The sequence below is a fragment of the Mobula birostris genome, chromosome 2, assembly GCF_030028105.1.
Source record: "Mobula birostris isolate sMobBir1 chromosome 2, sMobBir1.hap1, whole genome shotgun sequence".
NCBI classification, from domain to species: domain Eukaryota; kingdom Metazoa; phylum Chordata; class Chondrichthyes; order Myliobatiformes; family Myliobatidae; genus Mobula; species Mobula birostris.
In genome coordinates this window covers 27578205-27722383 of record NC_092371.1, presented here as the reverse complement: position 1 = coordinate 27722383, position 144179 = coordinate 27578205, and the positions used below count along the sequence as shown (strand labels likewise).

Genomic DNA, 144179 nt, shown 5'->3' with positions numbered 1-144179 from the left:
TCTGCTGTATCTGGTGCTCTTATTCATTCCTGAACATTGCATAAAGTGGATCAAATTGGCTGGAGATTGACGCTCATTATAGAACTCTCATGATTACAACAGAAAATAGAACAGGCATGTCAAAAGGCCAATGTTAGATAGTCATGGGAGATTTCCACATGCAGGTCAATTGGGAAAATCAGGTTGGAAATGGTTCTCAAAGGAGTGAGTTTGTTGAAATGCCAATGAGATGGCTTTTTAGAGCAGTTTGTCTTTGAGCCTACTAGGGGATCATCTACACTGGATTGGGTGTTATGTAATGAACTGGAGGTGATTAGGTAAAATTAGGATCACAATATGGTTGAATTTAACTTGAAATTTGATAGGGAAAAAGTAAAGTCTGATGTATGTAAAAAATAAAAGAGAGATGAGAGTGGATATAGGACCGCTAGAAAATGAGGCTGGGGAAATAATAACAAGGAGGACAAGAAGATGGCAGATGAACTAAATGAGTATTTTGCATCAGTCTTCACTGTGGAAGATGCTAGCAGTATGCCAGATATTGAAGGGTATTAGGGAAGAGAACTGGGTGCAGTTACTATTAAAAGAGAAGAGGTGTTCAAAAAGCTGAAAGACCTAAAGGTACATAGGTCACCTGGGCCAGATGAACTGCATTGTAGGGTTATAAAAGAGGTAGCGGTAGAGATTGTGGAGGCATTAGTAATGATCTTTTAAAAATTATTGGGCTCTGGCATGGTGCCAGAGGACTGGAAAATTGCAGATGTCACTCCACTCTTTAAGAAAGGAGGAAGGCAGCAGAAAGGAAATTATAGACCAGTTAACCTGACCTCAGTGGTTGGGAAGATGTTGGAGTCAATTGTTAAGGATGAGGTAATGGAGTATTTGGTGGAACAGGACAAGATAGGACAAAGTCAGGATGGTTTTCTTACGGGAAAATCTTGCCTGACAAACCTATTGGAATTCTTTGAGGAGATTACATGTAAGATAGATAAAAGGGATATAGTGGATGCTGTATATTTGGACTTTTAGAAGGCCTTTGACAAGGTGCCACACATGGGGCTGCTTACCAAGCTGAGAGCCCATGGTATTACAGGAAAGTTACTGGCACGGTTAGAGCACTGGCTGATTGGTAGGAGACAGCAAGTGTGAATAAAAAGAATCTTGTCTGGTTGTTTTCCAGTGACTAGTGGTGTTCCGTAGGTGTCGGTGTTGGGACCGCTTCCTTTTATGCTGTATATCAGTGATTTAGATGATGGAATAGACGGCTTTGTTGCCAGGTTTGCAGATGATACAAAGATTTGTGGAGGGGCAGGTAGTGCTGAGGAAGTAGGCAGGCTGCAGAAGGATATAGACAGTTTAGGAGAATGGACAGTAGAATGGCAAATGAAATACAATGTTGGAAAATGCATGGTGATGACTTCAAGGGTTCAAAAGTACATTTATTGTCAGAGAAATGTATACAATATACATCCTGAAATTCTTTTTCTTCACAACCATCTACGAAAACAGAGGAGTGCCCCAAAGAATGAATAACAGTTAAATGTTAGAACCCCAAAGTCCCCCCACCCACGCATAAGCAGCAGCAAAGCGACAATCCCCTCTCTCCCACCAGCAAAAAAAAGCACTGGCACCCACCAAGCACTCAAGCGTGCAACAAAGCACCAATAAAGACACAGACTTGCAGTACACCAAAAGACTACTCATTCACCCGGTAATTTGACGCACCACAGGCGCTCTCTCTCCCTAATAAGGGAAAAAGAGGTGCCCCATTTCACAGCGAGAGGAGAGACATAATAAACAACTCACTGATTTACAATATTAGAAGTCCATTGTGTCGCTTTTTCCGAGCTCTATGTGCTAAGAACTCGGGTCTCTGGGCGCACAGCCAGCACCCAGCTCGCTGCTTTTGATCTTCCGTGTACTCCCACGACACGCCAATTTCCTGCGGAGGCACTGACCTCGAGTCCAACTGCCTCCAGAGCCATGAAATCCCGGAACCCTGAAGGCATGCTAGTCTTCTAGGCTGCGTCCTCGATATATTGAATACCGGCCAGTCATGAGATCCCGACAGCAGGTCCCAAGAGAGGAAAAAAGGAACAGCCATGATTGAATGGTGGAGCAGACTTCATGGGTCAAATTCTGCTCCTTTGGTCTTACAGTCTAACATGCCCTTCAACACACGATGTCATACCAACCTTTTAACCTACTCTATGATTAATCTAACCTTTCCCTCCTACATAACTCATAAGCCTCCATTTTTCTTTCATCCATGTGCCTATCTAAGAGTTCCTTAAATGTCGCTTCTATATCAGCCTCTACCACTATCCCTGGCCCCTGGCAGTGTATTCCATGTATTACCATTATCCGTATGAAAAACCTACCTCTGACATCCCCTAAACTTTCTTCCATTCACCTTAAAAGGATGTCTACTGGTATTGTCCACTGCCACTATTTCCCAGGGTGTCAATGGACAGTACCAGAAGATATCCGCCTGTCAATGCTTCCCATATTTTATATGCCTTACCTCTATCAAGTTGCCTCTCATCCTCCTTCACTCCAAAGAGAAGACACTAGTTTGCTTAACCTTTCCTCATAAGGCATATATGCTGGTGATTGCTGGATAGTCTATTGGGTAATTCTAATTGAAATTGGCTGCAAATGTTTTGCCTTTGCTTAAGTGTTGCAATTGAGCCCGCATCCACCATGTACACTGGCAGCTCATTCTACTCTTGCACCACCCATTGAGTGAAGAAGCTCTCCCATCTGCTTCCTCTTATGAGTCTCATACAGACGGGTGGTGGAATGGCTGGCCCTCTGGTGTGGTCAGAACAATCTGGAGCTAAATCGCTCAAGACTGTGGAGATGACAGTGGACTTCAGGAGTGCCCCCTAGTACTCCCCCCACTCACTATACTCAACAGTATTGTGTCTGATGTGGAGACCTTCAGGTTTCTGGGTGTCACAATCTCCCAGGACCTGAAGTGAACACCCAACACGGACACTCTTATCAAAAAAGCTCAGCAGAGGTTGTATTTCCTACGTCAACTCAGGAAGTACATCCTGCCTCAGGAGCTGCTGATTCAATTCTATTCAGGAATAATCCAGTCTGTTCTCTGTTCGTCCATCACTGTCTGGTTTGGATCAGCTACCAAACAAGACAAGAATAGACTCCAAAGAATGGTCAGGGCTGCAGAAAGGATTATTGGTGTGAAGCTGCCCTCGATCCAGGACTTATATGCATCTAGAGTCAGGAAGCGAGCAACAAGCAACATTGTAGACCCATCACACCCTGGAGATCACCTGTTCTAACTCCTTCCTTCTGGTAGGCGCTTAGATCACTGTATGCCAGGACAAATAGGTACAAGAACAGTTTCTATCCATATGCCATCAGTCTTACGAACACTTGAATTTTAGTCTATTATAAACCAAGTCCACCTGTACATACACAGACATACCTCATTGTATATAGTTCACGATTATTCGCACTATTGTTCTGGTTTGCTTTTTGATTCTGTACAGCGAGAGCTCAGGAAAACCGGCATCAAATTCCCTGTATGTGTCCACATACTTGGTGATAATAAAGGATTCTGATTCTGATTCTGATTAAATATTTCACCTTTCACTCCTAACCTATGACCTCTAGTTCTAATCTCACCCAATGTCAATGGAAAAAGCCTGCTTGCATTGACCTTATCTATATCCCACATAATTCTGTATACCTCTATCAAATGTTCCCATATTCTCCTGTGCTCCAGGGAATAAAGTCCTCACCTATTAAATCTCTCCTATAATTCATGTCCTCAAGTCTTGGCAAACTCCTTGTATTTTTTTGGTATTCTTTCAATATTTTTGATATATTTCTCATAAATAGGTGATTAGAACTGCACACAATACTCCAAATTTGACCTCACCCAAGTCTTACACAACATCAACATAACATCCCAACTCCTGTACTCAAATGCGTACTTGATTTATGAAAACCAATGTGCTGAAACCTGTCATTATGATCCCAAAGCAGCTTCAATAACTCCAAAAGACTGAAGTAGGGTAAATATTGAAAGGCTTTTATTCGCTGTACAATATGACTTCCATGCTGAGTGTCTGCCCCTGGACTGAGGGGGAGGGGCAAGGCGAAATCACCTTTATTCAGGGGTCTGTGGGAGGAGACACAGGGGTAGTCAGCAGAGGAGCGTGTCCAGACAGTTAACCCAGTTACAACATATATATGGTTTACCACGGATCCTACCAACCTTGACACAACTTTCAAAGAGTTGTGGATCTGTATTCCCAGATCCCTTTGTTCTACTTCACTCCTCAGTTCCCTATCATTGATTGTGCAAGTCCTACCCTCGTTTGTCCTCCCAAAGTGCAACACCTTATGTTTGTCTGCATTAAGTTCCATCTGCCATCCTCCACCCCATTTTTCTAGTTGGTCCAGATTCTGCTGCAAGCTTAGTTAGCCTTCCTCACTGTCCACTATGCCCCAAATTTGGAGTCATCGGCAAATTTGCTGATCAGATTATCAAATTACTATCCACATCATTAATACAGACGACAAACGACATTTGGACCCAGCACTGATCCCTGTGGCACACCACTAGTCATAGGCCTCCGTCAGTGAGGCCATCAATCACCATTTTCTGTCTTTGCCTGTGAAGCCAATGTTTAAGCCAATTTACTACTTCACACTGAATGCCAAGTCATTGAACCTTCTGGACCAGCCTCCCATGTGGGACCTCTCAAAGGTTTTGCTAAAATCCATGCAGACAATTCTTCACCAACATTCCTATAATGTCTCACTTTGTTCTGCCTCAACTCACCACGAATGATTTGATCTGAATGAACAGCGTGCAAGACAAGCTTTTCACTCTATCTCAGTACGTGCGACAATAATAAACCAATTCCAAAATTGTGAATGGTTGGAGTCAAAGCACCAATCTTCTGCAGTGTCCCACTACTAACCGCTAATTTGGGAATAATCCATTATTCCTAATTTTTGCTTTCTAGCTGATAACCAAATCTCAAGCCAAGTAAGTATATTAAACTCAATTCTATTTCTAACCTTGCTAATCAACATGTAATGCTGAGCTTTATTGAACACCTTTCAAAATTCAAAATAGACCTCATCTATTGTTCTCCCTTTATTTATTCTATTGGTCATATATCTAAAGATTTTTCAAACATGATTTTCCTTTCATAAATCATTTTAGCACTTTTGTAGAACATAAAACATAGAACACTACAGCACAATACAGGCCATTCGGCCCATGATAATGTGCTGACCTTATAACCTATTCTAAAATCAATCTAACCTTTCGCTCTTATATAGCTCTCCATTTTTCGATCATCCATGTGCCTATCTGAGGATTTATTAAATGTCCCTAACGCATCTTCCTCTACCACCACCCCTGGCAGGGCGTTCCAATGCACCCATCACTCTCTGTGTAAAAAACTTACCTCTGACATCACCCCCATACTTTCCTCCAATCACCTTAAAATTATGCCATTTCCACCCTGGGGAAAAGTCTTTGGCTGTCCACTTGATCTATGCCTCTCATCAGCTTGTACACCTCTGTCAAGTCACCTCTCTCCTCTTTTGCTCCAAAGAGAAAATCTTATTATTTACTCTCATTATTCGTATCAAGATGTTCTGATATTATGTCCTTCATTATAGGTACTTGGCCTTAGAAACATAGAAAACTTACAGCACAATACAGGCCCTTCGGCCCACAAAGTTGTGCTGAACATGTCCCTACCTTAGAAATTACTAGGCTTACCCTTAGCCCTCTATTTTTCTAAGCTCCGTGTACCTATCTGGTTCCAAGGTTGTCAAGCCGAGGGGTGGTAGTGGGGACAAGCTCCCACTACCTAAAAGTGCTCCTCACGGCATGCGCCTCAAATAGCCTCTGACAACCAAGTCCAACTCCTGGCCTTCTCGTGTGGCTTAGCCTCTAAGCCTGGCAGAACTGATTCTACTGACAGGAGAAGGGGTGAAGGCGGGTCCTGGTGCCTTAAAACCAGTGCTTCGGGTAGATTGAGCTTGTCAGCCTGGGAAGGCAGTCCATCTTAGAGAGGGAAACTCTGATTTCAAACCTCCGCTGCCCTGCGGCCATACCCACTCATGGGAAAGGCTTCGGGAGTAAACCCTGAGGACAAATCCGGAGCTGGAGTCCCTAAGGCAGCCCGATGTTGTCTTCAACCTCATTCTGGCAACTCCTGTGACGACACTGGTGCCAAGCTGTATCGGCCCTTGCCCTTCCCTTGGACAACGTCGGTGCCATGGAGAGGGGAGACTTGCTGTGTGGGAAACTGCTGGTCTTCCATACAACCTTATCCAGGCCCGTGCCCTGGAGAGGATACTCCAGCAAGACTTTCCAGGCGCAGATTCATGGTCTCGTGAGACTAACGGATTCCACCACCAGGTACCTATCCAAAAGTCTCGTAAAAGACCCTATCGTATCCGCCTCCACCACCGTTGCCGGCAGCCCATTCCACGCACTCACCACTCTCTGAGTAAAAAACTTACCCCTGACATCTCCTCTGTACCTACTCCCCAGCACCTTAAACCTGTGTCCTCTTGTGGCAACCATTTCAGCCCTGGGAAAAAGCCTCTGACTATCCACACGATCAATGCTTCTCATCATCTTATACACCTCTATCAGGTCACTTCTCATCCTCCATCGCTCTAAGGAGAAAAGGACAAGTTCACTCAACCCATTCTCATAAGGCATGCTCCCCAATCCAGGCAACATCCTTGTAAATCTCCTCTGCTCACTTTCTATGGTTTTCACATCCTTCCTGTAGTGAGGCGACCAGAACTGAGCACAGTACTCCAAGTGGGGTCTGACCAGGGTCCTATATAGCTGCAACATTACCTCTTGGCTCCTAAATTCAATTCCACGACTGATGAAGTCCAATACACTGTACGCCTTCTTAACCACAGAGTCAACCTGCGCAGCTGCTTTGAGCATCCTATGGACTCGGACCCCAAGATCCCTCTGATCCTCCACACTGCCAAGAGTCTTACCATTAATACTATATTCTGCCATCATATTAGACCTACCAGAATGAACCACTTCACACTTCACACTTCACACTTCACATTTGTCTTCTCCTTGCCAGACTGCAAATGTCCAGAAAAGCGAGCCCTCATCTTCAGCTACAGCATACTATGTAGTTATAGCACTAGTCTGATTGAGACTGCTTAAGAATGACATGGCAGCTCAGACCTGGCCTTCCTTGAGGCCCAGCGTAGTATCAGCAACAGCAGAAAGGCTGCATATCATGCAGGCTGCAAGGCAATGTGGTGGCTAGTGCATTGCTTTACAGTACCTGGGTTCAATTCCTGGCACTGCCTGTAGGGAGTTCGCACATTCTCCCCATTGTTATGTTCTTTAACAAAGACAAACTTTGCGTGGGTTCTCAAATGCCAGAACATATTTCATTTGCAGATTTACAGAATGGCTTCAGGTTGACCATCTTTTATTCGGGATCATCAGCCCGCCAAGAGCGCGTGTCTATGTCCTTTTCTCCGGTGTCACTTCCGGTTCCGGGTGAACCACCTGCATTGCACACTGGGAATGGAAGTTTGTTATTGTGCACACACGTAATAACACATCTTCCCTCTTTAAAGAAAATGAACACAATACTATGCCCTCATAAACCTGCAAGACACAATAATGTGTTCTAGCAGAGATAGCAACTTCTCCTGCTGGTCTGTGTTGAACTGGTGCTGTTGTTCTGACCTTTGGATCTGTGTGGTCTCCTCATCTTTCTTTTTATTTTTCCACTTCAAGTTCGGAGAGGACTGTTGAGTTATTTTTGATTTCCAGTCTTTAACTGGAAGTTGATGAGAGACAGATTTTGAAACAAAGCTGCATGGTGTGGAAGCAATACTGGCGACTTCTTCATCATGACCACTGTGTTCAACACTGGCACCCTGACGGTCAAGCTGGTGTAGCTGGTATGGATGTCTATGGAAGGTGGAGTTCTTGTGCTTCTCTTGCATAACCTCTCTGAAGCTCTCATGGGTGTTGTTACGGGTTTCTTGTTACATCGGGTAGGCATCCAAGACTCTCAAAAACATCTGTGTTCTCTTAACTGAGTGTTGCCTGGTCACCTTTGGTCTGTGAAACCAGTATGAAAACTCTTTCCACCAGGTTGAGCCTTTCACATGCACTCAGACCTACTACTGGCTGTATTTGCTTTTCAACAATTAGTAGCTGTGCCTCAGGTGCTGTTCCTTGTGCTTGAAGGTACCTTTTACTGGTACGTTCTCTCCAGTATAGCCTGTCACTTTTAACTTCACTGGGTAAATCTTGCTTTTTGAGAGTTTTGTAATCATCCACAGATAATAGATTTGCCTGGGCTCTGGTGTCAAGCTTGAATGGAATTACTGCTACACACACAAAATGCTGGAGAAAAAAAGCTGAGGAGTAGACTTAAAAGGTGGAGGTAGGGGAGAGAGAACCACCAGGTGATAGGTGAAGCCTGGAGGGGGAGGGATGAAGTAAAGAGCTGGGAAGTTGATTGGGGAAAGAGACAGAAGGCCATGGAAGAAAGAAGAAGCGGGAAGGAGCATTGGAGGGACACGTTGGGCGGGCAAGGAAATAAGGTGAAAGAGGGAAAAGGAGATGGGAAATGGAGAAGGTGGAGGGCCAACTGGGGGACATTACCGGAAGTTTGAGAAATCGATGATCCTACCATCAGGTTGGAGGCCATCCAAACGGAATATAAAATGTTGTTCCTCCAACCTAAGTGTGGCCTCATCATTACAGTGAAGGAGGATGCGGATGGACATATCAGAATGGGAATGGGAGTGGAATTAAAATGGGTGGCTACTGGGAGATTCCACTTGTTCTGGCGGACGGAGTGTAGATGCTCAGCGAAACGGTCTCCCAATCTACGATGGGTCTCACCAATACACAGGAGGCCACACTGGTAGCACTGAACACAGTAAATGACTCCAACAGACTCACAGGTGAAGTGTTATCTCACCTGGAAGGACTGTTTAGGGCCCTGGATGTTGTAGGCGCAGGTGTAGCGGAACAAGTGCTACAGCGCCCCCCAACCCTCTCCCCTTCACCATTTCCCATTCTCCTTTCCCTTGTCACCTGGTGGTTCCCTCTCCCCTCCCCCCACCTTTTAAATCTACTCCTCAGCTCTTTTCCTGCAGTCCTGCTCGAAACATCAGCTGTAGTTTTTTTCCATCGATGCTACCTGGCCTGCTGAGTTTCTCCAGCATTTTGTGTGTGTTGCTTGGATTTCCAGCATCTACAGATTTTCTCTTGTTTGTGAATGGAATGACTGTCTCATTTAGTCACTGGAACAATTCACTCTGTCTTACCAGCACCAGCAGTCTGTAAAGAATCTACAGAGACCTCCTCCATTTTCTCAGCAAATGTGTGCATCTTCCTTTTGGTAGCTTTGCAGCACTTTGCAAAATGATTCCTCTTCCTACAATTATTGCAGGACTTTCTATAAGCAGGACACATCCTTAGAATATGCCGACCTCCACATTTGCTGCATTTACTATTTGATCCTATCTCCTTGCTATGCGGTTGCTTTGGGAAATGCCTCGTGCTCTGTCCCTCTGTATTCACAGCATGCACTGTTGTTTTTGCTTTGTGCAGCTCCTTAGCTTGTGCTCGTGTGGTCTCCTCTGCCCTATGCATATCCACAGCCTTTTCTAGTGTCAAATCCTTTTTCCAGAGCAAGCGTTCTCTGAGCCCATTATCCGGGATTCCACAAATTATTTTGTTTCTGACCAGTGAGTCTCTCAATTTTCCAAACTCACAGAATTTACTCAGTGTGTGAAGCTCAGCTAAGTATTGGTCAAAGCTGACACTTTGTTTCTGGTCACAGGAGAGGAACTTACATCTCTCAAACATGATATTTTTATCTGCGACAAAATACTGGTCAAATTTTGTCATCAGGGTGTCCAATGTCAAGTCTGTCCCATCAATTTGAACACTGTTATAGAGGTCCAAAGCATCTTCGCCGATTACATGTAGAAAGATAGACACTTTCAGTTTTTCTTCCACGCCTCCAGCTCTACTCACTGCTAAGTATATATTGAATCGCTGTTTGAAGCGTCTCCAGTTTTCTGTTAGATTGCTGGTAAACTGCACAGCTGCAGGTGGAATTAGGTTATCCTTAACAGAATATTTCGGGCTTCTCTCACCTGAATTTCTTGGTGAACTTCGAGACAGTGTGCACTCCTGCTGACAGCTTCTCTCTGCCGGATCCTAGCATCTCTTTCTTAGTTGCTCGTGGTATTCAGTTACGCTTCGTATCTAGACTTCATAGAAACATAGAAACATAGAAAATAGGTGCAGGAGTAGGCCATTCGGCCCTTTGAGCCTGCACCACCATTCAGTATGATCATGGTTGATCATCTAACTCAGAACCCTGTACCTGCCTTCTCTCCATACCCCCGATCCCTTTAGCCACAAGAGCCATATCTAACATAGTCATAGTATAGTCATACTTTATTGATCCCGGGGGAAACTGGTTTTCATTACAGTTGCACCATAAATAATAAATAGTAATAGAACCATAAATAGTTAAATAGTGATATGTAAATTATGCCAGTAAATTATGAAATGTCCAGGACCAGCCTAATGGCTCAGAGTGTCTTCCTGTGACGCTCTGTGCTGCATCTCAATGGAATGAGTCTCTGGCTGAATGTAATCCTGTGCCCACCCAGTACATTATGTAGTGGATGGGAGACATTGACCAAGATGGCATGCAACTTAGACAGCACCCTCTTTTCAGACACCACCGTGAGTGAGTCCAGTTCCATCCCCACAACATCACTGGCCTTACGAATGAGTTTGTTGATTCTGTTGGTGTCTGCTACCCTCAGCCTGCTGCCCCAGCACACAACAGCAAACATGATCGCACTGGCCACCATAGACTCGTAGAACATCCTCAGCATCATCCGGCAGATGTTAAAGGACCTCAGTCTCCTCAGGAAATAGAGACGGCTCTGACCTTTCTTGTAGACAGCCTCAGTGTTCTTTGACCAGTCCAGCTCCCTCTTAAATATAGCTAATGAACTGGCCTCAACTGTTTCCTGTGGCAGAGAGTTCCACAGATTCACCACTCTCTGTGTGAAGAAGTTTTTTCTCATCTCGGTCCTAAAAGGCTTCCCCTTTATCCTTAAGCTGTGACCCCTCGTTCTGGACTTCTCCAACATCGAGAACAATCTTCCTGCATCTAGCCTGTCCAATCCCTTTAGAATTTTATACATTTCAATAAGATCCCCCCTCAGTCTTCTAAATTCCAGCGATTATAAACCTAGTCGATCCAGTCTTTCAACATATGAAAGTCCTGCCATCCCAGGAATCAACCTGGTGAACCTTCTTTGTACTCCCTCTATGGCAAGAATGTCTTTCCTCAGATTAGGGGACCAAAACTGCACACAATACTCCAGGTGTGGTCTCACCAAGGCCTTGTACAACTGCAGTAGTACCTCCCTGCTCCTGTACTTGAATCCTCTTGCTATGAATGCCAGCATACCATTCGCCTTTTTCACCGCCTGCTGTACTTGCATGCCCACTTTCAATGACTGGTGTACAATGACACCCAGGTCTCGTTGCACTTCCCCTTTTCCTAATCGGCCACCATTCAGATAATAATCTGTTTTCCTGTTCTTGCCACCAAAGTGGATAACCTCACATTTATCCATATTAAATTGCATCTGCCATGAATTTGCCCACCGCCTGCCATTCTGAAAAGGTCCCATTTATTCCCACTCTTTGCTTCCTGTCTGCCAGCCAATTCTCTATCCACATCAATACCATACCCCCAGTACTGTGTGCTTTAAGTTTGCACACTAATCTCCTGTGTGGGACCTTGTCAAAAGCCTTTTGAAAATCCAAATATACCACATCCACTGGTTCTCCCCTATCCACTCTACTAGTTACATCCTCAAAAAGTTCTATGAATTCATGCCAACTTCTGACACCATGTTATATTTGTTCTTTAATAATCACACACTTTGAGTAGGTTTTCAAATGCTAGAGCATATTTTATTTACAAATTTATAGAATGGCTTCAGCTCAACCTCGTTTTACTTGGGACTTTCAGCCTGCCAAGAGCATGAGTCTGTGCCCTGCTCACCAATGCCACTTCCGCTTCCGGGTGAACCACCTCCATTGCCCACTGGAAATTGAGGTTCTTTATTATGTATGCACATAATAACAAACCCGAGATGGTGTGGGCTTCCTCCGTGTGCTCTGGTTTCCTCTCCACATTCCAAAGATGTATGGTTAGTGAGTTGTGGGCAAGTTATCTTGGCATGGGAAGTCTGCCCAGCACAATGCTCGCTGATTTGATTTGATGCAAAAAAAAACACATTTCAGTGTATGTTTTGATGGACATGTGACAAGTAAAGCTAATCTTCAGCTTTGAATGAACGAGCTGGGCAGGGCACCATCTGACATATCTCAAAATGAACTGCCATCCCGGGGAAGCTGTTGGTCCCAATCCACCTCCTAGTTTCTCTGCAACTTATTTTGTCTTGCACGACCAAAAAAACTCCCCTTTTCATTCTTCCGTCGGCACCAAGGGGCAGTTTGACCGCTGGTCAGCAGCTAGCAGAAGCCCAGCCAGTCACAGAGCGAAGCCACAAGTTCCACACAGACACTTACGGTCAGGTACAAACCCACGTCCCAGGCGGTGAGAGGCAGCATCGCTCACGGTCAGACCACCCGTCTGCCCTCCACTCGTGGAAGGTGTCGGACAGCGAATAAGCTGAAGGAAGGGAGGATTGGCTGGTTTATTAGTATTGCTGGATGTACTGAGATACAGTGCAAGATTTGTCCCTCATCCTGTTCAGACAGATCAGGTCATTACATGGTGTAGTGATGCAAAACAAAGTAAAACAATAACAATGCAGAATAAAATGAAACAGCTACAGAGAAAGTGCAGTAAAGATAAACAATAAGGTGCAAGATCAGAACCAGAATCAGGTTGATAGTTACTGATATATATCATAAAATGCGATGTTACTTTGCAGCAGTGTTGTGCATGACATTTAAAATTACTATAATTTACAATAAAAAATAAATAATGCCGAAGAGGAATAATGAGGTAATATTCTTGGGTTCACAAACGGTTCAGAAATCTAATCACAAACGAGAGAAAATCTGCAGATGCTGAAAATCCGAGCAACACACACAAAATGCTGGAGAAACTCAGCAGACGATGAAAAAGAGTACGGTCGATGTTTCAGGCCGAGACCCTTCAGCAAGACTGGAGAAACAAAGATGATATTGCCTCCCTCTGGTGCTCCTCCCTCCTTTTCTTTCTTCCATGGCTTTCTGTCCTCTCCTATCAGACTACCCCTTCTCCAGCCCTGTATCTCTTTCACTAATCAACTTCCCAGCTCATTACTTCAATAGGTATGTTTAGTGTCAGAGAAATGTATACAATATACATCCTGAAATTCTATTTCTTCACAAACATACACGAAAACAGAGGAGTGCCCCAAAGAATGAACAACAGTTAAATGTTAGAACCCAAAGTCCCCCCCGGCTCCCCCCTCCCACGCATAAGCAGCAGCAAAGCGACAATTCTCTCTCTCCCACCAGCAAAAAAACATTGGCACCCACCAAGCACTCGTGTGCAACAAGACATCAATAAAGACACAGACCTGCAGTACCACAAAGACTACTCGTTCACCCGATAATTCAGCATACCACAGGCTCTCTCTCTCCCTAATGAAGGAAAAAGAGGTGTCCCCATTTCACCCCTTTTCACCCTTCCCCCTCCAAGTTTCTCCCTCCCCTCCCCCCTGCCTTTAGCTCTACTCTTCATCTTGTTTTTCTTCAGTCTCGGCCCGAATTGTTGACTGTACTCTTTTCCATAGATTCTCCCTGGCCTGCTGAGTTCCTCCAGCATTTTGTGTGTGTTGGCAAATCTGCTGGAAAAGGGGTGGAAGCTGTGCCTAAAAAAATTGAGTGTGAGTCTTCAGGCTCTTGTAGTACTGAGAAGAGGCCATGTCCTGGTAAGGGTCTGTCTTAACATACAAGGCGTGGTCTTATTACAGCAGGGTAGAAGCTGCTCTGGAGACTAGTATTATGTATTTTCAGGCTTTTGTATCTTTTACCAATGGGAAAGAGGAGAGAGAATGTTGTACACCCTATTAGCAGAGTCCAGTATATGCACACTCGAGGTAAATCCTTCCTACACTGGAAAATCTATATTATAATCAGAAAAAAAGACTTTTTCTGTTAAAATTTTGATGTTAAGCAGGTTTATTTAAGTACCAAATAATACTGTGTAGCAGAGGGAAGTTATCTGCTTTAGAAGTCTAAATGAAGTAGGATTTTCTCCGAGATGGAAAATATAGATTAAGTGGAAGACACAACAAATCAACAAGTGCGGCACTGTTTATTGAACATTTTATATGAATTTCTTACCAAGGATTGAGATTAAAACATTTCTGGTATTCAAAGTCCTGAAAGCAGCACCAGGTCTGGGACTTGTCTTAGGTTTTCAGTCTCCTTGTGGAGTCGAGATGTTAAGTCTTGTACTGACATGACAGCCCTGGGCAATGAAAAATGACGGTCTTTGTTTGGAAACAAGGAATTGTCTGCAACAGGCAGCAATTAGCGAGAATCCCTCGCAGAGGCGAGATTGCCCCACTGCTTTCCTGCATCCTGCCCACCTGTTCTCAATTAAATGTGACGCTCTCGGGAACTTTCGATGGAGTGCTCCATCAAATAGGGAAGGCTGGAGGGGCGGGGGAGAGGGCAAAAGAGATAGAGAACGGAAAACGGAGGGAGAGAAGAAAGAAGAAAAAGGAAAGGGGGAGAAGAGTAGAAAAGGAAGACAGATGAAAAGGGGAGGGTAGATAGAGGAAAGGGAGGGATGGAGAAAAGAGAATGAAGGCAAAAAGAATAGGGAGAAGGGAGGTGCAGAAGGAAGGAAAGGAGAGATTAGGAAGGTGTGAGAGGGAAGGAGGAGATAGAAAGAGCACAGGGTAGAGGATTTGTGAAAAGGCAATGATGGAGGCAGAGGATGAGACAGTGAGGAGAGGGAGATGCAGGGTGGGCGAGAGAAAGAATGTGGCAAAGGAGACAGCGGTGAAGTGTAGAGAGGTGGAAAAGGAAGAGGAACAAGATGTTTCCTCTCACTACGTTAGGTAATGGGAGATTGACAGACAAAGGGAAGGAACAGAGGTGCGGCATGATTTCGAGTGGAAGAAAGACAAGGATATGGTGTGAGTGTGATAGAGAGAGGGGAGAAAATGTAAAGAAGAGAGAGAGAGATCCAGGAGGAGGTAGAATGAGAAAGCACGAGTCAAGGTGGGGGGGATGGGTAGAAACAGAGGACGTGAGGGAAAGGTTGGAAGGGATAACTACAGGACCAGTAGAAGGAAGGAAAGAAAAATATGAGAGAAAATGAGGCAGGAAGGAGAGTAACAAGTTGCTTTAGCATTGTGCGTAGAATTATGAATAATTTCTACAGGCCATGGCAAAGTATTCTGTTTTTATTTCATTAGTTCATGAGTGTTTAAAATTAAAAACAAACAAAGGATTTTGGGGATGTAATTGTGGATTTGTCTCAGTGTGGCAGACTGCTTCCTGTAGCTGTCCAATGCCAGACCCCGCCTCAGTCTGCAATAATAAAGACAGGGAAGGCCATTTAGGATCTACTGAAGGTGAGGATCGTCAATGTGGGAGGGAGCTGATCTCTGAAGCTCGGGGGTCCACGAGGAAGCTGCCACAGTGGAAATGGGAGCTCTATCCCGGACAGGCAGTGTAACGTTGAGATGCATATCAGGCCACCTCTATCACACAGTGAATGGCGTGTGAGGTTCAGGGTCCGTTTGATGGTGTGGGCACCATATTTGTTGGTTGCCAGTGCAGGGCAAGGCAGACTACTGTTTGGAGAGTGCATTGACTGGGACCTGTAGAGCCTTGTTTCTGCAAGCCCATGATACTCCTGTTGTCAGAAACGGATGCTGCTGAAAAATGGGGCAGTGTTGTCGTGAACATTGTTTTATTTATTGTTTGATTTAGAGATACAGCACAGAACAGGCCCTTCTGGCCCAGCGAGCCACCCAGCACCCAGCTTATATTTAACTCTAGCCTAATCACAGGACAGTTCACAATGAGCAATTAACCAGTATGCCTTTAGGAAACCAGAGCACCTGCAGGAGATCCATGGAGTCACGGGATGAGTGTACAACCTTCTTACAGACGGCGTCAGAACTGAACTCTGAACTCCAACGCCCCAAGCTGTGGTCGCATTGCACTGACTGCTACGCTACCTCTTGTTTCTCACTTCCCTGACTGATTGATAACAACAGACTTTATCTTCCATCACACTTCTGCTTCACAGAGAATTGCGGCACAGAAGCAGGCCCTTTGGCCCATCTAGCCAATGCCAAACCGATCTTCTACCTAGCCCTACCTATCTGCACATGGACCATATCCCTCCAAAGCCCTCCCGTTCATGTACCTATCCAAACTTCCCTTCAATGTTCTGATTGAACCTGTATCTGCCGCTTCCACAGGCAGCTCGTTCCGTACCCGCACCATCATCTGAATGAAGAAGCTCCTTCCCATGTTCCCCTTAAATATTTCACCTTTCACCCTAAACTTATGACCTTTAGTTCTACTCTCACCCAACCTAAGGGGAAGAAGCCTGCTTGCATTCACCCTATCTATACTCCTTATAATCTTGTATACCTCTGCAAGATCTCCCCTCATTCTCCTGCTCTCCAAGGAATGAAGTCCTAACCTGCTCAACCTTTCCCTATAACTCAGGCCCTCAAGTTCCAGCTGAGACTGGGTGGCAGGGCCCAACACCTCTCCTCGTGAGCCACTCTTTGTGGCGGTTTGTGCATCCGTAAAGGCAACTCTGAAAGTCTCAATGATAAGAAGCCATGAATGAGTTAAAAAAAGAGCAACTGAAACTTTGGGATGTTTCTCTCTCTGCTCCTCCAGCTAGTGCATTATTGCCAAATTCCCAGAGAAATTTTATTCAATAAAAATGTGGACAAGAAGGAGTCTTGGCTCGATGCTTCCTTGCAGAGGAAGTAATAAATGCTGCCACTTGTAGTTTACTGCCTCCCCGCTGTGTCTTCCAATTACAGTTACTGTAGTCCTCAATATGTTAAAACAGGAAGGACAGGCCTGAGTACTGAAAGTTGGCCTGCAAGGTTGCTTAGCAACAGCAGTGTGCTGCTTGATTTGCCATGAACAAGATTTCTCTGCATGGCACCAGCCACTTAAATGCTTAGATAATAGAACCAGATTGGAGGGGTTTACTTTGCAGAAACTGCTTTCGGCTGCATTAATGATTGCCCAGCACCAGGAGACAATGTATGTCTCCAGTGTAATGTGTTTGCCACGGAACTAAAAGGTAACAAGATCAAAGCTGCACACAGAATGAATAACATCTATGCCGAAAACCTGCTCATTCAACCTAGGTGGCCAGCTCTCCCGCAGGAATAGACACAGACTAATAAACATTTAAGTTGGGGAGCCACCTCTATGACAAAAGGCAGCATATTTACATCTGCCAGAGGTGTAGCTATTTCATCTCGACCCCTCCCATTCACGGGAGGTGTGGAATGGGTTCCAACACAATTTAATAAGGCATTCACCAGCTCCCCATGGTGCTGTAGGGAGAACAGTGTAATGCATGCAGGAATGTGTACATCACACATTATTAACTTATTGATGGATATTCTGAGTCCCTTTGACTTTCTCAGAGAAACCTGTTGATGGCATCGTGTTCATGTTCTTGACGAGGAAGGTGCCACTTGTGAAATACTGTTTCTTCCACATTTTCCACAGATGATCTTATAACTCTTCAGTGTTCTCTTGCTTCTTTCTCCTGCTAGATAAAGTGACATGCCATTTTATTTCTCATTTTCACGAAATATCTCAGTGTTGCACACCTCAACTTTTGATCCAGCATCCTACTTTCCAATGGTTAGTTTTGCCAGGCGGTGTTAATAGATTAAATCTATCACATAAATGTTGTTCTTGATAAATATTGCTTCTGCCTTAACTTCCATTCTGCCCTCAAGAGCTCGCTGAAACAAACTCACTCACGTTGTGAGTCTTCTGTGCATTCAAAACTAAGCAGGAGTATAACCCACGATACAAAGTGGCCAACACACACAAAATGCTGGAGGAACTCAGCAGGCCGGGCAGCATCTATGGAAAAGAGTACAGTTGACGTTTCAGGCCGAAATCCTTTGGCAGGACCGAAATGTGGTGTAGTTATGTAGCTTGGTGAAAAGTTAGCTAATCGATTGTACCTCCTCCCCTCCCCAACACTGAGCACATTTACAAGGAGTGCTGCTACAAGAAAGCAGCATCCATTGTTAAGGACCTGCACCATGCTCTCTTCTCACTACTACTGTTGGGCAAGAAGTAAAGAAGCATTAGGCCCAACGCCACCAGGTTCAGGAACAGTTATTATCCCACAACCATTAGACGCTTGAACCAGCATGGATAACTTTACTCACCTCAACACTGAACGAACTCCACAACTTATTATCTCACTTTCAAGGACTCTACAAATCATATTTTCAGTATTATTAATTTATTATTTGGCCTGTTGTCTGTTTTTACACACTGGTTGTTTATTAGTCTTTGTTGATGTGTAGGTTTCATAAAGCCTATTGTACTTCTTTATTTTCCTGTAAATACCTGCAAGAAAATGAATCTCAGGGTCTGAACTTTGATCCTTGAACTTGAATATTTATTTCTTCACTGTTCCTTTGGCAATTTCCACTCATCTCTCCAGTGCATCATTTGCCCGTGACTTGAACAAAGGAAGTAAAATCCTTCTTCTGAGAAACAAAGTTTACTCTTTGGTAAGGCCTCATTAGTCCTATCCAACTCTCTAAAGGTGTCTTTCTTTGCCGCTTTCACTCTGTAGTATTGACAGTCTAAGGCCAGTCAATACGTGATCCTTTTGGAAACTGGCTTCATAAACATGACACCAGAATATTCAGTGTGAAACTCTTCTAAAATCTGTCTTGTCATCACGCTTACTATGACAACTGTATCCTCATTTAACATAAACTTGCTCTGCCAGTTACTTACATCTTTGGTTATAGTGCAGTATCATGACTTTATCTGGGTATTCATGTGATTCAGGACATCCCCTAATTTTGATACGCCCACCTTAGAAGATTATCCCTTTCTTTGTGGCTCCATACCATCACCATCTTCTGCTTTTGCAAAGGAAAATTATGCTTTCACATTCTATCTATAGAGTTCTCATATGGTACGTTTGATAATGCATCTGCAAAAGCATTTGCTTTGCAAATCTATAATCAATCATATAATTATATTGAAATAAGCGAACAACCCACTTTCATATTCTTGACGCAAACACGAGGAAATCTGCAGATGCTGGAATTTCAAGCAACACACAAAAAAAATGCTGGTGAACGCAGCAGGCCAGGCAGCATCCCTAGGAAGAGGTACAGTCGACGTTTCGGGCCGAGACCCATCGTCAGGACTAACTGAAGGAAGAGTTAGTAAGAGATTTGAAAGTGGGAGGGGGAGGGGGGAGATCCAAAATGATAGGAGAAGACAGGAGGGGGAGGGATGGAGCCAAGAGCTGGAAAGTTGATGGGCAAAAGGGATATGAGAGGATTATGGGACGGGAGGCCTAGAGAGAAGGAAAGGGGAAGGGGTGAAACCCAGAGGATGGGCAAGGAGTATAGTGAGAGGGACAGAGGGAGAAAAAGGAGAGAGAGAAAAAAAATTAATAACAGTAATAAATAAATAAATAACGGATGGGGTACGAGGGGGAGGTGGGGCATTAGCGGAAGTTAGAGAAGTCGATGTTCATGCCATCAGGTTGGAGGATACCCAGACGGAATATAAGGTGTTGTTCCTCCAACCTGAGTGTGGCTTCATCTTGACAGTAGAGGAGGCCGTGGATAGACATATCAGAATGGGAATGGGACATGGAATTAAAATGTGTGGCCACTGGGAGATTAGATTATGAGGACACGCAGTCCTCTTTTATTGTCATTTAGTAATGCATGCATTAAGAAATGATACAATGTTCCTCCAGAATGATATCACAGAAACACAAGACAAACCAAAACTAAAAAAACTGACAAAAACCACATAATTATAACATGTAGTTACAACAGTGCAAAGCAATACCGTAATTTGATAGAAGAACAGACCATGGGAACAGTAAAAAAAATCTCAAAGTCTCTCGAAAGTCCCATCACCTCACGCAGATGGTTGAAGGAAGAAATCTCTTCCTGCCATGAGCTTCCAGCGCCACAAACTTGCCCATGCAGCATCCTGGAAGCACCCCACCACAGTCCGACTCCGAATCCGTCCGAAAACTCCGAGCCTCCGACCAGCTCTCCGACACCGAGCACCGAGCACTATCTCTGCCGTGCGCTTCGACCCCAGCCCTGGCAACAGGCAATAGGCAAAGCTGAGGATTTGGGGCCTTCCCTCTGGAGATTCTTAATCGCACAGTAGCAGCGGCAGCAAAGCGGGCATTTCAGACATTTCTCCAGATGTTCCTCAGTGCTTCTCACGGCTGTCTCCATGAAATCAGGATTGTTAACGGCCCCTACTTCACAAATATGATATCAATTCTGAGCGGCTGCCGCGCTGCGTCACGCCACCATCTTTTCCTCCTCCCCCTGTTTTCTCTGGCAGACAGAGCATAGGAGTTCAGCGAAACGGTCTCCCAGCCTGCGTCGGGTCTTGCCAATATATTCTTGATGCTGCCATTGTGTCTAGTGCCTGGAATTCAGTGATGTGAAGGCCCTGCAGTCAAGGTCAAGGATAGAGGGCCAAGAATTGAATCGGATGTCTGGAATTTGAAGCCCATTGGACAGAGCCCTAGTCTATGAATCTGCGCAGGTCCACTAGGGAAGTCGAAGCCCAATGTGTGCGAGCTCGAGTCTGCTGGAGACGGCCTATTCTGGGGTTGGAGGGCTGCGTGCGTGCGTTGGGAAGGAGGAATAGGGCATTTGGTGTCTTGTCGCTTGTCGTGTTCTGTGTTGGCCGGCGGAACATTGTGGGCATAGCAAGGTGTGTGGCAACACTTGCGGACAGGCCCCAGCGCACCCCCTGGTGTGTTGATTGTTAACACAAACAACCTATTTCACTGCATATTTTCATGTACATGTGACAAATAAATTTGAAACTTCAACCTTGGAAAATTGTTGATACAGGTTTGTGATCTGTGACTATAATGAATGGTCTGCTTCATTTGAATGAAAGAGACTCTGATAGAACTCAGATGAAACAAGGCTAATTTCTAATGCCTATTACTCAATTTGAGTGTGGTCTCTCTCACCCTACATCAATGATTACTCATTTTTGACCACCATCCATTACATGACTGACTCCAGCTCCAGACTGCCAAACATTGCATGCAATGTAGTGAACAAGACTCACTTTTCAGACTTGACTCTGCTAATGTGAGTCATATCCTTCTTGCTGTTCTTGCCTCTATTCTGTTTAAAGGCATTATTAGGATCTTGCAAGAATCTAGCCATGTACTTATCTTGCTTAGGAACATCCTAAATTTGGATCAAATTGCGTGCTAGGTTAGGCTGGATGCATGTGTCTGTACGCTGCCGGGAATCTGTACCATCGACTGCTGTACGTTGTCACTCAGGGTCTTGGAATATATATGTTTTTTTTTGAGTGAATATGCTTCTTTGCTCAATACTTTGAATTATGTTACTCACTATTTTTGAATGTTTGCTTGCTATTTTGAATATTTTGCTCCGTGGTCCCAGAGGAACGCTGTCTCGTTCAGCTGTATCTGTGCATGGTTTGAATGATAATTAAATTTGACTTGATTGGATTTGATTCTGATCTGAATCAGAATCGGGTTCACTACCACTGACATGTATCATGAAATGTGTTGCGTTGTGGCAGCAGCACGAGATAGAAAAATTACTATAAGTTACAAAAATTTCAAAGAAGGGCAAAAGAGGATGTGTTCATGGGTTCATGGACCCATCAGAAATCTGATGGTAGAGGAGGAAAAGCTGTTCCTAAAACATTGAATGTGGGTCTTCAGGCTCTTGTATGTCCTCCCCCATGGCAGGATCAAGAAGAGGGCATGTTGTGTGGCATCCATCTTTAAGGACCTTCACCTGAGATTGCGAGTGAGTACAATGTGGACAGCTGATTACTTAAAATACTCCAAAGATTTTCTCCTTGGTTACTGTAGCTATAAGTATTCTCTTTAATTGGCTAACTGATCTACACCCCACAGTATCTTCTTCTCTGTCATTTGAAATACCTTCAGAGATGATTTAGCTAGGAACAAAGGACTCTTATTTGTCAAGTATTGCTGACTTTTCTCGTCTGTTCAACTCAGCATCTGGTTTGGTGAAACCCTTGGCTCCTTCCAATCTCTCATCTAGATCCTGTGAGGCAGTGAAGGGCTTTGGTCATCACTTTTTGGCCACAAAGTCATAGAAGAATCTTGTCCACTTTCAGTGTTACTACATTTGATATTGCCCAGCCGCTCTGACTTGGCTTGACCAGAAATCTGCTTTGTTCTAATTTATCTTATTTCATACTGACTGGTTCATTCATGCATATGAGGTTGACAAGTGACAACTAAAAGGATTTTTCAGCTGACTACAAGTCACATTTTGACCAATAATACATATATAGATGTCGTTGAATATTTCTGCATTAGTATGCTTAGTGTTGCTTTCCTACTAAATATGCTTCTAGACCAGCTTCTCTAAGTCAATCTTTTCCCATCAAATTGATTGATGAGTGTAAGTCATAAAAATGTACAGCACAGAACTGACCTCCTTGTCTTTGAAGCCTATGTATGCTAAATATTTGCCTGCATTAGGCCCATATCCTCTTCCTTCTTTTCCATCCATACCTTTGTAATAGTATTTGCCTTCACCACCTCTTCTCGTAACTTGTTCCAGTTACTCCTCGGATCCCAGAGTCATACAGCACTATAGCACAGAAACAGGCCCTGTGGCCAACCTGATCTGTGCCAAACTATTATTCTGCATCAAACTGCATGTGGACCATAGCCCTCCGTACCCCTTCCATCCATATGCAGGGAAGAATAGAGTAAACCTGAAAATATATCTAGGAAAAGCACTTAAAAGCACTTCCCTTAAATGTAGAAATCAAATCCACATCTACCAGTTGTATTGGAAGCTTGTCCCACACTCTCACCACCATCTGAGTGAAGAGATTCCCCCTCAGTTCCCCTTAGACATTTCACCCTTCACCCTTAACCCATGACCTCGAGTCCTATTCTCACCCAAACTCAGTGGAAGAAGCCTGCTTGCATTTACCCTATCTCTACCCCTCATATTTTTGTATACCTCTATTAAATCTCCCCTTCTCCCACACCCCAAGGAATAAAGTCCTAACCTATTCAACCTTTCCTATAACACACAGGTGCTCAAGTTCCTGCCATATCTCCGTACGCTTTAAATTTTATTGATATCTTTCCTGTAGGTAGATCACCAGGACTACATGCAATAATCCAAATTAGGCCTCTCTAATGTCTCTACAAATTCAGCATAACATCCCAACTCTTATACTCAATACTTCGACTTAATGACCCTTTTATATTTCACCTCTTGCTCCATAAACCTATTCCTTCTTGTTCTAGACTCCCTGTCCTGGGGTAAAAACTCAAACTACTTTTTTTAAATTAATGCACCTCGCGAGCTTGTAAAACCTCTATAAGGTCAATCTTTAGCCTTCTATGTTCTGGTGAGAATAAACCCAGTCTAACCAATCTCTCCTCATAACTACAGAAATATCTTGGTTGAACTTGTTTGCACTCGGTTATTTGGTAGAGCTGTTTCCTGACTATTGTGGCTCAATAAACATCTGATAACACCAAAATCCTCAGTGCTTTTCCAAGATACGTTTTCAGGTTTACTCTGTTCTTCCCTGGTGGTACTTGGCTGCATGTTGATGTAATGACTATTTAATCATGTTGTTCTCCTGAGGTTGTTCTGCTTTCTGCTGGTGTCAGTGCTGTACAAACACAGTGTTTCCCATGGCAACATCATGACTGCGCATGGCCTCCACTCCTTGTTTGAAAACAAAAGGGGCACCATGATATCGTAGCAGTTACTGCGACACTATTACAGCTCAGAGCATTTCAGAATTCGAAGTTCAGTTCCGGCGTCCTCTATAAGGAGTTTGTATGTCCTTCCCGTGAGCTCTGGGTTTCCTCCAGGTGTTCCAGTTTCCCACCACAGTCCAAAGACTTCACGGTTAGTAGGTTAATTGTAAATTGTCTTGTGATTAGGCTAGGGTTAAACAGGCGGGTTGCTAGGCAGTGTGACTTGTAGTGCCGGGGAGGCCTGGCCCGTGCTGTATCTCTAAGTAAGTAAAAAATAAACATTACCACAATGAGACCAAATGTAGGTTAGAGGAACATCAACTCATATTTCTTCTTGATAGTCTTCAACAGATTGTATGAACACCAATTTCTCTAACTTCTACTAATTATTCCCATGTGCTTTCTCCCCCTTCTACACCCTAGTTTTCCCTCATCCTAGTGGCCCTCTCACTCCTCCTCTTCCCTTCTCTCACTCTCATGGCCTTCCCATCACCTCCCTCTAGTTCTCCACCTCTTTCCTTTTTTTCCATGGACTGCTATCCTTGCCTATCAATTCCTTCTTCTTGATCCCATTAGTTTTCCCGCCTATCACCTCCCAGCTTCACACATCAGCCTCTTTCATCCCAGCTGCATCCACCCACCCGCCTTCTTCCTCATCTGCGCTCAGATATTACCTGCCAGCATGTGCTCCTCCTGCTCCCAACTTTTTATTCTGGCTTCTGTCCTCTTGCTTTCCAAAACTGATGAAGAGTCTCAGCCTGAAACATCAACTGTTTATTTCCCTCCATAGATGCTGCCTGACCTGCTGAGTGCTGCCAGCATTTTGTGTGTCTCGCTCAGGATTTTCAGTATCTGCAGAATCTCCGGTGAAACCCTGTTCTCTGTTGTCCTGCCTTCATTGATGTGTAGTCTCTTCACTCTGGGGTCTTTCACTGCAACCTCACCCTCTGTGGAGAGATTGCATTGTGGATTCTCTACCTTGTCTTTGGACTCCTTGGCGAGGAAATGCATTCACTTTCCAAACACAAAATACTCTGCAGATGCTGGGGTCAAAGCAACACTCACAACACGCTGGAGGAACTCAGCAGGTCGGGCAGCATCCGTGGAAACGATCAGTCAACATTTCGGGCTGGAACCCTTTGTTAGGACTGAAGAGGGAAGGGGCAGAGACCCTTTCCCTCTTCAGTCCTGATGAAGGGTTCCAGCCTGAAAGGTTGACTGATCGTTTCCACGGATGCTGCCCGACCTGCTGAGTTCCTCCAGCGTGTTGTGAGTGTTGCTTTCACTTTCTAACAGTTAAATTTAGATAACTTGCAGTGGTCTGTTTGAAGCAGCAATTATTGGAGGTCCCATCTTCAGATACAGATTCTAAGTCCACACGGCATATCAACAACAGCAAAGCCTCCCTTCCTAATAGGCTGAATCCCATCTATGTAGGATTTGACACAATGAATGATGTGATATTGAAGGAAGTCCCCTCTTCACCGGAGGAACAGGCACTTCGTCTGGCCGTAGCCGAGGCGAGGAAGACCCTAGTTGGGTAAACCCATGCAGAGCTGTGGGGCCACGTAACATACCTGGTCAGGTGCTGGGGGATTCTGTGGCCCAGCTAACAGAGTCTTAATGGACGTCTTTAACACCCTTTTGCCCAAGAGAGCAACGGTAACTGACCTAAACGAACATCATCCAATGGCACTGATCTCAACCATCATGAGATGCTTTGAGCAGCAGGCAATGGATCATATAAAATCCCACCTTCCAGCTACATTGGACCTTTTCCAGTTTGCCTACTACTCAAACCAGTTCAGTCTTGATGCCATAGCCTCTGCCCACCACTCTGTCCCGTTCCACCTAGAAAATGACGCATTGTGTACCAGGATGTTTTTCATTGACTTCATCTCTGAATTTAACAAATCACTCCACAGAGGCTGGGGGTAAACTACCTTCTTTGGGACTCAACACTGATCTCTGAAACTGGATCTTGGGCTTCTTGATGGAAAGACCCCAGTCAGTCCGAGTTGGCAGAATCATCTCAAGCTCCATCGTGCTGAGCAGTGGTGCCCCTGCACCTCCGGAATGTGTGCTCAGCCTGTTGCCGTTCACTGCTGACTCACGGCTGCACTGCCAGATCCAGCTCAAACCACGTCATCAAGTTCGCTGTTGATACGACGGTGGTCGGCTTCGTCGGCAACAATGATGTCAGCACACAGAGAGGAGGTAGGGAGGAGATAGAGAGGCTTGTTGAATGGTGTGGGAACAACAACCTGAGTTTCAATGTGGACAAGACAAAAGAGATGTTGTGGACTTCTGGAAGGTGCAGGTTGACCATTCTCCATTGCACATCAATGGCTCTGCTGTGTAGAGAGTGAAGAGCACGTAAGTCCCTTGGTTTGCACATAATGGTCATCTACCCGGACCCATAACCCTTCCTCATTAGTCAAAAAGGCGTGACAATGTTTACACTTTCTGAAAAGATTGAGGTGTGCAAGGCTCGCCACCTCATTCTAACAACTTTCTACAGGAGCACCATCGAGGGTGTCCTGTCTGGCTGGATCGTGGTGCGTGGTACAGAAGCTGCAAGATATCGGACAGGACCCTACAGAGAACAGTAAAAACTGCCAGGATGATCACCGGCGTCCCCCTCCCCCTATTTGTGATATTTACTGGGAGCGTTTTATACAAAGGGTCTGAAACATTGTTGAGGACCCCGACCACCCATTCAACAATCTTGTCTAACAGCAAGGAGTTACGGGACTGAGTAACAGCTTCTTCCCCCAGGCTTTGAGACTAATGAATACCCTGCCACCACTGAGGTCTCATCACTAAGACAGCGAACTGTTTACTGTTTCCTGATTACCTATGCTGCGTTTGGTTGTTTAGTTGTATATATGTGTAGTCAAATGACAATAAACTTGAAATTGAACTTGAGGTAGTCATAGAGCACAGAAACAGGCCCCTTGGCCCTTCTAGTCCATGCTGACCCAGACTATATCTCTCTATACCAAGCACCTATCCAAACTTAAATGCTACAATTGAACCCATACCTACCACTTTCATTGGCAGCTCATTCCACACTCACGCCATGTCTTAGTGAAGAAGTTTCACTTTTCATCATAAACCTACGACATCTAGTTCTACTCTTACTCAATTTGAGGGGCAAAATACTGCATGCATTCACCCTATTTATACCCCTTCAGAATCTTCTATGCCACTATAGGATCTCCCCCTCATTCTATGCCCTGGGAATAAAATCCTAACCTATTCAGCCTCTCCCTATAACTCAGGTCCTCAAGTCCTGGCAACATCCCTGTAAATTTTCTTTGCACTCTTTTAAGCTTATTGAGTTGTTTCCTGCAGGCAGGTGACCAGACTGCACACAATACTCTAAATTCAGCCTCAGTGATGTCTAGACAGCTTTGCATTCTGGTAGGGTACTCCAGACCTTGTGCCCACTTTATAACCGTTAGCAGCTGCCATATTTGTACTTGGTTTTGGACTAAATTTTTTTGTATTCTACAGTGCCCCTTTCATAAATGTCACAGTCTTGCATGCAAACTTAAATGTGAGAGTCTATGTATTGTTTAATCACTTGCTCAACCATTAAACCACCAACAAACTCGTCAACAGTGCACGTTGGAAGGAGATACCAAAGTGAAGTGCAGAGCTAGGATCCTTAAGGACCTTTACCCGACTCCTGATTCCTAATTCCAACTGTGTACCTCTCCATGATTGCTGAATGTTTCAGATGGAAGTGACCTTTAACTTTTAAGCTACTTTACTAAACAAACCATTCTTGCTTTCTATGTCATGAGAAGATATGCTAATATGCTGTGTGATCAGGGTCCCATTTCAGTTGACTGAATAACTTTGTGGTGGTCCTGTAGAGGATTATTTTGTGCAAGGACATTTTCACCATCAGAATCAATTTCTGCTCTTTGCTCTTGCAGATATTCTATGTGGGAACTGAAAGAGTCCTGCATCCAATTGTATCCACAAGGCTTTCAATGTAACCAAGGTCAATCTGACCAGCTATTTTGTCTCCTTTTTCTGATAGAATTCCCTGCGCAGTACCTGTTTAGTTCACTGGTTATAGCCCTCAAATCATGTAACCGGTTACACTGATTTCTCTTCAAAGTCAGCATCAAGTTTATTGTCAAGTGCACAAATGCATCTATGCACAGGTGCAATGAAAATCTGGTTGAATGGTGCCAGTACAACTACCTTTCACTCAGCATTAGCAAAACCAAAGAGCTGATGATCAGCTACAGGAGAAAGAAGCCAGAGGTTCAAGTGCCAGACCTCATTAGAGGATCAGAGGGGGAGAGGGTTAGTAATTTTGAAGCCCTAACCATTATTGTAGACAGGTGGAACAGAAAAGTGTGCTGTTGTTTCCAGAAGGAGGGAAAATAGCATGGGACCTCTCCCCCGCCCCCAGCAGGTGGCCTTAAAAATGTGCTGTCCACATGTGCTTCTGCCAGTGTCTAGTCTGTAATGGTGGTGAGTGGTAACATTTATTTCAGGGACTATATCCACCCATGTGAGGTACCCGTATGCAGCTCCTTTTGTACATCACAGGACGGTGTCAGTCTTTGTGTGAGTCTCTGCTTTAGTCTTTTATTTACAAAGTAACTTGAGCTTGTGGTATTTGTCTGGCGGCTAGTCTTAAATCTCCATATGAACATGAGAGGCTGATGCACTTTATCTAACTTTACCTAACACTCTTTATTGCACTTTATTCAGTCTGACGGCAACTCAAGAGCTGTATTTTATTTGAAATCTGGCTTTCCTCTCTAATTACAATATTTTTTAACAGAACTTCTGTTTGTTAATAAAATTTGTTATAACTTCAAATTGTGTTGTTGGACTGCCTGCCTTAAAGGGGTCCTGAACCTGCCTGTACTATTGGCTCAGTAGTTACGTTACTATATATGTTACTAGTTATGCACCTTAGCCACAGTGTGTCTACTTCTGTTGTAACTTACAAGATTTGGCATGTCACCTAAAACATTGACAAAGTTCTAAAGGTGCCCAGTGGAGAATATCCTATTAGTATCTGATCCTCAGTGGAATATCGTGGCCTGGAATGGAAACACCAATGACCAGGCACAGAGCTGAATGAAGGGGAGGTGCGTTAGACTGTAGCCAGACCTGAGTTAACCTCCACTGACGGATCTGTGCCATCTAGCTGCATCTCTTAGACTCCTGTGCTGGCTGAGATATTCACGACTGCAGGTCTGGCCAGGTGTGCACTGGGCCTCATGTAATAATACTGGTGAGTTTGCATGAGTGGAACAGGACATTCGGGGCAAGCAATTAATGTGTTTTTTTTAGGCATTAGCTACTTCAAGCTAGTCCAAACAACATTACAACCAAAGAAGTACTTTCTATTTTGTTTAGAGATACAGTGCGATTGGACCCTCGGGTCCAACAAATTGCACCTCCCAACAACCTGTCTTTTTACCCCTAGCCTAATCACAGGACAATTTACAATGACCAATTAGCTTATGAACTGGTACATCTTTGGACTGTGGGTGGAAACTGGAGCATCCCGAGGAAAGCCGCAAGTTCACAGGGGAGGACATAACTCCTAACAGAGTGTGTTGGGATTGAACTTTGAACTCTGCCCCGTGATGTAATAGTGTCACGCTGACCACTACACTACAGTGGCACCGCCATCGATAAAGACTATTCCAAAGTGAAGTGCAGGTGACTGACATGGGACGGGCATGGTGGGTTGGCTACTAGAGCGGCTGCTTCGCGTGTTCATTTTGAACCATCAGACTGCTTATGTGGAGTCTGCATGCTTTCTCTGTTACTGCATGTGGTTCCTTTGGCTGGTCAGGTCCCCTACCCCATTGCAAAGATGTGCCGGTACTACCACAAATCACCCCATAATGGACAGAGTGGCAAAGGAATCACATGAGAAATATAGTGACACATGAATGGCAGCAAGTTGTAGGACTAGAGTGAAATTGGGGTAATTGGGCTAGCTTGGCTTAGATGGGCCGAGTAGCCTAATTCTGTGCTATGACAAGCAAATGAATATATGAAATTATATTAACTGCAGACCTTACAGTTTTAATTCCTTGGACTGAAGCTCAAAGGATTGCAACAATTCCTCATCTAATTTTTAAATTGTCTTTATTCCAGCTCTAATTGTTTGCAATGCACTCTCCTTTTGGAGTTCATCCCGAGTTTTGTGCAGCCACTCAAATATCCTTTCTGAGCCTGTTTGGAATTTATCATTAACAAACTCATTGGTCCATGTTCCAAAATAGTAGAACCTGCTTTCGCGTTCAGTAAACGGTATCTTGCTCTCTATTTCGGCAACTTAACTTTTGATCTTCATACCTTCTCCTCTGGATGGATGTCAAAGATTTTGTCTACTCATGTTATGGGAAATGCCTTTGGATGTTTACTACCTAAACATTGCTGTATAAGTAGATTTATTAAAGTATGTCCATGTCGCCATATACAACCTTGAGATTCATTTTCTTGCAGGCATTTGCAGGAGAGTAAAGGAATTCAGCTGCTTGCATGTGGAAATATTTTTCCATAGATTGGTCTTAATTTCAGCCCTCTTCAAGCACATGCTATGAACTCTGTTTCCATGGAGACAGATTTTTATAGTCCTGTCCGTCTGTGTAAGTGCATCAGACCATCATTATGATTAAACCTGGAGAATCAAAGATGGCAAGGAGTGATCTCAAGGGTTTACTCATCAAGCTTGGCCAAGGCCAAAGGTGCTTGGATAGCAAACGACAGCTAGTGTTTCTGGAGTTCCTTAACATTGTAATGTGGGGACACCAATATAATCAGTTAGGACTGGACAATAGGAGGAGATCCAAAGGGAGTGTTACAAGGAGATTGAAGTTGCTTCAGCCTGAGTGAGATGCTGCAAATAGATGTCACTGGAGCTGTACTCCTCTCACTCTCTGCCTCTTTGATAGTTGGACTGATTTTCATAGGAGACGTATTTAACCACAGTGGGATGCAATAATCAGTGCTGGCCTCTGTAGGCTGATACTGGGCAATGGAGGCCACTGCTTACCCTTGGTCACTATGGAAAAGAAGATCACAATGACTTGTAGAAAGCTTCTGTTGGTGTTGCTGCTTGTGATTTACCATGTTCTTCTTCAGTGTTACGTTACTGGGAAAGTTATTAGTAACCTTGTCTACAAGACTGGGAGCTGGAGCACGACATGAACTCGAATTTGGCTGTCTTTTTGTGTGATTATTGTTTTAATTTCCAAGTATAAAGTAGGATTGGTATGCTTGCAAATAGATTAACTGAAGTAATTCAGGAATGACTTTAGAAGTGGGTGTGTTTGCAGACAACCACTCACAGGTTCCCACCTTGGCCGGCACATTCCATTTGGATCATGGCCCAACTATTTATGAAAATCTTCTCAAATCTCTTTCTATCCAATAAGATTATCATCTACCATCAGAAATTTAATGTAGTTCCTCTGTTTAGAGTGAAATATCCCAAGACTGTTGACAGAATTAGACACTGAACTACATATTAGGGTAGTTGCTGTTCTAGAAGAGCAAGTGGACAGGTGGAGAGATTTAGGGAAGGAATTTCAGATTTTAAGAGTTTGCTGGAGCATTCAGTCGATACAATCGGAGGAGTACAGATTCCTAAGCAAGCTTTGGTCTGAAGGAGATTACAGAGCAGGGAGGATAGGAGCTGGTAGGATTTGAAAACAAAAATATTTGAAGATGGAAGTATTACTCAAAAGCACATGTATAAGAAGGCCAAAGCTGTATACAGTTCTCTAGTTTTCTGCTGTTGTAAATATAGGTGCTATATGCTGTGTTTGCACCTTGGGCCCAGAGGAACACCATTTTGTTTGGCTGTATTCATATATGGTTGCATGACAATTAAACTTGCACTTGAAGTCCCATTTATTTGTTTCAGGAACAATTTCTTCCCCGCCACCATCAAATATCTGAATGGTCCATGTAAACAAACCATGAATGCTACGTCACTATTTCTGCTCCCTTTTTGCACTACTGATTTAATTTAATTTTGTATACAATGGGTTCTGGTTAATTGGGACATTTTGGGACAATTAAGCAGCTGCCCCAATTAGCCGAAGTTTCATGGAAATGGTTAAAAAGATTAAAAAAAAGACAGACAAACTAAGTAACAAATTGTGTATTTAAATGAAATGCAGTACAAATTAGAACACTAACAATACTACTACACTACTATAAAACTGTGTATCAGTTCCTAATAGTTACTGGCAGAGGAATTCGGCATATGCTGCTGCGTTATTTTGATTGTAAAATTTTTTAAAAAACGCAGACACCTCATGTAGATAATGGACTGCCTTCATACAATGCTATCGATGATTGTATTCTCATCATTTTCTTCATTTTCATTGTAACATTCAAGATGATTGTTGATACCTTCAGAGACTTCATAGTGCCTAACTTGTTGAGTTAATGAAATTGTTTAATTTTCACTTCTGGCTGTTTCTGGCATCTCCAAGCCCAAATGCTTGAAACCACAGTGAGCAAAACAGCTCTGAATTGTCTGACTGATTATTTCTCACCATCAGTGACAGTGAACGCAAGCACATACAACTGACGCAATTGAAAAACTTTTTGCTCTAAGCTTGGTGTGGTGTCTAACGGCCACAAAAGTGCACATTTCTGATGCTAGTTAGAAACTGTTCAACAACAGTCTATTGCCCCCAATTAAGCAGCATAATGTCCCGGGTAAACAAAGAAAATTCCAGCATTTTCTCAGTTAGTTTTTGTTCTTTAAGAGTTGGTCCAAATAAGTGGCTACCTCAACTAACTGCCCAATTAGCTGGAATCCACTGTTTCTTATCGTAATTTGTAGATTTTCTTTATGTATTGCGCTGTGCTGCTGCCTCAAAACAAGACATTTAGTGGCATGTCAGTGATATTAAACCTGATTCTGATTCACTAAGTTGATCTGGCTTTTCCAGGGTTCACATCTTCGTGGATTGGTTTTGGGGAATTGACTCATTGTGCAGGAAAGCCCAAGGTCCCATTTGCTCTCTTAATTGCCTGCTGGATCACATAAAATTTAAAAAAAACTGCAGATGCTGGACGTCTGTAATGAATGACCAAGATTCTGGAATTACTTAGCAGATCTGACAGCATCTGTGGAAAGAGACCCAGTTCAAATTTTAGTGTGGAAGTTCTAACACTGCCCCAGGACAAAGGGTCACTTAGGACATGAGGAGCTAAGTTGCAGATGAGGTAAAGTTTGTGGAAAATAATGGAAGGTCAGTCAAGCAGTGAGTCAAAATAGCTTTTTGTTCAGAATCTAGAGATTTAAGAAAAAGGCTCCAGGCATTTTAGTCACGAAGAATGGGTGACGCTCCTGTTAGTGATCTGAAATTTCAGTGTGTGGTAGAGCAGTTAAACTACCAGGCTAGCAAACTAAGGAACTAGACTAAAGATCCAAAGATATATAACTTTTTACACAGAAAGGAGAACACAGGAACGAACTGCCAGGTGTATTGATATAGGACAGATAGATATCAAATTCTGTGAGACATTTAGGCACAGGAGCAGGCAGAGGATGGAGGGATGCAAATAATGGCTGAATTAGATTGGCATCACATTCAGCACTGACATGATGGGCCAAAGGGCCTGTTTCTGTGATGTACTGTTCCATGTTTTGGAGTACTGGAAGCTGCAAATAGAATGCCACTACTTGTGAAAGGAGGCAGACGGAGCAGGAATCTACAGATCAGTAAGCTCAGTAGTAAGTGGGGCAAATGCTGGAACCCATTATTAAGGAGGTAATAGCAGGACTTTTAGAAAATAGTAAGGCAATCAAATGGGGTTGATGTGCTTCTCGGTAAGGGAAATATTATTGATAAGTTTAAGCTCTTTAGGAATGTAATGGGGTTGGGTGGCACAGTGGCAGAGCTGGTAGAGGGCTATCTCTCAGAACCAGAGGCCTTGGTTCAATCCCAGCCTTGGCTGCCATCCACAATGTGTCCTGCATGTGCCTGCGTGAGTTTCCTTTGAGTGCTCTGGTCTCCCACGTCTAAAGATGTGCTGGTCACTAGGTGAACTGGCTCCCCAAAATAGCCTTCAATGGGTAAGTGAGTGTGAAATCCGGAAGGAGCCGATAAAATTGTGTGAGAATAAATATTGGGATTATTATGAGTAGAGTAAATGGATGGTGTAAGGTAATTGAGTAATACCTGGACTAGCAGTAAATCCAATAGGATGCCTCAATTTTGTCCACTTTATATTGATACTATAGATAGAGGGCAAGTGTACTACAGCTACATTTGCTGAAGATGTAGAAATAGTTTGGTGAGCAAGATGTAAGGGCACAATATCCTCCCCACCAGCTGGCTTACAGATAGGTTAACTTGGCTTATAGATTGGTTAAGTGAGTTGGCAAGATAGTGGCAGATGGAGTATAACGTGGGAAGATGAGGTTATCCATTTTGGAAGGTAATGAACAAGTCAGTTGTTAAATTCGTGACTATAGAAAACAGCATGGTACAAAGGGTGTATGAAATGCAAAAAGGTCTCATACAAAAGGTAATGAGACATACTAATGGGATGTTTGCCTTTATTGCTAGGAGTATGGAGTATAAAGGTAGGGAAGCTTTGATACAATTTTATTGGACTCTGGTGAGGCTGGCATCTAGATTACTGTGCACAGTTTCAGTCTCTAAGGTTATACAGTATTTGCATTGGAGAAGCTCAGGAATTTCACATGGTTGATTCCTGAATCAGAGGTAGCCACTTGAGGAAAGATTGCGCAGGTCAAAGTTAAAGATAATGCCAATAAGTGGCAACACTTTGCATGCAGCTCTGATAGGAATCATCAAATATTCCTATTTAGGACTACTACATCTGAAATCCACAGTCACAGCCATGGGTACTTCAGTAAGCAACATTACTTTAAGACATTCAAAAAAAAATCTCTCTATCCTCAAAATCGACAGACCCTGGGTGGCAGACTCGAGTTGTGAGTACAGTTCCCCCTTAAGAAAACGGAAGCAGGGAAGGTGTGTCAGTCTTTGGGTATGATTGAAACACAGAGGCTTTAGACTTACACTCCTGACGATCCTGTTGGCGAATGTACCGTCTCTGGCAAATAAAACAGAAGGCCCCAGAGCAGGATCACAGTACCAGAGGGACATCAGGGACTGCTGTGTACTTTGCTTCACAGAAACACGGCTCACCTCCATTTCAGATGCAACGCTGCAACCCAATGACTGGAAAAGGTAAGCAGTTTCAAATAGCTGGGGTCAACATCTCTAAGGATCTATCCTGGGCTCAACATATTGATGCAATTACAAAGAAGGCACAACAGTGGCAGTATTTCATTAGGAGTTTGAAAAGACTTCGTACGTTGCCAAAGTCTTCAGCAAATTTCTGCAGATATACCGTGGAGAGCACTCTAACTGGTTGCATCATCACCTGGTTTGGAAGGGCCACTGCACAGGATTGGAAGAAGCTTCAGAAAGTTGCAAACTTGGCCAGCTCCATTTTGGGCACTAGCCTCCCCAGCATCAAGAACATCTTCAAAAGGTGATGCCCCATAAAGGTAGCAACCATCCTTAAGGAACCCCATCACCCCCGGGACATGCCCTCTTCTCTTTGATACCGTCAAGGAGGAGGTACAGGAGCCTGAAGACACACACTCAATGTTTTAGGAACGGCTTCTTCTCCACCATGATCAGATTTCTGAATGGACAATGACCCCATGTACATTGTCTCTTTTTCTTTCTTTGCTCTTTTTTTGCACTGCTTATTTAATTGTATACTCTTATTGTAATTTTGCTTTTTTATTATGTTTTGCAACCCGTTTCTAGACATACTCCAGTGATAATAAATCTGAATCTGAGGCTGAGCCTATAATGATTGGAGTTCAGAAGAATGGAGGGGGTGACTTTGTGGAAACAAGAATCTATAGGGGACTGCCAGGAGGAATGCTGAAAGGATGATTCTCCTTTGTGGCGCATCATTTCTAAATTAGGGATTGCCCATTTCATAGATTTTTTTTTTCCCTCAGGATCTTGAACCTTCAGAATTATCAGAGAGCTGTGGCAATGGAGTCACTAGATCCCATGCCTTGTAAAAGTATTCAGCCCCCAACCCTTTGTTCACAACCAGGGAATTTCATCAATTTAACTGGCAATTTTTATTTGTGAATCACATGCTTCTCTTTTCCCCATGGTAGAGCCCAGAAACAGGGAAAATTGTAAAGGATGATAAAATAAAGACTGGAAAAACCCTGAAATGTCAGAAGTTTAAAAGAGTTCCCCGCCAAACCCGCCCCCCCCCCCCCCCCTTTGCTCAGTACTTAGTTGAACCACCTATGTCAGCAGCAGTGTTTTTGGATTGGTCACAGCATCACGGAAATGATTTGCTCATTCCTCCTTGCAAGATTGCTTAAGCTGTGCAAGGTTAGGAGAGTACCGCTGGACAGCAACCTTGGTCTTGCCAGAGATGTTCGGTTAGGTTAAGGTCAGGACTCTGACTCAGGGACATCAAATTTTTTCATTTGAAGCCACTCCATGGTTGCTCTAACAGTGTGCTTTGGGTTGTCGTCCTGCTGAAAGACACACTCCCTCCCCAGTTTAAGCTTACTAGCAGGGGCTAGTAGGATTTTTGTACAGGATCTTTCTGGATTTAGCAGCATTCATCTTCCTATCAATCCTGACCAGTTTTCCAGTCCTTGCTGCTGAAAATCATCCCCCATAGCATGATACTACCTCTGCCATACTTTATAGTAGAGACAGTGTTACCTGGCTACTGGACTGTATTAGATTTAAGTCACACATACCACTTAGTGTTGAGGCCAAAAAGTTGCACATTAGTCTCATCTGACCACAAGACCTTCTTCCACGTCTTTACAGCATCTTCTAAGTGGTGCTATGCAAAATCTTCATGGGCAAGAAAAGGCTTCTACTCTGCTACTTTTCCATAAGTACCATTTTTGTGCAAGGCTTTAAAGATTGTGGAGCCATGAACTTCATCTTCAGTTGCAGCCACTGACTCCTGCAGCTCACTGAGTAGCCCCTCTTACAAGTGCCATTCTTCTCTAGTGACTAACTTTAAGAGGGCAGCCTGACCTAGACAGTGTGGCTGTGGCTTCATATTTTCCACTCTTTCACGATGGACTGCTCTGAGCTCCGAGGTATGATCCATGCCTTTGAGGTGGTCTTGTACTGTTCCCCAGATCTGTGCTTCTCTATCATTTCCCTGATTTGTGTTGAATGCTCTTTTGTCTTCATTTTCATTTGCCTGTTGAAAATCTACCATACAGAGAGAGGGTATTTATTCAAGTCATCCTCCAAATTTCTACATCAACAAATTGGGTGAGTTGGTAAGGTAATATGTACAGTATCATGCAACTGAGGAAAGTTAGCACAGTAATTGCAAAGGAGATGAATACTTCAGCACTCAATTTTGGTTGATAATTTTTTTGTAATTTGACCTGTTTTGGAATTTTTTGATTGGACATAATGCACATAGATTAGCTGGAAAATCCTACTTCAATATATTTTAAATTTGGAGAATGAGACAGTAAAATGTGAATACAGTTGTGGGGCTGAATACTTTTCAAGGCACTATATATTCAGTGTGGAGGTTGGCAGATGGACAAATAACTTTGGAGTCAGTGCATGGGAAGTTGGTGGGAGAAGTCACTGATCTATGGCAGGATGCATTGTTATCATATTGAAAGGTGGAGGGGCTGTTTTACTTATTCCTCTCTTGTTCCCTATGTTGTATGAAACTACATTTAAAAGGCCACTTTGTTCACTAATGCCCTCCAAGAGAGGTAATCTGCTACCCTGGCTATTGTGGTTAACTTCAGAAGTGGAAGTTGGGAGACTGACCCACCAGTGAGACTGGCACGTAGAGGTGGTGAGAGTAAGCAGCCGCACATTTGAGTGCAAACATCTCGGATGACTTGTCCTGGGCCCAGCACATAGACTCAATTACAAAGAAGGTGCACCATTGCCTTTTCTTTCTTAGAAGCTTAAAGGGATTTGGAATTTCACAAAATAATTGAACAAACTTGTAGAGATGTATTTTTTTAAAAAGTATCCTGACCATAGCCTGGTACGGTAATTCCAATGCATAGTAACACGAGGCTGCAGAGAGTTGTGGATTCGGCCTGATCTATCATGGACACAGCCCTGCCTACCATTGGCAGCATCTAGAGGAGGTGCTCCCTCAACAAGGTGGCATCTACCATCAAGGATTGCACCACCAATGTTATCTCCTCTTTTAATTGCTACCGTGAAGCAAGGGGTACAGAAGCCTGAAGTCCCACACCATACCTATTCAGGAACAGCTACTTTCCATCAACTATCAGCATCTTGAACCATCCTGAACAACCCTAGCTTACTACTGCAATGGAACACTACAGACCACTTCTTGCAATATAATAGACATGTCCTTATTTGTCTTTTTTTTTTTTTACTGCTCTGTCTTGTTTTTTTCATTGTCTTTTCATCTATCTTCATGTTTGTGTAATAAATATACATAATAATTTATATTCTGTGTGTTTGTGTCTACATGCCTCTGGTGCTGCTACAAGCAAGTGTTTCATTGTACTTGCACTCCAACATACTTGTGCTATGACCTTGACCTGAGGGGTTGATATTGCCTAGCAAGTCATTCAGTTCAGGAGGAATTGAGGATGGCCAACAAAACCATCCAAATGAATATGATAGCTCTACTGAAGGCTGGAAGTCGTATATTGAGAGAGTTGAACTGTATTGTAATGCGAACAATATGGAGAAACAAAAGAAAGTCCCCAGTCTTAGCTTAATGGGTGCAGGGGTGTACAGTCTCTTACGCAACTTAGTAACCCCTACAAAGCCCATAAGCAAGACATTCAACAAAATTGTTACAGTTTTACAAAATCAAGTGAGCCCTAAACAGTTGGCAATATCTGAGAAGTGTAGGTTTTACAAAAGGAACTAGTCAAAAGATGAAAGCATTTCTGAATACATTGCAGAACTGTAAACTTTTTCAATACTGTGACTTTAGAGATGGACTTTCTGATGATTAAGGGATGGGCTTGTATGTGCCATGCATGGTCAAAGCACTCAAAGCTACTGTCTGAAAGAGAGCTGACCATTGAATGGGCATTGATCATTACAATATCATTGGAGACTGCAGTGAAAGATGCAGCAGAATTGCAGAAAAGGAGGTTAGAATGTGAAATGCAGAAGATTTCCCTGAATAGTGCAAAGAGCCAAAGATGTTATCGATGTGGCAAATCCTCCCATGATGCCAATGACTGTTGGTTCAAAGAAAAAGTCTGCAGAAAGTGTTCCAAACAAGGTCAGAGGATATGCAAGGCAGGCAAAAAGCACAACAGAGTGAGAAGTCTCAACACAAAACTAAGCAAATGCATGAAGTTACCAAATGTAAAACAATCAGACAACATAGTCTGTCAAAGGTGAACTGTCATGCCTGGAACTGCATAGTATAACTGAAGCAGATCACAAAATCATCTGGATCACAATAGATGTGTCTGGTGTAAAACTGAAAATGGAGCTGGATACAGTGTCAGCTTTGCCCATAATTCCAGAGGCTGTCTACATCAGACTGTTTACTAAGATACCATTAGAGAAGACCTCAAAGCTAAAGACCTACACAGGCAAAAAGCGTCTTCCAAAGCAAACTGAAAGTAAATATGATGTATGGAAGCCAAACACAGCAGTTAGAGATTTGTGAATTGAAAAGTGGAGGGCTAGCACTTTTTGGACATGAATGGATGAGAAAAATCCAACTAGACTGGCACTCAATCAAAGCTCTTAGTGTGACATCAACAGGCAACAGCAGCCCAAATGGTGGCATTAACCAGAGACTGGTACAGTGGCTTAATGCTAATGAGAAGGTGATTGAGAAAGGAATAGATAAACCGATTGAAGACTTGTCCAAAAGCTGTTCGGGATTCAAGAAGATCAAAATGCACCCCCTCAGGCACCGTTACATCCATAGGAGTCGGTGTCATCACTATGGCAAAGAGTATGTTAACCTTGCTGGGCCATTCCTGGTATCTGTTTCTGATGGTTGAAGATGCTCATTTGAAGTGGCCGGAGTTTATACCAATGAAGTCAACCACGTCAGCAAAGACTCTTTCCGCTCTGAGGTATATCTTCGCCTGAAACAGCTTACCCAAGCAAATTGTAAGTGACAATGGACCTCAATACATATCAGAAGAATTCTGGCTCTTCATGAAGAAAAATGGCATCAAACATTTCAAGTCAGCTCCTCACTACCCAACAATGAATGGGTTAGCTGAAAGGTTTATCCAAACCTTCAAGAAGCCCGTTAAAGCAATGGACAAGGAGGGCATTTCTCTACAGTACAAGGCAGATAGCTTCCTTTTTGTGTATCGGAACTCTGATGCAATGCTGTTCATGAACAGGAATCTGAAATGTCGCATAGACCTCCTGAAACCAGACTTCCGGAGGGAAATGCAGAATAAACAGTTCAGCTATTTGCCAAGTGAAGCAGCAAGGAGCTTCGCGATTGGACAGGAAATCTTATTGTGTGATTACTGAGAAGACAAGTGGACACGTGGTAGGATGGCTACACGAACTGGACCACTGATGTACAGTGGATGTTTGAGATGGAAACATCATGCGGACCAGATACTGGATGCTCAACCAAAGAACACACTTGAGTTGACTGCATCCAACAATACAGATGCATTACAGTCACTGGACTTGCCTCTCAGTGATGATGTCACTGACAGCAACGCGATACCAGATATCAAGAACGTTGTCTTAAACAAGATGCCTACCAAACCTGGTTTCCCCCGCCATCCGAAGGTAGAGCGTTCCTGTGGAATGGTTCGTAAGCCAAAATGCCGTAAAGCAAAGAAGCAATTACCATTTATTTATACGGGAAAATTTTGTGAGTGTTCGCAGACCCAAAATTAACCTACCAAATCATGCCAAATAACACATAAAACCTAAAATAACAGTAACATATAGTAAAAGCAGGAATGATATGATAAATACACAGCCTATATAAAGTAGAAATACTTTTCCACAATCATTACTGAACTGTTCTCCGTAGCGAAAATCTCACGCAAGCGCCGTTGGCAGAAAATTTCACGCAAGCGCTCTCTAGTAACCTTTAAGCTATGAAGCTGCCAAATCATACCAAATAACATGTAAAAATACACAGCCTATATAAAGTAGAAATAATGTATGTACAGTGTAGTATCATTTACTGGAATCGGGAAGACAGCACCAAGCACATGGATGATGGTGTGTTAGGCTGAGTTGGAGTTTGGGTGGTGCAGTGGCCCCCACCCTCCAGGCTGCTGAGTGGTACATTGCCACGAAGCACGCAGGGATGTAGCGGGGAGGCACACAGCACATCTTTAAGAAAAAAGCCGAAAACAAACATGCTTATTAGGTGCTGCCTGGCACGTAATTGCCGGCCCAGATCAGTGCCAATTTCCGGCCCAGATCAGTGCCGATTGCATCGCCTTTGATCTGGGCCAACATTTACGTGTCGGTGGCACCTAATTAATTAGCATGTTTATTTCAGCTTTTTTCTTAAAGATGTGCTGTGTGCCTCTCGACTACCGTTGCATTCTCTGTGAATCGGTATCTGTCCGTGGCCTGGGGGTTGAGGTGGTGGGACACCGGGGTGTCATCTCATCGTCTGTTTCCATTAGAGCAGGCAGCTCATCTTCTTCTATCTCTGCCCGCCTCGATGTCGAAGGTCAAGGTTTGTTGTCTGCTGTGGCTGATGTGGAAGGCTTGCTTGACTGCTGAGCATCGCGCATTTTTCTATCACACAGTTCTTTGTAAGCACTCAAACCATCCTGCAAATATCCCCTAAACCGATGTACCCTTTCAAAATTAAAGTCGTACTTTATCATTACTCATTTGGTTTCGATTGTTATCCTTTTTTCTTCCAATTGCTTCAGCTCTTCATCTATCAGTTCTTGGTGATGGGATGCCAAAACCTCTTCAACATCATGTTCGTCAACTTCCACAAGCCAAACTCACGTTGTCCTTACTTCGTTCACCACGATCAAAACGCTTAATTATGTCTAGTTTTACGCTGTGTAATACCCTTACGAGCTCTTTCAGGCTTTTCCGATACCATAGAACTCATCTTGCAAACAACTGCTCGCAGGCTCATGTTAAAGCAATGCCGTCCCGAATCCGGGGAGAGCGGCTGCTCAGGACGCGCACTGCCTTTTATTGTGCGCTGATTTTTTATCGCGCACTGATTTTTTTTCGTAACAGTGAAAACACCTTCTGAAAGCGAAAACAGGGTACTAATGCAGGTAAATGTACCCTTAACAGTGAGGTTTCATAAAGCGATCGTTCGAAAAGCGGGGGACACCTGTACCACTCCACGGGCCCAGAGGCGCAGTGAGAACGTTATTGTTGACAAGGCGCTTACCAAACCTGATGCCACTCCACAGGTCTAAAGGGTGCTATACTGAAAGAGAACCACCCAAAAGACTGAACCTTCAGAACTGTGAAGTTAGTTGTAGACTGTTATTGAATGTTTTGCACGTATATAGTTTTATGTTGCATTAATCTAAAGGCAGAAGTATAATGTATGGATCTATTTATTTTAGAACAATAACCCCCCTCCCCCAGCACTATATATTGATCTGTTGTCTGCGCATGCACTGTTGTCTACATATGTGTGTTCTCACTCGCTGCCATGTGAATACACCATCTCCTGTCTGCATGCTTTTATTTTGTGTGTAATTGTGCACAGACACAACACTCAGTAACATGCAAAAGAAGTGGAGGTACTCAGCAGGTCAGGCAATGGCTATGGAGAGGAATAAACAGTAATGTTTCAGGCTGAGAACCTTAATCAGGGAAGGGTCTTGGCCTGAAAGGTGGACTGTTCATTCTTCTCCATAGCTGCTGCCTGACCTGCTGAATTCCTCCAGCATTTTGTGTGTGTTACTTTGGATTTCCAGCATCTGCAGAATGTCTTGTGAGTGTGATTCTCTCAGGTTTTGTTTTCTCTACCTATGTATTTAATTCAATTTCCTTTTGTTTGGTTGTGGATCATGGTGTACTAACTCTACCATTGCTGATACTTATTGCTCTGCTGATCTGGAATACCTGATTATTAAGTGCAGACCTTTTTATCAACCACGAGAGTTTACATGCATCATTGCTGTCGCAGTTTATGTTCCACCGGATGCTAATGCTAAAGTAGCCATGAAAGACCTCAGTGCCGCTGTTAGCAAGCTGCAGACATTGCATCCAGACGGAGCCTTTATTGTTGCTGGGGACTTTAATCATTGTAACCCACGTACCGTGCTTCCAAGATTTTACCAAAATGTATCATGCACCACAAGGGGCAATAAAACCTTAGATCATGTCTACACAAATGTGACTGATGCTTACAAAGCCACTACCCTCCCCCACCTGGGACAGTCCGACCATCTTTCATTGTTTCTGCTTCCCAAGTATAGCCCAGTCATTAAACGCGTGAAACCCACAATGAAGACTATTAAGGTCTGGCTGGAGGGTGCTGACTCTGCTCTTCAGCACCAATTCCAGCACACAGACTGGAGCGCGTTTGCTGTCCATGCCATCACAGACTCTCAGATTAACGTTGACTTATATACCAACTCTGTCCTTGAGCACATCAACAAGTGTGTAGATAGAGTGACGTCACAAAAACAAATAAAAGTTTTCCCCAATCAGAAACCATGGATGAACAGAGAGGTTCACCTCCTGCTCAAAGCCAGAGATTTAGCCTTCAGGCCTGGAGACCGGGAGGCTTACAGCTCAGCCAGGGCCAATCTGAGGAGGGGAATCTCTCTGGCCAAACACACATACAAACAGAGGATCGAGGAGCATTTCAACTCCTCGGACCCCCGGCGCGTGTGGCATGGCATACAGGTCATTACAGACTTCAAACCACCTAATACTGTGCCCCCTTCCAACTCTGCTTCCCTCCCTGATGAGCTCAATTATTTCTACGTTCGTCTTGACCAAGAGAACAAGGAGGCCATCCTCAAAGCGGATCTCCCACCTGGTGAACTGTCTCTCTCACTTTCCACCTCCGACGTTTATGCCACCCTGAGCAGGGTGAATGTACGGAAGGCAGTTGGTCCGGATGGAATACCTGGCCGTGTGCTCAGAGTCTGTGCAGGGCAGTTGGCCAGGGTCTTCACAGACATTTTCAATCTGTCCCTGGCCCAGGTAGTTGTCCCCACAAGCTTCAAGATTGCCACCATCATGTCAGTGCCGAAGCATTCCACTGCCACGGACCTGTATGACTTCCGTCCAGTTGCACCTACCCCCATCATTGTAAAGTGCTTTGAGAGACTGGTTCTATCACATCTGAAATCCTGTCTGCCCACTAAGCTGGACCCCCAATAATTTCCTTGTCGCACCAACAGGTCTACATAGGACGCCATCTACACGGCACTTCACTCTGCCCTGTCCCACCTGGACAGCCCCAACTCTTAAGTCAGATTGCTGTTCATTGACTTTAGTTCGGCATTCAATACCGTGATCCCCTTCAAGCTGATCGCCAAACTTCGCCAGCTTGGTATCAGCTCATCCCTCTGCAATTGGACCTTGGACTTTCTGACGAACAGAGCCCAATCAGTTAAGTTAGACAACCTCTCCTCCTCCACTCTCACCCTGAACACCAGTGTGCCTCAAGGTTGTGTGCTGAGCCCTCTTCTGTACTCCCTTTTCACCTATGACTGCGTTCCTGTACATGGTTCTAACTCCATAATCAAGTTTGCAGATGACACCATTGTGGTTGGCCTGATCAGAGGGGATGACGAGATGGCCTACAGGGATGAGGTCCAGCACCTGGCTGCGTGGTTTGCCGACAACAACCTGACCCTTAACACCCAGAAGACCAAGAAGATCATTGTGGACTTCAGGTATGCTAGGAGCCACACTCTCATCCCCATCTACATCAATGGAGCTGTAGTGTATCAAGCTTCAAATTCCTTGGTGTCCACGTTTCTGAGGATCTCACATAGACCCTGAACTCCTCCATCCTGATCAAAAAGGTGCAACAGCGCCTTTATTTCCTGCGGAACATGAAGAAAGCTCACCTCTGTCCCAGGATACTGACGGACTTTTACTGCTGTACCATTGAGAGCATACTCACCAACTGCATCTCAGTGTGGTTTGGCAATTGTCCCGTATCGGATCACAAAGCACTCCAGTGTGTGGTGAAAACTGCCCAGTGGATTATCAGCACCCAATTGCCCACCATTGAGAACATCTACCATAAATGCTGCCTGGGCAGGGCGAAAAGCATTATCAAGGATGCATCTCACCCTAACCATGGACTTTTTACTCTCTTCCCATCCAGTAGGCGCTACAGGAGCCTCCGCTCCCGCACCAGCAGGCACAGGAAGAGCTTCTTCCCTGAGGCTGTGACCCTGCTGAACCTCACATCACAGCGCTAAGCAGTGTTGCACCCATATTGGACTGTCTCAGTACTTTTATATTTGTGTGCTGTAGCACTTACTTTTTATTTGCAGATATTTTATAATTTTTATTGCACTTCTGGTCAGATGCTAATTGTATTTCATTGGCTTTGTATCTGTACTCGGCACAATGACAATAAAGTTGAATCTAATCTAATCTAATCAGCCCTTCGATGGCCAAGCAGTGCCCAGAACTGTAAGGGCGACTTCACCACAGGCTGGCAACTCTTCAAGAAGATAATTTGAATTGGTTCAAACTAACACACCTGGCGTGTTCCTTCATTTATTTCTCTCTTTGCAATAAGCTGACCCTTCCTCACTGGAACTCGGCTTCATAAGGGAAATACTTTCAGGATATCAAAGCTCAAAGTACTCACCTGCCTAGTAATTGTTCACTGTCTCCTTTCTGCTGCTAGTAGCCTCCAGCTAGTCTGTGGTGGGGACTGAGTCACGAATCTTAAAAGCAGGCACTAACCTCAATTCTGGCCAGGACTTGCTCGAGAGGAGGCTGCCTCATTCAGAAAGGAGACGGCTTTGTAGCAAGCACTTGTCAAGTCAAGTGATGTTGTCAGCAAAACTTTTACAGGATTACATTCTTGCTAAGTGTACTTGATGAGGTAATGGAGAGGTTTGGGTACATGGATTTTCAAAAGGATTTTGGCTTTAAAAAAAAAATCCTTTTATTTTAGTATCTTTTTTACTCCAAAGCACTTTTAAACTAATGAAGTCCTTTTGAAGGGTAATTCCTGTTGTGGGATTCGTAGTAGCCAAATTGCCCTAGTCAACTTCCACGAACGGCACCATGGTCATAGCTAGGTGGCCTGTTTCAGTGAGGGGTAGATATTGTAAAAGATGCTGTGGAAAGCTCTCTTTTCTTCAAAGTCGTACCGTGTGATGCTTGAGCAGACTGGGCCTCAGTTTGCAAATCTCATGAAAGGTCAGCTCATTCAACATAGCAGTGTTTGTTGTGAGCACCACAAACAGAAATCTGGAGGAGCTCAGCAAGGCAGGCAGTATCTACAGAAGGGATTAAATAGCACCTGGGCAGAAAAATGGAGAGCTAAAGAGGAAGGTGGATGCCAGGGCTAGTAAAAATAAGCAGGAGCAAAGTGATAGATACAATGGGATGGATAGTTTGAAATGTGTGTATCTTAATGGTAGGACTATTATAGGTAGAGGTGATCAGCTTAGTTCCATGTACTGATTCATGCTCTATGATATTGTAACCATAACAGAGACCGGTTGAGAGTGGGACACGAATGGGTGCTCGATGTCCCAGGGTTTCAATGTTTTAGAAAAGATAGAGGGGGAGGTAAGATAGGGAGGGGTGTGTGGAGTTGTACTACTACTTGGTGGCATCCGTTAGTCTCGTGAGACCATGGATCTGCGCCTGGAAAATCTTGCTTCGGTCTGCGTTAGAGCAGCATCTGTTGTGGCTGTAGAGGCCCACACAGGAGTGACAGTCTTGGCTGCATCAACTGCACTTGAAGGCACTGTCCTCCAGTGTTGTCTTGGTGCTGTTTTTCTGACGAGTGCGCTTTTCTTCAGCAGCAAGCTTCAGCTTCTCTTCTCTTTTTAGACCTCTGCGTAGTTCCAGCCTCCAGTGAGAGCGATCACTTGCGAAGTCTTCCCACCTCTCGATGTTCATTTTCAGTGACTTCTTGTCTCTCTTGCAAACGTCTTTGAAACAAAGATGGGGCCGCCCTTGTGCTCTCTTGCCGGAGGCCAGTTCCCCATACAGCAGGTCTTTCGGGATCCTCCCGTCTGACATGCGGTGTACGTGGCCCAGCCAGCGGAGACGGAGCAGGGTGAAGACATGGACAGAGTGGATACGGCAAAGTTGTTTCCCATGATGGGGGAGTCTAGTACAAAAGGGCATGACTTAAGGATTGAAGGGCGCCCATTCAGAACAGAAATGCGAAGAAATTTTTTTAGTCAGAGGGTGGTGAATCTATGGAATTTGTTGCCACGGGCGGCAGTGGAGGCCAAGTCATTGGGTGTATTTAAGGCAGAGATTGATAGGTATCTGAGTAACCAGGGCATCAAAGATTATGGTGAGAAGGTGGGGGAGTGGGACTAAATAGGAGAATGGATCAGCTCATGATAAAATGGCGGAGCAGACTCGATGGGCCGAATGCCCGACTTCTGCTCCTTTGTCTTATGGTCTCTTCTTTGGAGGCCTTCAACATCCGCAGCGGTGTGAAATAGGGCTGTGTGCTTGCCCCTACCCTGTTTGGCATCTTCTTCGCAGTCATGCTGAAGCACGCCTTTGGAACATCAACTGATGGTGTACTACTACTCAGGGACAATATCACAGATTCACTCAGGAGACTGAATGGGAGGCTTGTCCATTGAGTCACTATACTTTATACTTTATTGTCGCTAAACAATTGATACTAGAACGTACAATCATCATAGTGATATTTGATTCTGCGCTTCCTGCTCCCTGGATTACAAATCGATAGTAGATATTAAAAAAATAAATTATAAATCAGAAGTAGAAAATAGAAAAGTGAAAAGTAAGATAGTGCAAAAAAACCGAGATGCAGGTCCGGATGTTTGGAGGGTACGGCCCTGATCCGGGTCAGGATCCGTTCAGCAGTCTTATCACAGTTGGAAAGAAGCTGTTTCCAAATCTGGCCGTACGAGTCTTCAGGCTCCTGAGCCTTCTCCCGGAGGGAAGAGGGACAAAAAGTGTGTTGGCTGGGTGGGTCGTGTCCTTGATTATCCTGGCAGCACTGCTCTGACAGCATGCGGTGTAATGTGAGTCCAAGGACGGAAGATTGGTTTGTGTGATGTGCTGCGCCGTGTTCACGATCTTCTGCAGCTTCTTTCGGTCTTGGACAGGACAACTTCCATTCCACTACGGGTAGAACTCAAAAATATATAGGCATCCGTTAGTATCGTGAGACCATGGATTTGCGCCTTGGAAGGTTTCCAGGGTGCAGGCCTGGGCAAGGTTGTATGGAAGACAGGCAGTTGCCCATACTGCAAGTCTCCCCTCTCCACGACACCAATGTTGTCCAAGGGAAAGGCATTAGGGCCGATACAGCTTGGCACTGGTGTTGTCGCAGAGCAACGTGTGATTAAGTGCCTTGCTCAAGGATACAATATGCTACCTCAGCTGAGGTTCAAACTAGCGACCTTCAGATCAGTAGACCGATGCCTTAACCACTTGGCCACGTGCCAATACAAACTCAAAAATAGGAAGTGTGCAATCACTGTGGACAGTTTAAGGAAAGCTGTAAAAACAATAGGGCTGTTTTTAGGACTTCCTTAATATAAACTGGGACCCTCTAAGAGCAAGTGGCTTAGATAGGGTAGAATTTGTTGGGTGCATCCAGAAGGGTTTCTTAAATTGATGTCCAACAAGAGGAGGGCTGTACTGGTCTGGTGTTGTGTAATGAGCCTGGCTAGGTGACCGACTTTTCATGGGGTGAGCAGTTGGGGAACAGTGACCACAACTGCTTAAGTTTTAAGATAGCCGTAGACAAGGATAAGCTTGGACCTTGCACGAGAATATTAAATTGGAGCAGGGCAAGTTACAAGAGCATTATGCAGGAAATAGGAGAATTAATTGGGAACAGCTGTTTCAGGACAAGGATGGCAAGGTAAAAGAATCTTGGGTGGGCATTCTATATGTTCATTAAACGCATGAACACTATCTCTAGTTTTTTTATTTCTGTCTTTGCACTATTTAACTATTTGATATACATTTGCAAAACTTTAATTCACCCTTTTCCCTATATTTATCAGGTATTGCACTGTACTGCTGCCACAAAGTTAAATTTCATGACATATGCTGGTGATATGAAACCTGATTCTGATGTTAAGAGAGGTGATGAATTTAGTCAAGAAAAAATAGGAAAAGTATGTGTAATGCGCTGTCATGGTTTCTCTGTAATGTTTCACTGCTAAAGGCTAATGAAATGGCTTCCCTGTAATGTTCACTGCTGAGGTAATGGTTTCTCAGCAGCAGTGTTTGGGTTATGGCCGGAGATAACAGGACTGGTTATGCATGTTAGCCAATCAGGATCTTGTTGCTCTGTCTTGTGAATCTGGAAGTAGATTTTTTGCGGGCTTTTGCCGGGAGAGATGAGGAGAGAAGACATGAATGGAGAGATTTGGTAGACCGTCGGATGGTGTGGGCTCAGAGTGGGGGTCCGAGGGGCAGCGACGATTGGAGGAGGTCGATGGTGAATGATCGATTTATTAGTGAGCTCCAACTTTGCGCAACAAACTGTTTAATAAGATTCGGCCCTTTTCCCTTTATTTCGTTTCTCTACTAACCATATAGTCAAAGTAAGAGTTATAAAGTTTATTCTCTTATTGTGTACTGTTTGTTATTTCGGGGTACTGATTTGTAACAAAGGACACATCACGCAGCATCCACCCAAATCAGATTTCTTAAGTTTGGCCTGGCAGGGGGCTATCACCCCCTATATTAAGCCGCTAGCCGAAGCGAGAGGTACATATGTAAAGCTTTGGAAGCTAGAATCAAACAGAGCCCCCGAGGATTATAAAGGAGTCAGGAAAAAAAAACTCAAGAAGGGAATTGGGAAAGCCAGCAGGGGTCATGAAATGTCATTGGCAAGTCGGATTAAAGAGAATCCCAAGGCATTCTATATATCATGAGCAAGAGGATATTAGGAAGACAATTGAGATTTTTTTAAAAAAGGGCAAAAATAGACAAAATTAACAAGCAGCAAGAATGGCCATGGGTTCATAAACTGAGTATCATGTGTTAATTTAAAAAAAAAAAGCAGAAATGGAGGGCTAAATTAGAAAGATACAGTCAGGAATGAAAATGAGTGTGAACAAAATTGCAATGTCTAAACAGAATCCTGCCTGGTCAAATAAATTGTGTGACTGGAGCTCTCGTACACCAAACCAATGCAGATTTAAAGGTGAAACTTGCAGAAAATGCAGCAAAAACATACAAAAAGCACGTTGGACAGACAAAACAAATGGAATGCACAGGGAAGAGAAAAAGAAAATCAAATTGCAGTTTCAAAAAGAGAACTAATATGTGTGCAGTTGATCTTAAAAAAAAAAAAAAACAAAATTTGATGATGATGAGATTGACGCAGGACTGACTAGCCTTGAGATATGTAATGTGAATGGCAAATTAATTAAATTGGAATTGGACCCTGGCTCAGCCGTTTCAGTCATTCCACAAAATGAGTGTGAAAGAAACTGAAGCCTGAAGATATCAAAGTAAGAAGTTACACTGGAGAAAAGATGACCCTTGGGAGAAAGACATCTATATCAGTGAAATATAAAAACCAGCAAGCCACATAGGGCTTGTATGTGGAAAAACAGGAGGGCTAGCATTGTGGGGCTGTGATTGGCTGAAACAGCTACAACTTGATTAAAGATCCATCCAATCACAAGCAAGAAAAAATCTGCTGATGCTTGCAATCCATGCAACACACACAGCATGCTGGAGGAACTCAACAGGCCAGGCATCATCTACAGGGGCAAAAAAAGTACAGTCAACGTTCGGACCAAGACCCTTCGGCAGGACTGGAGGAAAATAAAGACACGAGGAGTAGATTTATAAGGTGGGGAAGGGAGAGAAAAACATTGTGATATGTGAAACCAGGAGGGGGATGGATGAAGTTAAGAGCTGGGAAGCTGATAGGTGAAAGATACAGGGCTGGACATGGAGGAGTCTGAAGGGAGAGGACAGAAGGCCATGGAAGAAAGAAAAGGGGGAGGAGCACCAGAGGGAGGTGATGGGTGGGCAAGGAGATGAGGTGAGAGAGGGAAAAGGGGATGGGGAACCCCACCAGCGTCCGCATCCAGCACATAATTCTCTGGAACTTCTGCCATCTCCAATGGGATTCCACAACCAAGCACATATTTCCCACCAAACAATCAGCTTGTGTTTCTCCCTCCTCTCCTGCCACCTTTTAACTTTAATCCTCATCTTGTTTTTATCTAGTCCTGCCGAAGGGTCTCAGCTCGAAACGTCGACTGTACTGTTTTTTTCATAGATGCTGCCTAGCCTGCTGAGTTCTTCCGGCATTTTGTGTGTGTTGCTTGGATATCCATCCACCAATTGTATACAACTAAAAGCAAATTACAAAAGGTACTGGATGATGTCATAGCAGTGTTCAAGGATGGTATTGGAAACATCACATCTCAAGGGTAAAATAGCATTAAATAAAAACTGCCACACCCAAGTTGTTGCAAAGCCGGTTTAGATCTTCACACCATCTGTGATAAAGTAGCCAGTGAGCTGAAAGAATTCTTTTCGAGGTTGAGTGGAGCTCATGGGTAATGCCAGTCGTACCCAGAAACTAAGGATGGGTCTGTGGTGATTTTAAGGCCACTATCAACCCAGTACCAAAAATAGATCAATACCCTTTGCCTAAGGTAGAGGATATTTTTGCAAACTTTCCTAGAGGGAAACACTTGAGCAAAGTGGACCTGTTTAAGGCTTATTTGCAGATGGAGATGGAAGAAAAATCCAAAATGTTTCTCACCATAAACACTCACAAAGGGCTTTGTCACTATAATAGGTTTATTTTTGGAGTAGCATTCACACCTGCATTCTGGCAGAAAGCTATGGACCAGGTGCTGCAAGGCTGCCCAGGTGCTCAGTGTTACCTGAATGACATCATTGTTACCAGTAAGGATGACAAGGAACGTTCCCAAAATCTCAAGACAGTGTTAAAAAGATTGGAAGGTTATGGGTCCAGAGCATGATGCATCAATTGTGAATGATTTAAACCAAGCATCATTTACTGTGGTCACATCATTGACATACAAGTATTACAGAAGTGTGCTGAGAAAATTCATGCAGTTCTGGGTGCTTCACAGCCAAAGGATATATCACAGCTTGTGGTCCTGTTTAGGATTCATCAACTATTAAAACAGGTTCCTGACAAACCCTGGCTACTGTGCTCCACCCTTTGAACTCATTACTACAGATTGGGTTGAAATGACAATTGACAAGGCAGTGTGAGGTAGTTTTTAAAAAGGCAAAGGAAATGGTGATGTCAGACATTATAAACACACATTATGATCAACATCGTCCAATGAAGCTTGCCTGTGATGCCTTGCTTTAAGGTATAGATGCAGTCATGTCACATTTTATCAGTGGTGGAAATGAATGTCCCATAGCCATTGCATCACGTTCCTTTACCGCTGCAGAGGAGAATCATGCACAGATCGACAGCCCTTCAGTATAGTTTGGGGTATAAAACCTGTATGGGAGAGAGTTTATCCTCATTATTGATCAGCAACCACTGGTGTCCATTTTCAATCTACAGAGGGGTGTTACATTAACAGCAGTAGCACGAATGCAGAGATGGGTTCGGTCTTGGACACACCGAATTCGAGACGACTGGTCATGGAATTGCTGATGGATTGTTCCATTTACCCTCGGAGAAGGAAACGCCTGAAAAATTTACAAAAGGATGTATTCTCCCTAATGCAAATTCAAATTCTCCCTGTGCTGCAGGGATCCAAAGGGAAACTTGAGAACACCCCTTATGTCTCAGGTCTACATGGCAACTCAAAGTGGCTGGAATGTGCAATAGAAATTCCAGTTCTCCCATATTTGCCAGCATCGGGATGAATGCCCTTTACGGGGGTTGTCTTGGGTGGGGATTGAGATTTGCATCATCCAAGCTGAGAGCTAAAGTGTTGGAGGAGCTACATGCTGGTTGTCTAGGCAAGGTCAAAATGAAAACGTTGGCTTGAAGCTTTGTCTGGTGGCCTGGGATAGATAAGAAGATCAAGCAGCTTGCCATATACTGGTCAGTATACCAGCATGTCCTGAAGCTGCTAAGAGCAGCACCTCTCCATCCCTGGGAATGGCCTGCATTGCCCTGGTGAGAGATTACCAAGATGGTCAAAAGTGGGTGCTTGGAGAAACTGAGGGCAAAACTGGTGCACTCCCCTACACAGTGGAGATTATGTCTGATGTCATCTGGAGACAACACATCAATCATTTGAGCAGAGCAGAGTCAATTGTCAGAGAAGAAAGGTGTCCAGTGGCTGTCAGAACCACTCCCTACAGTCCCAGAGTCAACTCCTTCAACCACCATGAAGCTGAACCTGAGGCTCCAGAAGCTGAGGTTTTTTTTTTCACGGCAGCAAGTCTCAGAGGAACCTCTGCCCACCCCCCCCCCCCAATCAGGAAAGACTTCTGACAAGAGTAATAAATCCTCTACAGATATTTAAATATTTTGGTCTGAATGGGAAAAATTACTGTGCTGTAGGTGGCTAGATAGCAGTTGCATTATATTCTATACTGTGCATAAATAGTTGAGATGCATTTTGTATTGAGTTGGAATTTATAGCTTAGCAGGGAGGAATGTTGTGTATTTAATATTTCAGTAATTTGAGTAATGTGAATAGATTATTTGATGAAGCATTCTTTCTATAATTCATTTTGGATTATATGTAAAAAGCATGTGAATGGCATACGCTATTATGTCATCATGGCATATGTGTGTGCCTCATTAAAGAAAAAAGAACAAGTACACGAATAACCCTGGCTCCAGTATTTTTTTGATTTGTTTCTAGGGGGAGAACCAGTGGATGTGGTATATTTGGATTTTCAAAAGGCTTTTGACAAGGTCCCACACAGGAGATTAGTGTGCAAACTTAAAGCACACGGTATTGGGGGTAAGGTATTGGTGTGGGTGGAGAGTTGGTTAGCAGACAGGAAGCAAAGAGTGGGAATAAACGGGACCTTTTCAGAATGGCAGGCAGTGACTAGTGGGGTACCGCAAGGCTCAGTGTTGGGACCCCAGTTGTTTACAATATATATTAATGACTTGGATGAGGGAATTAAATGCAGCATCTCCAAGTTTGCGAATGACACGAAGCTGGGCGGCAGTGTTAGCTGTGAGGAGGATGCTAAGAGGATGCAGGGTGACTTGGATAGGTTGGGTGAGTGGGCAAATTCATGGCAGATGCAATTTAATGTGGATAAATGTGAAGTTATCCACTTTGGTGGCAAAAATAGGAAAACAGATTATTATCTGAATGGTGGCCGATTAGGAAAAGGGGAGGTGCAACGAGACCTGGGTGTCATTATACACCAGTCATTGAAAGTGGGCATGCAGGTACAGCAGACAGTGAAAAAGGTGAATAGTATGCTGGCATTTATAGTGAGAGGATTCGAGTACAGGAGCAGGGAGGTACTACTGCAGTTGTACAAGGCCTTGGTGAGACCACACCTGGAGTATTGTGTGCAGTTTTGGTCCCCTAATCTGAGGAAAGACATCCTTGCCATAGAGGGAGTATAAAGAAGGTTCACCAGATTGATTCCTGGGATGGCAGGACTTTCATATGAAGAAAGACTGGATGAACTGGGCTTGTACTCGTTGGAATTTAGAAGATTGAGGGGGGATCTGATTGAAACGTATAAAATCCTAAAGGGATTGGACAGGCTAGATGCAGGAAGATTGTTCCCGATGTTGGGGAAGTCCAGAACGAGGGGTCACAGTTTGAGGATAAAGGGGAAGCCTTTAGGACTGAGATTAGGAAAAACTTCTTCACACAGAGAGTGGTGAATCTGTGGAATTCTCTGCCACAGGAAACAGTTGAGGCCAGTTCATTGGCTATATTTAAGAGGGAGTTTGACATGGCCCTTGTGGCTACGGGGATCAGGGGGTATGGAGGGAAGGCTGTTGCAGGGTTCTGAGTTGGATGATCAGCCATGATCATAATAAATGGCGGTGCAGGCTCGAAGGGCCGAATGGCCTACTCCTGTACCTATTTTCTATGTTTCTATAATAGGGACCTCTGCTGTATATAAATGGCCTGGAAGAAAATTGACATGGGTGGGTTAGAAAGTTTGCAGATGATACGAAGATTGGGGATGTTGTGGATATCATAGATAACTGGTAAAGAAGATGGCAGGATAAAGACCAGTTGCAGATACGGGGGAAGAGATGGCAGATGGAGTTTAAACTGGAGAAATGTAAAATGTTGCACCTTCGTAAGTCGAATGCATAGAGACAGTGCATTGTTACGGGCAAGGCTCTTGTCAGTGTTGATGAGCAGAGGGATCTTGGGGTCCAAGTTCATAGCTCCCTGAAAGTGGCTAGGCAGGTTGATAGGGTAGTTAAGGAGGCATTTGGCATGCTCGCCTTTATTAGTCAAGGCATTGAGTTCAAAAGTCACGAAAAAATGTTGCAGCTTTATAGTTGAGCCATATTTGGAATATTGCATATAGTTCTGGTTACCCCATTGTAAGAAAATTGTCAAGACTTTGAAGAAGGTGCAGAAGAGGTTTACCAGAATACACCCTGGATTAGAGGGCTTTTGCTATAATGAGAGGTTGGATGAACTTGGGTTGTTTTCTCTGGAGCAGTGGAGGCTTAGGGGAGATCTGAGAAGTTTACAAGATTATGGGAGGCATAGATAGAGCTGACAGATAGTATCTTTTTCCTAGTTTTGAAATGTCTAATACCAGAGGGCATGCATTTAAGGCAAGAAGGGGTAATTTTAAAGGAGATGTGAGAGCAAGTTTTTAACATGGAGAGTGGTGGGTATCTGGTATGGCTGCCTGGACTGGTGGTAGAGTCAGATACATTAAGGACTTTTAAAAGATATTTGGATATTTACATGAATGTGAGGAAAATGGAGGGATAGGAACACTGTGTAGGCATAAGGGACTAGTTTAGTTGGCCATTTGATTACTAATTTATTTGTTTCAGCCTGTTCCTTTGCTGTCTATGTTCTAAACTCCACCAAACTGCCTGCTTCCACTTCTACTTCTGGTAACCCATTCCTGGCACCCATGATGCTGTTTATTTAATCACAAAAATTGCCCCTCAAAAAAGAACCTTTCCCCCTTCCTCCCCCCCCCTTGAACTTTAAAAGCATTTGACATCTCTAGCTTGGGATAAAAATTGACTGCCTACCTTCTTCATAACTTAGAATACTTTTATCAGATGTCCCCTCAACCTTCAATACTCCAGGGTGAACAACCCAAGTTTGTTCAACTTCTCCTCATAGCTCATACCCTCTAATCAGGATCAGGGTTAATATCACTGGCATGTGTCGTGAAATTTGTTAACTTACCAGCAGCAGTACACTGCAATACATGATAATGTAGAAAGAGAAAAATAAGAATCAATTACAGTAAGTATATATGTATATTAAATAGATTAAAATTGTGCAAAACAGAAGTAATTTATATATATTTTTTTAAAAAGTGCGGTAGTGTTCATGGGTTTAAGGTCTTTTTAGGAATTGTATGCCAGAGGGGAAGAAGCTGTTCTTGAATTGCTGAGTGCCTTCAGGGTTCTGTGTTTCCTTTCTGATGGTAACAATGAGAAGAGGGCATGCCCTGGGAGAGAGGGGTGGGGTGACGCCCTACTGCACAGAACCAAAAGAAGCTACAGAAAGTTATAAAATTAGCCAGCTCCATTTGGTTCTGTACAGTAGGGCGTCACCCCCTCTCCCCCATACCAGACAGTGATTCAGCCTGTCAGAATGCTCTCCATGGTACACCTATAGAAGTTTTTGAGTGTTTTAGGTGACAAACCAAATCTCTTCAAGTTCCTAATGAAATATAGCCATTGTGTGGTCTTCTTTATAGCTGCATCGATATATTGGGACCAGGTTAGATCCTTGGAGATCTTGACACCCAGGAATTTGAAATTGCTCACTCTCTTCTTTTCTGATCCCCCTGAGGACTGGTCTGTGTTCCCTTGTCTTACCCTTCCTGTAGTCCACAATCAGCTCTTTTGTCTTACTGATACTGAGTGCAAGCTTGTTACTGTGACACCACTCAATTAGCTGGTATATCTCGCTCCTGTACGCCCTCTCATCTCCATCTGAGATTCTACCTACAATAGTTGTATCATCAGCAAATTATAGATGGTATTTGAGATACACCTAGCCATACAGTCATGGGTATAGAAGGAGTCGAGCAGCAGGCTAAGCACATACCCCTGAGATGCACCAATATTGATCATCAGCGAGGAGGAGATCTAGGTAGCATCCTGGTAAACGACTTCTATACCCTCTCCAGTATCCTTCATACAATGGGGCAACAAAAACTGCAAGTATCAACTAATAGGGCACTGTCTGAGTGAGATGCTCCACCAACTATTTTCTGATATTTGTAGGGTAATGCTTCCCTGTGTGAATCCAGGTGGAGATCTTTGAGTGGGCAGTCAGGGCCTCAGATTAGTCAGCTGATCTCTGAAAGTGCACCACTGATATAGTTTCATTCAGTCAGCATTGTAGCGTCATGCCTTCAAGTGTTTGAAGTGGGATTTGAGCTCACAACCATTGGACTTTGATGCAAGAGAGCTGCCACTGAACAGTGGTAATGTGTTGAAAGAATCCTTGGTGCTGAGAAGCCCAGTGTACCACTGGAAGCTTGCTGCAAGCCAGTCAATGTTCTTTGTGGTTAATGTCAGTTAGCAGAGTTGATGTCTGTCTCCTATTCAACTGAAGTCATTGCTTAACCTCATTAACAAAAAAAAAAATCTGATCTAGTTTCCCGCATCTTTTCGGGTAGACTGTGCTCGCAATTACTTCTGGCTGAAGGAGCCTCCACCAGTAAATGGGACCATTGTTTCTGTGGATAACTCATCTCGGCATGACTGATGTTCCCCTGATATTGGTCCCTTGGCTAGTGATGCCACAGGCTGTGCAGCTGCATGCCAGTAGTAATGGAAGCCACAGAAGGTTTTGCAGATGCTGTGAATCTTGAACAACGCCTATAAATGCTGGAGAAATGTTGATAATTAATTTCGCTCTATCAATGTTGCCTGGTTGCTGGGTTCCTCTGGCATTTTGTGTGAGCAAATGGACCTTTTGGGTATAAGCTAGGGTCTTCACTTACAGCAAAACTTGGAGCGAGACAATGATTGGATAGCATTGCATTGTCACATCGATGTCTTGTCCAAAACATCCCTCAGCATTCATCTGCGATGGACTGAATAATGGAAAAGGCTTTATTTCACTTATCGATACCAAGTAACAAAGTGAGACCCAAGTTTACAATGTGCTCGCTGCGCCCTTGATCAGTGGGTTGGGGCAACTTTCACCAAGGAACGTTGATCAGAACAGAACATCACATGGAATTGGAAATGAATTCAGATTTGAGATTCAGTGTCAAGCCCAGAGTTCAGGGGTACCGTCTTTGGCCAGTTCAAGGATTGATACTGAAGACTAAAGGCCAAGGTTCATATGGAAGTCTAGAAGTTGAAGCTCGATGGCCAAAGACTGGAGACTGAAAAAGGGAGGCCCAGAGATCTGCTTGAAGTTGGAGACTTCCCGGAGCTGGAGAACTGTCTGTGTGTGTGTGGTTGGGTGGGTGATGGGGAGGAAAGGGGCTTGTTTTGTTCTTGTTGTTTTGTGACTTGTTATGTTCTGTTTTGTTCTGCCAAACATTTTACTCTATGTTTCCATTTAAATGTGATAAATCAATAGTTAAATCTGAAATCTAAATCTAAATCTGTGCAGGTAAACAATAAGGTGCAAGATCATAATGGGTAGGTTGTGATGTCAAGAATTCAACTTATCACTTTAGGGAACTATTTATCAGTCTTACAACAGCAGGGTAGAAGCCATCCTTGAGCCTGGTAGTATAGGCTTTCAGACTTTTGTATCTACTGCCCAATGGAAGACAGAATGACCTGGATGGCTGGAGTCTTTGATTAAGCAGGCTGCTTTATGAGATGGTGAGAAGTATACCTAGACCATGGAGGGGAAGCTGGCTTTCATGATGTGCTGAGCTGTGTTTTCTTGCAGTCATGTGCAGAACAGTTGCCATGCTAGGCTGTGATTGATCCAGACAGGATGCTTTCTATGGTGCATTGATAAAAAGTGGTAAGGGTCAACGGTGACAAGCCAAATTTCTTTAGCCTCCTGAGGAAGTAGAGACACTGGTGAGCTTTCTTGGCTGTGACGTCTACATGGTTGGACCAGGGCAGTGCTGGACAGGACAAGACAGGGACAAGCCATCGTGCCTCTTGTATCTTTACTGTACAGATGCCACCGGGGGAAATCCTTTAAGCTCTGACTTGCCACTTTCTGATCACTGCTGCAATAACAGGGGCAGATGTGTGTGAGCTTTGCATGCAGCTTCCAACAGGAACCACACAGGTACTGTATGCACTGGTGCGTAGTTCTGTGGGCAGAAAAAGCTGGTGTTGAATTTGTCCATTTCACTGAACTTTTGCGTGAGCTCTGATTAGCATATGTTTAGCACACTGTAAAGAAGGTGAAAGACAATTTCAAGCCATTAGAGTGCAAGGTAAGTAAGTCTCGAAACACCAGAAGACTTATGACTGTGTGGAAGATGCTGTGTGCGTGCAATGGATGATGATTCAGAATAACACTGTAATTTTAACTTGGCTCCTTCAATTTGCATGCCACTGAATATCACATTCATGAGATGTGTCAGGCCATCCACACATTCTGATCAGTCACCTCCTCCACACTTGGCCCACTGCAGTCAGTTTCATCATTCGGCTTATAATTTTCAATTACTGAACAAGTCTGAACCATTTCAACTGACCAAATGCACGAACATACCGTGCTGAAATGGGGAAATTGAACTTCATGGAAATTTGATATTCCTTGCTGATAAATCAGCTAATGAAGAGGAAGTTTGTATATTTTGAAAAACTACTAAACAGAATGGTGATACATGATCCACTCCTAGAACATGCTAATTCAAATTGAGAAGTAATTTCTAATTTCCACCCAACCAAGTAATAGATAATTATTCTGCTTCTCCCACTTGTACGTCCTCTGGACTGATGCCTTGTACCACTACCACCCACTTGTACCTATTGCTTTCATCCCTTTTGGCTTTGACTTACAGCCTATCTCAGACCTCTCCTATTGTTCTCTCCTTCCCTTTCCCACTTCTCTGCATATTAAAATCTATTTATGTCTCAGATCTGATGAAGGGCAATCAATGGTGTCTCTGCCATCTTGGCTGGGAACTTGATGGTGAGGATAATATGAGTGAGGTTGATGTTCTGGAGCATGTTGATATTAAGGGAGAGGAGGTGTTGGAGTTGTTAAAATACATTAGGACGGATAAGTCCCCGGGGCCTGACGGAATATTCCCCAGGCTGCTCCATGAGGCGAGGGAAGAGATTGCTGAGCCTCTGGCTAGGATCTTTATGTCCTCGTTGTCCACGGGAATGGTACCGGAGGATTGGAGGGAGGTGAATGTTGTCCCCTTGTTCAAAAACGGTAGTAGGGATAGTCCGGGTAATTATAGACCAGTGAGCCTTACGCCTGTGGAGGGAAAGCTGTTGGAAAAGATTCTTAGAGGTAGGATCTATGGGCATTTAGAGAATCATGGTCTGATCAGGGACAGTCAGCATGGCTTTGTGAAGGGCAGATCATGTCTAACAAGCCTGATAGAGTTCTTTGAGGAGGTGACCAGGCATATAGATGAGGGTAGTGCAGTGGATGTGATCTATATGGATTTTAGTAAGGCATTTGACAAAGTTCCACACGGGAGGCTCATTCAGAAATTCAGAAGGCACGGGATCCAGGGAAGTTTGGCCAGGTGGATTCAGAATTGGCTTGCCTGCAGAAGGCAGAGGGTCGTGGTGGAGGGAATACATTCAGATTGGAGGATTGTGACTAGTGGTGTCCCACAAGGATCTGTTCTGGGACCTCTACTTTTTGTGATCTTTATTAACGACTTGGATGTTGGGGTAGAAGGGTGGGTTGGCAAGTTTGCAGACGACACAAAGGTTGGTGGTGTTGTAGATAGTGTAAAGGATTGTCAAAGATTGCAGAGAGACATTGACAGGATGCAGAAGTGGGCTGAGAAGTGGCAGATGGAGTTCAACCCAGAGAAGTGTGAGGTGGTACACTTTGGAAGGACGAACTTCAAGGCAGAGTACAAAGTAAATGGCAGGATACTTGGTAGTGTGGAGGAGCAGAGGGATCTAGGGGTACATGTCCACAGATCCCTGAAAGTTGCCTCACAGGTGGATAGGGTAGTTAAGAAAGCTTATGGGGTGTTAGCTTTCATAAGTGGAGGGATAGAGTTTAAGAGTCGCGATGTAATGATGCAGCTCTATAAAACTCTGGTTAGGCCACACTTGGAGTACTGTGTCCAGTTCTGGTCGCCTCACTATAGGAAGGATGTGGAAGCATTGGAAAGGGTATAGAGGAGATTTACCAGGATGCTACCTGGTTTAGAGAGTATGCATTATGATCAGAGATTAAGGGAGCTAGGGCTTTACTCATTGGAGAGACGGAGGATGAGAGGAGACATGATAGAGGTGTACAAGATAACAAGAGGAATAGATAGAGTGGATAGCCAGCACCTCTTCCCCAGGGCACCACTGCTCAATACAAGAGGACATGGCTTTAAGGTAAGGGGTGGGAAGTTCAAGGGGGATATTAGAGGAAGGTTTTTTACTCAGAGAGTGTTTGGTGTGTGGAATGCACTGCCTGAGTCAGTGGTGGAGGCAGATACACTAGTGAAGTTTAAGAGACTACTAGACAGGTATATGGAGGAATTTAAGGTGGGGGCTTATATGGGAGGCAGGGTTTGAGGGTTGCCACAACATTGTGGGCCGAAGGGCCTGTACTGTGCTGTACTATTCTATTCTATTGGCTGGCATGGTAGGATAGCAGTTCTGAAGGCTACCCTGAGTCCTGAGGCTAGATTGCTTGATTTCATCTATCCCCTGGAGGGCTGGAATTTAAGGATGATCTCATTGAGATTCAAAATGTTAAAAGGAATATATTAACGAAAGATTTCCCAATTCAAAGGGCATAATTTTCAGATTAGAGGTGAGTTACTCTGAAGTGAAAGCAGGGAGCTGTTTATTACATCAAGGGAAATGGAAATTCCCTGAAACGCTGCCTCTTATGAACTGCAATTGTAGCAGAGGAGCCTCAGGCAAATAGACTGTTGTTATGAAGGAAAAAGTACTCACACTACTTAGTTATCGTAGAGTCTCATAGTCTCAGAACACCCCTTGTTTATCCTCAACTGGCTCACCTAATTACAAACTTTCTGAAACGTCTCCTGCAAGCTGGTAGCAAGGAATGCAATGGCAATGTCAGCATTCATTTCAAGTGGACTCGAAGAAGAGAGCAAGGATGTAATGTTGAGGCTTTATAGGGCATTGGTCAGACCTCATTTGGAGTATTGTGAACAGTTTTAGACCTCATGTCTAAGAGAGGATGTGTTGGTATTGGAGAGGATCCAGAGGAGGTTCATGGGAATGATCCAGGGGAAGAGAGGGTTAACATGGTTCTGTACTTGTACCCACCAGGGTTCAGAAGAATGAGGGAGGATCTCATGGAGACCTACTCAATATTGAAAGGCTCAGATAGAGTGCACATGGAGAGAATGTTTTCAGTAATGAGAGGGTCTAGGACCAGAAGCAGAGCTTTAGAATAGAAGGATGTCCCTTTAGAACAGATGAGGAATTTCTTCAGCCAGAGGGTGGTGAATCAATGGAGTTCATTGCCACAAATGGCCATGGATGCTGAGTCATTGGGTGTATTCAAAGAGCAATTTGATAGGTTCTTGATTAATATGGCATCAAATGTTATGGGGAGAAGGTGGAAGAATAGGGTTGAGAGGGAAAATAAATCAGCCATTTCAGCATGGTAAGTTTCTGCATTTGGTCAGATGGTTCAGACTTGTTCAGTAATTGAAGATTATAAGCCTAATGATGAAACTGAATGGTGGAGCAGGCCTGATAAACCAAATGGCCCAATTCTATTGCTTCTATATCCATGGTCCAATTTCAGGTGTATTAATGCTGCACCATGATCCATTTCTGGGTTAGCATCAAACCACAGTCTTATAGTGGAGCAGGGAATAAGACTCAAACCCTAAGCTGAAAAGTAATCTCTCCATAAGTGGTCCAGAGTCACAGTGAGGACAATCTTAGGCTCCGACACAAAGGCTTTCTGGAATCTCTGCATATCTCAACCAGCAAAACATTACTAGCACCACGCAAAGGAAGACTCTCATTGTTGTAGTCTCTGAATTAATGGCTAGGGCATGTATTGGGATCTCTGGAGTGGAATCATTCCCTCTTGAATGACTTCCTCTTGATGTTTGTAGGACTAGACACATTGATTGTATAAATTGCAGTAGAAACTGGAAGCAGCCTCATGTGGATCCGTAGCCTCTCAGCCTGGGTGAGCTCCTGCCAATGCTCAGATTCATAAAACCATAAGACAAAGGAACAGAATTAGGCTATTCTGCCCATCAAATCTGTTCCACCATTCCACTATGACTGAAATACAATCCCCCTCAGCCTGATTCTCCTGCCTTCTCACATAAACTTTGATGTCCTTACTACTCAAGAACCTATCAAACCTCCACTTTATAGATCAAAGTAAATTCATTATCAAAGTGCATATATGTCACCATATACTATCCTGAGGTTAATTTTCTTGTGGGCATTCACAGTAAATGGATAGAAACACAATAGAATCAATGAAAAACCTCACATGACAGTGATGGACAAACAGGCCAATGTACAAAAGACAACAAACCCAATGAACTGACTTCCACAGTCATCTGTGGCAATGAATTCCACAGATTACCACACTCTGGTTAAAGAAATTCCTCCTCATCTCTGTTCTGAATGGATGTTTCTCTATTCCAGGGGTTCCCAACCTGGAGTCCATGGATTCCTTGTTTAATGGTATTGCCTTGCCCTGCCTTGCTTCCTTAACTCCTGGTGGAGTCGTCAGGACGCTGTCATGACAAGCTTTGCACCAGTCTGTTTCATCTGTTGTGTGCCAGAGCCTGGGTCACCGCAAATGTTTTCCCTGTCCATTCTTTAAAGTTGTCTGTCCATCTTTTCCTCTGTCTGCCTCTCCTTCTTTCCCCCTCCACAGTTCCTTGTAGAACGGTCTTTGCAAGGCCACTGCATCTTGTTATGGGGCCGTACCATCTCAGCTTTCTTTTCTTCGCCATTGTGAGAAGGCCTTCATGGGGGCCGTTGTGGCGCTGGATGGTCTTGCGGACCTGCTCATTTGTGATGTAGTCCAAGTATGAGAAGCCCAAGGTGTTGTGATAGCATCTCACTTCCAATGCCTGTATCTTCCTTTGTAGCTCTGCTGTGAGGGTCCATGTCTCACATGAGTACAAGAAGATGGAGAATACCAATGCACGCATGAGTCTGATCTTGTACTTCATGGTGATGTTGCTGTCCCTCCATATTGTCTTGAGTTTGGATCGTGCAGTCATTGTCTGTGCTGTTCTTGCCAGGACTTCTGGTCTTGATCTTTCATCACTGATGATTGCCCCCAGGTATTTGAACTTCTGCACTGTCTCAAGTTTCTGACCATGGACTGAGATGTCTATTGCGATGGCACCATTGGCATTTGCCATGAACTTGGTTTTCTCGGCACTTATTTCCATTCCAAACTTTGTGGAGGCTCTGTCAAGATGGGTGACCAGGTTGGCCAGTTCGTCCTCTTTTCCTGCAAGTCCATCAATATCGTCAGCAAATCTTAGGTTTGTGATGTTCCTCCCTCCAATGCTGACTGTGCCCACATGATCTTCAAGGGCAACACTCATGATTCGTTCCAGGAAGACGTTGGGGAAGAGAGTGAGGGAGAGAAGGCAGCCCTGACGGACTCCTATAGAGGTATGGAACCACTCCCTGATGGTGCCCTGAGCGAATACTGCACTGGTTGCCTTGGCGTAAAGCTGATGGATTGTATGAATCAGCTTCTGCCCCATGTTGAATTTCTTCATGGTGACCCATAAGGCATCATGCCAGACTCTGTCAAATGCCTTCTTGAAGTCTATGAAGACATGGTAGAACTCTCTCTGGTGCTGAAGGTGTTTCTCACAAAGGGTGCGGAGGTTGAAAATCTGCTCAGTGGTGCTTCTGCCCTTACGGAAGCCTGCTTGTTCCTCAGCAATGATGTCTTCTGTCTGAGGTCTCAGTCTGTTCAAGATGATTCTGAACATTACCCTGCTTACGTGGCTGATCAAACTGATGGTATGGTATTCTGGCAAAGTTGGAGATTGCCTTTCTTGGGAAGCACAATGATCAGCGACAGAGTCCAAGGTGTTGGCCATTCACCTGTCTGCCAGATCTTATTGCAGATGGTGGTAAGCATGTCTATCGTGGCCTCTCCTCCATGCTTCAGCAGTTCAGCAGGGATGTTGTCAACTCCTGCTGACTTCCCTCATTTCAGTGATCGTATTGCGGCTTCAACTTCTTCACGCATGTTTGGATAGTCATCCTCATTGGAAGATTCCTGCACATTCAGCACACTTGGATCCCCTTTGCTCTGGTAGTTGTACAGTTCTGAACAGTACTCTGTCCACCTTTCCATTGCTTCCTTTTCTTCTGTGAGACTTTTGTCATTTTTGTCTTGGATGGCGTTCACTTTGGCTTGTTTTTCTTTGGTAAGATCCTTCACCAGTTGGAATGCTTTCTTTGTGTTGTTGTTGAAGAGGTTGTCTTCAATGTCTGCACATTGGTTGGCTATCCATCTTTGCTTTGCTTTCTTCACCTTCATTTCCCTCCTGATTTCCTTGTTGATTTTCCTGTATCCTGTTCTTCCCTCTGCAGTGTTTTTATCTTTCTTTAATTTCCTTCTTGTGTCACACATGTGGTATTGGTCCACAGAGTAGAAAAGTTTGGGAACCCCTGCTCTATTCTGAGGCTATACATCCCTTTAGAACAGTGAGGGCCAAAGAGCAAGGCTCCAGAGATGACGACAACAAAGAGGTGGTTGCAGGAGGTAGAGGAGTGGGTATGGGTAATTTCGAGTCAGTGGACTGGGCCTTGTTCAAGGACTCATCAGAGGATCTGAACAAATGCACTACAGTTGCCATAGACTTTATAAAAACAGTTATAGATGAGTGTGTCCCCACAATGTCATTCAGAATCTTCCCCAAGCGTAAACCCGGTATGAACCATGAGATCTGCAGTCTGCTGAGAGCCGGATCAGTAGCATTCAGGTCTGGCGACCAAGTAAAATACAAGAGATCCAGGTATGTTCTCTGGAAAGCCATCTCACAACCGGGATTGCAATTTTGGACCAACATGAATCACTGAAGGAAGCTCAACAACAGTGGCAGGACTTCAATGCTATCACCTCCTACAAAGTGAAACCAAGAGACACAGGTGGCAACAAGCCTTCGCTCCCAGATGAGCTCAATGCTTTTTATGCTCACTTTGACCATAAAAACATGGAGGAACCTTCACAACCCCCCACAGCCCCACTAACCCTGTGATTTCAGTCTCTGAGGCTGATGTGGAGCATCCTTTATGAGAAAGTATCCAGCCCAGACCAATGCTTTATGAAGCTTCAGCATTACATCTTGTGGGATTTCACTCTTAAACTGTGCCACTACTAAGAACACCATTATTACTGTAAAAAAAACAATCTGATGTTAAACTTTCATGCAGTGCAGTACTAGAAAACTAAATGAGTTACAGCCATTGAATTTGCAATATTTAACACTGTCATCACAACTTTTATGAACAGGCTGAAAATGAAGGGGAACAAGTTGGGGATGAATCAGTGAGCACGAGGGCCGCTAACCCCATACTGCTACTGGGATGACATTCACAATGGAGATGGGCCCGAAGTTTCCGCTTAAAGGTCAGTCTCAGAAGTCTGCTGCATTTTAACATAGTGGTGTGCATTCAGTGTGCTTGTTTACTATTTGAAGTAGCTAATTAGGTTTACATGTGTAGCTTAAATTAGTAACACATGGTATTTCTGCTTACAATATTTCCTTTGTAGAAAATGATGGATCCAAATTTATGTATACAGGCTGTATCTGTTTTATTTTATTTGTAGCTTAAGAGAAAAATTTAGTTTACTAGGTAAAATTCTGTAAACACTTCTCTGCATAAGCAAGAAAGATGCACGTTATTTAAAATCATTGCAGATATGTGTGCTCAGTGTGATGACTTTCGATGACTATTATTTATTTAAAGAAATGTCTACAGCACCATTCACACTGGGTGCTGTAGACATTTCTTTAAACAAATAATAGCTATCGAAAGCGAAGTATTGTTGTTTGGGATAATCCATCCATTGGAATACACCCAAAATGCTGGAAGTGCTCAGTGGGTCAGGCAGCATCTATGGAGAGGACTAAACAGTTAATGTCTCGAGCTGAGACTCTTCATCAGGACTAGAAGGGAAGGGGACAGAAGTCAGAATCAATCAAAATCAGAGTTTAAGTTTGTCCATCCTTTCCTTATATCTAATACAGTTTAATCCAGGTGGCACCCTGGTCAACTACTTCTGCACCTCTCCAAAGCCTCCATGTATTGTGATGATGGCTGCCTTAATAAAAAGTGCTTCTGAAGAATCTAATCTTTCTGGTTTCCACACTTCCCTGACATCGAAAGGCAAAGCTCTCCATTCTATCACAGATGCTGCTACTTGGCTCTCCAGATACAAGCATTAAGCGATCTCTCCATTCTAGATTCCAAATTCCTGTCCTCCTTTAGATGACAGCATTGTACTGTGCATTCTCTGGTGGACCACACTTGATTACACTCACACAGTGAATCTCATTGCTCCTGGCTCGGTTTTCATGTGCATTGCTGAAAGTGATGAAAGTTGCATTGAATCAGCTGCTTCTGTGTCTAGGAAACTGGTTCGACTGGTGTTCCAGTTCCAGCAGCGTCTGGCCTGGGTTTCACCACTTCCCACTGAAATATGCTTCTCTGCCTCTTCTGAATTTTTTGGCAACCTCCGGGTTTCAGTTGGCCTTCACTCTTTTGGGACATTCAATCAGGAAGAGAGAGAAAATGGACAGATGGGGAACAGTTTACTGGAAGTTGGAGAATTCAATGTTTGTGTCTTTGGGGGTTATAGACTAGCCAGGTGGAATATGAGGTGCTGGTTCTCTACTTCTAGCCTCATCCTAGCAGCGGAGAAGGCTTAGGACAAACATGTCAGTGTGGGAATGGGAGGAAGAATTAAAACTGTTAGCAACCAGTTTCACTGACGTGGCAGAGGACAGAATGGGAGCACCAAAACAATAATAAAAAAAGGGTTGGGATATGCATGTGAATGTTAGCCTCACCTGCAAGAGGTGTTTATGTCCCTGAATGGAGGTGAGGGAGGAAGTGTAGGGTCAGGTGTTGCATCTCCTACAGCTCTCAGGAAGAGTACCTGGGGAGGTACAATCACAGGGAAGGGACAGGTGGGGTGGTAGTCACGGAGAGAGTGAAAACACAAGAGACTGCAGATGCTGGATATCCACTGGAGCAAACTGGGACACCGCTTCACCGAGCACCTTCTCTCTGTCCATGTTGCTGTCGGGATCTCCTGGTTGCTAAAAATTTTAATCCTTCCTCCCATTCCCACACTGACATGTCTGTCCTAGGCCTTCTCCACTGCCAGGATGAGGCTAAACACAAACTAGAGAACCAGCACCTCTTATCCCACCTGGTTAGTCTAAAAACCCCAAAGGCATGAACATTGTACAGTGCTGGATGAACTTTGCGGGTCAGGCAGCATCTATGAAGAGGAATAAACAGTGGATATTTTGGGCCAAAACTCTTTATTAGGACTCCTCAGGAGAAAGTGTACACAGTGGAAAGCAGCAAGGGGTGAAGCGGGAGTGGGGGGTGGTGGCTGGTGGTAGGATCACATCATAGCTTGTGGCTCCATCTTTTACAAACATTTGATTTGAAAAGCAATGCCTCTAAGGTGCATTGAATTGGCACCATGGACTATACGCTTAAATTTCTGAAGTTGTGTCTTGAAGCTAGGGTTGAGTGAGTGAATGAGTGAGTAGCCTACCATGTCAAGGCTGAAACGCTTTTTCGGGTGAGTACAGGGCACAAAAATAAGATGATCCTATGTTGGGAGCTTAATATCCAAGGATACATGTTGTACCAAAAGTACAAGCAGGCAGGCAGAGAGGGTGGGGTGGCTCTGTTGGACTAATCTATGAGCACCCAGAGTGTGAAACTTCAACGAGAGAAACCATAAACGGGGAAATACCTGCATGAAGGAGCTACATGCAAGATTTTATTCTGCATATTCATTGAGCAAGATTATTGTAGAATAAGTATTTATGAAGTACATCAGGGTTTTTTTTTTAAAGCAATGTGTTATAGAACCTTCCTGGGAACAGATCTTTTAGAGACAGAAGAGACTGCAGGTGCTGGGATCTGGATCTGGATGTGTGATCTGTGTCTCGACATAGGGTTTAGTCCTGAAACATCAGCAGTTCCTTTCCTCCCACAGATGCTGCTTGACCAGGTTCCTCTAGAACAGGGGTTCCCAACCTTGTGTTATGCAATGGATGCTTACTATTGACCATGGGGCCCATGGCCGGCAGGTTGGGAGTCCATGCTCCGGAATGTAGTTACCACAACACGGTAGAATTCCAGATGCAATTTGAGGGTGACTACCTCAGGGATAAAACCAGTCTCTTCAACTTAATCAAGGGCAATTACAATGGTATGAAGGTGGAATTATTTGGTGTACTTTAAAGAGTAAAGGGGAGTTTTAATTTTCTATGGCAACAATGAAATATACAGTGAAACAGGTCTTTGTGTCAACAACCAACACAGTTCAAGGACGTGAAAGAGTCACCACGTTTCCGGCGCACAACATCGTATGCGCACAATTCACTAGCCCTGAGGAAGGGTCTCAGCCAAAAACATCGACTGTTCACTCTTTTCCATAGATGCTGCCTGGCCTGCTGAGCTCCTCCAGCATTTTGTGTGTGCCACTAACCCTAACCGTATGTCTGTGAGGAAGAAATCGGAGCTCCGGGAGGAAACCCGTGTAGTCATAGAGAGAACAGACAAACTCCTTCCAGACAGCTGTGGAGCCCAGATCTGTGATTGCAGGCCTTTGAGCACATCTCCAAAGAAAGCTGCCACGAGAAAGCGACATTCATCATCAAGTATCCTCACCATCCAGGCCGTGCGCTCTTCTCACTGCTACATTATAAATGGCCTTGGGTCCCATGCCACCAGGTTTAAGAACAGTTATTTCCCTTCATCCATCAGGCTCCCGAACCAGTGTGGACATCTTTACTCACCACAACACGTAATACAACCTGTGGACTTGCCTTCAAGGGCTCCACAACTCATGTTCTCAGTATTATTTATTGAGTTATATATTTTCTATTATTATTATTATGCTTTTTTTTTACTGTATCTGCACAGATTGACTTGTGCACATTGGTTGCCTGTCTGTTAGAGTTATGCATAGTTTTTCATTGATTCCTTTGTACCTCGTTGTTCTACTGTGAATTCCAACAAGAAAATGAATCTCAGGGTAGTACATGGCAACACACTTTGATAATAAATTTACTTTGAACAATGTAAACGGTGAAAGGAAGTGAAATCTGCTCTACTGGGATACACCACACGTACTGTAACTGCGGGTGAGTGATGTCCAGGCAGCTCAGAATGAACTTGGATTTGGTGAAGCCGGTACTTTGGCCACTCTGTGATCCAAAAGACAAAGCATTTGGAAAAACAAAGTTTGTAATCACCAGTTTGAGGTAGATATTTGTATATTTGTATGAGGAAGTATAACATCTGGGATGCCACGATGATGGATTGCTCTGGACTGACTTCTTCATTCTTCTGCGTGTGGATCATAGGATAAAGCAAATCGAGTCCACAAAAGACATCATTCACTGAAGGCATCGGTTGAATCAAACATGGGTTCATCAGAATCAGGAGTCTTAGAAAGAGATGTTACCATCTACTGGGGAAGAGCCAAAACCCTTGATTAGGACTGGAAAGGAAGGGGATAGAAATCAGAAATGAAGATTTTGGTATTTTGGACCAAGGCCATTCAACAAGACTGGAAAGGAAGAGAATAGAAGCAAGCCTTTTAATTGAGTATGGTTTCTGCCCCTTTCCTTTCCAGTCCTGATAAAGCATCCTGGCCCAAAACATTGACCGTTTACTTCCTTCTGTAGATGCTGCCGGGCTCGCTGAGACCTCCAGTGATTGCCATTGAACCTGCTGAACTGTGATCCATGTGTTCACTCAAAGTTTGCAGATACTGAAGTTATAGTAAATTCCAAGTCCCATTTATACATCTATGGTCCTGGTCTCTGGGCATTAGTCCCCTAACTTAATTCCTAGGCTTGCGTAAACTTCTCAAAGGTATTTCTATAAATGGAAGCTTGCAGGTTGAGTCGGTGGTAAGGAAGGCAAATGCAACATTAGCATTCATTTCAAGAGGACTAGAATATGGAAGCAAGAATATGATACTGAGGCTTTTAAGGCATTGGTCAAACTGCACTTGGAGTATCGTGAGCAGTTTTGGGCCCTTTATCGAAGAAAAGGTATGCTAGCACTAGGGAGGGTCCAGAGGAGGTTCAGGAGAATGATTCTGGGAATGAAAGGGTTATTGGGTGAGGAGCATTTTGTGGTTCTGTGTCTGTACTCACTGGAGATTAGAAGGATGAGGGGGGATTCATTGAAACCTATCAAATATTGAAAGGTCAGGATGGAATGGATTTGGAGAGGATGTTTAGATTATGAAGACACGCAGTCCTCTTTTATTGTCATTTAGTAATGCATGCATTAAGAAATGATACAATATTTCCTCCAGTGTGATATCACAAAACACAGGACAGACCAAGACTGAAAAAAACTAACAAAACCATATAATTATAACATATAGTTACAACAGTGCAACAATACCATAACTTGATGAAGAAGTCCGTGAGCACAGTAAAGTTCAAAGTTTCTCAAATGTCCCACATCTCACGCAGACAGGAGAAGGAAGGAAAAACTCCCTATCATACCCAACCACGGTCTGACTCTGAGTCATCCGAAAACTTCGAGCTCTGATCAGCTCTCCGACACCGAGTACTGAGCACCATCTCTATCCGAACGATTCGACCTCCATCTCGGTCACCAACAGCAGGCAAAGCCGGGGATTTTGAGGCCTTCCCTCTGAAAGATTCCTGACCACACAGTAACGACAGCAGTAAACGGGCGTTTCAGAAATTTTTCCAAATGTTCCTCTGTGCTTTCAGTCCATCTCCATCAAATCAGAATTGTCCACGGCCCCTATTTAACGGATATGATATCATTTTTCACCAGAAGGCGGCGCACACACGGCACGCTGCTTCTCTCTCCTGTAGCGTGGGTGAATCTAGGGCTAGAGGGCACAGCCTCAGGATAGAGGGACTTCCATTTAGAACAGAGATGAGGAAGAATTTCTTTAGCCAGAGGGTTGGGAATCTGTGAAATTCACTGTTACGGATGGGAGTGGAGGCCAAGTCATTGGATATATTTAAAGCAGGTTGATATATTCTTTGTTAGTCATGGAGTCAAAGGTTTCTGGGAGAAAGCAGTAGAATGGGGTTCAAAGGGATAATAAATTGGTCGTGATGGGTGGTGGAACAGACTCGATGGGCCAAGTGGCCTTATTCTGCTCCTATGCCTTCTGATCTTTGTCTAAATTGTTACTCAGTAGGCAACAAAAGTTTGCTTTCTTGGCTCAATCCACATTAACTCTCCCTGCTATTGTGGCACTGTTAATCCCATAGCCTCCCCCGCACAAAGCCTGTTTTGTTGACTGTTGATCCTGTAAGGCAGACCCCATTAAAGTGCTCGTTAAGGGGCTTGGTCTGATAACACTGGTAAGATATGCAGGGCTTTGCCAAATGTATTTTAGGCCTGGTAATGGAGTGTTTTTCTAAGAACTGAGTGATTTAATATTTCATCCCTTCTTTGCACGTAACTGCTGCAATAATTGGATCTTTGTCTGCGTTTTGGACTTTCATCCTGTGACATGTCTGTTTAGGCTGTGTAGATCCAATACAAAGCCAGCAACAGCTTACAGCAGATCTAAAGGGAACAAGGCCTCCTTCATAAACGTTAGCTCAATGTGTGGACTTTTAACTCATTTGTTCCAGTGATCCTAGATCCCTGTGTCCAAGTTTGTTTGTAGTACTTTCCCCGTGTACCTCCGTGAGATCATCTGTCTGTACGGATTTGCTTCCGGGATGTGGACCTAATTGGCAAGGTGGAACCCCTGCCCTTGCCTCACCGTTTTCTATGGGCCATACCAGAGTGAGCGAGAGGGTCAAACACACTAGTGGATGATTAATGTTGCACGTACCCCGAACTGCATAAGAAAGGCGGGTGTCATTCATTTAAAACAATCAGCAAACCACTTCAGGATCAGGCTTTACAGTATCTTCGCGGATACCAGCGAATACTCATAACGCCATTATAATTATTAGTCTAAAATTACCGCTATGCATCACTTGCAATGGGATTGATGAGATAACAGCAAAAATAGCAAGAGATAAGATCATAAAACATAGGAACAGAATTAGGCCATTCAGCACATCTGCTCCACGGTTCCATCAAGGGTGATTTATTATTGCCCTCAGTCCCAATCCCCTGCCGTTTCCTCGTAACATTTGCCCCCCTCACTAATCAAGAACCTGTCAACCTCCGCTTTAAATGTACCTATATATGAGCATGATCTAATAAGTATTAGATTAGATTAGGAGGACATGCAGTCCTCTTTTATTGTCATTTAGTAATGCATGCATTAAGAAATGATACAATATTCCTCCGGTGTGATATCACAAAACACAGGACAGACCAAGACTGAAAAACTAACAAAAACCACATAATTATAACATATAGTTACAACAGTGCAACAATACCATAACTTGATGAAGAACAGGCCATGGGCACAGTAAAAAAGTTCAAAGTCTCTCGAAAGTCCCACATTTCACGCAGACGGGAGAAGGAAGAAAACTCTCCCTGCCATACCTGACCACAGTCCGACTCTGAGTCATCTGAAAACTTCGAGCTCCGATCAGCCCTCCGAAACTGTGTACCGAGCACCATCTCTGCCGAACGCTTCGATCTCAGCCTCGGGTGCCAGCAGCAGGCAAAGCCGGGGATTTTGGGGCCTTCCCTCCAGAGATTCTCGATCACACAGTAGCAGCGGCAGCGAACCGGGCATTTCAGAAATTTCCCCAGATGTTCCTCTGTGCTTCTCACGTCCGTCTCCATCAAATCAGAATTGTGCATGGCACCCTACTGACAAATACGATATAATTTCACCGGAGAGCTGTGCGCGCTGCGTCGTGCCGCCATCTTCTCCTCTGGCTGTTATTCTATTATGTAAAATTAGTCAAAGACAATGAACTGAACGTTGACATATGCCACCATTGAGGACATCTTCAAAAGCTGATGCCTCAGGAAGGCGGCAACCATCTTGACTTCATCTGTTCTGCAATAAAGGGCAACACGCAATTTGCCTTTTGCTACACCTGCTTTCTAACTATTTGGAATCCATGCTTATGATCACCTACTGCAGATCCCTTTGTAATTCACTCACTTGCAGCTTCTCTCCACTCAGAAAATACACTCAGTGGCCACTTTAGGTAGAGTGGTGGACCTGCTTGTTAATGCAAAATCTAATCAACCAATCATTTGGCAGCAACTCAATGCATAAAAGCATGCAGACGTGGTCAAGAGGTTCAGTTGTTGTACAGACCAAACACCAGAAATGTCATCTAAATGGCTTTGACCTTCGAATGATTGTTGGTGCAGGATGGGGTGGTTTGAGTATCTCAGAATCAGCTGATCTCCTGGGATTTTCATGCCCAACAGTCTCTAGAGTTTACAGAGAATTGTGTGAAAAATAAAAATAAACATCCAGGAAGCGGCAGTTCTGTGGTCAAAAATGCCTTGTTAATGAGAGAGGTCAGAGGAGAATGGTCAGACTGGTTCAAGCTGACAGGGAGGTGACAGTAACTCAAAAACTGTGTGCTACCACAGTGGTGTGCAGAAGAGTATCCCTGAGTGCACAACATGTCGAACCTCGAAGTGGACAGGCTACAGAACCAAGGACCATGAACGTACACTGAGAAGCCACTTTATTAGGTACCTCCTGTATCTGATAAGGTGGCCACAGGGTGCAGTCTGCATTTGATTCCTGTTACCAAACAGCATGCTCTCACATTTCCCCACAATAACCTCCACTTACCAAGATTTTGTCTACTCACAACATATCTATATCCCCACTGAAGAGTCATAATGTACTCATCATAACTTCCAAACTATTTAAATATCGTCAGTGAACTTCAATACCTTGCATTTTGGACTGTTCTCAAGGTCATTAACGTAAATAGTACATAAGTAGAGGCCAAGAGTTGACCCCTAAGGGTACTCCACTAGCTACATCCTCTCAACCTGAACAATTCAATTATTCCAGCTTCCTCATTGGACAAAACATTTGGCAATATGACGTGAATTATTCGCACAAAGTCCTGCAGAAACTCAGTAGGTCAGGCAGGATCTATGGAGGGGAATGAGCAGCCTTTTTTCTTGCTGCGACCCTTCATCAGAACTGGTCATCAGGTCTTGGCCCAAAATGTCAACTTTTCATTTCCCATCATAGAAGATGCCTGACCTGCTGAGTTCCTCCAGCATTTTGTGTGTGTCGCTCAAGATTTCCTGCATCTGCAGAATCTCTGGTGCCTTTGATAGGAATTATATTTGGGTATCCAATTACTTCAGAACAGCTGCTCTTCCTTGTGGAGGAATAACAGTTCTTGATTTCCAGAGAACTGCCCCATTTTTGAATGCTTCATTCTTAACTTTTTTCTGGAATGTGGTCCCAACATCTCATCCAAGATCCCCCCTTCCACCAACGTTAGGTGTAATTGTGTTGGATCCTGATACTTTTGTGATCCAGGGGTTCTTTGGAAGTCTAGAATGAGACATAAAACTTATTGCTAAGCAATTTTATTAAATGGTACACAATGAACATAGAAAAAGGAGCTGGGAGAACCAGGAAAAGAAAAAAGGAATAACCAGTTGTGGTTGTCTCATACTCAGACTAGATAACCAAAATTCCAGTGATAGCAATTGATCTATAAAATCACCGGGTTTAGGTGGCCTGATACCTGCTGCTGAAAACTAAGAAGTTTCTTGAAAACTATTGAAGAAACTGTACCGTAATTACTGGAAAATTCACTGAACAATTACATGTACATATAAGTGATTAGATAAAAATGCAAGCAAGCATAGGACAGTTAAACTGCAAGAAAAAGAACAATTCTACGCCCCAGTCGAACACACGTACACCTTTGAAAGTACGGGATCATGTGATGTCAATGTGCCAGCAGGACTGATCCCAACAATGATGCCACCCCAGCAAGGAGTGACATTTCTCAAGGGTGTGCACAACTGGAAGGCATCCACATTCTGACTGCACACTCACTCCTGCACCCCAAGATATCGCATATAGATGTTAACACAATGCCTTTGCATTGGCTGAAGCCATTGAAATAAGAGGCCATCTGATATACGATACAGACCCATGGTATTATAGGAAAGATTCTACCATTGACTGACTGAAAGGAGGCAAAGAGTGGGAATAAAGGAGGCCCTCTCTGGGTGGCTGCCAGTGGCGAGGGTAACCCCTGTTCCACAGGGGTTGGTATGGGTCTGCTACTTTTTACATTATATTTTAATGATCTGAATAGTGGAATCAATGACTTTGTAGCCAAGGTTTTGGAGGATTCAAAGATATGTGGAGGAGTGGGTAGTGTTCAGGATGAGTTGGAAGAAGGACAGATCAGAAGAATGGATAAAGAAGTGGCAGATGGAATAACATGTAGAGAAGCATATAGTCATGCACTTTGGTCGAAGGAATAAAGACACCAGCTATTTTCTAAATGGAAAGCGAATTTAGAAAACAAAAGTGCAAAGCAACTTGAGAGTCTCAGTGAAGGATTTCCTAAAGGTTAACTTGCAGGTTGAGTTAGTAGGTTAATGCAATGTTAGCATTCATTTCCAGAGGACTAGACTATATAAGCAAGGATGTAATCTTGAGACTTTATAAGGCCTTGTTCATTCCGCATATGGAGTATTGTGAGCAGTTTTGGACGCCATATCTAAAAAAGGATGTGCTGGCATTAGAGAGGGATCAGAGGAAGCTTATGGGAATTATCCTGGGAATGAAAGGGTTAATGTATGAGGAACATTTGATGTCACCGTGTCTGTACTCACAGGAGTTTAGGAAAATGAGGTGGGGGCGGGTTCTCATTGAATATTGAAAGGCTTAGACAGAGTGGATGTGGAGAGAATGTTTCCAATATGGGAGAGTTTAGGACCAGAGAACACAGCTTTAGAATACAAGAAAGTCTCTTCAGAACAGAGATGAGGAGGAATTTCCTCAGCCAGAAGGTGAATCGCTGGAATTCATAGCCTCGGACAGTTCTGGAGGTCAAGTCATTGGGTATATTTGAAGTGGAGGTTGATAGGTACTTAATTAGTACGGATATCAAAGGTTATGGGGAGAAGGCAGAAGAATGGGATTGAGATAGTAAATAACTTAGCCATGATCAAATGGTGGAGCAGACTCAATGGGCCACATGGTCTAATTCTGGTGATTTTAGTGAATCATATGTCATAAGATATGACTGTATGGTCTTATGACATATGGATTCACCAAAAATAACCTGCAGTTGATTGTAGTCCATGAAAGGTGTTCTGGCTATATAAGTCTTTGTGGAACGTCATTACTTTCTGGACTGTATCTAGAGCTGTTTAATACAGTTGTAAAGATTGTTGCTCTGCGTTGGAAAGAGATCTTGATGCAAAGGCAGCTGGTCACTCATTCCCATTTTCCAGATGGTGTTACGAAGCTACACCAGTGCTGTAAGGTGATGCATTACAGGTCAGCAACAATGCTGGATGCGTGTGAGCAAGGAAGCATGAACGGAGCAGCAACTATTGCCGTTCTCAGAATGCAGCTTCAGTTTCTTACCTCTGTGTCTCTTCCACTCTGTCTAGTAGTGAAACCAGCTGTGCGGAGTTCCTAACATAAAGCCTAACAATGAGAAGAATCATCCATAGTGGTTGAGGAGTCTCAAACAGGCCTTTAACCCTGTCAAGTTGGTCAAACTCAGTGCACCCAGGACTGCTGTGAACTTGTCCCAAACTGAGTGGTATTCTGCAGTATTATCGTGTAACAGGGTTCCTATCCTTTTCAATATTCAGTCCTTGATTCGTCTAAACCATCAGCAGAATCGGAAGTAGCAGTTGTGGTCAGCTTGATCGATATTGGATCTTTGCACAACCACTGCAAGCACCAAGACCAAATCAGAGACAAAGACAGGAAATGCTGGAAAATCTCGACATCTGTGAAAAGAGACCCTTTGAAAGTTTCTCTTTCCACAGATGCTGACTGATCTGTTGAGTTTTGTTTCAGATTTTCTGTATCGGAAGTATCATCCATCCTCAACACCAATCATCAATTAGTTGTCTGCAAGCAGCTATGAGATCCCCCAGTATTTTGTTTGTGTTTCTCTGCATTTCTATCAGTTGCAGAATCTCTTGTATTTATGATTTCCTCTGGGTGCTCTGGTTTCCTCCCACACTGGAAGTGGAATTGCTTTATTATTGTTACATGTACCAAGAAACGGTGAAAAGTTTGTCCTGCGCACAATTTGTACAGATCAGATCATTGCACAGTGCATTGAGGTTGGAACAAGATGTAGCAATAACAGTGCAGAATTATGAGTAACAAATACAGAGAGAGTGCAGTGTGGGGAAACAGTAAGATGCAAGCTCATTCCAAAGGTAAGTGTGTTGGTGGGTAACTTGGTCACTGTAAATTGACCCTAGTGTGTAGGTGAGTGGTAAATTCTGGGGGTAGTTGACGAGAATGAAATGAGAATAAAAATTGGAATTAAGATACAATTAGAGTAAAGTAGATCGCCAATGGTCTGTGCAGACTTACTGGGCTAAAGGTCCTGTTTCCACACTGCAGAACGCTTACAAGTGTAAGTGGAGTATGTGGCAAGAGGCAGGCGTCCAGTTTATGGCCAGACTGGGGTCCATAACTACTGGTGTCAGGAATGTAGGTTGGCTTATGGTCGGAGCTGGGGATCACGTGGCTCATATCTTCACTGCTCTTCTCAGACTCATTGGGTTCAATGTAAAATTTATTATACATGCAAGCAATGAAAAAGATCCTGATGTAGGGTCTCGGCCTGAATATTGCTTGTTGATTCATTTTCATAGCTGCTGCCTGGCCTGCTGAGATCCTCCAGCATTTTATGTGTGTTGCTCTGGGTTTCCAGCCTCTGCAGAATCTCTTGTGCTCATCAATGCAAAGTTAAAGCGTGTTTAGCTATAAGTAGGAATTATATTGAATAATCTGGAAAATCTTTGGATCTGGCACTGCCCAAAGTTCGAAGGGCATCAAATTATTGAGATCTTACTATAAAGAAATCTGAAATAAAGAACAAGTCTCAGCAGTGGTGACGTGAATCGCCTAGGTTGTTCGCTAAACTCCCTGGTACACTAATGTCCTTCTGTGGCACATTAAGGCTGCCTTTCCTGTCCCGATAAAGTGTATCAGCATAAAACATCCACTGTTTATTCACCTCCATAGATTAGATTAGATTAGATTAGGTTATGAGGACACGCAGTCCTCTTTTATTGTTATTTAGTAATGCATGCATTAAGAAATGATACAATGTTCCTCCAGAATGATATCACGGAAACACAAGACAAACCAAGACTAAAAGGACTGACAAAAACCACATAATTATAACATGTAGTTACAACAGAGCAAAGCAATACTGTAATTTGATAAAGAACAGACTATCGGCCCGGTAAAAAAAAGTCTCAAATTCTCTCGATAGTCCCATCATCTCACGCAGATGGTAGAAGGGAGAAACTCTCCCTGCCATGAACCTCCAGCGCCGCAAACTTGCCGATGCAGCACCCTGGAAGCACCCGACCACGGCCGACTCTCGAGTCCGTCAGAAAACTTTGAGCCTCCGACCAGCCCTCCGACACCGAGCACCATCTCTGCCGAGCGCTTCGACCCCAGCCCTGGCAACAGGCAATAGGCAAAGCCAAGGATTTGGGGCCTTCCTCTCCGGAGATTCTCGATCGCACAGTAGCAGCAACAGCGAAGCAGGCATTCCAGAAGTTTCTCCAGATGTTCCTCTGTGCCTCTCACATCTGTATCCATCAAATCAGGATTGTGCACGGCCCCTACTTAACAAATACGATATCATTTCAGAGCGGCCGCGCGCGCTGTGTCGCGCCGCTATCTTCTCCTCCCCTCCCCTCACCTGCTGAGTTCCTCCAGCATTTTGTGTATGTTGCTCAAGATTTCAGGCATCAACAGAACCTCTTGTGCTTTATCTGCTCTGATCTACACAGAACTCCAAACTCACCCGTGCAGCTAACTGCCTCATCAGTTCAAAGGCAAGTAGGGGCGGTCAATAAATGGCAGTGGTTCAAGATGGCACTGAGCTGTGATCCCCATTGACGTTTAAGTGTTTTTGGTTCATGAGGATGGTATTGGGGACAGGGAGGCAAGTTAGGGGTCAGGTTAGTGTTTAGGGGCAGGGATGTGGGAGAATTAGAGGACAGACTGGAGCCTTAAGTCTCTGCTCTACTTCGCATTCGAAGGCCAATGATATGGATGTGGGACATCCACGGTTAGATGTCTGATCCGCGGACCAGCATGGGCAAAGGCTGGAGTCTCCCACCCCTCAGCCCAGGCCAGTGAGTTGTTGCCAGGTTCTGGAGATGGAGTTGTCCGCATGTTTACGTGTGGGTGGGAGGGATGAAAAAGACTTGTTTTTGATATTGCTGTGCTCTGTCTTGTTCTGCCAAGCATTGTGGGCATACTACGCTGGTGCCAGAAAATGTGCCGACACTTGCACATCCTCGGGTGTGTTGGTTTTTAACGCAAACGGTGCAAACACTATATGTTTCGATGTACATGTAATAAATAATCTTGACTTTTGACTTCCTGGTGACAACTACATCCCCTGTATGAACGAAAAGAGGTTTGCTGAAGTATGTGACACCCAGTCCTTCTCGAGTGTGCTCGCTGTTGTAACAGGGAAAACACTGCTAGCTTGTTTGCACTCTATATTGTTTCATGTGACTAGAAATTCAACTGAATCAGTTATTCATGCTTAGTGATTCTATCCTCCATATTAAATAATTCACTACAACATAAGCATACAGCGTGTTTTTGTTGTGTAAGGGATACTTTAAATTCACACAGCTTCCTTAATCAGTCTGTATTTGCTTGTTCTAAATAGTGTGAGTGTGATTGGTTGTTTGCTGACCTGACATAAATATAAATATGATAAATGTAAGGATGAGTAACACTTGCTTTAGGTAAACGGAGGGATGCATCATCAGAGCAGCAAGTTTAGTTCAAAGAAACAAAGGAGATGGTATAATGGCCGTTAGCTGATGTTGGGTCACTAATTGTCTAGGGTGCAGTCTCGTTAGTGCAGAATTAGGCTGCAGCTGCATCTGGTAACTCAGTTTTCTGGAGTTAACCCAATGGAAAACTGACAGGGTGTACGTGCAGGGGATGAAGATAGAGGGGAGTTTCCAGCACTGCAGGGGCTTGGTTTTTTTTGTGAGCATGTGTACTCCGGACAACAAAGAGGGAGGATGTAATTAATCTAATAATTGACATGAGAGGTTGTCATTTCCTTTAAAAACTCCATAAAAACTCCAGCTCCTATGGGAAAATCGGAGGAGAACTTCAACCTGTCTGATGTGGGAGGAAAGGTGTGCCTACAAACAGTTTGTCCAGTTTAGTGGGTGGGGGGGGGGGTAGTGTGCCTGAGTATCTCCAGTCCAGCTGTGGGCTGGTAGCTGGCTGTCAGCCTGTGGTGTGGTGTCATCTGTGTATATCAGGGGAATTGGGATCTCAGTCACTGTACCCACAGTCATCTGCCTCTGTCTGAGGGTTGACTCTAACCTCTAAAAGTGTGTTCCTACTCTGGTCCTCTGATTTCAGTTTTACCTGAGTTCCCCAAAGCCACACTTAGACAAATGCTGCCTTGATGTCAAGGGCAGGCACACTCACCTGGCCTTGCCTCCTGAATTCAGCTCTTTGCTCTGTGTTTGAGTCATGAAAATGACGAGGCAAGCAGATTATTGATGTGAAAATGCACAACAGCAATGTGGAAGAAGGCATCCACCACTTTGCTGATGGTTGAGGGTGGAATGACTGGACAGTAATTAGCCAAAGTGGATTTGCCCCACTTTAAGTGGACAAGATAGACTTGGCTGGCTTTCCACTTTGCTGAGTAGGTTCCTGTGGAGAAAGGGAGGTTCTGTCATGAACACATTGGGTTTGATGAGCTTGTGGCTGTCAGGCAGGACAGTCAGCTTATTGCCATGTGATCAAGAACCACAAAGAACGGATACAGTGAAAAACTTACCTATGGCAGCATCTCAGGCAGGTAGGTTCAGACGGCACGCAGAACACAAAATTATTCATTGTTTTGTATAACAAAGAAGGAAAAAAATACAGCAGTGCAAAACAAGTCCACAATAGGGCACACATCCCATCGCTGAGGTAGAACCAGAGTTCAACGACTGATGGATGCAGGGAAGTAGCAGCTCCTCACCCTGGTGGTACGGCACTTCTGGCCCCCGTACCTCCTGCCTGATGGTAACTGTACGCAGAAGGTGTGACCTGGATGGTGCCTGTCCTTGACGATGCGATGCCTCATGTATTGTCGATATTATCAGTGATGGGGAGGGCTGTGCCCGTACTGGGATGAACAAGACTGTGCCCGTATTGGGATGGGCTGGGCTGTGCCCGTACTGGGATGAACAAGGCTGTGCCCCTACTGGGATGGACAGGGCTGTGCCCCTACTGGGATGGGCTGGTCTGTGCCCGTACTGGGATGGACAAGGCTGTGCCCGTACTGGGATGGGCCGGGCTGTGCCCGTACTGGGATGGGCCGGGCTGTGCCCATACTGGGATGGGCTGGTCTGTGCCCGTACTGGGATGGACAAGGCTGTGCCCGTACTGGGATGGAAAAGGCTGTGCCCGTATTGGGATGGGCTGGTCTGTGCCCGTATTGGGATGGGCCGGTCTGTGCCCATACTGGGATGGGCCGGTCTGTACCTGTACTGGGATGGGCCGGTCTGTGCCCGTACCGGGATGGACCAGTCTGTGCCCGTACTGGGATGGACTGGGTTGTGCCCGTACTGGGATGGGCCGGGCTGTGCCCGTACTGAGATGGGCAAGACTGCCCGTACTGGGATGGACCAGTTTGTGCCTGTACTGGGATGGGCCGGGCTGTGCCCGTACTGGGATGGACCGGTCTGTGCCCGTTCTGGGATGGACAGGGCTGTGCCCGTACTGGGATGGGCCGGGCTGTGCCCGTACTGGGATGGGCCGGGCTGTGCCCGTACTGGGATGGGCTGGTCTGTGCCCGTACTGGGATGGACAAGACCGTGCCCGTACTGGGATGGGCCGGTCTGTGCCCGTACTGGGATGGGCCAGTCTGTGCCCGTACTGGGATGGGCCGGTCTGTGCCCGTACTGGGATGGACTGGGCAGTGCCCGTACTGAGATGGACTGGGCAGTGCCCGTACTAGGATGGGCCTGTCTGTGCCCGCTACTTTCTGCAGCCCCTTGCAGTCCTATGTGTTGGAATGGCCGTAGCAGGCCAAGGTTCAAAGGTTCATTTAATATCAGAGAATATATACAGTATACAATCTGAAATTTGTCCTCTTCACAGACATCCACGAAACTAGAAACTCCATAGAATGAATGGTGGAAACATCGAAACCCCGAGCACCCCCTCCCCCTCCCCTCACACAAGCAGCAGCAGAAGCATTCACCCTCCCCCCACTTGGCCAACGAAGCACCGCCACCCAAGCACCCCCACCCCTACCAAGCAAGAAATAGCCAAGTATACCCCGGTCCAGAATCCATCGAAACTACAGTCCATAACCCAACACCCTGGTATCTCAGACCAGCTCTCTCACTCCAGCGAGGGGGAGAGAGGTTGTTCCTGTAACAACGAGAGCAGAGATCAGCAACTTACTGTTCTGATGCTTCAATCTTCCACATCGCTTCTCCAAGCCTCCGTCTTGAGCACTGACAGGCTCGAGACAGTGAGAGAGAGAGAGATATTAAATACATAGAAGGGCCTTCTTCCGACAGTAGCTGGTGATTAGCAAGCACACTGCCTGCTCTCTCGATGTTTCAGTCTCCCGCGAAGCTTCAATCGGCGAAATTGGCGAAGAATTGGATTGTCCATGGGGCTGCTCCCCAAGAGCAAATGACTTCCAGGCCATTCCTGCAGGTAGGAAAATGCTAGGCTGTACGGCTGGTCCAAATTCCCACCACATGTGAAGAATCATAGTTTGAACTGTAGATTGTGGACTCCAACAGAACCCTAACCTCCTTGAAAAGAAACAAAAGACTTAGGAGAGACTGTTTTGTGGATGAATTGGAAGAAGCCGCCTGGGTCTGCAAAAACCACTCTCCTTGCTCCTCCCACTTCTGATCCTAGCCAGTCAGGATAATTTCAGAAGTGCATCTGAATGAATTAGAGTACTTGTTGACATGCCAAATCTCCTCAAGTTTCAAAGAAACTAGAGACACTGGCATACTTTCTTTGTGATTACATCTAAGTGGTGAGTCCAGGACAGGTCATCTAGGATATCAACCCTCTGAAATTTGAAACTGCTAACCCTCTTCACCTCTGACCTACCAACAAGAAATGTCACGTGGTCTCATAACTTCCCCTTTTTGAAAGTCAATGACAAGTTCCTTGGTTTTGTTGATGCTCTCCCTAGTATTTTGCTGGCCAATTAACAGTCACTGGAGAATAAGACAGAGGATCTAAGGACAAGATTGCTGTATCAGAGGGAAATGAGGGATTGATATATTCTCTGTTTCACTGAGACATGGCCACAGTACTTTTTTACTAATGCCTGTGAGGCTAAGCACAGCTCCAATGCCATATTTAGTTTGCTGATAATACCACTGTCATTGGCCAAATCATGAATTCTCATATAGGAGGGAGATTGAAAATCTGGTTGAACAACAACTTTTCACTCAATGTCAGCAAAACCTAAGAGTTGATTATTGACTACAGGAGGAAGGTACCCGAGATCTATAAGGCAGTCCTCATCGGGGATCAGAGATGGAGATGACGGACATCTTTATATTCCTTGGAGTTATCAGCGGATCTGTCCTGGTACCAGCATGTAAGTGTCATTACAAAAAGAAAGCACAACACCTCTACAGGTTTAAGTTCAAGTTTATTGTCATTCAACCGTACACATATATACAGCCAAACGAAACAACATTCCTCTGGACCAAAGTGTACACTACAGTACATATAAATCACACACACCACAAAGGTAATATTAATATCAATAAATTAATAATAAAATAAAGTATAGTAAAGATGTCTACAAATTGCAATGGGAGATAGAAAATGCATGTCAAGAGGGCAATGTCAGTCATGGGGGATTTTAATATGTATGTCAGGTTGGTGCTGGATCCCAAGAGGGGCAATTTCTAGAATGCCTACAAGATGGCTTTTTAGAGTAGCTCATGGTTCAGCCCATTAGGCAATCAGCTATTCTGGATTGGGTGTTGTGCAATGAACTGGAATTGATTAGAAAGCTTAAGATAAAGGAACGCTTAGGAACCAGTGTTCATAATGTGATGGAAGTCATCCAACAATTTGAGAAGGAGAATGTGTCAGTCAGATGTATTGGTATTACAGTGGAGTAAAGGGAATTTCAGAGGCAAGAGAGAGGAGCTGGCCTAAATTGATTGGAAAGAAACACTAGGAGGGCTGTTAGCAGTGTTGTACGGGGAGGGCGTTGGTGGCGGACCCAAATGCGAGGCACAGACACTGAAGTACAAGGAACTGGACTAGGAGTGTAAAGAAAGCAAGGGAAGTGGGGAAGAAAGGACACTGGACATGACACAGGCCCTGGATGAGACAAGGATACAGGGCCTGGTCTCGGACTTGACTAGGATAGCGGAACCAGGACATGGAACTTGGAACTAGGAGCCTGGGCTTGGACTCCGGGCCAGAGACTAGACACGGACCCGAAACCTGGGTTTTGACTCAGGCTTGGACCCCAGATCTGGGTGAAGACATGATGAGGCTAGGCTCCAGGCGAGGCAACAGAAGGAAGGGGAAGGGAAGGGATTCAGACGGGGGTATGGACAGGAACAATCCAGCAAACAGAGGCTGCATCCTGAAGCTATTTATGAAGCCAGCACAAACGAGAATCAGCTGCCTCAACAGAAACTGGGGAAAACCGGAAAACCTGGAATAAGGAACATGGACCGGACCGTGAACCAGAATGCGGATTTCACGGACTGGACCATGATAGGCAGAGTAGCAATGGCTAGAATTTCTGGGAGTAATTTGGAAGGCACAGGATATATATATCCTAAAGAGGAAGAAATATTCTAAAGGCTGGATGAAACAACCATGGTTGACAAGAGAAGTTCAAGATAACGTAGAAGTCAAAGAAAGGGCATATAATAGAGTAAAAATTAGTGGGAATTTAGAGAATTGGGAAGCTTTTAAAAACCAACAGCAGGCAACCAAAAACGTCATAAAGAAGGAAAAGAAGGACTATGAAGGTAAACTTGCCAAAAATATTGAAGAGGATACCGAAACTTCTTTAGATTTATAAAGCATAGAAGAGAAGCGAGAGTAGATATTGGACCACTGGAAAATGATGCTGGAGAGGTAGTAATGGGGGATAAGGAAATGGCAGATAAACTGAACAAGTATTTTGCATCATTGTTCACTGTTGATATCACTGGTAGTATGTTGGAAGTTTGAGAATGTCAGGGGGCAGAAGTGAGTCAAGCTGCCATTACTAAGGAGAAGGTGTTTGGGAAACCGAAAGGTCTGAAGATAGAAGAATCACCTGGACCAGATGGTCTACACCTTAGGATTCTGAAAAAGGTGGCTGAAGAAATTGTGGAGGTATTAGAATTGATTTTTTAAGAATCAATTGATTGCGACATGAAAGACTGAAAAATTGCAAATGTCACTCCACTCTTCAAGAAGGGAGAGAAGCAGAAGAAAGGAAATTTTAGGTCAGCTAGTCTGATCTCAGTGGTTGTGAAGATGTTGGAGTCAACTGTTGAAGACACGGAGAAGAAAGGATGATGGAAATTATGGCTTTGTGGTCAAGTTTGCAGATGATACAAAGATAGGTAGAGGGGCAGGTAGTTTTGAGGGAGTAGAGAGGCTACAGAAGGATTTAGACAGGTTAAGAGAATGGGCAAAGAGGTAGCAGATGGAATACTGTGTTGGGAAACAGGTATGGTCATGCACTTTGGTAGAAGGAATAAAAGCCTAGACTGTTTTGTAAATGGAGAGAAAAATTAAAATTGAGGTGCAAGGGGACTTGGGAGTCTTTGTGCAGGATTCCCTAAAGGTTAATTTGCTGGTTGAGTCAGTGGTGAGGAAGGCAAATGCAATGTTAGCATTCATTTTGAGATGACTGGAATATATATGCAAGGATGTAATGTTGAGGCTTTATAAGGCACTGGTGAGGTCTCACTTGGAATATTGTGAGCAGTTTTGGGGCCCTTATCTAAGAAAGGATGTGCTAACACTGGAGAAAGTTTCAAGGAGGTTCACGAAAATGTTTTTGGGATTGAAAGGCCTGTCATATGAGGAGTGTTTGATAGCTCTGGGCCTGTATTCACTGGAATTCAGAAGAATGAGGGGAGACCTAATTGAAATATATCGAATGGTGAAAGGCCTTGATAGAGTAGATATGGAGAGAATGTATGGTGGGAGAGTCAAAGACTAGTGGACACAGCCCCAGAATAGAGGGTGTCCTTTTAGAACGGAGATGAGGAGGAATTTCTTTAGCCAGAGTGTGGTGAATCTGGAATTCTTTGCCACAGGCAGCTGCCGCTGCCACATCATTGGGTATATTTAAGGCAAAGGTTGATAGATTCTTGATTGGTAAAGATGTCAAAAGTTTTGGGGAGAAAGCAGGAGAATAGATTTGAGAAGCATATTAGATCATTACCAATACCAGTCTGCACACGGTGTTCTGCAACCCTCAACTGATGTTGCACTGCCCTCTACTGGTATTATGTTGTTTCTGAGGAGGAGATTAACTGACATAGGCATGCACGTGTATGCACAAGAGAGTGAGTTTGCACACATGTATATGGATGAAGGTGACTGTGAGTGCTTATCTACATACACGTATATGAGTAAGTATGGATACGTGTACGAGGGCGCTGTACGATGGGGTGTGGTTGAGAGAGTGGACTTCACTGCCCTCCCATGGAATTGGCAGGTAAAAACAACTGAGAACCTAATCCATGTTGCTGTTTTGTTGTGGATGGAGCCTGTTCCGCCTAGGACCAGAGGTGTCTTGCAGTGATCTTTTCTAGGATCCCTGCTCTTTGTGATTTTTATTAATGCCTTGGATGAGGATGTGGAAGAGTAGGTTGGTAGGTTTGCAGATGAGATGAAGGTTGGTGGTGTTGTTGTTAGTGTAGAAGGTTGCAGAGCTGGTCTGAGTAGTGGCAGATGGATTTCAATCCAAAAAAGTGTGAAGTGATGCACTTTGGAAGGTCAAACTTGAAGGCAGAGTACAAGGTTAACAGCAGAATTGTTAGCAGCATGGGGCAACAGGTAGTATCTTGGGATCCATATCCACAGATCCCTCAAACTTGCAGTGCAAGTTGACAGTAACACACGCAAAATGCTGGAAGAACTCGGCAGGACAGGCAGCAGGAATCATCAGCAGTTCTTATGAAGAGTCTTGGCCCAAAATGTCAACTCTTTATTCCTCAACATAGATGCTGCTTGACCTGCTGAATTCCTCCAGCATTTTGTGTGTGTTACTACAGACTTCCGGCATCTGCAGAATCTCTTGTACTTAGGCATGCAAATTGATAGGTGGTTCAGAAGGCATCTGGGAGTGTTGACCTTCATTAGTTGGGAGACCGAATTCAAGATCAGCAAGATAATGTTGCAGCTCTATAAAATTCTGGTTAGACCACACTTGGAGTATTCAAACCCCGCTTTAAGTATACCCAATGACTTGGCCTCCTCAGCCATCTTTTGCAATGAATTCCACAGATTCACCATCCAATGGCTAAAGAAATTCCTCCTCATTTCAGTTCTAAAAGGATATCCCTGTATTCTGTGGCTTTGCCCTCTAGTCCTACACTTTCATACTGTAGGTAACATCTTCTCCACATCCACACTATGTAGCCCTTTAGAGAACAGAACATGAAGAAATGCTGAGCAGGTTAAGGCTTTTCTCTTTGAAGCAAAGGAGGATGAAAGGCAACTTGATAAAAGTGTGTGAAATAATAAAAGGCATCGATAGAATAGACTGCCAGTGCCTCTTCCCTAGAATGGAAATTGCCTGTATGAGAGGATATACCTTTAAGTTAATTGGGGAAAAGTATAGAGGAGATGTCAGAGATAGTTTTTTTTTATACAGAGTGATATGTGCATGGGTGGTGGTAGAGGCAGACTGATGAAGGACATTTAAGAGACTGACTCTTAAGTAGACAGGGATGAAAGAAGGGTGGAGGACTTTGCTGGAGGGAAGTGCTGGATTTATCTCGGAGTGGGTTAAAAGGCTGGCACAACATTGAAGGGCCTATACTGTGCTGCACTGTTCTATGTTCTCTATTCTAGTCTTCATTCTCAGGGTTTGCCTAAGAAGACAATTACTGTGTATACTCTCTTAAAGTTTTCAGAGACGAGAGATGAGCTGGATGCGGTAATGACTCGTAGAATTCAAATGGAAGCAAATAAGGAAAAACTGTTCTCTGCATGTCCACCAATCACCCCCGTGTGTCAACTGACATCTGCTTTCAGAGCTCTCCTCCCCATCAAAGCTTATCCCTCTCATACTTTAATGTTTACATTCAGTTTCATTGTTTCATCACCTTAACTTCTCCACTGTAACCATCCAGTTAAGAATACGGAACCTACAGCACAGCACAGGCTCTTTGTTCCATGATGTTGTGCTGGCCTTTTAACCTTCTTAAAGATCAGTCCTCCTTCCTAGCCCTCCATTTTGCAATCATCCATGGGCCCATCTGGAGTTTCTTAAATGCCCCTAATGTATCTGCCTCTACCACCACCCCTGGCACCCATCATTCTTGGTGTACAAAATCTACTGCTGACATCCTCCCTATATTTATTAGTATGGTGACTTTCCTAATTGAATTGGATCTTGGCACCATAGTTATTTCTGAGATCTGGCAGGGAGATTTGTCAGTCCTACTTGGGAGGGTTTAAATTTGTCAGCCAAGGGGAACGGGATCCAAAGCAAAATTGTGTCAGGTGGGCAAGCTGAGGTAAATATAAATGTTAAAGTGAGCAACTTCAAAAGACATGCCTCTCAGGGGCAAGGCGGGAATCAAGCAACATCTGATAGACTGAACAGCATTTATTTTAATGCAATAAGTCCGACAGGTAATGTAGATGAAATCTGTGCATGGATTGGTACGTGTTGGGATATTATAGCCAAAACAGAAATATGGCTGAGGGAGAATCAGGACTGGCAGCACAATATCTCAGGTATAGATCAAATAGCCATGGTTGAGGTAGTGGTAGGAAAAGAGGGGGAGCTGCATTTTAGGCTAGACGGAACATTACAGTGGTGCTTAAAGAGGATAGGTGATTTCTTGTGAGACTATATGGATGGAAGTTCAAGAACCACAAGGTTACGTCACAGCTCTATAAAACACTGGTTAGACCACACTTGGAATATTGTGTTTGGTTCTGGTCACCTCATTATAGGAAGGATGCGGAAGGTTTAGAGAGCATGCAGAGGATATTTACCAGGATGCTGCCTGGATTAGAGAGGATGCACTGGAGATTTACCAGGATGCTGCCTGGATTAGAGAGGATGCACTGGAGATTTACCAGGATGCTGCCTGGATTAGAGAGGATGCACAGGAGATTTACTAGGATGCTGCCTGGTTTAGAGAGGATGCAGAGGAGATTTACCAGGATGCTGCATGGATTAGAGAGCATGCAGAGGAGATTTACCAGGATGCTGCCTGGATTACAGAAGGTGCAGAGGAGATTTACCAGGATGCTGCCTGGATTAGAGATGGTGCAGAGGAGATTTACCAGGATGCTGCCTGGTTTAGAGAGGATGCAGAGGAGATCTACCAGGATGCTGCCTGGATTAGAGAGCGTGCAGAGGAGATTTACCAGGACACTGCCTGGATTAGAGAGCGTGTCTTATGAGGATAGGTTGTACAAACTAGGGCTTTTCTCTTTGGAGTGAAGAAAGATGAGAGGTGACGTGATAGAGGTGTACAAGATGATAAGAGGCATAGATCGAGTGGATAGCCAGAGACTTTTTCCCAGGACGAGAATGACTAATACAAGGGGGCATAATTTTAAAGTGATTGAAGGAAAGTATAGAAGGGATGTCAGAAGTAGGTTCTTTACACATGGGGTGGTGGTAGAAGCAGATATACCGGGGCATTTAAAAAACTCTTAGGTCAACACATGGATGAAAGAAAAATGGAGGGCTATGTGGGAGGGAAAGGTTAGGAGTAGGTTAAAATGTCAGCACAACATTGTGGGCCAAAGGGACTGTATTTTGCTGTACTGTTCAATGGTACAGAAATAATAGAATGACCACTTTGGACTCTCAATAGTCGATGGTAATCAGAAGAACAACTATGTAGGGAGATCACAGATGATCACAGATAAGGTTGTGATAGTGGGGTGATTTTTAACTTCCTTCATAATGATTTAGTCTGCCATGGTGAAAAGGGCTTGAATGTGCTGTAGTTGGTTAACTGTCCAGGAATGTTTTCTCTAACAGTATGTAGGTGGCTCTGCTAGAGAGGGCAACACTCAAACTCCTGGAGTTGGATTGCACCCCATCAGTGAGCAGGAGCGTGACAAGAGATATGTTTTCACTTATGTTCATGGCTGAAGATCAATAAGGCAGTGCTTCACGGCAGTTTTTCAGCATTCGACTGTGCCCAATCAGTGAACGGGATTCATTAGGAAGGGTGAATAAGAATAAGGTAGGGACAAGTGGAGTGGCCATTGAGTGAGAGGGCTAGTGTTGGAGTGACATTCGCTCATCAGGCTTGGACGAGGTAAGTATCTGGTATGTTTCTTCTTCACCTTCTTTAGTCTTCATTCCTCATCTATTAGGGCACAGTGAGGATGGCTCCAGGAACTGTTTTGCTCTGTGTGTGAGATGTGGGAATTCTGGGAGACCACCATCCTCCCGGATAATCACATCTGCACCGAGCTACAACTCCCCAGAGAACCTGTTAAGAACCTGGAACTGCAGCCCAATGACCTTCAGCTCATGCGGGAGACTGAGGAAGTGGTAGGTAGGAGCTACAGAGAGGTAGTCACCCCTAGGTTGCAAGAGACAGGTAACTGGGTGACTGTCAGGAGAAGGAAGGGAAAAGGGCAGCTAGTGGAGAGTATCCCTGTGGCTGTTCCTCTCAATAGTAAGTATAATGCTTTGGATACTGTTCAGGGTGACAAGCCACCAGGGTAGCCCCAGCGACTGTGTCTCTGGCACAGAGACTGGCACTGTGGCTTAGAAGAGACCAGAGGTGAAGAAAACTGCGGTGACAATAGGAGATTCCACAGTCAGAGGAATAGAGATGAGATTCTGTGGGTGCGATAACGATACCCTGATGGTATGTTACCTCCTAAGTGCCAGGATCGAGGATGTTTTGGATCGGGTCCATGGCATTCTGCGGTGGGGGGGTGGGGCAGGGAGAGCAGCCAGAAATCTTGGTGCATGTTGACACCTGAAGTGAAATTCTATGAAGCTAGGTAGAAAGCTGAAAAACAGGACCTCCAGGGTAGTAATCGTTGGATTGCTGCCTGTACCAAGCACCAATGAGGGTAAGAGTAAGATGATTTGGCAGATGAATGTGTGACTGAAAAACTGGTGCAGGGGGCAGGGATTATGGAAAAGAGTGAAGTGATAGATTTTGGAAGGTTGAATTTGAAGGAAGAATACAGGGTTAATGGCAGGATTCTTAGCAGTGTGGAGAAACGGGGGATTTTGGGGTCCACTTCTATAGATTACTCAAAGTTGTTGCACAAGTTGATAGGGCAGTAGGTAGGTTGTGTGGGCTTTCATTAGTTGGGGGATTGAGTTCAAGAACCATGAGGTAATGTTGTAGCTCGATAAAGTTCTGGTTTGACCATACTTGGAGTTTTGTTTTCATTTTTGATCAGCTCATTATAGGAAAGATGAGGAAGTTTTAGAGAGGGTGCAGATGAGATTTACCAGGATGCTACCTGGATTAGAGAGCAAGTCTTATGTGGAAAGGTTGAGTATACTCACATTCAACAGATGTGCAGTAGAGAGCATCTCAACAATCTACATCACTGCTCGGTACAGCAAATGCACTGCAGAGGACAGGAAGGCTCTACAATGGGTAGCCAAATTGTGCCACACATCACTGGCGCCCACCTACCCCACCATCAAGGACGTATATACAGAAAGGTGCTGGAAAAGAGCCGGTCACGTCATGTAGGAACCCATGCACCCTGCTCATGGACTGTTGTGTCCCACTCTCATCAGGGAGGAGGCTATGTAGCATCCATGCCAGGACCACCAGACTCAAAAACAGTTACTTTCCCCAAGCGTTAATAGTGATGAACATCTCCACCTGCTAACTCCACCACAATTTTATTACAGTACTTCCCATAAGTCACCTTATTATAGCCTAGCATCAGTTCTGAACATACAATCAATGTGTATAAGCTATCTTATGTATTTATATTAATTCTGTGTATTATTATTACTCTATTCTTTATTTTTTTGTGTGTTTTGTTTGGACCAGAATAACAATTACTTCGTTCTCCTTATACTTGTGAACAGAAAATGACATTACGCAATTTTGAATCTTGAATCTTTTGCCCTTGGAGAGAAGGATGGTGAGTGGTGAATTGATAGAGGTGTATAGGATTAGGTGATCAGTCAGAAACACTTTTCCAGGGTGGAAATGGGTGGGTGGGGGGGTGTGTGGGGTGTTATAGTTTAAGGTGATTGGAGGAAAGTACAGGGGATGTCAGAGATAAGTACTTTACACAGAGAATGGTGGGTGTAGGGAATGTGTTACCCACAGTGGTGGTAGAGGCAGATATATTAGTGACAATCAACAGACTCTTAGATGGGCTTATGGATGCAAAAAAGGGAGGGAAGAAATAGATTGATCTAACAATTGTTTAAAAGGCCAGCCCAACATCTTGGGCTGAAGGGCCTGTTCTGTGCAGGATTGTTCTACTTTCTATGTTCTATGTGTTAAACCTGTGAGATAGAGCTCAGGGTTAGACTTGGAAATGGTGGAATGCAACTTGGAAGTCAGGAAGAGCTTGAAAGATAGTGCAGACAGGAGAATGGGCCTTAGGAAGGGAGGCAGGATCTATTGTGGCCAGCTGTGGAAAATGCAGGTTGGGATTCACGAGGTAAGAATGGAGAATAGGTCTTCATCATACAGAATGTGTTACTGAGGCAGAGGAAAGGATAGAAATTGGACAGTGGTGCAAAACACTGGGAACATGATGTCGGATCAACCAAATGAGGGCAGTGTAGGACAAACATACAGTAGAGCATAAGACATCTTGGACCCAGTCATGCTATTTAGTAACTAAGTAATCTGCAGGTTACTGTTTTGTAGAGGCTCTCACCTATTTCAGCCTACCAACACTGAATGAAACAGTGAATACACCTCTTAGAGACAAAGTGATATTACCTGCAGCCCCAAGTTAGACACTAATAGTGATTATATCTGACTCCACCACCTCCTCAGGCAGCAAGTTCTTTTCCAGATATCAACCACTCTGCGTGTGTTTAAAAAAAACTTACCCCTCAGATTCTTTTTAAAACTCCATCCTCTCCACCTTCAAACTTTGGCCTCTTTTTTTTTTGAAACCCCAACAACGGGGAAAAATATTTTGATATTCTTTCCATATCTATGTCCCTCATAATTTTATAAACCACTGTCAGCTCACTTGCTCAGTATCCGGGGAAAACAAGTCCAGCCTGTTCAATCTCTGTCCATAACTAATCTTTTCCGATATGGATAATATCCTTGTAAATCTCTTCTCACTCCCCAGAGCTATCGTATCCTGTTTGTATTGTGGCCACCAGAACTACATTCAATAGTCCAATGTTTAGCAAATTTGCAACATAACATCCAAACTCCATACTTCTGAGCCTTATCCATGAAGACAAATACAGAACATAGAAAAGTACAACACAGTACAGGTCCTTTTGCCCACGATGTTATCCCAACCCATTAACCTACCCTAAGATCAATCTAACCCTTCCATCTCACACAGCCCTCTATTTTTCTTTCATCTCTTAAATGCCCCTATTGTATCTGCCTCTCCCACCAGCACATTCCACCTATTCACCAGTCTGTTTAAAAAAAAAAGACCCCTGACATCCCCCCTATACTTTCCTCCAAATAACTTAATATTGTGCCTCCTCATACTAGCACCTATACCTCTTATCATCTTGTATACCTCCATCATGTTGCCTCACATCCTCCTTCAGTCAAAAGAGAAAACCCTGGCTCGCTCAAACTCTCCCCGTAAGACATGATCTCTAGTCCAGGATGCATTCTGGTAAATCTCCCCTGCACCCTCTCTAAAGCTTCCATATCCTTCCTATAATCAGGGGACCAGAACTGATCACAATACTCCAAATGTGGTCTAACCAGACTTTTACAGAGCTGCCACATTATTCCGTGGTTGTTGAACTCATTCTCCTAACTAATGATGACCAACCCTCACCTTCCTCCTATCTATCTGTATGCCACTCATGAACTTGGGTCCCTAGATCTCTCTGTTCATCAATATTCTTTCATGTCTTATCTGTACTTACTGTATATTTCCTACCCCTATTAGATTTCCCAAAATCATCACCTTGCACTTGTCAGGATTAAATTTCATCTGCCAACACTACACCTAACTTTCCATCTGCTTTATATCAGGCTTTAGCTTTAGACAATCTTCTTTATTATCCACACCACCACCAATTTCTGTGTAATCCTCAAATTTACTTATCAAATCTCCTACATGCACTTTTGTTAAGGTATATCACAAATAGCAAAGGTCCCTGCACTGACCCCATGGTACATCACACCTAGTAAGAAAAGCATCCTTCCACTACCCTCTGCCTCCTACCTCTAATGAACCATCTTGTCTTGGGTCCGATGTGCCTTAACCTTCTGGGTAAACCTACAATGCAGGACCTTGTCCAATGCTTCACTGAAGTTCATCTACTGCCCTGCCTTCAACAATCTCTTTTGTTACCTCCACAAGGAACTCACTAAATTAGTGATGCATAATTTGCTCCGCAGAACGTCATACTGACTATCCCTAATCAGTTCCTGGTTTTCCAAATGTACATAAACCCAGTCCCAGAATTTTCTCCAGTAATTCTCCTGTCCTCTAGTGTGGAATTGACTAATACCAAGTGGCACAATTTTAAATCAATTGGAAGAAAGTATGGGGGGGTATGTTGGAGGTAGGTTTTTTACACAGAGAGTGGTGGGTGTGTGGACTGCGCTGGCAGCGTAAGTGATAGAGGCAGATACATTAGGGACACTTAAAAGACTCTTAGATAGCTGCATGGATGATAGAAAAACAGAGAGCTATGCAGGAGGGAAGGTTTTGGTTTATCTCAGAGTGGGTTAAAAGGTTGTTGCAATATTGTGAGCCGAAGGGTGCTGTACCCTGTGCTGTACTTCTCCGTGGATTGTCACCTTGTCGCGGTGGAAAAGCTTGTGTGGTCCTGGGATCCCGAGAGCGATGCCGTTTGGAGCTATGCTCCTGGTAGGGTCACCCATGGCGGTAAGGTCGAGGGTCAGCTCCGTGACAAAGAACAATCCAACCAAGACCTTAACAGTGGAACAGGCGGACGAAGTTACTTCGAGCTCAACGGCTGCGAAGGTGGATGAAGGCTGCAACAAGTCCATCAGCTCCAATCATTGTGGTTTCCATGCCATTGGAATCAGTTGGTTGATTTGTCAAGTATCATGTGCTTCTTGAAGTGCAACATCAAGTACACATTAAACAAATACACACACAGGCGTCTTCGCTCTGTGGGCAAGCCACCTGAAAGCCCATAAATAGATCAACAGAATGAAGACCATCATCCTCAACTTTGAGGGATAGCCACGATGACGACTGTCCTGTAGTGTTCTGTGCAATTTCCCTACTGCTAATGTAAGGCTTCAAGGGCTGTGGTTACCTAGCTTATCTTTGCTGTCCAGCTTAGATAAAACGATACCACTGGCTGTCTTCCAACCTTCAGCTCCACATACCCTGAACTCTCTAACTTCCATACCCCCACCTTAAAGAATACAGATGAGAAGTTCATTTAGGAGTACCCCACATTCCCTGGATCCACACTTGGATTACCACTTTGGTACCTAAAGGGATTCATTATTTCCCAGGTGGATAGGGATTCAGGAGATATAAAGATATGCGAATATAGCAGATATTAATTCAAATGAGGGCCAGTCTTTACTGCATAGTGTAAATTGCAAGCAGTAATCAGTTTGATGAAGGACCTCAGCCTGAAATGTTAATTGTTTATTCCCTTCAATAGATGGTGCGTAAACTGCTGAGTTTTTCCAGCATTTTAGATTAGATTAGATTAGATTCAACTTTATTGTCATTGTACCAAGTACAGATATAAAGCCAATGAAGTGCAGTTAGCATCTGACTAGAAATGCAAAGAATGGTGTTATTTACAAAATAACTGCGAATAAAACATAAGTGCTGCAGCACACAAATATAAAAGTACTGAGACAGTACAATATGGGTGCAACACTGCTTAGCACTGTGATGTGAGGTTCAGCAGGGTCACAGCCTCAGGGAAGAAGCTCTTCCTGTGCCTGCTGGTGCGGGAGCGGAGGCTCCTGTAGCGCCTACCGGATGGGAGGAGAGTAAAAAGTCCATGGTTAGGGTGAGATGCATCCTTGATAATGCTTTTTGCCCTGTCCAGGCAGCGTTTATGGTAGATGTTCTCAATGGTGGGCAATTGGGTGCCGATAATCCGCTGGGCAGTTTTCACCACACTCTGGAGTGCTTTGCGGTCTGATACGGGACAATTGCCAAACCACACTGAGATGCAATTGGTGAGTATGCTCTCAATGGTATAGCGGTAAAAGTCCGTCAATATCCTGGGACAGAGGTGACCTTTCTTGATGCTCCGCAGGAAATAAAGGCGCTGTTGCGCCTTTTTGATCAGGATGGAGGAGTTCAGGGACCAGGTGAGATCCTCGGAAATGTGGACACCAAGGAATTTGAAGCTTGATACACTAGAGCTCCGTTGATGTAGATGGGGATGAGAGTGTGGCTCCTAGCATGCCTGAAGTCCACAATGATCTCCTTGGTCTTTTGGGTGTTAAGGGCCAAGTTGTTGTCAGCACACATCATGGCTAAATACTGGACCTCGTCTCTGTAGGCCGTCTCGTCATCCCCTCTGATAAGGCCAACCACTGTGGTGTCGTCTGCGAACTTGATTATGGAGTTAGAACCATGTACAGGTTTCCCCCGCCATCTGTAGGTAGAGCTTTCCTATGAAACGGTTCGTAAGCCGGAATGTCGTAAAGCGAAGAAGCAATTACCATTAATTTATATGGGAAAAATTTGTGAGCATTTGCAGACCCAAAAATAACCTACCAAATCATGCCAAATAACACATAAAACCTAAAATAACAGTAACATATAGTAAAAGCAGGAATGATATGATGAATACACAGCTTATATAAAGTAGAAATACTTTTCCACAATCATTGCCGCACTGTTCTCTGTAGTGAAAATCTCACGCAAGTGGCGTTGGCAGAAAATCTCACGCAAGCGCTCTCCAGTAACCTTTAAGCTATGAAGCTGCCAAATCATACCAAATAACACGTAAAAATACACAACCAACATAAAGTAGAAATAATGTATGTATGGTGTAGTATCCCGGGAATCGGGAGGACATCGAGCACACTGATGATGGTGTGTTAGGCTGAGTCGTTGCAGGTTGGGGTGGTGCAGTGGCCCCCACCCTCTGGGCCGCCGAGTGATACCGATCCGTGACTCGCCTCTGATCTGGGCCAACATTTACGTGCCGGGTGGCACCTAATTAATTAGCTTGTTTATTTCGGCTTTTTTTCTTAAAGATGTGCTGGGTGTGTTCCGGCTACCGCTGCATTCTCCACGAATCAGTATCTGTCCGCGGCCCGGGGGTTGGGGTGGTGGGACACTGGGGTGTCATCTCATCAATCAGGGCAGGCAGCTAATCTTCTCCTATGACTGCCTGCCTTGATGTCGAAGGTCGGGGTTCGTCATCTGCTGTGGCTGATGTGGAAGGCTTGCTTGATTGCTGAGCCTCGCGCATTTTTCTATCATACAGTTCTTTGTAAGCACTCAAACCATCCTGCAAATATGCCCTAAACTGACGTACCCTATCAAAATTAAAGTCGTACTTTATCATTGCAGCAAAAATTCACGCAGTTGCTTCACGTTCAGTTCCTGGACGACTTCGCTTTCCGTCCGTTCGCTACTGCATTCGGTTTTGATTGTTATCCTTTCCTCTTCCAATTGCATCAGCTCTTCGTCTATCAGTTCTTGGTCATGAGATGCCAAAACTTCTTCAACATCATCTTCATCAACTTCCACAAGCCAAACTCACTTTGTCCGTTCACCACGATCGAAATGCTGTATTATGTCTAGTTTTACGCTAAGTGTAACATCCTTATGAGCTCTTTTAGGCTTTTCCGATAACTTAGAACTCACCTTGCTAACGGATGCTCACAGGCACATGTTTAAGCAATGCCGGCGAGAATGCAGTTCCGATTCCGGGGGAGGAGCGGCTGCTTGGGGCGTGCGCTGCTTTTTTTTCGTAACAGTTTTAATACCTCCTGTTAGCGAAAACAGGTAACTAATGTAGGTCTTTCGTAACAGTGAGGTTTCGTAAAGCGAACGTTCGAAAAGCGGGGGACACCTGTACAGGAACGCAGTCATAGGTGAAAAGAGAGTACAGAAAAGGGCTCAGCACACAGCCTTGAGGCACGCCAGTGTTCAGGGTGAGAGTGGAGGAGGAGAGGTTGCCTAACTTAACTGATTGGGGTCTGTTAATCAGAAGGTCCGAGGTCCAATTGCAGAGGGATGAGCTGATACCAAGCTGGTGAAGTTTGGCAATCAGCTTGGAGGGGATCACAGCACTGAATGCCGAATTAAAGTCAATGAACAGCGTTCCGACATAAGAGTTGTGTGTGTTGCTCTCAATTTCCAGCATCTGCAGAATCTCTTGTATTGAAGAAACTTAAAAATACAATTTTGCAAACAAATGTCACTCTTTACAGAGCACAGGCTATTGGCTCATAGCAGGGGCTGGTTTGTAAAGTGAAGTGAGCATGAAACTTTCATGTATACATCAGTCCAATGTAAGACAATGGGGTTGTGTTAATTGACCTGCATCAAACCAGCCAACATGAGTTAAGTTATTTGCACCATTGTGACCAAGTTCACCTTGACATCTTCTAGAACGTCTGACAGTGGCCTGCATGATGGACAGTCCATAATTATATAGAATCTGGGGACTGAAAGGGTGAAAGAACACTCACTAGAACTTATCCCACAATAGGTCTAAGGAACTCAAATTCAAGATAAAGTTATACCAATGTATATACAGTGCCCATAAAAAAGTGTTCACCGCCCCCCCTTGGAAGTTTTCATGTTTTATTGTTTTACAACATTGAATCACAATGGATTTAATTTGGCTTTTTTTGACAGTGATCAATAGGAAAAGACTTTCATGTCAAAGTGAAAACAAATCTCTACAGTGATCTAAGTTAATTACAAATATAAAACACAAAATAATTGATGGCATAAGTATTCACCCCCTTTAATATGACACACCAAATCATCACTGGTGCAGCCAATTGGCTTTAGAAGACACATAATTAGTTAAATGGAGATCTGTTTTTGGACACCTGTGTGTAGTCAAGGTGTTTCAATTGATTGTAGTAAAAATACACCTTTCTTCTGGAAAGTCCAACTGCTGGTGAGTCAATATCCTGGCATAAACTACACCACGAGGACAAAAGGACACTCCGATCAACTTTGCGAAGAGGTTATTGAAAAGCACAAGTCAGGAGATGGATACAAGCAAATTTCCAAGTCACTGAATATTCCTTGGAGTACAGTTAAGTCAATCATCAAGAAATGGAAAGAATATGGCACAGCTGTAAATCTGCCTAGAGCAGGCCATACTCAAAAACTGAGTAACCATGCAAGAAGGGGACTAGTGAGGGAGGTCACCAAGAGTCCTATGACAATTCTGGAGGAGCTACAAGCTTCACTGGCTGAGATGGGAGAGACTGTGCATACAACTGTTGCCTGGGTGCTTCATCTGTTGCAGCATGATGGAGCAGTGGCAAAGAGAAAGCTGCTGTTGAAAAAACTCACATGAAATCTTGGCTAGTGTTTGCTGGAAGGCATGTGAGAAACTCCAGAGTCAGCTGGAAGAAGGTTCTATGGTCTGACGAAACCAAAATTGAGCCTTTTTGGACTTAGACTAAATTATGTTTGGTGTAAACTGAACATTGCACATCTTCAAAAACACACCATCCCTACCGTGACACATAGTGGTTGCATCATACTGTCGGGATACTTCACTGCAGCAAACTTGTGAAGGTAGTGGGTAAAATGAAGGCAGCAAAATACAGGGAAATCCTGGAGGGAAACTTGATGCAGTCTGCAAGAGAATTGTGACTTGGGAGAAGTTTTGGTTTCCAGCAAGACAATGATCCCAAGCATAAAGCCAAAGCTACACAGAAATAGCTTTAAAACAACAAAGTTAATATCATGGAGTGACTAAGTCAGAGTCCAGACCTCAATCCAATTGAGAATCTGTCACTGGACTTGAAACGGGCTGTTCACTCACAAACCCCATGCAATCTGACAGAGCTTGAGCAGTTTTGTAAAGAGAATGGGGAAAATTGCAGTGTCCAGATGTGTAGAGCTGATAGAGACCTATCCACACAGACTCAAGGCTGTAATTGCTGCCAAAGGTACTTCTACCGAATACTGATTTGAAGGGGGTGAATACTAATGCAATCAATTATTTTGAATTTTATATTTTTAATTAATTTAGATCACTTTGTAGAGACCTGTTTTCACTTTGACACAAATGAGTCTTTTTCTGTTGATGAAAGTCAAAAAAACCAAATTAAATCCACTGGGATTCAATGTTGTAAAAGAATAAACATGAAAACTTTCAAGGGAGGGTGAATACTTTTTATAGGCACTGTACATACCACTATATAGAGTGGTACATACAGTGATATTCAATTTCTTGCAGGAATTTATAGGAAAATGAAGAAATGCAATAGAATTTCTCAAAACTATACATAAACAAAAACTGACAAACTACTAATGTGCAAAAGAAGACAAATAGTACAAACAGATAAATAAATAAATAATACTGGGAACTTGGAATATTAGGCGTCCTTGAAAGTGAGTCTGTAGGTTGTGGAATCAGTTCAGAATTGAGCTGAGTGAAGTTATCCATGCTAGTTCAGATGTTTGATGGTTAAAGGATAATAAATGTCTTTGAACCTGGTGGTGTGAGACCAAGAGATCCTGTACCTCCTTCCCAATGGTAGTAATGAGGTGAGCTAGCTGAGAAAAATGCAAATTGTTCTCCTGCAAGAAGCCAGATAGTCTCATAAAGCTGTGAGCATTGTTGGTTTTCCACAACACAATGTCGAAAGTAAAAAGTGGTTAGCAGTCCTTGAATAGAGTCTGTCATGACTGATGTGTCAATACTTTCAATTTTTACAGCTGCAACATATTTAGTAATAAAGAGAATAATTTGCTGTTAGTCTGAATTACAAGTCTTTTTCAGCTTGCACCTCACCTGTAGTTGCTCGTAACTGTGGAGTGGGAGATCGTGGAGTGAGTTGGAGACAGTTCCTTGTGGACTTTGCGCACCAGTTTTATAAAGCGAGTGGGGCTGGACAGGATTTGGCTGCAGAGTGGGAGATTCCTTGGAGCAATATTAACTTAGCACAGACCAAAAAAAAATGAGGCTTAAGCAGAATGGCCATTGTGGGAGTGGGCCAGTGATAGAATGGTCAGGCTTTGGCTCAACAGGTTTGGACAAGAACAGACGCAGTCTAGAACTCAAGGTTGGGAAGTTAAATGTCTAACAAGTGTAGGCAAGATGGTAGTTTAGGCAGTAAAATGCCCCTGGTGTGAGAAATGGGATTTTCGGGTACCTAATGGCCCCCCCACCCGCCGCCCCAATGACTACATCTGCAGGAAGTGCACCCAACTTCAGTTCCTGACTGACAAAGTCAGGGCACTGGAGCTGGAGCTGGATGTACTCAGGACCATCCAGAAGGCTGAAAATTTCAAAGATGAGCCATTACTGAGAGTGTAGATGGGTGACCACAGGAGAAGTAAGGGAATTAAGCAGTCAGTGCAGGGTACCCCTATGACATTTCCCCTCAGCACCAAGTATACCCCTTTGAATACTGCTGGGAGGGATGACCTATCAGGGTACAGCAACAGCAGCCAGGCCAGTGGCGCTGTGACTTGTTCTGAGGCTAGGCAGCGAAGGGCAAAGTTCAAAGTACATTTATCACCATTGTGTAATGATCTGATCTGCATGAACAATGTGCAAGAAAAGCTTTTCACTGCATCTCAGTCCATCTGACAATAATAAACCAATTTCCATTCCAAAAGATATACCACACGGCTTCTAAGATCTTCAACTGTTTGAGAGTGTGTGAAGAGTTAATGTTGATGCTGGTTTCATCTAACGGTGTCCAAGCAAAGACTGGTAACTTCTGAATTTAAAGTTATTGATCAGAAATGGATTCTGGCCATAGTGAGTGACTTTACTTGGCTCTCAAAGTAGGACAAAGAATGTTATTGCTATGAGGGAGGGGTTGGAATAAGTTTTATTTCATGGAGACTAGAGCGTAGAACAGTACAGACCATGAACAGGCCCTCTGGCCCACAGTGCCTCTGCCAATCATGATGTTATTATATATTGCATGTCTGCATGTAGTCTGCATCCCTCAACTGCCCACCAGTCATGTGTCTTTCTAAATGCCTCTTAAACGTTGTGTCACATCTGCTTCTACTGTTTCTATCACTTCCCCTGAAAGTACGGCCTAGACACCTTCCACACTCTGCAAAAATATAACTTGCCATGTAAATGAGTATTGCAGCAGCTAGCGTAACTCTATTGCAGCACCCGATATACAAGTAAAACTCCGCTGCTGTCTGTATTGGGTTTTCTCCCACTTTATAAAGATATATGATGTAATTGGCTGGCATGGGCTTGTTGGGCCGGAAGGGCCTGTTACTGTGGCATATCTCTAAATAAAAATAGAGAAAAAAAAACTCCTTCAAGCTTTTCCCTCGTCACCGTAAAGCTACGCCTCTAGTATTTCGCACCAGAATTTATGCACACCTGCTGCACAATTTCTGACAAAATTAGTGCATTTGCATCCCTTTGCTGGAGAGGGATGGCTCCCTGTGAGCGATTGCGGTCATCCATGAATTCTCTGCTCTCTGGCACCTGAAACAATTGAAGAGGCAATGAAAGGGGAGACCGTGTTGGTAAGTACTGTTCTGTCTCTCAGTTCATCCCATATCTATTCCATCTATAACCATCACTGAACTTCTAATGCTTTAACAATTAAAGGAAGTATTTTTAATTAAAACTGAACTATAGAATTACAAGCAGAAATTAAACTTTCTGCATCATAGTACAGTTAATAACGTGTATCTTCTGTAAAATCCTATCAGCACTAGTGTTAGTGCTGGCACCAAATTGCCAGTAGGTGCTTCCTTTCACCTGGGGGACAGTGAATGTCAGTGTTAGAAATTGATACTGAATATGTACCTGGAAGAGCATCTGTAGAGTTTCGCGGCATGGAGTGCAACCTTGCATTCAGGCTGTCAGGGTAAGGGTAGCATAAAGAAACCAAGGATGTGACGGATATGTTAAACCTCTTCTAGTATTGGTCTCACAACAACCCACAGGACTAAACGCAAACAGGTCATGAGGACCCAGTAGACAGCTCCCACATGATTTGAAAGACAGTGAAGCAATTGGTCGAAGGTTTTCAAAATTCACTGAAGATAAAGATGGATTGAAAAACAGGTCACCCTTGTTCACAAAGGTTGGAAGACACAAGTTTGGAAACTGTTGTCCAATTAGTTTAATCTTTATTGCTGCCAAGATCCTCAAGTCAACTCTCAAGGATGAAATAATTATTAATTTAGGAAAGCTTAATATAACCAAAGCAAATCAATATGGTTTGATAAAAGTCAACTCATGTCTGGCAAATTTGCTAAAGGAGGTAGCAGCATATGAGATGCTGTCTATTGGGACTTCCAAAGGACCTTTGACAATGACACACAACTTTTCCTGTATAAAAGGTCATAGTACTGAAGGAAAAGTGTTAGCACAGATTGAAAGCAAGCTGTCTCATAGAAAATACTGTGTTGGCAGGTTGGAATCATGAGGAGTACCCCAGAAATTCATTCTTGACCATTAATTATTTACTATTTATGACTTGGAACAGGAAACAGAATGTAAGAGGAGTCCTTTCCCACCCTCATGATCTGCCCATCATCTCCCTCTGTTTTCCCCCTACTCTTTATTCCATGGTCTACTCCCCTTTCCTATTAGATTCCTTCTTCTCCTCCCAGATTCACTTCCCAGCTTCTCATGCCATTCCCCTTCCTGAACACACCTTCCTTCCCTCTCAACTGTTCTCACCTATCACCTGCCTCCTTGTACTCCCCCTTCCCTCCACCTTCTTATTCATACCTCTTCCCGCTTCCTTCCCAGTCCCGATGAAGGGTCTCCGCATGAAACATTGACTTTTCATTCCTCTCCATAGACGATGACTGATTTGCAGAGTTCTTGTACCATTTTGTGTGTGCGTTACGTAAGTTTTACAGCTTGAGAATAGGTGCAAGGATATTGTGATTCTGCAGTTGGGTTTAGATAGAGTGAGTAGGTAAAACATGGCAAATGGAGTTTAATGTGTGAAGTCATGCATTTCAAAAGACTGAATATTTTCTAAATGGAGAGACTGCGAATATAGAGAGATCGGGGTACTCTTGTGCCTGAATCATTAAAAGTCAGAAAGTTGATGTAGTAAGTAGTAAGATTGTGCCCCCTTCTCATTGTTACCATCAGGAAGGAGGTACAGGAGCCTGAAGACTCGCACTCAATGTTTTAGGAACGTCTTCTTCCCCTCTGCCATCAGATTTCTGATTGGTCCAAGAACCCATGAACACTACCTCACTGTTTCTCTATTGCTTTTAATATTGTAACTTGTAGTAATTTGTTATGCCTGCGTAGACTGCTGCCACAAAACAACAATTTTCACAACTTATATCAGTGACACCAAACCTGATTCTGATAACGGGATAATTGTAGGGTTAGTGCGGATGTCTGTATCTCTCTACGAGGCCATGAGATATCAAGAAGTTTCCACTCGTAGGAGATCTCAACCAAGGGAACGTAGCCTCAAAATAACAGATCTCTCATTTACAGCAAAGGTGTATAGAAATTTCTTGTTTCAGAGAATAGTAAACATGTGGGATTCTGTGCTCCAGCAAGTTTGAGGCTATATCATTTAAAATATGTCAAGTGAAGGTAGGTAAACGTTTGGAAGATTGTGGAGTTTCAGGTTATGGGGATTTGGCACAGAGGAGGATCTGAAGGTTGAGATTGACTTACACTGATCTTATTGAGTGAGGGACAGGCTCAAGGGGCCGCAGGGCCCATTCCTGTTCCTACTTTCTTGTGTCTTTAGGCAAAGGAATGGAAGTTTCACAGGGGCACTTATATAGGATTTATTGGACAGCAGAGCAGACTGATCAGGATAGCAGGCCAATATGAAAGCATTTTGGAAGTTATTTGTGGGTCAGGCAGCATCTGCAGAGGGAAAAAAAGAATTAATGTTTTCCTTCAGTGACCTTATGAGTAAGCACATACAATGATTCAACAACATGTCTGTCTGTTCCTGGCCAGCGCTTGTAGCTGAACCATTTCAATCTCCTCCCGCCGAGACAAATTATTGTAAAAAAAGATTTGTAGTCATGGAGACAAAAACAGTCAGAATGAATTTATTTTATCTTAAAGGGGGAGCAGTGAAGTGTATGTATAATTATACCTCTGAAAAATGTGATACATTATTGTGCTGGTCACAGCCAATAGCTAATAGTTAATTGCCTTGGATAAAAAAAAAAATGTGCTGTTGGTAACTCAAACCCTATTATCTCACTAAGCAGCAACGCAAGAGCAGAGAGATGCTGTAGAAGAGTTTGGACCCTAATGCTCCTCCAGTGCAGAAATCTTTATATTATTGATGAGTGTTTAAAATAATTATCAAAAGAACAGAGTGGTAAAGGACTGCTTTCTTTTTAATTCTGATTTAGGTTCTGCTTGTGTTACCTTTGTTCATTCATAGGACCTGGGCTCTGCTTGCAATGCTGGCATTTATTGCCCATCCCAAGTCATCTTTGAGAGGGTGGTGGTGAGCAGGCATTAGCCTATCCGTGTGTTGTAAGTACTCTCAGTGCATTCAGGCAAAGTTCCAGGATCTTGTCCAAACCTTGAGAAAGGAACGATGATACGTTTCCAGACTGGGAAAAGTGTAAATGAGGAAGATGTGTTCCCACCTGTTGCTCTAGTTCTTCTCAGAAAAACCAGGAGAGTGTAGGAATTAGGCCATTTAGCTCCGCCATTCCATCTTGACCCATTCTCAACCCCATTCTCCTGCCTTCCCCCTGTAACCTTCAACACCCTTACTAACCAAGAAACTATTAACCTCCACTTTAAGTATACCCAATAACTTGGCCTCCATAGCTGTCTGTCAATGAATTCCAAAGATTCACCACCCTCTGGCTAAAGAAATTCCTCCTCATCTCTGTTCTAAAGGGACATCCTTCTATTCTGAGGCTGTATCCCCTGGTCCTGGACTCCCACACTATGGGAAACATGCACTCCACATCCACTCCAACTAGGCCTTTCAATATTCGATAGGTTTTGGCGAGATTCCCCTCATTCTTCTAAATGGTAGAGGAAAGAGCAGAGGAAGCCACAGACTTCGGAATGTTGGGAAGGATTCCTTCTATTTCGTTAATTGAGAACTTCCCAAAAGATACTATTGGCTTCAGCTTATTGCTTCCACCCTCCCAAACCTTGTAATTTTTGTTTTTTTATTGTGTGTGCAAACTTCAAGTTCGTGTTGAAGGACCTTAATGCCAGCAATGGAATAATTACTAATTTGGACACACTATATTGTATAATAAAGAGAATTTAATACATGTTTTAATAAAGAAAGCACATATCTATGAGTGACAACAGGGAAGCTGGGCTAACCTGGTGGAAGGGAAGGAATGCTGGCTCCATCTGTGCTGTATTATTCTCTGATCCTTTCATTCAAGACAAAGTTCAAGAGCCAAATTCTTATCAGCTCTTTGGTTATTGGTGAGGAATTGATAAGATTTTGGCTCTTGACTTAGGGTTAGGGTACTCGAGGCTTCGTAAGACAGGCTCCAGCAAATAAAAACCTTTAATTTTTAAGATTAAATCTAAATGTCAAATTTGGTAATTATTTGGATCAATGCTGAGGCCTTGATCAGCTGCCAAACTATGGCTCTAGTCGTCACTGCAGCTGTATGGTCTCACCTTGTTCATTACTCCCCGCCTACAGCTCATTGGTTGTAACATAAAGCTACAGACGACAGAAAGGCATATCTGTTTCCTGTGTCATTAACTATTAAACTATTTCATAAAAGCTCCCAGTGTGGAGGAAAGCAATAAAACAGCCAGTAACCACGGCAGTGTGAGGGAGATCTGCCTGCAGAATGTTGGGAAGGGATCCTTCTATTTCGTTCATTAGGAACTTCCTGAAAGACATCATCTGTTCAGTTAATTGGTTCCACACTCCTGCAGTTTTTTTTTGTGTGTGTGCGTGCATGAATCTCAAGCTCACGCTGAACGATCTTAATGCTGGAAATGGAATTTTTAATCTGGACATGCTATACTGTGGTTAATCAGGGATGGGCAATAAGTGGTTGTCTTCCAAAGAATAAGTGAGTGAAAGGCAAATGCCCAAGGCAGGGAGAGCATGGTTTCAATGGACAGTAAAGTTGCCTCCACACCTATCGTTCAAGCATTCCCAGGCAGGGACAGCATTAAGTTGAATATAGAGTAAAGCCTCATCTCTACAGTCTCGTCAAACTCAGCATTAGGATATAAAGTGGAGCTTTGTCTACACAGTTCCATCAAATGCTGCATATGCAGGGACAACGTAGGTCAGAAATGGAGTAGAACTCCTTCTAGAAATGAAAAGTGAAAGAAAATCAAAAAACAAATAGGCTGTATCCAGAGTAAAGTCCACTAATTGTTCAGCCATCAAACATTCCCGGGGCACCAACATCTCTTTAACATTCGTTACTCTGGTCTGGGATGGAACATGACATCCAGGTGGGATAGCGATAGATGAAAATTAAGTCAGATCAAATATCAACAGCAGATAACAAGGAGACCTGTTCAACTCACGGCGTGCAGAAAGTGGTGTTGCAGAAGGTGGGTAGAGTTAGGCTGATGCACACAACCTGGGCATGGACATTCCATTTGTTCAGCTGGTACAGGGATGCAATTGGCACAATGTTCCTGAGGGATAGTGTACGGAGCCAACGCCAATGGAATGAGGGAAAGCAATCGGCCCTTCACCCTGGGTGAGGCAATGAGATGCCCGATTGAAAAGATTGCGTAAATTACATCTTGAGTTTGCAACTTGGGTTCAAACTCATGAAAGGTAAACTTTGAATGTCCTTCTCCCAGAGGATGACCAAACGCAGTACTAGGTGCATGGATAAAGCAAAGGAATTGAATCCAGCACCATGGCAGGCACTAGCCTCCTCATCGAGGACGTGCTCAATAGGTAATGCCCCCAAAAAAATCAGCATCCATCATTAAGGACCCCCGTCACCCAGAACATGCTCTCTTCTTATTACTACCATCAGACGGGAGGTATGGGAGACTAAAGGCAGCCACTCACTGTTTTAGGAACAGATTTTACTCTCTGCCATCAGATTTCTGAATGGACAATAAACCCATGTACATTACTTCACTATTTTTTTTCTTTTTTTGCTCTTTTTGCTCTTTTTGCACAGCTTATTGAATTTATTTTTAATATACATTTTTATAGTGATATATAGCATTTTTTAGTATCACACCGTACTGCTGCTGCAAAAGCAGCAAATTTCACAACAAATATCAGTGATATTAAACCTGATCCGGAATCCAAAAGCTTTCAGATGTGTAAGAAGGGACCTCTGGATGGGTGGATGACTGTATGTTTTTAAACGTGATTCACTTTGCATGGAGAAGCTGATATTGAACTTTACAAAATCTCTGATAAATCTCCTTACTGACCATGACAGTGTCTCTGAACCCCAGAAAAGTCTGGCAGCTGACATCGTGGTCTTGATATTGCTCAGTCCTCCTACGTGGGGTGCTTCCTGCAGTCCAATGGGACCGGTGGAACACCAGAGTTGAGACAAACCTTGTCCCTTGAACTATCCGACTCCATTTCCCCCACCCCCACGCATTCACTGCAACTGCCAAGAGCTAAACTGCATTCTGCTAATTCTTGAGTTTTCATTCTGGGGAAAATCGGCGCTAGTCAAAAGCTTATCCCTGGCTATGTGTGCTTATCCACACTCAGGTTGGAGGAACAACACCTTATATTCCGCCTGGGTAGCCTCCATCCTGATGGCATGAACATTGACTTCTCTACCTTCTGCTAATGCCCCACCTCCCCTCGTATCCCATCCGTTATTTATTTATATACACACATTCTTTCTCTCTCTCTCCTTTTTCTCCCTCTGTCCCTCTGACTATACCCCTTGCCCATCCTCTGGGTCCCCCCACCCCCCAACTCCTTGTCTTTCTCCCCGGACCTCCTGTCCCATGATCCTCTCATATCCCTTTTGCCTATCACCTGTCCAGCTCTTGGCTCCATCCCTCCCCCTCCTGTCTTCTCCTATCATTTTGGATCTCCCCCTCCCCCTCCAACTTTCAAATCTCTTACTAACTCTTCCTTCAGTTAGTCCTGACGAAGGGTCTCAGCCTGAAACGTCGACTGTCCCTCTTCCTAGAGATGCTGCCTGGCCTGCTGCGTTCACCAGCAACTTTGATGTGTGTTGCTTGAATTTCCAGTATCTGCAGAATTCCTTGTGTTTGTGTGCTTATCTTTTAACTGGAGATCGCTTGGTGAAGACAAAGGGTTAACCAAAGCACCGGTGTCATTCCAGTCCTGATTTCTCTTTATAGAGCAACAACAGTAACCTTTCACCTTTGCTTGTTAAACAGGGAAGTTTAAGTTAATTTAAAGCGTCCAAAGTGGTATCCTGACCTCAAAGAAACGGCCAGTTTAGACACTTCAGTGAACCTAATTAAAAGGCACCCCGATGCATACCTGATTGATATATAAAATCAGTGGGGAACAAGTGCAGGCAAAACAGTTAGCTGTACAAAGAAATATATCTGGGTTAATGCTATTTTTAGATTACCTTTCAGTGGAGTATTTTAACTATTTATTTAGGTAATGTCAAAGTGTCACACCGAGGGAGCACAGGAATGCAGAAAGGTTGGGGATAACATTCCTCTTGTTTTCTCTCTTTTCTCTGAGTGCCATCAAAGTGAAACATCTCACTGAATTTTAAACATGCTCAATCATGCTTAAAGCCAGTTTACGCTATCTTTTAAACGCCGCTTTAAGAAGCATTGCGTGCGAAGCTTTTGCCTCGCTGAAAACACCAGCTCGGCCCCCGATCAAAATAACAAGCATGTCAGTAGCACCCGCAAAAAAACTGATCTGATTTACTTGGTTGGACCAAGACAATGAACACTTGCATATTTTTTTTCACGAAGAAACAGTACATATCAATAGGACTACAAAATAGCTTCCCCTGAGTCATTGGCAGGTACAGGATGAGTTATTCTGAATAAAAATGTTTGTAAGAAACCCAGATTCCATTACCAACCACTCATATTACCACCTCAAAATCTATCAATACTTGCCTTTTAATTGCGTTTGGGCGTGACAGATTGATTTTGTAAATGAAAGATTTAACACTGTTATTATGCAATTAACAATAGGGCTCTATCACTTACGAAGGTCAAATTTGAGTGTGATGTTGCGGGAAGGCCTTTGTGCCCAGACCTGTAAAATCTTTTTATCTTTCATTAAAACTGTAAGGGTTTTTAAGTATATGTTGATAGAGTCCAATCCTGATGCATATATGTGGGTTAAACCGTTCAGGTTGAAGACCTTTGTCTAAACTATGGAGCCCGATAGAGGGAGACTCATACAATCCACATCCAATCACCCACCACCCCGGACATTCTCTCTTCTCCCCTCTCCAATCCAAAAGCCTGAAGGCAGATGCCACTAGGCTCAAGGACAACTTCAACACCACTGTCTCTTGAACAGTCCCTGGAATGATAAGGTGGACCCCTGACCTCGCAATCTACCTCATTATGACCTTGTACCCTATTGCCTGCCTGCACTGCACTTTCTCTGTAGCTGTTACACTTTATTCTGCATTCTTATTGCTTTACCTTGTTCTACCTCAATGAGGAGGGGAGGGAACGTTGACTCAGACCACGAGAGGCCAGCGTCAGGCATTTTCATGCCTTACAAGGCGCAGATTGGAAGTCTGTGTGGGGCGCCACTCCTCGTACGGACACTAGAGCAATGTGCGGTTAAGTGCCTTGCTCAAGGACACAAACACGCTGCCACAGCTGAGGCTGGAACTAGCGACTTTCAGATCACTAGACGAACACCTTAACCACTTGGCCATGTACCTCAACGAACTATGCAATAAATCTAATCTGTATGAACAGTAAGCAAGACAAGCTTTTCACTGGATCTTGGTGCGTGTGACAACAATAAACCAATTCCAATTCCAGTTTTTTAAGTATCCTGCTGAGCTGGCATTAGGGTGTCAGGATATGTATTTCTGTGCTGCCTGGGACCCACCCAGATCCCAGTTAATGCATTCCCTTTAAAACTACCAGGCTGACTATTCTGGAGCTGTCTAGCATCAAAACAATTAAAATGAAACTGGGTTAGAGTAACATCCATTGACCAGCACCAGGCAAAGTCCTGAGCGGGCTGGATTAGTGGAGAGTTACTTTTTCAGTGTTGAAGGCATTATTAATTTGGGGGAAAGTACATTTTTCTCTAATTGAAATATTGAAGTAAAAAATTACTTTATTATTTTTTGTCTGGTGAACATGACCCAGAGACAAAACTAAGTCAGATCAAGGGCTTGCCAGGTAAACGTGGCACCTTGGTAAAAAAAAATGGTTGTTTTTTTAAAAATTTCATTACCTCTTTGAGTAAAGTTTGAGCTGCAAGATTGAAAATATTTCAGAGGGGTGGAGAGGAATCGGACAACGGAGAGGCCTCTCTGCACTGAGCTAATCTATGAAGGTCAAGCAAATCCTCGAAGGTCGCAGATACTGACATCTGTTTCTGGTCAGAGATCCAGGCCAGGAATAACTTTGAAGCTGCAGTGTGCTACAGTGGGCATTAGCAAAATGTGTGTGTCACTAGCAGCAATATAAAGACACAGCCACAGCTCCTTTCGTTTTTATTTCATCTGCCCGATCGGTCGCAGCAATTTAAGCAGTAAATTTGAATCAGATGCCAAGGGGTCACCAGGGCCTGCAGAAGCACAGGAGTCAATCGCCTATAAAAACTGCCCTGCAGAGAACTGGCTCCCAGTCTCATTAAGGCCTAGGCGGCAATCAGTGAAAGACTAAACAAGAACAAAAGCCTCAGATATTTGACTTTCCTGGAACTGGTTAGGTACCATCTCCATTCCCATCCCTAAAGCAGATGGTTGGATCTAAACTAGTGGGTGTCAACAGGAGGGCCGGAGTGCCTTTCTCCAGTACTGTCATGGACGCTTCCCCGACACTGGATTGGAGGAGGGCGGTGGTCCTTGGAAACCAGGTCTGAGGGAGTGCCGCCCTTTCCGTGACACTGTGCAAGCTAGATGCTTCTTCCTTTACATTTGTTCTCAGGATGTGGTAGTGAGTGACCTGTCACATGTACGTCAAACCAGCAGGGGGCAAGAGGCTCCCTTTCCTGAAGAATATTCGGGATCATTCAAGCCTTTGCGAATCTCCCTGACATCCAGAGATGAAACCACTAGATGGCCTCGTTCTTCTCTGTTTGAGTAGGCTCACAGCTGATGGATTTCTAACGCAGATTCAGGACCACGTTTTGGATCTGATTACTTCTGTAAGTGGTAAACAGGTGCTGCGTGTAATGTTAAACACCTGATCAGATCTCCCTGTGCAAATATTTGAAGAAATATTTGAAGTGGGATTATGCCCAGAGAGATGTGTATGCTATAGCAACCTCTGCGCCACCTGACCAGGCCCAACCCAATGCCCTCAGCAGCCAAGCACACTCTGGGTTGCTGGTGGAGGAAGGAGGGGTGTTAGGTGAGAGGGCGAGAACGTGTAGATTCAGTGAGAGAGGCTCGGACATTCTCTGCAGTGAGGATTAGAGAAGTCCTGATTTCTGGGGGCTTGGAGATCCACTGGCCTCAGCTTCGATTAGCACCAATCTCCTCTTACAGTACAAAAGCTCACGTATAGTACGGCCCACAGAAGCTGGAAGCTGGTCCACCGCAGAGGCTGTATCACCTGAACATTTACCTCAATGTCACACCTTCACCTCTCTCTGGCGGGTCACTAGAAATCAACCAGAGGCACTGGCGCCGACCCGTGGGGGAGGGGTCAGCAACATTATTTAATCTCTCACAAGAGAGCATGGCAATTGTTACACAGCAGCCATTACCACCCCACGGCCAATGACAGGGTTCAAACTATAGAATGAAGTATCCTCATTAATGACCTTTCCTCAGAGAGCAGGCTTCCCACTCACCTGATAGTAGTAGGTAGCCGTCAATCCCAGGGGGTCATGGAATTGACGCTTCTGGTGGACTGTGCCCTCTCCAGGGTGCAAGCCTGGGCAGGGAGATTTGAAGAATTGGCTGTTGCCCATGCATGGGAATCTCTCTCTCCACGTCACTGATGTAGTCCAAGGGAAGGGCAAGCGCTGATACAGTTGGCACCAGTTTCGTCGCAGAGGTTGCCAGAGTGATGTTGTGAACAACATCAAACTGCCTTAGGGAACCCGCCTCCAGATTTCTTCCTCGTGGTTTACTCCCGAAGCCTTTCCCATGGGTGAGTATGGCCACAAGGCAGCAGAGGTTTAAAATCGGAATTTTCCTTCTCCTTGGTGGGCTGCCGTCCAAGGCCGACGGGCCCCATCTGCCCAAAACTCACCTGATAATCCCTTCCAATTTATCAATGATGATGGCCTTCCCTTCAGAACCATAGTCAAGTGCTTTTCTCCTCTTAGGTCACCAAGAAGGCTAAAGAACGAAATACTGGGAGAACAGGGAACCAGTAATAATGATAGTAACAATAATAATACCCTCAATTTAATGTCCCAAGCAACGGGCTTTATCTGCACTTCTTGCTGCCTCAGTAAAGCAACCAACATAACCAAAGGCTCCATCCACCCTGAACATTCTCCCTTCTTCCCTTGCCCAAAGGCAGAAGATACTAAGGCCTGAAAACATACCCCCAGGCTTAAAGGCAGTTTCTATCACACTGTTATAAGGCGATGGAAGAGTGGCGTCATAAAATAAGATGGACTCTTGACCTCACAATCTATCTTGTTCCGACCTTGCACCTTATCGTGTACCTGCACTGCACGTTCTCTGTAGCTGTTATACTTTGTTGTGCATTCTGGTATTGTTTTACCTTGTTCCGCTTCAAAGAACTGTGTAATTAGTTGATCTGTATGAACAGTGTGGAAGACTAGCTTTTCACTGTATCTCAGTGTTATAAACCAATTCCAACTCCAGACCGATACCCAGTGTAATCAAGACATGGGATCTGCACATGATGCCATGAACAAAGCATAGGCCAGGATTTAGGGAAGGCCGTAGTAAAAGCCTGGAAGGAGATCTCTGCAGCAGCGATACAGAGGGGGATATCTCTGAGGCAGCCTGTGGAAGAGGTTCACGAGCACAGAATGAAATTCTGAGCAGCTGAGAAGGACAGCCTGCAGCATCAACAGCATGCAGCCTGGAACCTCTCCTTTCAGCACAGAGTGGTTACCAGCTTCATGCTGAAAATCCTCAACCTAACTGTGATATCTGGTGCCTCAACACTGCCCACAGTTTCAGCACAGATTCCGTTTAAACCATGATCTGATCATGAAGAAGGCAAGTCAGCAAATCTACTTCTTTGGGAGTTTGAGGAGATTTAGTACGTCACCAAAGTCTCTGGCAAAGTTGTACAGATGCACTGTGGAGAGCATTCTGACTGGTTGCATCCCCACCTGCACACCCCCCCACCCCCAGTCTGGAGGCTCCAATGCACAGGATTGAAAGAGGCTGCAGAGGGTTAGGGTTAGACGTAGCCAGCTCCATCATGGGCACAAACCTCCTCAGTCCACTGCTGTTCACTCTACTGACCCACGACTGTGCTGCAACACGCAGCTCGAACCACATCATCAAGTTCGCTGATGACACGACCATGGTGGATCTCATCAGCAAGGACAATGAGTCAGCATACAGAGAGGAGGTGCAGCGGCTAACGGACTGGTGCAGAGCCAATAACCTGTCTCTGAATGTGAACAAAACAAAAGAGATGGTTGTTGACTTCAGGAGGACACGGAGCGACCACTCTCTGCTGAACATCGACGACTCCTCTGTAGAGATCGTTAAAAGAACCAAATTTCTTGGTGTTCACCTGGCAGAGAATCTCACCTGGTCCCTCACCAAGAGCCTGCAGCGGATGGTGAGGTCAGCTGAGAAGATCATTGGGGTCTCTCTTCCCACCATTACAGACATTTACACCACACACTGTACCTGTAAAGCAAACAGCATTATGAAGGACCCCACACACCCCTCATACAAACTCTTCTCCCTTTCGTGCCATCTGGAAAAAGGCACCGAAGTATTCGGGCTTTCACAACCAGACTATGTAACAGTTTCTTCCCCCAAGCCATCAGACTCCTCAATACCCAGAGCCTGGACTGACACCAACCTACTGCCCTCTACTGTGCCTATTGTCTTGTTTTTTATTTATTGTAATGCCTGCACTGTTTTGTGCACTTTATGCAGTCCTGGGTAGGTCAGGAGTCTAGTGTAGTTTTGTGTTGTTTTACATAGTTCATTGTAAGTTTTCGTATTATTTCATGTAGCACCATGGTCCTGAAAAACGTTGTCTCATTTTTACTGTGTACTGTACCAGCAGTTATGGTCGAAATGACAGTAAAAAGTGATGACTTGACTTCTTGTTGTTCCTTTCTGTGACTCATGGTGCATTGGGTGGCAACCTTGCTGTTCCTTTGGCATTTTTGTCAGTTTTTTATGAGACGGGGTTGCTAGCTTGACACTCAACCCAGCACAGACAGAAAGTATACAAGGAGCTGGCCGGGTTCGAACCTGGCACCACTCGCCTTGAAGCCCAGTGCAGATGCCACTATGTGGCATTTATACCACTGGGGAAGAATTACAGGAGCCTGAAGACTCATACTCAATGTCTTAGAAACAGCTTCCTCCCTTCCGCCATCAGATTTCTGAACAGTCCGTGAACCCACTGTTCCTCTTTTACTTTGCACTATTTACTTTTTTTTGTATCTTATAGTAATTGTTTATGTCTTGCACTGCATTGCTGTCACAAAACCGCAAAGTTCATTACATATGTCAGTGATATATGAGGAGAGCCTAGGACCAGGGGGTAGAGCCTCAGAATAGAAGGATGTCCCTTTAGAAAGAGGTGAGGGGAATTTCTTTAGACAGAGGGTGGTGAATTTGTGGAAATCATTGCCACAAATAGCTGTGAAGGTCAAGTAATTGGGTACATTTAAAGTGGAGGTTGGTAGGTTCTTGATTGGTAATGGTGTCAATGGTTATGGTGAGAAGATAGGTAAATGGGTTGAGGGGGGTAGAGCAGACTCAATGGGCCAAATAGCCCAATATTGCTCCTATGTCTTATAATAAACCTAATTCTGATTCTGATTCTGAAAGTTCGACGCTTGAACTGTGACGTTGTCTTTGGCTCCATGGACACTGATCAATTCTTAGCCTGCTTTCACTCCCTACAGTTCTAGCAGAATTTTACCCTGAGTTTGTCTTCAAAGGAGCTAGCGAGGCACCACAGCTTTCTAGTAGCCTGGCATTCCCAGAAATGCTGAGGTAGATGCGGTGGTGCCGCAGCTAATGATGCTGCTGTACAGCTCCAGCGATCCAAGTTCGATTCCAACCTCCAGTGCTGTGTAAAGTTTGTGCATTCTCCCTTTGACTGGCTTGTCCCACATCACAAACGGATGTGGGTTGGTGAGTGAATCAGCCCCTCGTGTAAAGGTGGGAGCCAGGAGAATGAGGGAAGTCGCTAGGAATGCAACAGAGAATATGTTCCAGGAAATAAGTGGTGGGGCGAAACTGACAGGATTGTCTGACAGCCATTATAGACTTAGAATCACAGCATCATAGAATACTACAGCACAGAAGCAGCCCTTTGGCCCATCTAGTTCAAGCCGACCTGGTCTTTTGTCTAGTTCCATCTACCTGTAACCAGACCATACCCTCCCAAGTCCCTCCATCCATGTACCAATCCAATCTTAAGTGCTACAATCAAAGCTGCATCTGCCACTTCCACTGGTAGTTGGTTCAACACTCACACTACCCTCTGAGTGAAGAAGATCCCCCTCAGGGTGCCCTTAAATATTTCACCTTTTAGTCTAAACCTATGACCTCTAGTTCTAGTCTCACTGAACTTGAGGGGGAGAAAGCTTGTGTGCATTCACCCTGTCTATATCTGTCATGATTTTTATTTCCTCTACAAGATCTCTCCTCAATCTCCAAATGCTCCAGGGAATAAAATCCTAAACTATTCAACCTTCTCTGCAGGACAGGGTCCTCAAGTCTCAGGAACATCCGTGTAAATTTTCTCTGCACTGTTTCAAGCTTATTGATATCTTGTTTGCATACCATAGCCCTGGATCCATCAGAATGCTGAAAATATTTACATGACTAATACAATTATATGATTGAACTTGTAATACAACTTCAAATGCAACCATACATATGCAAAATCAACTAAAAACAGCATGCTGGAAGAACTCCATAGGTCAATCAGCACCTGTTTTAGAGCGGAAGAGGGAAGTGATGCTACAAAGACTGGTAGGTTTTAGCTGGAATTAGATTATATAGATTTGAAATCAATTGGAATACAAATATCAGCAATCAATGAGTGACCAGAGCTACATACAATACTTCAAACTCAGCCTCACCAGCATCTTAAATAGCTTCAACGTAACATCCCAACTCCTATGCCCAGTGCCTTGATTTGTGAAGGCCAGTGTGGCAAAAGCTCTCTCTACTAGCCTAACTACCTGTGATGCCATAGAGAGTTAATGGGCCAAATGCTCTCTTTCTATGTTGTAAGAAGATGTGGAGTAAGAAAAATAATTTGTGGAATAGCTATGACCTATATGGAGCATGACTCTTTTCTCCTCCTTCAGAGTGGGTATTGCTCACAATCTCAGCCAGTCCGCTGCTGTCCTTCTCGCTACCTACTGACCCGTCCGCGATGGGGCAGTGGCTTCAGCCTGTGGTGAGGAGGTGCATACTATAAGTGAGCAAAACCCATAATGGCTCGCTGCTGACGGAACCAATGCGAGCACACACAGATCATGGGAAGAATTCATCATTCACCCAGTGACACAAGGAACTAAAGCCGAACTGGTCACCTGGTGGAGTGCTCCAGAAGGAGATGGAAGGTGCGCATATGGTCCAGGAGAGAGCAGCTCCCCAACAGCGTGGCTCCATCTTGCACACAGGACGTAGGACTAGGAAATTCAGAGTAGTTAGTGGTTGTGACAATCCTGTTAAATAGAACATAGAATAGTACAGCAGAGTAGAGGCTCATTAGCCCATGTGTCAACTTTGTAGCCTTCTCCAAGATTAATCTAACACATTGCCCTCCATTTTTCTTTCATCCATGTTCCTTTCTAAGAGGCTCTTTGAATATCTGTTACATATCAGATATGTAACGGATATTCAAAGGCGGGAGGAGAAGATGACAGCGCGACGCAGCTTCCAGCGGCCACTCCGGTGAATGATATCTGTTATCTGTCAAGTAGGGTGCCATGCACAATCCTGATTTGATGGAGACAGACGTGAGAGCACGGAGGAACATCTAGTGAAACTTCTGAAATGCCTGTTTCGCTGCTGCTGCTACTGTGTGATCCAGAATCTTCGGAGGGGAAGGCCCCGAGTCCTTGGCTTTGCTTGTTGCTCGGCGGCCGGGGCAGGGTCAAAGCGCTCTGCAGAGATGGTGCTTGGTATTGGAGGGCTGGTCGGAGGCTCGAAGTTTTCGGACAGACTCAGAGTCGGCTGCGGTTGGGTGCTTCTAATGCATCGGCAAGTTTGCGGCACTTGGAGTTCATGGCAGGGAGAGTTTCTCCCTTCTACCGCCTGCGTGAGATGATGGGGCTGTCGGGACTTGAGACTTTTTTTTTACCGTGACCATGGTCTGCTCTTTATCAAATTACGGTATTGCTTTGCACTGTTGTAACTATATGTTATAATTATGTGGTTTTGTCAGTTTTAGTCTTGGTTTGTCCTGTGTTTCTGTGATATCTTTCTGGAGGAATGTTGTATCATTTTTTAATGCATGCATTTCTAAATGACAATAAACGAGGACTGAGTGTCCTCATAATCTAATCTAATCTAATCTAATATCTGCCTCTAGCACCACCCCTGGCAGCGTGTTCCACACAGCTACCACTCTTCCCACTTACTTTTGACATCCACCCCCACACTTCCCTCTAATCACCTTAATATCATGCCTTTGTATTAACCACTTATGCTCTGGAAAAAAAAGATGCTGGCTGTCCACTCTATCATCTTACCATTTTATACACCCATATCAAGTAACCTCTCATCCTCCTTCGCTCTAACGGGAAAAGCCTTAGCTCTGGTGCATTCATCTAAATGACTTTCTGCACCATTTCTGTACCTTCTTTAAGCACCTCACTTAAGATCTGTAATCTCAAGGCATACTTTTCTCGGAGGATTGCCACTTTGCGAGGGTTTGAAGGCTTGTTCTGAAGTTCAGTGATATTCATGATGCCCAGTGTGGCTTACAGGCCTGAATTGACTCTGGTAGCATCCAGTAGACAGGGAGATGAACTGAGGTGTTAACACTCCAGACTAGTTCAGCATTGAGAAACTCCTCATTGAATTCCAAGCAATGTTTATTTTTAGCCTTTGCATGGCCTGGCTCTTGCATCTCATGCGGTGGGACACAATTGATGAATTGTGTGTTGAAGCACCATGTTTCACATTGGTAACAAGTAGATCAAATCACTGTAAGGTCACACTTTCCAGGTCAAGCAATCATTTCTGACTAAGGCGAGGGGCAAGATTCCCGAGATAGGAACTAGTTTTACATTGTCACTCACATTCATTCATTGCCAGGTATAAGTATCAAATTGTTTGGTTAGGTATTGATTTTCAGTCAGGTAGTCACTGTTATTGTAGTAGCATCCCAATGGTCTAGTTGCAATCAAGAGTGTCCCACCATGATGAGGCCACTCTCAGGTTGGAGGAGCAACACCTCATATTCCACCTAGGTAGCTTCCAACCTGACTGCGTGAGTGTACAGTACTGTGCGAAAGTCTTAGGCACTCTAGGTTTTTTATATGGTTTCAGATGGTATGGCCTTTACAGAGCCCTGATCTCAACATTATCCAGACTGTCTGGGATTACCTGGCGAGACAGAAGCAAGCGAGGCAGCCAAAGTCTGCAGAGGAAAAGTGGCAAATTTTCCAAGATGTTTGGAACAACATACCAGCCGATTTTCTTATAAAACTGCATGACAGTGTACCTAAGAGAATTGATGTTGTTTAAGGGCAAAAGGTGGTCACACCAGATATTGATTTGATTTAATATTTTACCATTTACTGATCTTTATAGTAATTTTTTTGATATTTAGAAACTTTTCATGTCATTATTTTTGAAAGCATGTTCTCTTCACAGAATTTTTTTACATGAACCTAAAACTTCTGCACGGCACTGTAGATTTCTCTAAGTTCCAGTCGTTATTCCCTCTTCCCTCCTTCTCTTTCACATTCTCCTATCTGCTCCCTATTTACCATTTGCCCTCTCCTCACTTGCCCATCCTCCTTGCCCTTTTTCCATGGTCCACTCTCCTCTTGTATCAGGTTCCTTCTTCTGCTTCAGCCCTTTCATATTTCCATCTAGCTTCTCACTTCACCCCCCACTCCCCCATCCACCTAACTTCCCTCTCACCCGCCTTCACCAACGTCCTGCCACCTTGTACTCATTCCTCTCCCCTCTCCTTTCTCTTCTCTCTTCCTTCCCCTTCCTTTTCAGTCCTAATGAAGGCTCCTGGCCCAAAATGTTGACTTTTTAATCCACTCCATAGATAGTGTGTGGTCTGTTGAGTTTCTCCAATACCTCGTGTGTTGTTGGGTAATTAGGATGAGAGGCTGGGTGGACGTGATAAGAAATGTGTCCAAAATTTAAATGGTTACACGTTTACCTGACAGATACCCTGTCTAGCGTTCACAGATGGTAAGCAATACATATTGGCGTGAAGGTTGTGAGGGAACTGCAGTTACGAATATCCTGATCTTAGGAGCGAAAGTTTGATCAGTTGAACAACCCAGGGGCATCTGTGCTTGATGAGGTAACAGAGGTGTGATTCTTACCGGCAGGGACAAATTGACCTGGCGCTGCTAAGGGGTGAATTCTAGATTGCCCCCACTCCTGTGGTCATCCGACCAATGTCACACAGAGGCTAAGCAGCTGACAGGCGATGCGTAGGTGTGTGAGGAGCGACAGAGGAAGCTGATGTGGGTCACGGGGTGGGAGGACGATTCTCCACGGTTGCAGGAAGTGGTGGAGGGATTGAGGAGAGTTAAAAGACCAGTCCTGAGAGGGACTGGAATCAGGGATTCCCTGTGGTACAGGCATTAGGGCCTTCACAGGTGGCGACTGTTTGGGACAAGGAGCTGAGCTCCCGAGAGGTTCGCTCTGAGGAAAGGCAGGTGGGTGTTGTGGAATAGCCCCAGCACCTAAATGAGGGGAGAAGAAGGAGAGCAGCAAACCCAGGTCTGGTCACGGAGAGGTCATCAATGAGCAAAGACCGAGGCTGTTCAAACCGCAGTGAGACCAGGAATCTGCAAGGGACGGTGGGGAACTGCAAGGAGGAGCCAGAGGAAGCTCACAGAATCAGTTCTGAGGAAGGAGTCAGGGGGAGCAGAAAATGAAAAAGAAAAAGCCGCCACTGCAGGAAATCTGAAATAAAGATAGAAGATTCAGAAAAGACTCAGCAGTCCAACAGAGGATATGTGGAGAGAAAAAGTTAAGGTTTCAGGTTGATGGTCTACGTTAACCTACAGTCCAGCCACCACACACACACACACACACACACACACACACACACACCACTTCAAACCCCCAAAGCCCACATTCCATCTCTGACAGCCACCCGTCACCTGCCTCAGAACCAGCATGTACCCAACTGGCTCGCCAATTGCTCTCTGCCTTTCTACATTATGATACACTGGTGGTAGCATCATTGCAGATGAGCTCCCCACAGTAAAGGCCAGGTGGGCAAAGGTGCCTGATCTCCTTCCAGGAAGGACAATAATAGAACACAGAACACAGCACCATAGTATGGGCGCTTTGGCCCACAATGTTGTGCCGACTTTTTAACCTACTGTGAGAGCAATCTAGCCCTCCCCTCCTACATAACCTTCCATTTCTCTATTATCCATGTGACTATCTGAGATTTTCTTAAATGCCCCTAATGTATCTGCCTCTACCACCACCCCTGGCAGTAGATGGCAGAGCCGTGGGAAAGATTAGAACTGGACAGACTAGAATCAGAGGTTTTAGGTTGAAAGGTGAAATATTTAAGAGGAATCTGAGGGGAAACTTTTTCACTCATTGGGGTTGAGCTGGTATGGAACAAGCTGCCAGTGGAGGTGATGAATGCAGCTGCAGTTGTTACGGTTAAGAGGTTTGGTTAGGTACATAGAATCCCGGTGCAGGTAGATAGGACTAGGCAGAGAATGAGGCTGGCATGGACTAAATGGGCTGAAGGGCCTTCTTCTGCATTCTATGACTCAGTGACTCTATTACTAGCAATGGATTGTTGAAACATCTCTACAGTGCACACCCCCAGCTTCAAGCTGGAGTGCCGTTTTAGTAAGTCTTCTCTGTGTGCTCAGTGAAGCATTGACATCCTTCTGAACTCGAGCCCTGGAAATGGCTGTGATGCTCTGGTAGAGACCTGGTCAAGATGACTGGCAGATGCTGCTGCATTGGTGGTCAGCTCTATACAGACCAACGTAGCACTAACGTCTCACAACACAGCAGCAGCCGTAGTGCGATGACTCGAGTCGAGTATTTTGTTCTCCTAAGGGGTTGTCTATTGGTGCATCCTCAGGTGGCTGTGGAGGCAGATCTGTGATTCACACATAACTGGGACGTTAGGGTGGATCCCTCAATGGAGAATGCGTGTGCATGACTTTGCTTAACGTGGGTCGGCTGATGCACAGGAAACACCACACAGTCCTTGACAGATCAGGGTTAGTTACAGGACTTGAAGCTCATCCTGTCTGTGGTATTGCTTAGTACCCCTGTGAGCTAAGTGCTATCAATATTAATGCCATTTTCCTGCTCTTGTCTCCTAGCTTTCCAGATCATAACTTTTAGAGTTTTCATTTCAAAGTGCATGTATTATCAAAGTATGCATGCAGTATACATCCCTGAAATTCATCTACCCTGCAGAGAGTCACGAAACAAAGAAGAACCATGGAAACAACCCATTCAAAGAAAAACATCAAACATCAACCCTCCCCTCCCACCACTTACAAAAAAATTAAATATTTCTTAAACATTGTGAGTGGACCTGCCTCTACCACACCCTCAGGCAGTGAACTTAGAATTCAATGACATAAGGGTGAAAAAATTCCTCTACAAATCCTCCCAAAATCTCCTGTCCATTACCTTAAACCCAAGCCTTCTGCCAAGAGGAAAGCTTTCTCATTTCCTACGCTAATTATGCCTCTGAGGTTCTCCTCAGCCTCCTCTGCACCAAGGAATACTGAGTTTCTTCAGTCCGTCCTCATAGTTGTACTCCACACCTCACGCAACATCTGCTATGCACCCTATCCGGTGCAATCATGTTCTTCCTGAGGTGTTGTGACCTACAACGCACACAATCCTCCAGATTGTGGTCTAACTAATTTTGTTTTTTTTTATTTGTAGAGATACAACATAGTAACAGGCCCTTCCAGCTCAACGAGCCTGCACCATCCACTTACACCCGTGTGACAATTAATCTACTACCGGTACGTCTTTGGAATGTGGGAAGAAACTGGAGCACCTGGTGGACCACAGGGTCCTGGGGAGAACATACAAACTCCTTACAGACAGCAGTGGAACTGAGCCCAAGTCGCTGGTGCTGTAATAGTGTTACCCCAACTGTTACGCTGCCGTGCTGTCCCCAGATTTTGATGTTTTATGTGGTTACAGCTTAACTAAAGTGTAATCTCAGCCTTCACGTTTGATTCTACCTACAAAACCAAAAAAAAAGATTCTCCAGTGATTGAAAATCAACGAAACTGCACACGTAGCGAATCTGAAATAAAAACAGAAAATGGTTGAAATGACCTGATAGGTTGCCTCTGTTTTTTCTCTGCAAATGCTGTCTGACCCATTGAATATTTACAGAAAGTTTTGTCCAGGGTTTTTAGAAGTGTAAGGGAAACAATTGCACAGATTGCAGCTTGAAACTCTGCAGAGAAAGGCCTTTGAACAGAAATCCACCTCAGCTGCATGACATAGACTCCAAATTCATATGAGACAACTTTGTTTAGCTTGTGTTTCATTTCACCTCTTCCGGCAAAGCTTACCTCTGCTGCTGTTCCAGAGCACAGTGGAGCCGGGGGCTGGGGGGGTGGGGTGGGGAATGTGGGGGGGGGGCAGAGTTTGGGTTGGGCAGATGATTAGCTGTGTAATTGATTGTTTCTATTAGATGAGGAATCACATGGGCAGGTTATTTCTGCTTAAAACAATATCCTGTTCAAACTTCACCCACTTTCAGATGCTGAGTAGAGAGCTATGCATTTGGAACACTGGGCAGCGTAAAACTGCCAGCCCACATCAGAAGATGGAAAGGAGCTCAGTTCTGGACAGCCAGCTCTGTTTGCCAAGGTGCCAGTGGCTAATACGAGAGGACATACTTTAAGGTGATTGGAGGAAAGTATATGGGGGATGTCAGAGGTAGGTTTTTACCACAGAGTGGTAGGTGCATGAAACATGCTGCCGGGGGTAGTGGTAGAGGCAGGTACATAAAGAATATTTAAGAGATTTTTAGATAGACACATGGATGAAAGAAATATAGAGGGTTCTTTGGGAGGGAAGGGTTAGGTTGATCTTGGAGTAGGTTAAAGTGTTGGCAGCCCGATGGGCCTGTGCTTGTGTTAGCCCAACCAGTGGAGTCTGCTTTAGACATGTTGGACAGTGTATGTTGATGTATTTGGTTCCTAGTAGGCTTCATTGTATGGTGTGCACAGGGGCAGAACTGTGTCACACCTGCCAGGTATGGAGTGGGCAGACAGAGTGGGAGAAACAAAGCCTTGGTCTTTTATTATACTTGCCTTGTGCACCAGGAGGAGATGATTCAGTTCTGTGCCAGAACAGAGAAGCAGTTTGTTAATGATGGTACAGTCACAGAGAGATAAAGGGGGACCCTGCGGGGTTGGTACCAAGCGTTGGAACTCTGTAACAGGTTCAGCTAGCCTGAGTCACAAACTGAGGTTAAAGTGAGCCATTGTGTACTCATACCTGGCTACTAGCCTAGAAATGGCTTCATAAAACTCCAGGATATAAGCTTGCTATTGTACATATAAGCAATACGCAGAAATGCACTCAGCTCACATAGGACATAGACACTGAAGCTCAACAGTACAAAAGGCTTACCTCACTCTATATACACATAGCACATGTGGGATAGAGGTACTTGGGGTAAAGTAGATTAGAAATAATTTAAATATAGAACATAGAACATTACAGCACAGTACAGACCCTTTGTCCCACGATGTTGTGTCAACCTCCTCTGAGATCAATCTCACTCTTCCCTCCTACATAGCCCTCCATTTTTCTATCATTCACGTGTCTGTCTAAAAGTTTCTTAAACACCCCCAACATATCTGCCTCTACCACCACCCCGGCAGAGCATTCCATGCATCAACCACTTTCTGTATGAAGAACTTACCTCTGACATTGCCCCTCTACTTTCCTCCAATCTCCTTAAAATTATGTTCACTCTTATTAGCCATTTCTCTTGGAAAAGTCTCTGGCTGTCTACTTGATCTATACTCCTTATCATAATCATCTTGTACACCTCTATCAAGACACCTTTCCTTCGCTCCAAAGAGAAAAGCCCCAGCTTGCTCAACCTTTCTTCATAAGACATGTCGGTTAGTGTGACCCTATCACAGAGTCAGTGACCCGGGTCAATTCCCACCGCTTTCTGTAAGGAGCTTGTACATTCTGGGCATTCCAGGACAAATGACTCCTCTGTTGATGTCTGCTTGTAACAAAGAGGAATTTTATTCTAAAGGTGAACTCCAAACTCCGTGTGAATTCTTTCCATCTACAGAACAACTAAGCATTTGCTTTGCTCTGGTTGGTATTGAGGTTCTTAAGTATTGGTGCTGGTCTCATCTGGTAAGTCATAGAGTATACCATCACACCTCTGGTTTAGGTCTTATAAATGTCCAAAGGCTTTGTGGTGCCAGGTGGTGAGTCATTCACTAGTTGTGGGGGTGCAGGTGGGAAGCAGCCTCTGACCTGCTATTTTGTTGAGGTATTATTGATGTGGCTGGTTCAGTTGAGTGTCTCTTCAATGGCAACTTCCAGGATGTTGATTGTAAGGAACACGGTAATGGTAATTCCATTGTGTTGGAGATGGTCATTGATTGGTAGCTTTATGATGAAGTGGAGATACGAAAGGTGACAGATGCTGGAAATCTGAAGCAACACACAAAGAAGCCAGAGGAACTCAGTGGGTGAAGCAGCAGCCATGTTGGGAGATGGATAGTTGATACTTAGAGTCAAGGCCCTAGACTGGAGATGAAGAGAGTGGACCCAAGAGGTCAACTGTCCATTTCCCTCCATAGATACTGCCTGATCTGCTAAGAAGGAGAAGTGATACTCGCCACCTTCAACTCATGACTGAAAGGAAGGAAGGCTCACTGAAGAAGCTCTCTTCCTTTGCATGAACTATGACTCCAACCACTGGACTGCTTTCACCCTGACGGCTATCAAGTTCAGCTTTGATGTCGCACTTGGTCAAGAGCTGCCTTGATGCCCAGGATAGTCACTCTCACCTCACATCTGATATTAAGCCCTTTGGTCAATGCTTGGAGCAGGTCCATGGCAAAGACTGGAACCTGACAAAGTTGAAACTGGGCACTGGTGAGTTGGTTATGCCAAGCTATTCTTATTTAATATTACTCTTGATGGCAGCTGTTGTAGAGACAGCAAAGGACCTCCAGGATAATTCCTGGGATGACGGCTTCACTCAATGAGCAGAGGTTAAGCAGACCATTCCGACACACTACAGAGGTCTGAAAAATTAGAGTACAAAAATTCTTAACACCATAAGACAAAAGAGCAGAATTAGGTTATTTGGCCTATCAGGTGTGCTCCGTCATTCCATAATGGGTGATGTATTATCCCTCTCAATCCCATTCTTCTGGCTTCTCCCCATAACCTTTCATGTCCTTACTCATCAAGAACCTGCCAGACTCTGCTTTAAACATACCCAATGACTTGGCTTCTACAGGTGTCTGTGGCAATGAATTCCACAGACTCACTAACCCTGAATAAAAACATTCCTCCTCATCTCTGTTCCAAAGCAAGGGTTCCAACCTTTTTTATGCCATGGACACCTACCATTAACCAAAGTCATTGGACCCCAGGTTGGGAACCCATGCTCTAAAGGGACGCTCTTCTATTCTGAGGCTGGGCCCTCTGATCCCAGATTCACCCACTTTAGGAAACATCTTCTCCATGTCCGCTCTATCTCGGCCTTTCAATATTTGATAGGCTTCAATAAGGTACCCCCTCATTCTTCTAAACTCCAATGAGTACAAGCCTAGGGCCATCAAATGCTCCTCATACATTAACTCTTCCATTCCCAGGATAGTTCTCGTGAACTTTCTTTGGACCCTCTCCAATACCAGCACATCTATTCTCACACATGGGGCCCAAAACTGCCCACAATGCTCCATGTGTGGTCTTACCAATGCCTTATAAAGCCCCAGCACTGCATCCTAGCTTTTTATATTCTAGTCCTCTCGAAATGAACCCTAACATTGCAGTTGCTTTCCGTAATGTCAACTCTATTTGCAAGTTAACCTTTAGGGAATCCTGCATGAGGACTCCTGATCCCTTCGCGTCTCTTAATCCTAAATCTGCTCCCAATCTAGAGAATAGTCTATGCCTTTATTCTTTCTGCTGAAGTGCATGACCATACACTTCCCACACTGTATTCCATCTGCTCCTTCTTTGCCTATTCTCTTAATCTGCTTAGATCCTTTTGCAGACTCCCTATTTCCTCAACACTAACTGCCCCTCCACCAATCTTTGTATCATCAGCAAAGTTGACCACAAAGCCATTAATCCTGTCATGCTAATCATTGACATATGAAGTGAAAAGAGGTGGTCCCAGCACTGACCACCTGGGGAACACCACTAGCAACCAATCAGGAAGAGCCCTCTTTATTTTCACTCTCTGCCTCCTGCCAGTCAGTCAATCTCCTTGTCAGGGTAGCTGAAGGGATGATGTTTCTTTTGCTGAGTGTCTAGAATCAGGTCTTAAAATAGTAGGGAGATAAAACATCTTCTTACCTAAAAGGCAGTGAGTTTTGTAGCCAACAGAACAGTAGAGACTATAGATGCACAGTGGAGAGTATCCTAACTGGTTGCGTCATGGCCTGGTATGGAAACAGCAATGCACAAGAATAGAATGCTGAGTAGTGATGCTAGAGTGTCCCCTCCAGGGCACAAGCCTGGGCGGGGAGATTTAAAGAACCGGCTGTTACCCATTGCCCATTCAGCGGGTTCCCCCTCTCCAGGTCACTGATGTAGTCGGAAGGAAGGGCAAGCACCGATACAGCCTGGCACCAGTGTCATCGCAGAGGTTGCCAAGAGTGAAGCTGAAAACAACATCAAACTGCCTTAGGGACCCCAGCTCTGGATTTCTTCCTCAGGGCTTACTCCCGAAGCCTTTCCCGTGGGTGGGTAGGGCCGCAAGGCAGCAGAGGTTTAAAATCAGAGCTTTCCTTCTCCTAGGCAGGCTGCTGTCCAAGGCTGACGAGCCCCACCTGCCCAAAGCAACTGGTTTGGAGCACCAGTGGTCCACCTTTGCCCCTTCTCTTGTCAGTAGAAACAGTTCCGCCAGGCCTAGTAGCTAAGCCACATATGAAGGCCAAGAGTTGGACTTGGTTGTCAGAGGCTGTTAGAGTCACACGCCATTTTGTTGCACTTTATAGGTAGTGAGAGCTTATCCCTACTACCACCTCCGGCTATGACAACCTTAAGAATCTTTCACGGAGTACGGATCAGAGGCCGGACCTGCTGGGGTGACTGATAGGATCTGGGGTTCGGGCCTCACCTCCTGGAGGGTGAAGTCCTTGGGACAGAGTCCGTTTGTTCAATTGGTAAACGACTGATGACGCACTGAACAAACGAACATGAATGATGGCAAGGAATGAGAAGCAGTTCTGGTTGCAATTCAGACGAGTGAAGTTTTCGGTCTGATGTGTGCCTGGAGAATGCCAGAGCTCAAACATTCAACAGTCAGGTGTTGACAATAATCCTACAGGGCATATAGCACCATTTGAAACGTCTTCACATTTTGTCAATGTTGAACTTGAAAGCAGCCATTAATAGATCAAAGGCCAGTTTAACAGACTGTTATGAGGCAGCAGAGTACATGAAAACAAGGTAGCTGCTGTAGTGAGTGTATTTTTGTCCTACAATAAGCCACAGGCAGTTTTGGGGACACAATTTTATAACTTCAATAGACAATAGGTGCAGAAGTAGACCATTCGTCCCTTCAAGCCTGCACCGCCATTCTGAGATCATGGCTGATCATCTCCTATCAATCCCCAGTTCCTGCCTTGTCCCCATAAACCTTGATTCCCCTATCCATAAGATACCTATCTAGCTCCTTCTTGAAAGCATCCAGAGAATTGGCCTCCACTGCCTTCTGAGGCAGCGCGTTCCACACCTCCACAACTCTCTGGGAGAAGAAGTTCCTCCTCAACTCTGTCCTAAATGACCTACCCCTTATTCTTAAACCATGCCCTCTGGTACTGGACTCTCCCAGCATCTGGAACATATTTCCTGCCTCTATCTTGTCCAATCCCTTAATAATCTTATATGTCTTAATCAGATCCCCCCTCAATCTCCTTAATTCCAGCGTGTACAAGCCCAGTCTCTCTAACCTCTCTGCGTAAGACAGTCCGGACATCGCAGGAATTAACCTAGTGAACCTACACTGCACCTCCTCCACAGCCAGGATGTCCTTCCTTAACCCTGGAGACCAAAACTGCACACAATACTCCAGGTGTGGTCTCACCAGGGCCCTGTACAAATGCAAAAAGATTTCCTTGCTCTTGTACTCAATTCCCTTTGTAATAAAGGCCAACATTCCATTAGCCTTCTTCACTGCCTGCTGCACTTGCTCATTCACCTTCAGAGACTGATGAACAAGTACTCCTAGATCTCTTTGTATTTCACCTTTACCTAACTCCACACAGTTCAGATAATAATCTGCCTTCCTGTTCTTGCTCCCAAAGTGAATAACCTCACACTTATTCACATTAAACGCCATCTGCCAAATTTCTGCCCACTCACCCAGCCTATCCAAGTCACCTTGAATTCTCCTAACATCCTCATCACATGTCACACTGCCACCCAGCTTAGTATCATCAGCAAACTTGCTGATGTTATTCACAATGCCTTCCTCTAAATCATTGACGTAAATCGTAAACAGCTGTGGTCCCAATACCGAGCCCTGTGACACCCCACTAGTCGCCACCTGCCATTCCGAGAAACACCCATTCACTGCCACCCTTTGCTTTCTATCTGCCAACCAGTTTTCTATCCATGTCATTATCCTCCCCCCAATGCCATGAGCTCTTCAATAATCTCCCAGGCATATTCCTGTAAACTAAATCAACAGCTCCTTCTCACAGTGTAACACTACTTCTAAATGAAGACATGAGAGAGGCTGCAGGTTTTGACATCTGGATCCAGAACTGGAACAATGCCTGACAAATCTTTTGGAGTCATTTCAAAGTAACATGCAGTTAGACAAAGGAGAGTTAATGGATGTTGTTTATATGGATTTTTGAAAGGGCTCTGACAAAGTGCTACACGTGAGGCTGTTTAACAAGATAAGAGCCCAATATATCAATAACAGGAAAGATACTGGCATGGATAGAAGATTGATTGACTGGCAGGAGGCAAAGAGTGCGAATAAAGAGGGCCTTTTCAGGTGGGCTGTCAGTGACTACTATTGTTCAGTAGGGGTTGGCTCCATTTCATGTTACATATCAATGATCGGGATGATAGAATTGATGGGCGATGGGTTTGTGCACAGTTCGATGATAGGTGGAGGAGCAGGTAGTGTTGAGGAAACAGGGAGTTTGCAGAAGGACTTGGACAGATTAGGAGAATGGGCAAAGAAGTGGCAGATGGAACATAGTGTAGGGACATATATGGTCATGCACATTGGTAGAAGGAATAAACACGTAGACTATTTTCTAACTGGGGAGCAAATTCGGAAATCGGAGATACAAAGGAACCTGGGTTGAGTCAGTAATAAGGAAGGAAATGCAATCTTCAGATTCTGTACAGGAGAACTAGACGGCAAACTAGACAGCAAGAACAAGGATGTAATACAGAAGCTTTTAAAGGGATTGGTCAGACCGCAGTAGTGGAGGGTCCTCCACTGTTCGTGGATGCTGTGCCCTAGCTGTCTATGCGAGTCAGGGCAGTATGGCAGAGAGAGCGAGCTGCTGTCCATGCAGCAGGCTCTGCCTCTCCATAGAGCTGATGAATCCAAAGGAACGGCAGAGACTGATACAGTTTGACATCAGTAGAAATTTCCAGTCAGTGCAGAACTCAATGTAGGACCATCTTAGGGAATCCAGCTCTGGATTTTCCCTTGGGGTTTACTGCCGAAGCCTTCCCCCATGAGTGGGAACTCAGCATCTATAAAGGCAAGGAGATAGTTAATGTTTCAGGTCAAAAACTGCACAGGGACTTAAAATGTAGAGAGGAGGCAGCCAGTAAAAGGAGGTGAGTGAGGTGTGAGGCAGGAGCTGGCTAGCAATCAGGAGGAATCAGATGAGGGGGGAGATGATGGGTAAATGAAGACAAGTGAGGGAGGGGTGGAGGTGGAAGATGGGTGACTAGTGGGTCATAGGCAGAGAAAGATAAAGAGAGTAGATGAAGCTTGCTGTGGAGGATAGGAAAGAGAAGGATGGAAGGTGATGTGAAAATGCCGTCTGCTGGAAGGGATGAGGGACAGATGGAACTAGTTGCAGGAGGGCTGGAGAACCGATAAATGTTGGTGACATTTATTAGGAATCTGTTGGGCACCTTTTACACCCAGATGTGGTCAGTATATGGAATAAACTGCCAGAAGAAATGGTTGAGGCAGGTACATTAATTCCATTTAAAATGCTCTTGGACCGGTACAAAGATAGGAAAGATTTAGAGGGATATAGACCAAAGGTGGGCAAGTAGATGGGAATTTTGATCGACATGGACCATTTGGGCTGAAGTCCCAAGTTCTTTGTTGGGTCCATACCTGTCTAAAGTCCCGCCACTGCTGTGCATGTAAAGCAAAACTGGTAAGACCTCATGAACAGAGTGTGATGATAACCAATGGGTATATTTTAATAATTATGATAGAAGAATAAATATTCCCTGTACAGGAGAAGGCAGCTGCTCTCTTCTTCAGGTACAAGCTTGGAATCTTTTATGCCCTCCAGAGAGAGCAGACAGAGCACTATCTAGCAGGGCAGCACTATCTAGCAGGGTATCTAACCGGGCAGCGTAGAGGTTAGTGTAATGCTATTCCAGCACCAGCAACCTGTGAGGAGTTTGTATGTTCTCCCCATGGCCGCATAGGTTTCCTTCCACACTCCAAGGATTTGTGGGTAGTAGGTTAATTGGTCACATGGGTGTAATTGGGCTGCACTGGCTCATGGGCTGGAAGGGCCTGCATTCGTGCTGTATCTCCAAAGACAATCAAATAAATAAAATGAAGTCCCAGCCTGCAGGCAGCACCTGAGTTGCTAACTCACTGCTCCAGGGTCGCAGGTTCAATACTGAGCCCCAGTGCTGGCTGTGCAGAGTTTGCAGGTGAGTTTCCTCTAGCTCTTGGCTTTCCTTCCACAACCCAAAACGCATGTGGGTAGATAAATTGGTTCAATTAAACTATGCCATAGTGTTGGTTACTGGAGAATGAATCAAACTGGAGCTGGTGGGCATGTGTGAGAGAGGGGTTGAATTGAATTGAATTGACTTGACTTTATTTCTTACATTCTTCACATACATGAGGAGTGAAAATCTTTATGTTACGTCTCCGTCTGAATGTGGAAATAAGGAGGAAGCAGTGAGACCAATGGGAAGGTTCAAAAATCAAAGCGATTCTCTTGCTGCGGCAGAGCTAAACTAAAAGCAGAAAATACTAGAAGCACCCAGCAGGTCAGGCAGCCTCTGTGGAAAGGGAAAAAGTTTCACTAGTTATTGGAACTTAAACTTTAGATGCTAGAAATCTGAAATAAAAAAAAGCACCCAGGGTTGCTCCCCTGGGTGTGGCATGGACCCGAAGTTGAAACTGGCCTCCTGTATCGCAACAATCAGTACAGCACACCCTCAGGACTAATTCTGATTCCTAAGGGCTTTAAACAGTGTTATTGCTGCCTCTTTATACTGGCCGTGTCCCCCCTACACTCTCGGTCCTAATGCAAGGTTTCAATTGTGTTAATACCTATGACCTGTAGAGTGTAGGCTCATTCTTGGTGGTCCACAGAGATATCAGTAAGTGTTTACTATAACCTTAAACCTTAGTGGTTAGGAGTGCGGTATGATCGGCCGTGTAGCAATTCTGCTTCCTGCAATCTGGTTTTATACTGAGCCTTACTCGACTAGATACTCATCGCTGATTGAAAAATCTGGTCTGTAAAGGAACCAAGACATGACGGCACTATGAAACAGAAATATAATGCAACTAATCACTGAAATACACCAGATATGGCATGGCATGAGAAAATGTGTAATATAGGTATAAGCAATGAGTCCTCTGTAGACGGGAGGCTTGGCAGGGCTGCACTGGATTTGGGACGACGACCTGTGCAGATGGGAGTGGGGAAAGGGGCTTGTTTTGCCAGTGTTATTCTGCTGGGTGTTTTGGGCATGCTTTGTTAGCGGCAGAATGTGTAGTGACACTTGCGGGCTGCCCCAGCGCAGCGCATCCTTAGGTGTTTTAGTTGTTAATGCAAGTGACACATTTCACTGTATGTGTCGACGTACGTGTGATAAATAAATTTGATTCTGATTCCTTGGGCCAATGCAGTTTTTCTACTACTTTCGCCATATTCCCTATCATTTACTGCAAAACTCTCTGTGAGTTCAGCGGTGAGAGAAAGAATTTGGCGATCATAGAGCTTTTGCATTTCCTTGGGCACAATTTGTTATGAAGCTAGGGACTTAATGAGACATTGGATTAAATTGACACAAAGCCAACTCGCACATCTGTTTACCCCTGCAAACATTAAATCAATGTTGTGATTTCTGGAAATACTGCGTTTTGGAACACTGTTCTACCTGCTTCTGTTGTACTGTGAGAGTTGCTATCTCAATAAAGCTTTTGTTTTGATGACAAGCCAAGCTGCAGCTATTGCCTTTCAAAGCAGCTACACAGAAAATCCAACTCCTGCAAGTGCACAACACCATTTTGCCAGTGAAGTGTCAATATGAGTGACCCAGCCCAGCTGTCAAACACCTTCAATTCTTGTCCACAGCCTAACTGATGCAGGGAGGCAAGGGTTACATCTGATAAAGTCTTCACAAAGACAAACCTAGGCAATTTCAACACCTCTCAGTCATAGAATGCCACAAAGTTGTCACTCAATGTTACAGAGAGATGTTGATACAAACCCACATAAAGACATCAGGACAGCCCAGTAACAAAGGTGCTTAAACTGCAGGTGCAGGAAACCTGAAATTAAAACCATAAAACATTGGAAATGCTCAACAGGTCAGGCAGCATCTATGGAGGGGAAAACAGAGCCAGGATTTCAGATCAGCAGCGTATTGTGGGATCTTAACAGCCAAACCTTTGCTGGTTGTGGGTTATTAAACCGCAGACTATTTGTTTTTCCTTCCTGTCAGAGTTCCCCATTCCCCCACCTTTCTCCATCCCCTTTGAATACGCTTCTTAGAACCACCTCTGTTACCAGACAGTCCTAATGTTTTTATGTGGGTTAGGATCAATCAACAGCTCCATGTAATTTTAAGTGACAACTTTGTGGAATTTTATCACTGGGAGGTGTTGAAATTGTCTCAGTTTGTTTTTGAGAGGACTTTACTGGATGTAACCCTTGTCTTCATCACTTAGGCTGTGGGACCTCTGAGCCTGGCAATGGGAGGGGTCCTCAACAGTCCCTGTCCATCCACTTGTCTTCATATCATCCCCAAACTTGTCAGACATGGTTGCCTCATCCTCCCTTTAGAATGTGTTTTCTTTAGTATGGATTGATGCTACTCCTTCCAAGTTACTCCCAGAAACTCAAGCCATTCCTGCTCTGCCATCATCCTTGCTGGTGTCCCCTTCCAATCAACCTTGGCAAGCTTCTCTCATGCCTTTGTAGTTCCCTGTGCTCCACTGTAATACAGATACATCTGGTTTTAACTTCTCCCTCACAAACTGCAGTATAGGTTCTATCATCTGATGTTCACTGACCCCTAAGGATTTCTTTACCTTAAGCTCCTAATCAAATCTGCTTGATAGGTTCATGGACCCATTGATATCTGATGGTGGAGGGATAAAAACTGTCCCTGATGGTAGTAACGAGAAGTGGGCATGTCCCGGATGGTGAGGGTCCTTAATGATGGCTGCCATTTTTTGAGCCATCACCTTTTGAAGGTGTTCGTGGTAGTGAGGGGAATTGTGCCAGTAATGTAGCTGGCTGGGTCTCCAACCCTTTGCAGCCTCCTTCGATGCTGCACGTTGGAGTTTTTTTACCGGGCAGTGATGACACTAGTCAGAATGCTCTGGTTTAGAGACCAGCCCATTCTACTTACTTATATACATTCAGTGGCCAGTTTATTAGGTACACCTGTACACTTGCTTATTAATGCAAATATCTAATCAGCCCATCGTGTGGCAATAACTCAATGCATAAAAGCAGTCAGGCTTAGCCAAGAGGTTGTTCAGACCAAGCATCAGAATGGGGAAGAAATGTGATCTCAGTGACTTTGACTGTGGACTGGTTATTGGTGCCGAATGGTGAGGTTTGAGTATCTCAGAAACTGCTGATCTTCTGAGATTTTTATGTATGACTGTATCTATAATACACAGCGAATGGTGCGAAAATCAAAAAAACACATCCAGTGAGCGGCAGTTCTGCGAATGAAATGCATTGTCAATGAGAGAGGTCAGAGGAGAATGGCCAGACTGGTCCAAGCTGACAGGAAGGTGGCAGTAACTGGAATATTCACCTATTACACTCGTGACGTGCAGAAAAGCATCCCTGAATGCGCAACATGTCGAACCATGATGTGGTTGGACTATACCAGCAGAAGACCACAAACGTACACTCAGTGGCCACCGTATTAGGTACAGGAGATATCTAATACTGCGGCCACTACGTGTATCGGTGAGAATATAAAAATAGAAGCAAGTATAGGAAAGTTTAAACTACAAGAAAAAATACCAGTTCTACACTCTAATCCAGCGCCAACTCCCCTGCTTCTCCTGATGTGCATGAACACTAGGGCAATGTACAATCACCAATTAATTTACCCCCCCCGCGTGTCCTTGGTATGTGGGAGGAAAGTGGAGCACTCAGAAGGGACTTACATGGTCAGAGGGAGAAGGAGAAAACTCCACATGGACCTCATCTGGTGTCATGGTCAGGATGGTTTCTGTAGTGTCATACTGCTACTACACAAGGTGCTTATAATGGGAGAAGTTTGACACCAAGATGGAATGGTCATATGCCATGTGTAAAAGTTACAAAGTACTCCTAAACCTGAGGCATGCACTTGAGACTTGACGCGAGGACATTGTTGTTCTTGGGGTGTTAATGTCACAAAGATGTTGCTCAGAACTAGATCAGGCTGAAATTTACACTGAAGGAGGTATTAGAAGTGAGCATAATCTTGATCAAAGAAATGCACTTGGAGGAGCTCAGAGGAAAGAGAGAGAGAGAGAGATGGCAACAAAATGACAGTTTAAGACCGATGGCGTGCTGACCTTCATTAGTCACGAGAGAGAGTTCAGGAACAACGATATAATATTGTAGCTCTATAAAACCCTGGTTAGACCACAGTTAGAATATTGTGCTCCATTCTAGTCACCTCATTATGAGATCTGGAAGCTTTAGGAAGGGTGGAGAGAAGGTTTAGCAGGATGCTGACTTGATGCCTTATGAGGGTAGGGCTTTTCCCTTTGGAGTAAAGGAAATTGAGGGGTAACATAATAGAGGTGTATAGGATGATAAGAAGCATAGATCGAATGGACAACCAGAGACATTTCCCAGGGTGAAAATGGCTAATACAGGGGGCATACTTTTAAGGTGATTAAAGGAAAGTATAGAGGGTTTAGACTAGATGTGCCAAATAGCCTAATTCTGTTCCTATATCTTATAGGATATCAGAAGTAAGTTTTTTTTTCACAGAGAGTGGTGGGTGTGTGAAATGACCTGCCAGAGGTGTTGGTAGAGACAGATACATTAGGGGCATTTAAGAGGCTCTTAGATAGGAACATGGAGGATAGAAGAATGGAGGGAAGGGTTAGGTTGATCTTAGAGTAAGTTATAGGATCAGCTGAATGCCCTGTCCTGTGCTGTAGTGTTCTGTGTTCTATGTGACTATCTGGGGCTATCTTTCCCTCAAATCTTGTGGCGTTCACTCCATCCCATTCCGATGGCAAGATGGTTGACAACCTATATCTTTCTTAAACACAGTAAGTCCAGCAGGTTCTCAAGCCTTGCTGGTGGGATCCTCTCCGATTATGTATCACAGCACCATTGAAATCATGTTCTGTATTGGCTTCACTTCATAAATGAAGCAACCTGAATTAACAAACTCTTCTTAAATGACAACAAAGTGTAGCCCTTTGCAAACCCATGCAGTATTCCCCTTTAATAGTATTTGATTAAAACTTGTGATAACCGCTGTGGATGGCCCCAAATCCAGCTGCGTAAGGAGAAGGGTTGGACATGGGACTGGGAACTCCATCCTGTAAAAGCCCAGTGCTACAGAACTGCCTACAGAAACCCCAAAAACCTCATGCATGGGAGAGGAAGGATCTTTGGGGATGGGCTAGCTGTGGGGACAACTTGAAAGACCGGCTCAAGACAGAGGACTCGGGCCAGTTGCTGGCAGTGGCCTGTGCTCCAGTAGGGATGATGGGCTTAAGAAGAAGAAGAAAACATGGAATAAACTTGCAGCAGCACTTTCAAGTCCTTGGCAAACTATTAAAATCTACCCCATAACATTCCTTAAAGAGTTTGCAGTATTTAAAGTGTTGTTTTGAAATTGCTCTCTCGTGTTAATTTCATGGTAGGAATCATTTATCGAATGCTGGATTGTATGCAAACTCCCCTCCCTGCCTACAGGCATGTATGTAGGAATCAGGGCTTTACTCAAATTTGGCTCTATGTCTGACTGAATAAACTGACAAATTACCCCCAGGCAAATCGTGTTCTTGTTCTTATAATAATTACCCAAAAGATTCAATTTAAGCAGAATGTTTCCTATGGGATTCTTTCACCCCAGAAATTCTTTGTTGGCACATTTCTTCAGAAGCTTTATACTGATTAGATATTCAAAAAAATAGTTTTGTGACATTTGACATTAAATAAATAATTCCTCTCCCCTGCTTGTATGCATCAAATGTTACTATAATTGAAAAGGAACCTCATAGCATGATGCTACCTCCACAATACTTTACAGTAGGGATGGTGTAACCTGGCTGATGTGCGGTATTAGATTTACGTCACATGTACTGCTAGAGTTGGGGTCAAAAAGTTCCACTTTAGTCTCATCTGACCACAAGACCTTCTTCCACATAGTAGCATAGAAAACCTATGGCGAACATGTCCTTACCTTAGAACTACCTAGGCTTACCTATAGCCCTCTATTTTTCTAAGCTCCATGTAGCCATCCAGGACTCTCTTAAAAGACCCCATCGTTTCTGCCTCCATCGCCACCGCCGGCAGCCTATTCCACGCACTCACCACTCTCTGCGTAAAAAACTTACCCCTGACATCTCCTCTGTACCTACTTCCAAGCGCCTTAAAAATATGTCCTCTCGTGCTAGCCACTTCAGCCCTGGGAAAAAGCCTCTGACTATCCACACAATCAATGCCTCTCATTACCTTGTAGACCTCTATCAGGTCACCTCTCATCCTCCGTCGCTCACATCTTTATAGTAACTTCTAATTGACACTTGGCAAGTCTTTATGAGCAACGTTATGCTTTTTTTTAACCAGGGCTTTTTCATTGCCTCTCTTCCATAAATACGCTTTTAGTGCAACGCCTTAGAGATTGTGGAGCCAGGAACTGCATCTCCAGTTGCAGCTACTGACTTCTGCAGAGCACCCAGAGTGATTGTTGGCATCACAGTATCCTCTCTTACAAGTGCCATTTGTCTCTGGGGACTAAGTTTAGAGGGGCAGGGTGACCTAGCCTATGGAGCTGTGGGTTCATATTTTTTCCACTTTTTTGTTTACAGTAGACTGCATGGAGCTCGAGGCACTTTCAGTGTCTTTGAGATGGTCTTGTACCTTTCCCAAGATTTGTGCTTCTCTTTTTTCATTTCCCTGACTTGCCTTGAATGCTTTTTTGTCTTCATTTATTTTGGTTTGGTCTGTTGAAAATCTACCATCCAGTTGGGCCTTACAGAGATAGAGAGTGTATTTATTCAGGTGATCCTCTAATTTTCTACATCAACAAATTGGGCGAGTTGGTAAGGTAATATATAGTATTGCACTTGAGGAAAGTTAGCATAGTAATTACAAAAGGGATGAATACTTCTTCAGTTTCACAATCCTGGTTTTTAAATTTTAGTAAATTGTTGACAGTTTTTTGAATTTTTCTTTTGATTTGACATGATGCATAACGTTTTGTGGATTTGCTCAAAATCCTACTCCAATATATTTTAAATTTAGAAAACGAGATAGTAAAATGTGAAAATAGTTATGGGACTGAATACTTTTTCAAGGCACTGTACGGAGGAGAGTATGGGGGATGTCAGAGGTAGGATTTTTACACAGAGTGGTGGGTGCAGGGAACGCACTGCTGGGTTGGTGGTTGAGGCAGATACATTAGGAGCATGAAATAGACTCTTAAAGACACATGGATGAAATAAATGGAGGGTTCTGTTGGAGTGATGGATTAGTTTGACCTCGGAATAGGCTAAAAGGTTGGTGCAGCATTGTGGGCCAAAGGGCTTGTGGTGTTCTATGTTTTATGCTCTAAAATACAGCATCTTGGAACCTACCAGGATTAAATTCCACCTGCCTTCACTGTGCCTGGTTTATCAATCATTCTGTAGATGGTAACTGTTCCCATCACAGTCAGCTGCACCACTCATTTTCATATCATTTGCAAATTTAATAATCATACCCCTGTACTTATATCCAATCACTAAAATATATAACAAACAGCAAGAGTCTATGCGCTGCTGGTCTCAAGCTTCCAATTATAAGAACAACCCTTCACCGCTATCTTTGCTTCTGTTTACTGGGACAATTTTTTAAAATTCCAATTTGCTGTGTCCTGCATGAACTTCAGATTTCCACTTGGGACCTGATCAAAGTCCACAGATTACATTAACTGCACTACCCTCATTAATACATCTTGTACCTCTGAAAACATCAGTCACATTGGCCATGCCTTCTATTACAGCTGATCAAACAGCCCAGTATGGTGAACATTAATATGCAGTGTATTGGATTAATATCCCAGTCAATCTGCACAGTAGTGAATAATAGGAATATCAGCCCATACAACACAGTGTAAAAAAACATCATTACCCTACAAGTGATATAAATGACCATCAACTCCGACAATGCAAAGAGTTGATGCAATAACCTTCACTTCATCCAGTGCACTTTATTTATTTTGTTTGGAGATACACCATGGAAATGAGCCTTTGGGCCCAACAAGCCTACGCCACTCAACTATACCTACGTGACAAGTTTATTACATTTCCATCAAAGTGTACAATGCAGCTGTAGTGTGCAGTGATTACATTGTCCAGCATAATCACCTTCAAAGTACACAAAGTAGTAAATAAAATAACTGACAAACAGTACAAGTCAGTGCAGTGTAGCAAATGGAGTAATACAGTTGGGCTGGCCAGTGGCATTGCGGCATCAGCACTGGACTTTGAGATGAATGGTCCTGAATTCGAAACCGGCTGGTTCCCAACTGAAGAAAGGCCTGGCAATCTACTTTCGTATCCTTGCCACCAAAATACCATCGCCAGCGACTCAACGGCACTCAACAACAAGAGTGTAGTGAGTGGAAAGACAATTACCCTGCTCAGTGATCAATCCCTCGATTGCAATCAAACAGCCGGCCCAAAGCACTTTAGTTCTCGTCACAATGCACAGTGCAGTGGAATGGTCATTTTATTCACAGCACTGTCCACCTTGCTGGGAATTTCATTTAGTCCACTGTGCAGGGTAATGCTAATCTAATCTTATTGTCATTCAACCGTACATGAATAACATTCAAATGAAACAGCATTACTGTGGGGCCAAGGTGTAAAACACAGCACCAACATTCACACACACAACAAGACACATATAGCACATGGGGAGGTTGTATAAGACGTTAGTGAGGACAAATTTGGAGTATTGTGTGCAGTTCTGGTCACCTAACTATAGGAAGGATATCAGTAAGATTGAAAGAGTGCAGAGAAGATTTACTAGGATGTTGCCGGGTCTTCAGGAGTTGAGTTACAGGGAAAGATTGAACAGGTCAGGACTTTATTCCTTGGAGCGTGGAAGAATGAGGGGAGATATGATAGAGATTTACAAAATTACGAGGAGTATAGACAGAGTAAATGTGAATAGGCTCTTTCCACTTAGATTAGGAGGGATAAAAACGAGAGGACATGGCTTTAGGGTGAAAGGGGAAAGGTCTAGGGGGAACATTAGGGGGAACTTCTTCACTCAGAGAGTGGTGGGAGTGTGGAACGAGCTGCCATCTGACGTGGTAAATGCGGGCTCACTCTTAAGCTTTAAGAATAAATTGGATAGGTACATGGATGGGAGAGGTCTGGAGGGTTATGGACTGGACGCAGGTCGATGGGACTAGCG

The 144179-nt window shown here is 44.1% G+C and overlaps 1 long non-coding RNA gene across 1 annotated transcript; it reads left to right on the top strand.

Annotated features, from left to right (window-relative positions):
* The first annotated feature begins 28541 nt into the window (after positions 1-28541).
* On the top strand, positions 28542-126183 carry LOC140208075 (uncharacterized). The gene is made up of 4 exons (XR_011888667.1): positions 28542-28697; positions 67018-67134; positions 85429-85540; positions 125794-126183. It is a non-coding gene; the product is annotated as an uncharacterized lncRNA (long non-coding RNA).
* Positions 126184-144179: the final 17996 nt, after the last annotated feature.